The sequence below is a fragment of the Pinus tabuliformis genome, chromosome 4_1 (assembly GCF_031772625.1).
Source record: "Pinus tabuliformis cultivar Carrire ecotype Pingquan chromosome 4_1, CPIR1, whole genome shotgun sequence".
Classification (NCBI taxonomy): domain Eukaryota; kingdom Viridiplantae; phylum Streptophyta; class Pinopsida; order Pinales; family Pinaceae; genus Pinus; species Pinus tabuliformis.
In genome coordinates, this window is record NC_142303.1 from 170,421,141 (window position 1) to 170,565,319 (window position 144,179).

The window sequence follows — 144,179 nt, forward strand, 5'->3', positions numbered from 1 at the left end:
GCCATAGAAGGGAGGGCGATACTCACAAGGCCAACAACCAAGTCTGGAGTTACCTGGAAGGCTGGCTGTTGGAAACAATTCGCCCAAACTGGATCAGCACGGGTGCATAACTGGACTGGAGCGCTGACATCGCAAGGTAATAATAGACAGGCCCATGTCAGCGCGACTTAATACAAACAGAGACTGCGCTGGCTCATGAAATTCGACCAGCGCGGAAAACCCGTGTGCTTCCGCGCTAACAGCGCATGAGGTCTGTTATGAAGTGCCAGTCAGCGCAGTTATTTTAATAACAGTCGCGCTGATCAAATAAAATTTGGCAAAGTGGGTCATTTGGCCAGATTAGGGAGCAGGAGCATGATTAATCGGAATTCATGGCACAGTAGGGAGACTGACAAGGAGACAGTGACAAATTACTGTGTAACATGGATGTTAGGAAATATATCAAATCCTGCAGTGCCTGCACCATCGCCAAGCCAAAAATCAAGAAGTAAGGTCTATACACTCCTCTGCATACTCCCAACCAGCCTTGGGAATCCATCTCCATGGACTATATGTTTAGCCACCCTTCTACCAAGAATGTTAATGACTGTGTATTTGTGGTCATGGACATATTTTCTGATATGGCTATATTGGTGGCCTACAAGAAGAGTATCACAACAGAGGAGACTGCCAAACTCTTCTTTGAATGAGTGTGGGTACATTTTGGGATCCTGTAGACCATTATATCAGATCAAGAGAATAGGTTCCTAAGCAAATTCTAGTCAAGCTTTTGGGCACTAATGGACACCAAGCTCACCAAGTCGATTGCATTCCATCCCCAGATTGATGGTCAGAGGGAGTTCGTCAATAGGATTATAGTGCACATACTCTGCATGTACAACTCCAAGCATCCACGAACCTGGGATGAGCATCTTCCCTATGTGCAACATAGCTATAACAGAGCTCTCCATAGCTCGACTAGTCGTAGTCCCTTTCAAGTGGGTCTAGGATTTCAACCATTGTGTCTGATTGATGTTGCCATGCGTCACACGACCACACATAAAAAATCCACACATGTATTGTCTGAGGCTAATAAAGCAACTAGATTTATTGAACGCATCCAACACCTCTCCTAGCAGGTTCGCGACATCTTGGAGAAGTCAAATGTCAAGTACAAGTAGCAACATGATCAACAACGTGTGCCACACAAGTTTCAGGCGGGCGACAAAGTTTGGTTGTATTTGTAGAAAGAATGTCTTACCAGAGCCCATCGGAAGCTCAGACCACTCTGATACGGGCCTTACACAATTACCAAGATTGTGGGACACAATGATTTTGAGATTAACATTCACCCATTCCTTGGCCTGCACCTAGTGTGTTAGGCCCCTATACTACTAGTGTAACCCCTTATTGTTATTAGTACAACCCACTTATTATATTGTTGTACCCATGTAGTGCCCATATTGTTACTATTGTGCCCCATAGAAGCCCACTATTGTTATTATTGTGCCCTTACATTATTATTGTTATGTCGGCTCTGATTATGTTATGACCCCTTAGACTCCTATATATAGAAAGGAGGTCTTTTCATTTGTATCATCCAAGAATTGTTCATTTATGTAATGTAAAGGAGGTTGCCCCTTCGAAGAGGCTGAATTCTAAGGCATTGATCTATCTTTTCTATCTTTTCTTGAGCTGGTTTCATAACATTTGGTATCAGAGCTTTGGATTCTAGGGTTTCGCTGCTCCAAACAGGTCATCGTGGCATTTTCTTTATAACTTTTTTTCTGCGACGTTTCAGAAGTTGCAAAAAAAAACCCATTTGAGAAGAAATTGCGCTAAACCTCGGATTTGAATTTTAGATCTTTTCGCGCTATATTTACGGAGATATGATCTGAGGAAGTTGGTCTTTTTGCAGACTCCTGAATTACATTCCAAACAGGTGACCTAGGGAAAATTGTCATAACTTTGTATCTGAGCATTGGATTGAAAATTCATAAGAAGGTACAGAAAGACAACGGACTGTAGTTTCTTGTATATGTTTTTCAGAGCCAAAGGTCGAAATAGTGACACGTGGCACATCGTACAAGTTCGTTCTACTGAACTAGTCTATAATCAGGTCACTGGGAGATTTGGCATAACTCTTCCTTGGAGAATCCAATTTGGGTAACACTTGTGGCATTGGAAAGAGGACACAGAGGGCTATTGTAGGTCACAATTTCAAAACTTAAAGATCTAAAAGTACAGAGTTACAATTGTTTCAAGATCGAGCTCCTAAAATCAAGAAAAAGCAAGATGAGGAAGTTTGATGGCAAGGATCCGGTAAATTGGATACTTCAGATGGAGCAATATTTTGATCTACATGGTGTACCACTGTTACAAAAGGTATGTATTGCATCTTCATATTTAGAACTGGAACAATTTTTATGGTATAAAGGGCTTTGTTCTCGTAAACAACTTGTTACGTGGTCAATTTTCACGGAGGAAATGATAGCACATTATGAGGATACAAAGAGCAACACCTTCTTTAGAGCAACACCACAACAATTGGAAATAGTAAAAGGGCTTTGTTACATAATGGAAAGTAAAATTATGGCAACAAGGAAGTCTACCCCTCACAACTACAAAGATGGAAATGTTGTTTCTCCTAGCCTTCCACAACCTACAAGGGTTACACCACAACAATTGGAAGAAAAAAGAGAAAAAGGGCTTTGTTACAATTGTGATAGCAAATGCACTAAAGGTCATAACTGTACTGAGAAGAAATTATTTTACATAGAGTATGAAGAGGAGGAAGAAAAGGATCAAGAAACGTCAAAAGAAGAGGATATACACCAGGACCCAACCCTAGAGAAAGAAGAAATGAACCAGGCCATATCTTGTAAAGCATTGGCAAGAATTACCACTCCTCAAACTCTCAAGATAGAAGGACATATCAAGAATAAAAAGGTGCAAGAAGTGAAAGATCACATCGAGAAAGAAGAAATGAATCCAACCATATCTTGTAATTCATTGGTTGGAATTACCACCCCTCAAACTATCAAGATAAAAGGACATATCAAGAATGAAAATGTTCAAGAAGTGAAAGATCACATCAAGCATCACGAAATGAATCCGACCATATCTTGTAAAGGATTGGAAGAAATTACCACTCCTCAAACTCTAAAGATAGAAGGACATATCAAGGAGAAAAAGATTCAAGCAGTGAAAGATCACATCGAGCATCAACAACAAGTTCTCCAACTTTTAAAGGATAATGCCATTTCGGTGCAAAATCAAACGAAACAACAAGTAGATCAACATCGTAGTGAAAAATGTTTTGATGTAGGTGTCGTGGCGGAAAAAGTCGTTTGTGCGGACACAACTGACCTCCCTAGGAGTCTAAACTCTCTAGCGACAAACAAGACAAAATGGAGTGATCTTTCTCTAAATATACCTTTTAAAACATGAAAACTACAAGTGTTTAGGCTTACCTTATTCCAAAACGCTGTTGTTGTAGTCCGTCCTTGCCGATCCGGATGAGCTCCTCCTTCATGTCAATTCCTGCAACCACAAACAATCAAACAATTACCAAGCACTTGCATTTCATATAATAAAACATATATTCAACATGCAGACCAAGGAACACATGAAATAACTCATTGACACAAGCTATTGAGAAAAATAAACCAATTTGTATTAATAACGAAACAAAGAAACTCTTACAACCTGGCCTTGGTGTTGTGCAAGTTCCTCCCAGGGTCCATCAAGGGTTTTCCTCTACTTTGACAAAGCTCACCCACTTCCACGTAGAATCAAGCAAAGACAATCTCTCCTCACAAGGTTCTAAATGGGAGTCCTAATTCCTGCAGCGTTTACCCAAAGAAAATGTATAGCTCTAACCTCCCCTCCCTCTGGCTCAATGTCTTTATTTATAGTGCTGTAAAGAGGTTATTCAGGTCCACCATCAATGGGATAATCCCCCTCTTTGGGTGGGATAGCTCCCTTATTGATGGGATAAGTTCCTCCTTAATAGGGATACATGAACCAACTGGAGGCGCATCCATTTCATCAAACCGACCTCTAGAAAGTTCTAGAAGTAACCACAAGTAACTTTTTTAAGATGAAACTCGCGCATTTTGCCTTTTACAGAAGGACGCACCTGTCCCTTAACATACAGAGCGTCCATGGACGCAACTTTTGTGAACATTGTGAGCGTCCCCGCAGGTAAGGCTAGAGAGAACCTGCGACCCCAGAGATAAACACATTTTTTACAAGACTTTCTCTCTTCTTTGAGTTTGAGATGGATAGCAGAGGCATAAGACTTGCCTAAGAGGGTAGCATGACTGTTGATTTGAGCCATACTAACTGTAAGTAGTCATGGTGACATTTTTTAGTGTAACAGATTGCCCCCTAAAGTGCAAAGCCTGGAATAGATTAGGGTTTTGTAATTCTAGGAAGGGTGAAGCGCTTTATCATTTCAAGGATTGTCTTGTGGATGACCTGGTTGGAACCTGCAATTTTCAACACAAAATACATGTATAAGATTATATCATCACTGAGGTAGGCATTCCCATACTCGGATTCAAAACTTTAACTAATGGACTAACTATTCTGATACAGGAATGATCTTGCAGTACATCATTTTTTATAGACTTTTGTAGACACAGTATGGACGCAGCCATCTGTTTATGATTAGTCTACATAGATAATGAATACAAAACTCCTCGCAGCCTGGATGGTAGAAACTAGATCCAGGGTCTTCACTTCTACTTCCCGAATTGGTACGATTCTAGCCATGTGATTAAATGATTTGATGTCGAACATGTTAGAAACCACTTGATTACCAGTCGATGATGTAAACTGTTAACAAGCGTGAGAGAGACCACCAGTAATGTCAATGGTTCTCAAAGTACCAAGCACAACCCGTGAAATGTGAATAGATGTTTTGATGTCGAACACTTCACGGAATACTTTGATCGAAAGTCAATGATGTAAACTGACGTCAAAGGCGAGAAACCTGCCATTGATGCATGCAGACTTCAAGGTACTGTCGATTCCTAAGTCATCTTTCTAGATAATGTGTCGATGTCGATAGAAAGCGACCCGTTGCAGGCAAGCCTGCAACACGAAATCATTGTTCAAGTTGAAGAAATGTTGCTGTAAGGACTGACTCAGGGATGGTCAAATGGATGACAAGTATTTTGCAGATGAAAGTTTTGCTTGCAGACCTCTTGAACACATAACGACACGACAGATGGCTTGGTGACGAATAACTCAAAGTTAATCCCCGGAACCCGGTTAAAGACTTTCAAAGTGGTTTGGTCAACTGTGAGGTAAAAGATTTCCCAACCCAGGTGAATGAAAAGTGTCGTGTTCAAGAGTGGTAATAAAGTTTCTTTTGAGACAAAAGGTAACAAACAGGTTCATTCTTCTCTCTTTTCCCCCACCATTTCTGGCAAGTACCTCTTTATTTTTAACAAGCTTGAGGAGGATAACATATGCTTGATTATAAGCTCATCCTTCGGACGAGTCCAACCTAGTTTAAATTCGAACCCTAGGAAGGAGTGGTTCGTTCCTGTTTGTAATTGAACAGGTCCCTTACTGTAAAAGTTTAACGAGCCCAGTATAGGAGAAACTCGGCGTTTTTCATTTTTAGAGAGTCTGAAAAAACAAAAGGAGACTCCACGTTGAACTTTTTCGTATATTTGTGTCCCTCAAGCCCGAAAAAGTATAAAATAATACCTGGGGGAACCGCTTGATCTTGCGACCAAGGAGTACTTTCATAATAGTGTCGTTGACCTGAAAAGTAAAAAGCGATCAAGGACACGTCGTTTTATTTCCTTATCGAGTTTGAAACGACAAAAACCCGGCAATCTTTTCCTGATTTTGCGGTCAGAAAAGAGCTAAAAGGGGACCGTCTTTTAATTCCGTTTTAACGAGTGTAAAAGAAACGCTCGGCGATCTTTTCATGTTTTAGGAGTCAGAAAAGGGCTTAAAAGATGACTCTGATATTTTTGTTTGTGAAAAATTACAATTTCCCTCGAAATCCCTTTGTCCTGCACAAAAGCAACACATTACTCATACCTGTTTAAAATAGGCAAAAATACATCGAAAAACATCTTTTCATGGTAAAAAATGAACTAATTCATCCAAAAAACCTATAAAAAGACCTTTTACCATGTCATTTTTACCGTTTGACTGTTGAGGTTGAAAAAGGAGCTTTTGACAAGAAACTTCCCGTGGTCGCTGCGGAAAATCTGACCGTCGGAATCGAACGCCGTCTTATCCAGGTATTTTACACATCCTACTCTGCATTTCTATCCGTTTAGAATCAATTTTTAGGTCTTAGTTTCATTTTTTTGGGGGGGTTTTGGTTTTGGAATGCGCCTCTCGGCGGACGCAGGTGCCCTTCGGGTGACCCGCGTCCCCCGACTTTTTCTCATACGGGAAAATGGTCGGAAGACGCGGCCCGCCTTCAGGCCAGCCGCGTCCGGGCGCCCTGTGCTACAAAGCCGGGGTGCGTCTTCCGAGAAGTGCGCATTTCAAAACCCCAACTCCCTCAAAAAACTACCAAAAATTCCCAAATCAATTTCTAATTGCTATTTCTGATGTGCAGGGCATTAACCATGTTAGATTGGAGAGAAAGAGAGCATGTAGAGGAAGATGAAGCTGCAATAAATCATCAACCTTCCCTGGATGCCCTAAGAGCATGCGGATTATACAAATATTGGACCATACCGGGCATGAGGGGCCAGGTAAGATTCTTGGAATGGCTGGTTGAGCGATGGAACGTTCAAGAACAATGCTTTTACATAGGAGGGCACCAGCTCGAGATAGAGCCCTCGGATGTATACTTTCTCACTGGCTTGCCGAACAGAGGTGAGCAACTCAGTCTTGCGGGGACTAGGCCGGGTGGCCAATCCCTTGATAGTCTCCGCGACGAGTGGTGCACACCTGGGGCTCACCATTCAAAAGGCATAGAGATAAAACACATCACTCTGCCTGAACTCAAAGTCATAGCGTTCACGGTTACCAGAATTTGCGGCGCGGCCGCTTTACACATTGCTTCCGGATCCCAAATGCGGATGGCAATTGACTGTTACCAAGGCACCATTTTCAACTGGTGTGAAGCTGTGTCGGCTCATATGAAGAGCCAACTGACCAAGGCAAAGAACGGACGACTAAAGACTTTTGGATATGGGCCTCTAGTCGTGAGCTTTGCCTTGGAGAGAGTTCCAATGCTGATCCCTCAGCAACTCACTGTTGATATCTTGGGTCCTCGGGAGCCAAAGCTGATACGATGGGTTGCGGTGATGGCCCGGCATCCTGACGAGGGTGCGACAGTGGTTCGATTCTCAGATAGTTACTTTCACTGGTTAGAGGACCAGGTTTTTTCGATACAGGACTTTCCGTATGCCGGAGTGGATTTTAGAGGTGATCCGGACATGGTTCTTCCACAGGGAGAACAATGGGACGACAGAGGTACTTTTATTTTCACAAGTTTTCTAATTATGTATTTTTTTATTTTTCATATATATCGTCTCAAAACTAACAGTAAAACTTTCAAAATGCAGATGTTGGTCCACAGCGTCCAGCCAACCTCCGGCCTTTTGATAGACTACATCCAGCTGCACCGGTACCGGCCCCACAGGACGCGGCTGCAGAAGTACTAGCTGAGTTGGAGCATGATCTAGAGCGTCTCACGGCAGATATACCTGAGACTACTATGGACGACATTCCTATCAGGCTTCAGCGCTTCGTAGTCGCGGTCCCTGGACCGTTTAGGAGATTTTTGCGTAAGGTAGCCCGCGCAGTGGTGTCATACAGAGAGCACCACCAGTGATTGACTAGTCACTTTTGTAGTCACATGTGACATTTTGACTTTTTGTACTATCATTTTGCCGATCATAAGGTGTTTTCAACCTATGATCGAAGACGATGTATATATTTTTTGACACACTTCTATCTATATATATCACTATTACCGGCTTATCTTGTTTAACATATGTGATGAAATGTTTTTTAAATTTACTTGCATGATTATCGTAAATGTCTGTCCAACATTCGAGAAGCAATTGCATCTGCTAATGTATTCAAAGACCTTGGAATATGTTGATATTCAATGTAATCAAATTCACGTTCCAAGAGACGCACTCTCAAAAACAACCTTAATAACACAGGATTCCTAATGGCATAAACTCTATTAAGCTGTAATACAACAAGTTCAGAATCTAACCTCACTATCAAACGTCGAATTCCAAATGAAATAGATTCGGATAATAATTCAATCACTGCACTGTATTCTGCAATGTTGTTCGTTGTTTGACCGAGGCTTACCCCATGCATAGAAACTAACTCGTCAGAGGGCGAATAGATAACCCAAGCTGCGGAAGAGATATTCCGTGTACTACGACAAGCACCATCAGCAAATCCAATGTATGTTTGGAGAGGCGTCGACATCTGCAATATCAAGAGTAAAACCAAGATAAGCCAGAATAACGACGAAAAACCACACTCTCTAAGCTAAGCACACTGACTAAACTAACACACTTGCTAGCTAGAAAGAAAATCTAACCTATCTAAAAATTTCTCCATACCCATCATTTTAAGCATAATACCTCTTTAGGTAAAGTCCATTTCTGGGTTTACCCAAAGAGTCCCCATCAAAGTCAACTAGCTCATAAGCCCCTTTTGCTAGCTTTCGCTTTACAATGTAGGGCCCATGCCACATGGGAACGAATTTTCCGGCACCTAGCTTATCGTTAGCTTGATCATATAATAGTACTAGGTCTCCTTCCGAAAAACTTCGAGGGGTTACATTTCTATCATACTGAGCTTTCATTCGTTTCGCGTGAGTCTCGATTGCCAATGTAGCGTCACGTCGAGTCTCATCTAATTTAGCCAAGTACAATAAACGTTTCTCCTCTTCGGAAGTAGCTGGAAGTAATTCGACAGCCATTTGAAGTGATGGGATTTCGCATTCAATGGGTAACACAGCTTCTAAGCCATAAACTAGCTGGAAAGGAGTGAACCCTGTTGAATTTTTCACTGAGGTTCGGTATGCCCATAGCGCTGAAAATAACATGTTGTGCCAATTCGACCGATGAACACCAATGGTTCGTCGGATCATGATAACTAGAACTTTGTTGATAGACTCAACCAAACCGTTGGCTTGCGGATAATAAGGAGTAGAGCTATCGTGGCGCAAACCAAGCTGGCTTGTAAGCTCAGTCATCATGACGTTTCGAAAATGGCTCCCATGGTCAGTAATGATTGCTTGTGGGACACCAAACCTAGTTATGATATGATTGAATACGAAAACTGCAGCTGTTTTGCCGCTTGCGTCGAATGTAGGCATCGCCTCGGCCCACTTAGTAAAATAATCAACCGCAAGGATGATATACGCATGCCCCCCGGCCGAGTGAGGGTTACAAGTAATAAAGTCGATACCCCATTTGGCGAATGGACCAACGGCAATTATAGGGTGGAGAGGAGCAGGTGGAGCGCGCATCTTGCGATCAAACACTTGACAGTTGTGGCACTTCCTGACTGCAATGATACAATCTTTAAACATAGACGGCCAGAAATAGCCAGCGCGCAACACCTTCTGAGCTGTGGCATACCCAGACATATGACCGCCACATGCTCCAGAGTGACAATCATTCAAAACCCTCTCAGCCTCTTCGTGAGTTAAACAACGTCGAAAAACTAAGTCTGCCCCCGGCGATAAAGTGTATCTCCAATAATTTTGTATGGCTGGGATTGAAACCGAATTTTTCGACGTTCCGCTTTGGAAGCTTCAGGCCGAAAGGTTTGGGTTTGGAGATAAATGATTATATCCCCGTACCACGGATCTACAGTACTGATAAGAAACAAAGATTCGTCCGCAATGGACTCCTCTGCCACAGTCTCTGTGTCAGCACTCGGGAAATCACACATCAATTCCGCAAAAACTAAGGATTTCTTAGACTTGGACTTCTCGAACTCCAAGTCGAACTCTTGCAGGATGACAATCCATTTAGAGTACTTGCCCCCTAGCAGTTGTTTTGTCAAAATATAAATCATAGGGTTGCAATCCGAAATAACTGTAGTTTTGCGGAGAAGAATGTAGTGACGGAAACGCTGGACAGCTTGAACGGCTGCCAGGGCCAATTTCTCCACATGCGAATATTTTAGCTCAGTGGGATTCAAGGTCCTACTAAGATAATATATCACATGCTCCGCTCCGAATTCATCTTCTTGAACTAACACCATTCCAATGGTGGAATGCGAAGCTGCGAGGTATAAGAAGTAGTCCTGGTTGTAGTTGGGAGGATGCAATAACGGTGCATGGGTCAACGCGTGTTTAAGTGCATCAAAAGATTGTTGGGCAATCTCGTCCCAAAAGAATTGTGCGTTCTGTTTCAACAACCGTGTAAAACCTTTAGTGACCTCGGCGTAGTTTGGGATGAATCGGCGTAAAAAGTTCGCTTTCCCTTGCAAACTTTGGAGTTGGCGCAAACTCGAAGGAGGAGGCAATTTGATGATAGCCTCGACTTTCGAGGGATCGACGCGAATGCCGGCTTTTGAAACAACAAATCCCAGCAATCGACCTGTTTCTATACAGAAAACACACTTGTGGGGATTCAACCGAATTCGATAATGCCTACACCTCATAAAGATTGCTCGTAGGTGGACAAGGTGATCAGCTCGATGTAAAGAATGAGCAGGCAAATCATCGAGATAGGGTTGCACAATGTGCTTGATGTCATGAAATGCATAAGACATCGCCCGTTGAAAAGTAGCGCCGGCATTCTTAAGCCCAAAAGGTAATTTGCAATAAGCAAATGTCCCCCATGGACAAATGAATGCCGTTTTTGGTTGGTCGGCAGGTAGAATATTGATTTGATTATAGCCCGAGAAACCATCCATGAAGGAAAACATTTCACTTCCGGCACAATCATCAATAATTTGATCGATATAAGGCGTAGGATAGTTGTCTTTTGGACAAGCTCGATTTATATCCCTATAGTCGATACAGATTCTTATTGTTCCTTGTTTCTTATTGACGGAACAATATTCGATACCCAATCCGTTAACGGGATCGGATAAATGAAACCTGCTTTCAACAGCTTTTCGACTTCTGCTTTAATCGCAGCCGCTTTTCGAGGGTGAATTTGACGCAACCGTTGCCGGACGGGTTTAGCATCCGGGTAGGTCTTTATTTCATGAACAACAATGGCAGGATCAATTCCGGCATTTCCTCGTAAGACCAGGCAAACACGTCGCGGAATTCTTGGAATAGGGCCTTGTAAGTTTGGATTTCTTCTTCAGTACATGCGGCACCTATATGAATGTTTTCCTCGATTCCGGGCTTCACTGAAATATCAATGGGAATAGTACGAGAAATATTCCCTAAATTCAACTCTGAATCAGAATGTTTCGTTGGATCCTGAGCGTCTTTGACATATTCAGCGGTAAAGATAGATGAAAAATCATTTTCAAATGCATCATCCTTAGGTAAAAACGAAGATCTGTGATGGAGATCCTCCCATGGTAGATCATCTACACTTAGGATTTCGCGAAGTTGTTCGTCAGATGACACGACTTCGGGAAACGTTATCCGTTCTAAGGGTGAGGTGAAAAGTGACTCTTCACTGACCACATTCATTTGGTCGACTTCGGTTGAATGAAAGTCGGTAAAAGACATGAGAGCTTCATAAGCAATTTCATATGGACTCAAAGGCATAACATCACCGAGTGAGTCTATCTCAGAGTCAGATGGGACGAACCAAGGATCATCATAAATAATGTTTTCTGATGTAATCATATGAATGGTTGCAAACGAAGGATCTGCGCTGAGTGGAGGGAGAGGAAAAGTTCCCAGTAAACCGGAATCCTTAACTAAACCTACACCAACGTCCCTATAAGGGATTGTCGTCTTACCAACATGCTGGATACTCTCTGAAGAGGCTGGGTCGGATGAAAAGTATGTCAGCTGATCAATAGTCACGATCTTACCGTTATGTGGAAACTTAATTACTCTGAAGACCGATGAAACGACCGCTGTCATAGCATATGACCAACTTCGACCCAAAAGAAGGTTGTAGTCTAGAGGGGCATCAACCACTTCCACATCCAGACTAACGGTTTTACCTTCAACCCCTATAGGCAATTCTTGTAGAATACCAAACGGACGGAACCCACGGCCATCAAAGGCCTTAAGGATGGTGGGGGATTGGTTCAACGAAGGAGAACCAAGCGATCTCCAACATTGAATCGACATAATACACGTAGAAGCTCCCTCATCAATCACAGTCCGATGAATAGGCCTGTTTTTGACTATCACTGGAATTTGGAAAGCCATTTGATGGGGGAGACGTGGTGTACTATTTTCTAGATCAAAGATCATTAGGTTCGGGTCCTGAACATCGACAGCTCCGATAGCCGACAAAAGCAATTTCGTTGTGCTGGGCATGATTGCAGCACTTCGAGTGCCGACATTGCTGAAGGTGAAACAGCTAAGTCCTCAACAATGTTGTAATTCTGGGCTGCTCTCGCATGTGGATTGAAAGCAGACCTTCGAAGTACACCCTTGGCGGGCGGCTTAATCACTAAGTCTGGGTTAGGTTTTTCGATCTGTAGTGGATCGGAACCAGGAGCTGAGGTTGATGGGTTAGAGTGAGAAGATTCTGCTTCCTTGCCATCAACAGGAGCCTTACTACCATAATCTTGCGATCGAGTCGCAATCCTCACATGAGACATCATCAAAATGGGTTCTTCACTGGCATTCGAAGAAGAACCTATCATCTTATTCTCCTGCTCTGGAAATGGATTCTTTAACACAGCAGGAGTGGGAGAACCTTTGACTATTTTTACAACCTCGGCCCGATGAGGGCAATCTCTCGTAAAATGATCCTCTTCACAAATAAGACAAGGATATCGAGGTTTGCGTTTTTCGTCATTGGTTTCCGACTTTTCAGTTTTCTCCTTTGGAGCCTTGTCTGCTTTAGCCTTCTTCTTTCCTTTCTTCTTTCCACCGTTTTTTGGTTTGGCCGTAGATGACTCTACAGCGTGAATGTCGGCGGTAAGTTCAGGAGAAGACTCTCCTGTCGGAGAATCAGGCAAAGTGATAATTGGAGTAGTTGAAGCCTTGGAAGACTTCTTCTTGCTCTTCGTAGTCACGATACCAATCATACCATCAGCGGCATGAGATCCCGAAGGAGCAGCAGCGATTTGGTTCGACTTTGGAAGATCCGGAATCTTCTCGTGTAACGTACCCGACTGAGTGTAAACTAAGTCAAGGTATTGTGCCTGAGCAATGACTTGCTCCTCAGTAACTACTCCGGCCTTAGCTACATCTTCAGTAATTCTTGGTAATAATGATTTGACAAACCATTCAGCTAAGATTTGGTCCGGGATAAAAACTTTCACTAATCTCCTTCGACGTCTCCACTCATGAATGTGATCAGAAATATACGTGGATGTCGATTGTTTTAGTGAAGTTAATAACTCCGTGCCGTTATCGTATCTGACCGGCAACTGAAAGTGAGTTAAGAACGAGGTAGCTAACTGGCTAAAGTTGTAAAAAGAGGCCCGTGGTAACTCAATGTACCACTTGGCCGCGAGACCAATGAGTGTACGCTGGAAAAGACGTAAGCGGATGGAATCATCTGAGATAGAATTCGAAGCACACCAGAGGTGGTAAGTCATCACATGATTGGACGGATCCTCTCCAGACTTACCTTCGAACTTGGGTATATCGCTGGGCAACTTATTTGGCATTGGCGGCCAGAACTGAAGATATTGAATTGGATCGTTCGTTAGGCGCGTCAAGTCGGGTAAATCCAAAGTTGCAATAAACGGTAACTGCCGGTTAGGATCTCTAAAACTCTGGGTCACAATACCAGCCCCAGGAGGAGGATATCCAGGATAACTAGGAACAGGAGTCGCATTTGGGATATTATATCCTCCTGGAAAACCAGGATTAACCGGACCGTACTGGGGTTGCTGAGGTTGTTGATAAGTGTACCCAGGATACGGTTGATACTGGTAAACCGGTTGTTGGGCAGCTTGCCCAGGTTGATACTGTCCCTGGTACGGAGGTTGAACAAATTGAGGTTGAGTAGTAACAACCGTACTTATACCAGGTTGGCCTACAGGCATCTGGACTGTGGTTTGAATCGTAGATCCAGACAACGGTACAGATGTCTGAGGAGTGGTTACAGGGACAGTAGAAACCGGAGCTGCCGATACTCCAGAAGTAAGTATGGTAGATGTGGCGGTAGTTGCTGCAGCCGTTTGAGATGGAGTACCAGGTGCAATTGGCGGCTGAGTAACTACCGAAGTTACAGGGGTCTGAACACTTGACTGGACAGGTTGCGGTTGCTGGGGTGGACCAGGAACTACAGGTTGTCCTGCTTGAGGTACCGACTGTATACTTGGTTGCAACATCTGTTGACCCTGTGACGGATCCCACACTAACATTCCAGGGTATTGACCCATAACAGGTTGAGGATACTGAGATCCATAGCCGGATTGAGGATAGGGTTGATAATTGTAAGGTGCAGTTCCCATACTCGGAACATATGACTGACCTTGAGGCGGTTGATAACCTTGACTTGAGTATTGACCTTGAGGTTGATAACCTTGAGGTAAATACTGATACTGGGGTTGACCTTGACCTTGAGGTTGGTACCCTTGAGGTTGATAACCTTGGGGTTGATACCCTTGAGGTTGCCATCCTTGGGGTTGCCATCCTTGAGGTTGATATTGATACTGAGGTTGACTTTGGGGTACATATTGAGGCTGGGGTTGACCTTGAGGTATGTATTGCCCCATAGGAGCGTACTGACCTTGAGGTTGCCCCCCAGACACGAATGAAGTACCTTGAGGTTTCCCCCCAGGCATTAACGAAGGTTGCCCCCCAGGCGGTAATTGGCCACCTTGAGGTTGGGTAACGGGAACTGAACCTGACATCATGTAAATGTCACCTATACTCAATGGTACATTACCACTGTTTCCAACTAATAACCCATGATCAATGGGTTGAGGAGATGCTCCCGCAAAGGTACCAGAAAGAGATTGATACCCAGTAGGAACAGAAGGACCGCCATGTAAAAAAGATTCAGGACTTTGTGTAAACACAGATGACTGACCAGACATATTTACAGGAGTATGAATTCCTCTAGGTGGAAAAGGAGTACGAGGTGTAGAAAAACCAAAGTTGTCTAAATAATTGGTTAATGAAGGTACCAAGTAGTACTTCTAGGAGGACTGTAAAAGATGGATTCACGCTCCCTTAGATCAAGGGTAATTTGATCTTCAGGATCAGAGACGCCTATTTCTTCCTCTGGAACAAGTTCTTCTATAGCAATTAAACCAACAGGAAGATTTTCGGTGATAATTCTTTCTATTCTCGGTGAATCAGGGACACTAGAAGTTGGAGTAACAGGTTCGGAAATTTCAGGTTCTTCGCCTGTTTCACTGGCAGATGAAAAACTACCAGCAAGCTCGGAAACTGTAACAGTTTCGGGATTGTAACCTGTTTCTAAACTTTGGTAATCTGGATGGACTACCAAGGAAGATTCTCCTTCTTCAGGTGAACCTACTCTACTGTCACTAGGAGGAGTTACAAGGACCTTTAACCCTTCGTACTGACCCGGAATGTCTTCAGGAGATTCACCCCGCGATTTACAGAGTTTTCTTAACAAATCTATTCCGGTAACAATCTCAGGAGACTTGCCCCGAAGTCGACGGGACTGTCTCGGTAATTCCGCCACAATTAAAGATTTTTAACTACAACACACGAAAACAAAGTAAAAATTTCAAATCAAACCACCTAAAGTCTTCTAAAGAAGCAAACAAATTTGAAGCACACGCCTAAAGAATCTAGAGCGTCAAACCAAACACAAACAGTAGTCTTCCGGACCAAAAGCGCTAGTTGGTGATTAGGCCCAACCTCGCAGGATTCAGTACAGAAATGGCGGGTGGAACAGTTACCCCGGCAACCTGCTTAATGAATAGACCGGCACAAGTTCCTCCACTTTAACCGTCTCGAAGTGAAGTGAACCCCCCGGAAAATCCAAGTGAGTATAACCGACGTCTGCTCCAGGTACAGTGGGACCTTCCCTCCACCGTCACCTCGGTAGAACCCTAAAGATTATGGTCACTAAAGTTACCAATCACAACAATTACACCTGGGGGAACAGTCTAAACTCCGACAGCACGCAAGGGCAGAGTAACAAGCTCAATCCCCTTACCGGCTCCTTGACAATAATCCAAGGTTTACCGATAAGTGACCCCTGGCTCCTCGACAATGGTTAATCCGAGGTTTACCGTTTGTAATACGTACTGTCTGGCGTCGTTCCCAACGAGGGGGGAATGATCCCCTCACTGGTTCGGACACGAGCTCGTGCTTCTCCTTTAAGAGGAGCTTTCCCAGAGTGTAACTGAAACAATTGGATTTAATCTACTCAAGATAAACTATCTGTTTGGTTTTGTAGTCTTGGAGAGTTAAGTACTCACCTACTCCAAGACCCTAGCCTAAGCTATGTTGGTGTTTCAGAGCCCTAGAAAAATAAAAATTACTAGATTGATTTTAATTTAAGCGTTACTTTTAAGGTTGTTTCTTAAGTCAAAAGGTGATGGAAGTGAAACCAGTGGTGTGTTGACTCGACTCGAAACCACTACAAAATGCACCTAGGATGATTTACCCACTACTTTACTTTTTCGATGAATTGCTTAACTAAAAAGTTGAGAGAATGCAATCTTTATAAAAGCAACTTCTTAATTGAAGACAATCAAAGAAACAATTCGTTTGTCTTTTCCAAGCATAAAAACATGACCGCTCTTTACATGCACGAAAAAAACTCTTTTCCTCTTTCAAAAACAAAAAGCTACTTGAAACAAGACTTTTAAAGAAGATGTTTTTGTATTTTTCTTTTAATAAAGCAAATAAATCTAATATAACCAAAAATCAATCTTAACAACTATTAAAATCTACGAAAATTCACTCATAAGCAAACTAAAAGGTAAATTTACTCTAAGCAATCTTAACGAGGCCAAAACCAACAATGATTATTCTAAGGTGTTTTACTTGATCACAATCAAATCAAGGACTAGCTTATTGCAGAACCAAAAACTAGCCAAAACAAAACTCTAATCTTTTTGTTCTTTTGTAAAATGGAAATCAACACTTTATAAACAAGTAATTCGAAATTTGACCCAAAACAACTTAAATGGCAAGCTGCTCACACAAGGAGACTTTACGACAGGCCCGACTTCTAAGAAGGCTGACTAACCAGAGAGATCTAAGGCTGGACAACTTTCTACCGTCAAAGTCACTACAGGACCTATCCAAAAATCAAACCCTAGGCCTAAACTTCGTTGAAATCCACTAAAACACTCAAAGCTCACAAAACAAGTTCAGGTGAAAATTTTTGACAGGGTACTAAAGGATCTGGGCAGAAAACACTAAGAAGAATCAAAATCTAAAAGCAATTAAAGCAAAAAATGGAATTTTCCTAAATTTTACAGGAAGACGCAGGCAACCCGTTATAACAGGTGCGGGCCCGCTCTGTGCAAACGGCAACAGCGCGTCCAAAGACGCACTGTGCAGTACTCAGAGGGTGCGTCCTTCTGGAAAAGTTAAGAAAAACCAAATCTAACTAAATCTAAAGCTAAGCCACCCAAATACTAATTCTCACAGTCAAAAACCAGAAAATAAAAATGATTTTCTCAGAGCAAAGTTCACACAAAGGAAAAGACTCTCTCATTAATGGATTCCCCAACGGAGTCGCCAATTTGTCGTGGCGGAAAAAGTCGTTTGTGCGGACACAACTGACCTCCCTAGGAGTCTAAACTCTCTAGCGACAAACAAGACAAAATGGAGTGATCTTTCTCTAAATATACCTTTTAAAACATGAAAACTACAAGTGTTTAGGCTTACCTTATTCCAAAACGCTATTGTTGTAGTCCGTCCTTGCCGATCCGGATGAGCTCCTCCTTCATGTCAATTCCTGCAACCACAAACAATCAAACAATTACCAAGCACTTGCATTTCATATAATAAAACATATATTCAACATGCAGACCAAGGAACACATGAAATAACTCATTGACACAAGCTATTGAGAAAAATAAACCAGTTTGTATTAATAACGAAACAAAGAAACTCTTACAACCTGGCCTTGGTGTTGTGCAAGTTCCTCCCAGGGTCCATCAAGGGTTTTCCTCTACTTTGACAAAGCTCACCCACTTCCACGTAGAATCAAGCAAAGACAATCTCTCCTCACAAGGTTCTAAATGGGAGTCCTAATTCCTGCAGCGTTTACCCAAAGAAAATGTATAGCTCTAACCTCCCCTCCCTCTGGCTCAATGTCTTTATTTATAGTGTTGTAAAGAGGTTATTCAGGTCCACCATCAATGGGATAATCCCCCTCTTTGGGTGGGATAGCTCCCTTATTGATGGGATAAGTTCCTCCTTAATAGGGATACATGAACCAACTGGAGGCGCATCCATTTCATCAAACCGACCTCTAGAAAGTTCTAGAAGTAACCACAAGTAACTTTTTTAAGATGAAACTCGCGCATTTTGCCTTTTACAGAAGGACGCACCTGTCCCTTAACATACAGAGCGTCCATGGACGCAACTTTTGTGAACATTGTGAGCGTCCCCGCAGGTAAGGCTAGAGAGAACCTGCGACCCCAGAGATAAACACATTTTTTACAAGACTTTCTCTCTTCTTTGAGTTTGAGATGGATAGCAGAGGCATAAGACTTGCCTAAGAGGGTAGCATGACTGTTGATTTGAGCCATACTAACTATAAGTAGTCATGGTGACATTTTTTAGTGTAACAGTAGGTGATTGGGTATTTTTACTACTACATCTCAAGCAAGCTATTTATGAGAAGGAAATGTTGGCAACACTACATGCACTTAAAAAATGGCGATCTTACCGAATGGGAAGACTCTTCAAGGATGAGGATGTGGAAGCATTGTTTTGTGCTATTTCTATTATCCAACCAGATTGGATAAATGAAGCAAGGAATGAATGGAAGAAGGACGAAGAAGTATGGTCACTTATTCAAAAGTTGCAAAAGATCCCAATTCAAACAATATTGCTAGAAATTGAAGAGGAAGGAAAAATCATATTGGAACCTGGAGCAGTCACATAAACAAGAACCCAACAGCTACGAAATCGACCAATTTCAGAGTATCTCATCAAGTGGAAGAACTTACCCACTGAAGATTCCACATGGGAGGACAAGAATTTTATGCAGAAGCATCAAGAACTACTCAAGCATTGAGGACAACGCTTTTTGAAGGAGAGGGGCATGTTAGGCCCCTATACCACTAGTGTAACCCCTTATTGTTATTAGTACAACCCACTTATTATATCGTTGTACCCATGTAGTGCCCATATTGTTACTATTGTGCCCCATAGAAGCCCACTATTGTTATTATTGTGCCCTTACATTATTATTGTTATGTCGGCTCTGATTATGTTATGACCCCTTAGACTCCTATATATAAAAAGGAGGTCTTTTCATTTGTATCATCCATGAATTGTTCATTTATGTAATGTAAAGGATGTTGGCCCCTCGAAGTGGCTAAATTCTAAGGCGTTGATCTATCTTTTCTATCTTTTCTTGAGCTGGTTTCATAACATAGTGTTCAATGTGGACCGCCTTCGACTATACTTCCCACCATTACTGGACACATCAGACATTGCATAACAACTCACACCAACAGAGTTTAACCCACACCGCATGGAACAAGCCACAACTAATCGGATCTTAGACACATAGATCAAGGACACTTGCCAGCAAAAGATCCAACTATTTCGGGTTGTCAAAGCTGGCCAACTCCTGCATCAAGGCAAGTGGCTCACTAGGGACCAAGTTCAGCAAAAGTTTCCCCATCTCATGGAGGCACTCAATGCAATGGGGGACATTGCTTCCTAAGGGGGGACGAATGATCCATTCAGAGGTGTGTGGACCATTCTCGACAACATCTACGACCAAACACAGGTATTATGTTATATTTTTTGATGACTATTCTCGCAAATGTTGGATATTTTTCATGCAGAAAAAGGATCAAACTTTCACAAAGTTTTGTGAGTTTAAAGCATTGGTGGAGAAAGAGTCGAACAAGAAGGTTAAAGCTCTACGAAGTGATAACGGTGGTGAGTATGTCTCAAACGAGTTTAAGAACTTATGTGCACTAGAAGGGATTAAACGACAATTGACGACACCCCATAACCCTCAACAGAATGGGGTGGCCGAAAGGAAGAAAAAAAGAATAGCAGCAACAGAAAGGGCGATGTTGCATGATCAGGGCCTACCACTACACTTGTGGGTTGAGGCATGCAACACAACAATTTATGTTCAGAACCATAGCCCACATCAGATACTTGAGATGAAGACACTAGAGGAGGTTTGTTCTGGTAAGAGGCCAAATGTTGGTCACTTCAGGATTTTTGGGTCATCTATATATTGCCATGTGACCAAAGATGCACGGAAGAAGCTTGCGCATACATCAGAGTCAGGGATATTTTTGGGGTACATTGATACACCTCACAGCTATAAGGTGTACTTGTTGACCAATAGGATGTGGTTTGTAGGGATGTCAGATTTGATGAGGAGAAGACCATGCAAGTTTCCCTTGAGAGGGAGCTTAAGCTACATGTAGATGAGGATCTTTTAGCTCTTAAGGTTAAGGAGCCTCAAATTGATGTGGAGCAACGACATGCAAAGGATTTGGGAGTGGAGACATCCATTCAAGTAGATTCTTCCAGAGAGGGAAGAAAGCACACTAGAGAGGTTGATATATTGTTGGATGATGCACGGGAGAATGTGGGAGCACCCACTTCTCAATGCAGGAAGAGGAGGTCACCTGAGAGGTACACTGGATACATGGCTCTTATGGGCGAATGTGTTGTGACAAAGCCATCTTCCTTTAAGGAAGCAGTGCAACAACCGGTTTGGGTTGATGACATGGTGGAGGAGTAGGACTCCATAATTCGTAACAATGTTTGGGATGTGGTCTCGAGATCGGAGAACAAGTCAATGGTGAGCTCCCATTGGATTTACAAGGTAAAGTAAGATACCGGTGGTAGTGTGGAGAAGCATAAGGCTAGATATGTGGCCTGTGGATTTTCACAGGTAGAGGGGATTGACTATGATGAGACCTTTGCTCCTATTGTAAGGTACTCGTTAATCATATATATATTGGCACTATCAGCACATATGGGTTGGAAGATACATCAGATGGATGTGAAGACAACCTTCCTTAATGGCATGATTGAGGAACAGGTGTACATAGAGCAACTTGAAGGTTTTGAGACCTTTGATCATGAGTCGCATGTGTGCCGACTCAAGAAAGCGTTGTATGGGCTAAAACAAGCACCCTATGCTTGGTACACCAAGATAGATAGCTACTTCACCGGGTTGGGCTTCACGAAGAGTGAAGCAGATGCGAACCTGTACCACATAGTGGTGGAAGGTAAACTGTTGATCATTGTACTTTATGTTGAAGATCTCATACTGAAGGGTGATGATTAGTTGATCAAGTCTGGCAAGGAGGACCTTGCAAGAGGACATGGGGCTCATGCATTACTTTCTTGGCATGGAGGTATGGTAGGGAGATGGGGAGTTGTTTGTGTCTCAGGGTAAGTATGCCAACGAGATACTCTGGAGATTCTGCATGGAGAGTAGCAAACCCGTGGAGACTCCTCTAACAGGTAACTGGAGGAAGGAGGATGCTACTTCATGGGAAGTAGTGGAAGCTACTAATTATAGGTAGCTTGTGGGTTCATTCATGTACTTGGTGAACACATGACTGGATATGTGCTATGCAGTTCACCAGCATAGTCAAGCGATGGTTAAGCCTACCAAGTTGTATTGGAAGGCGACAAAGCATGTGTTGAGATACCTCATGGGTACTTCTCAATATGGATTATGGTACAAACAGACAGAGGGAGTGAAGCTTCAAGGCTTCACTGTTGTAGATTGGTTAGGGAGTCCATTTGACAGGAAGAGCACATCAGGAGGGATCTTCAGTATTGGGTCAACGACAGTTTCTTGGTACAACAGGAAACAAAGATCGATTGCACTCAATTTAACAGAGGCATAGTACATGGTTGCGAGTTAAGCAGCATGTGAGGCCACCTGGATGAGGAAGATCCTCGTTGGTTTGTTTGGTCAGCAGATGGATCCAACTGTGATTTACTGCGATAATCAGAGTTGTATGAAACTCTCTTAAAATCCAATTCTTCATGATCGGTCCAAGCATATTGATATCTGATATCATCATCTTAGAGATTGTGTATTGAGGTGGATTATGTTGTTAGAGTACATTCCCACGGAGGAGTAAGATGTTGACATTTTGAAAAAGGCATTGCTAATATGTAAATTCGAGTTTCATAGAGACGGGATCGGGGTAACTGATAATCCCTTTCTTGTTGACAGGCAGTGTTGAGAAATGGCAACAAGAAATTCCAGTTTAATTTGTCCTTGAATTAAACTGAGAATTAAAATTGAATTCCATTCTCATAGCAACTTGTAAATAGTTAATTAAGTTTAATTAACTTAATTAGCTTAGGAATTTTGAGTTGGAAGTCTATTTGGAGTCATGTAAGTGTGATCCCTAAATATTAGGGGTCTAATATAAGTTTAAATTGAGTTGGAAATTAGATCATTCAGTTTACTGAGTTAAGTTCAATTAAATTAGTTCCAAACTGTTTATGGAACTAATAGAGAGTTAACAGATAGTTCGTGCACTAGTGCATCCAAATGTGTCACTCTAGTTAACTGAAGATTCCCTTGTCATAAACTCATGCATGTCAGTTCAGAGAAAGACCCAGTTGAGACTAGAGTGCAGGGACAATATACTATCAGTTGTATTATTTACTGGACTGTAAATATCATCCATGCATAAGAGATTGATCCTTTGTTTGGATTGCACAATTTTGGAAGCATGAATTCCCTTTAAATATGGGCTATTCATCCTAGGATTTACGCAAGATATTAGGGGCTTGGAGAGTTGAACATACTTGTGTGGAATTGTCCTAGTGAGAACAAGCTTTGTATCTTCACTCATATTTATGATATATGCAATACAGATAATGGGGTTTTGAGCAGTGGATTTCCCCAGATACATCTTGTGTTATGTGCCATTGATTTTCTTCTTCTTGTTCATATTGTTCTCATCGATCTATTGGCTTCTGCTAGATGAAAGTAGAAGTAGATTCTTGTCCTGTGCTTTAGTACATTGCATGAGCTTATGAATTTACAGGATTTTCTACATCCTCATTAATGGGTATCCTTATAACTCTTAAGTGCCATAATAAGGATGGGATTTGTCTCTAAATGTTAAGGTGTAGATATATTTTCATGAGGGTAAAGGAAAACATAAAAAGGCTTTTAAGGTGAGGGCTTCTTCGATTGTCTTGAATAAATGAAAATACAACACTTTTCAAATTGTTATCTTATTGGCCAAATTTAGGTTACCACTTTATAATTATACACCTATAACACATTATGGTTTGAGTGTCCATGATTCACATAAGGGATTTTAATTCCCCATTTTCAATTGAAAGTTACATATGACTATATATATTGATCAAATTTCGTCACCCTTAATCCTTCTCCAAAACTCAAATATAAATGACTTAAAGAACACAATAAATTATTAACAATAATATAATCCTTAAAACTCCTAAGTGCCACAATAAGGATGGTATCCCTCTCTAAATGTTAAGTTGTCGAGATATTTTCATGAGGGTAAAGGAAAAGATAAAGATGCTTATAGGTGAGGTTTTCTTCGATTGGCTTGAATAAATGAAGTTGCAACACTTTGCAATCTGTTATCTTGTTAGCAACACTTTGCAATTTGTTATCTTGTTGGCCAAATTTAGGTTAGCACTTTATAAATATGCACCTATAATGTTTTATGGTTCGAGTGTCCATGATCACATATGGGATTTTAATTGTCCATTTGCTAAGTGAAAGTTACGTATGACTATATATCTTGATCAAATTTTGCCACCCTTAATCCTTCTCTTAAAACTCAAAAAGAAATGACTTAAAGAACATAATAAATTCTTAACAATAATCTAATAGATTAATAATAATAATATAATTTTAAGGTCACAACCAACTCAAATGTCAAATTGGTGTATGAGATTCCCTTTAGTGTGGCACAAGGGATCTAACTCCTAGAGGTGTACATACTCTACTTCTTTTGAATTTGAACTTGTGACTTCTTATGAGGAAGCAAATGTTCTTCACCATTAGACCCACTTAACCATTAACGCCTATCCCTTAAATAACTCATCTCTTAACTTCCAATTCATATGCTTTTCTTCCACATAGATGGATTTAATTATATCTAGTGAACATAAATATATCTAGTAACTTAGTCTTTTATGATCTCTCTCTCTCTCTCTCTCTCCACCCCCCTCCCCCATAGGAAAACCTCATGGAAAACCCTTTGAATAAGTCTTTTTTGATCTCTCTCTCTCTCTCTCTCTACACCCCCCTCCCCCATAGGAAACCCTCATGGAAAACCCTTTGAATACTTCTTGGTGATCCATAGATGGTAAATCGACCAAACTATCAACCTTGATTATGAAACCTAACCTTGTGTTGATTAAGAGAGTTAGACTCATAACCTTCCCAACTTTGAGGAATAAATAAGAAATCTCACATCTAACTCATGACCACTTGAGCTAACCCTTGAGTCTTGTTATTTACTATTCTTAATAATAATTGTGTCAAGAGGCACTCTCCAGTCTAGTATGGAAGAGATGTTGTAAGATTATGTTATGTTATGTAAACATTTTGATTCCGTCAAATTAAATAACAAAAAAAATTAAAAATAAATAAAATAAATAATTAAATTATTAATGAAACCTTTTGAACAGGTCAAATTACATAAAAATAAAATAAAATAAAATAAAAGAAATTAATATTAAGATTTCTCAATATTCAAGTATGGATCATAGAAGCCTGAATTTGAAAATTAATAATTACAATTATCAATTATTAATAATAAAACCAGTGTAGATGAATCTTAACTCCGGATCTACCAAACTCCAAAAGGGATCAAATCTTTAAGGTGCAAACTTCTTTTAGAGTGAAAAGAGATTTGATCCCTCTAGACACTTGATTGATCTTGAGTTAAGATGAATCTAGGCTAATTTAATTTTAAAGTCATAGTCAAACCAAAAAACCCTTTTTGAAATCAGGAAAAACCCACTTTTTATAATGATTTGACTTCATATCTATAAAACTAAAATATTATACCACTTCATATAAACCATATTCATATTTTATAATTCAAAATAACTTTTTTAATTTTTCTTTAATATCAAAATATTTATGATCAACTCAACTAAGAGTCCAAAGGCCAACTTGCATTACACAACTTTAACTCATTTAATGAAATAGACCATTAAAACCATTTTTCTTTAAAAAGATTCTTATAAACAGGAAGTTACACCAGCACATGTAAACCATTTAAACCTCAACCTCGTTAAAAACAAAAAAGGAAATTGCTTTATTTATGGAGGAGTCATTTCGTAGAAGGGTGAAGAACAATTAAAATAAATAAAATAAATAATTAAATAATTAATTAAATTTTTTGACCCGGTCAATATATATAAAAATAAAATAAAATAAAATAAATAAAATTAATACTAAGATTTTTCAATATTTCAAATATGGATCATAGAAGCTTGAATTTGAAAATTAATAATTATAATTATCAATTATTAATAGTAAAACTAGTTTAGATGAAACTTAACTCGAGATCTACCAAATTCCAAAAGGGATCAAATCTTTAAAGTGCAAACTTCTTTTAAAGTGAAAAGAGATTTGATCCCTCTTCGGGTTTTGATTGATCCCCAGTTAAGATGAATCTAGGCTAATTTAATTTTAAAGTCATAGTCAAAGCAAAAAAACCTTTTTGAAATCAGGAAAGACCCACTTTTTATAATGATTTGACTTCATATCTATAAAACTAAAATATTATACCACTTCATATAAATCATATTCATATTTTATAATTCCAAATAACCTTTTTAATTTTTCTTTAAGATATTTATGATCAACTCAACTAAGAGTCCAAAGGCTAACTTACACTACACAACTTTCACTCATTTAATAAAAAAGACCATTAAAACCATTTTTCTTTAAAGCGATTCTTATAAACACGAAGTTACACGACCACATGTAAAACATTTAAACCTCAACCTCGCTAAAAACAAAAAAAAAGAAATTGCTTTAAAACCTCAACCTTGCTAAAAACCAAAAAAAAGAAATTGCTTTATTGATGGAGGAGTCCGTTTGTAGAAGGGCGAAGAACAATTAAAAATAAATAAATAAATTACTAATTAAATTTTTTGACCTAGTCAATTTACATAAAAATAAAATAAAATAAAATAAATAAAATAAATATTAAGATTTCTCAATATTTAAAGTATTGATTATAAAAGTTTGAATTTGAAAATTAATAATTATAATTATTAATTATTAATAATAAAACCATGAAACTAGATCTACCAAACCCAAAAAGGGATCAAATTTTTAAAGTGCAAATTTCTTTTAAAATAAAAAGAAATTTGATCTCTCTGGACACTTGATTGATTCCCCGTTAAGATAAATCTAGACTAATTTAATTTTTAAATCATATTCACACTAAAAAAATCTCTTTTTAAAATGATAAAATACCTATTTTTATAATAATTTGACTTTATATCTATAAAACTAAAATATTATACCACTTCATATAAACCATATTCATATTTTATAATTCCAAATAACCTTTTTAATTTTTCGTTAATATCAAAATATTTATGATCCGCTCAATAAGAGTCCGAACAACTTGCACTACCCAACTTTCACTCATTGCAAAAAAAAATTCATTAAAACCATTTTTTTTAAAACAATTCTTATAAACACGAAGTTACACGAGCACAGGTAAACCATTTACACCTCAACCTCGTTAAAAACAAAAAAAAAAAAAGAAAAAGAAAGGGAAATTGCGTTATTTATGGAGGAGTCCTTTCGTCGCAGGGTGAAGAACCCAAAACCAAAAAAACATTTGGACGGTTTTCCAAAGCACTAGGGATGGAAATTAATTAGGCATGAGCCCTAGCTTGGATATACACGTGATAATGTGTGACCCACTTTAGTTAAAGACCCCCATTAGCCCCGACCGAAATTACGGTGCGCGTTGGCATTGAGGATGTGTTCGTATAAGGGGCTAAAGGGGAGGAAGCAAAAATCAAAGGGGGGAGAACACATGTACATAGGAAATTGGATTTGGATGGATCCATGAAAAATTATTGATTGAAAAACATGGATCCATTCACTCTCCCTGCTACCAAAACACATGCAGAACGAAGAAGATGTTGATGGCCCAATTCTAATAAATAATATATACAGTAAGAGCTTCTCTATGTCCCATTTCCTTCTCCTCCAAGCTTTAAATATTCCATTTTATATAGCAACATGGTTGATTGGCAGTGGATGTGATGTGATATTGAATTATCAGGTGCTTTAAGCTGTGCGCTATCTTATGCTTTGTGCGTGTTTTTTTCAAAATGGTATTTGTTTATAGCAGAGCTGCTTGCATTCTTGTCATGATATCCTAGGGCTTACTTATTACATTGCCATTGATGATTGGCCTCGTCGTACGGTGAGGTTCTATGTTTAGTCTAGTTGATAAGTTAAATCCTCAGGTATTCCCACAATTGTCAAGTTTTTAGGTGGTTTAAGATTTTGGGTGGGCTTCAAATTTTGGGTTTTTAAAAAGAACAGTGCTGAATTCGAATCACGAACTAAGAAAATTTAGGGTTTTTTACCATGTCCAACGTAGATGATTTAGGATGCAGATCGTCGTGTATAGAATGTCCTCTATGATTGTGCCAGCACCTCGATCAACTTGGGAGCCTGGCTTGTAACTTGAAAACTATCATCTATTTGGCTAGCCCTTGTGGTTCAGAAAAATAGATGATACGCTTGGAGGGGACGTTCTCTCACATTTTTGTGTCAATTTCGAACGTTCTACTGTACCATGCACCAAAAATATCGGAATAAACACACAATTCTTTTTCCTTGGGGTGACAGAAGATCTGTTATTTCATAGGTAGGGGGCTAAAAAGATATGAAAAATGCAAATGGGATTGTGGTTTAGTGGTGAAGACGGTGGTATGTTAGGTCATCCACCAAGATTCAATTCCCTCAAAGGCATGCATAAGCGGTTGGAGCCAGGTGTAAGTCATAGGTGATTTTGACAGAAAAGTACACCCTGTTGCAGCTGCATAGTTGATGGAAGTGTTGGTATTGATTGTTGGGTCCATTTCTATGCAAGCAGTCAACTGTGGTGCATAATGTCTCCGGGCTAGTTTTCATGATTTATAATTTCATACCAAATTCTTTCAAGTTTGAGTAGACTCCCTAGTGTGGCTTTGCTCTTATAGGAGACCAAGTTGAGTCAGCTTCATTCCTGGACCGGTTCAGCCTTGAGTTGTACTTAGGACCTTCGTTTGCACGTATGACTTGGATTCTGGGGTCAAAGGCAAGTCAGGTTGACTTAGGGAGACTCTGTCATTTTCCTACACAGGAACGCTTATTTTCCTTGCTTTTCTAACTCAGCTCCACAACAAATCACAAGGAGACCTATCAGTCACTTAAAACCCATAGCATTTTGAAATGATTTAATATCCATAAATTTGGATTATATGGATGTTACAAACTTCCTAATGGTTAGGAATATGTGTTTCCTCTTATAAGGCCAGCAGTTCAAGTCCAGAGTGGGGTAGGGTATGTACACCTCCAGAGACTTTAGCCGCATGGAGGGCTTCCTTTGTCCCACAAACAAGGGTTCACCTATTTGGTGTCTGGCTTGACTGTGACTTTAAAATTAGATTATTATTATTTAAAATTTTGAGTATTTTTTATTATTATCTTTGGAGTCAATTTCTTTGAGCCGAGAGGCTCATTCTACAACCCAGTACGATGGCGATGTGTAAGTTTGTCTGTCCATCCGTGCTCAACATTTGTGAACTAAAAATAAACTACTCTCTAAATAGAAAAGTAATGTTAACTAATTTATGTGGATATCAATTTATTTACACATTGTATTTTGCACTCTAAAAGAAGTTTTTACTTGAAAAAATTTGATCCCTTCGGCTCATGTTAAATCTGGAGTTAGATGGATCTAGGCTGGTTATTATCTTTAGAGTCAACTTCTAAGTTTTATCTCAATTCTAAGTCAATTCCACTTCTAAGTTTTATCTCAATTCTAAGTCAACTCCAAAGCTTTCCCAGAGTCCGAGTCAACTTATATACTCTTCAGCCTGCCCAAATCGTTATTGGAGTAGAGTATGGGAACTTTGGTTGCAATGGTTCACTTTGAGCATAAGAATGAAACACTTGAAAAAGGGTCTTAATCATCAATTTAGGCTTCAATAAACTGGGCTCTAGCATTTGTTGATTTGGGAAGGGAAACTGCTTTTCATCCAAATTATTTCCACAATTTTGTGCTAGTAAATTGCAAGGGTCTCATGTCTTCAAAAGAAAGAAGAGTAGACTGTCCTAAATTCTAATTACTTCTTGAAGTCCGAATGATCCTAATAGATCAGTTTCATGTAGAACAATTCATACAATTATTCACCACATATCTAACCACCCAATATTGAGTAATTTTTTGGGGCCAGGTGCATGTTTTGGGTGATTTTTGACAGAAATGCACCCCCATATCATGCTAACTTAGTCGAATGAAAGTGCTTGTGTTGAGTGGTTTGCCTCTTCGGAGCCATTTTGCTTGCACAAGTGAGCCACTTGCAGGGCCTGACTTCTTCAGGCCAGTTATAATGCTTCTCGTCGAGCTGAAAAGGAAGCACTTTCAAGAAAAAATTAAATACTCAATTATTGATTGAGGCTTCAATAAATTGGGTTCTAACATCTGCTGATTCGAGGAGGTAAACCACTTTTCATCTGAATTAATTTTCACAAGTTTGTACTAGCAAAGTACAAGGGTCTTACATTTTCAAAAAAAGTACTGTTCTAATGACTTCTTGAAGTTTAAATCAGTTTCATGCAGAACAAATCACAGTTAGTCAAAGCAAATTTAACCACCCTTTATTGAATAGCTATCTGATCAGGGTCAATTGAAGATTGTGGCACAATATAACAAAGTATGAACCAGCATTGGAATTCAAATGTCCAGGACAAGCATCAGCTTCATTCTGATTGTTTGCATGCTTTAAATGTTAGTCAACTTAGGTGCCTGTTTGATTTGTTTGAATCCATTCCAAAACCTATTGTCGTGGGAAAGTTCTGCCCTGTTATCATGACTCAGTTATCGTCACTATTTGATGCAACTATCATGGAACCTTGATCCAGTGCCTTTCTTCTTTTTTAACATGCTTGAGATCAGAATCTTTGTCTGTTGGTTCCTCCTAGGGAAAGTGACTGTTGCATTGCCTCCAGAGTCATCACGATTTATAGCTTTTCAGTTGTTAGAATGGCATAAAAATCAGAATCACTGCGTTCAAGACTTAGAATGCTGATCTAAGTGAAGAAATCTCTGGTGCATTGTTCCAGCCCTTTTGCATGGAAAGATATTTGTTTGTTGACTTTAAGAAATAACGGGAAAGGAAAATTAAGGATTTTCGATTTTGTAATGTTCTTATGTTTGTGTGTTGGTTTGGTAATGGTTGTAGGGCTGATGCGAAATCAGAATCTAGTATAACTTTTATTATAATAGATAATGTGTAAGCAATTTACTACATGATTATGTGAATAATCATCATTTTCATCATTTTATCTTTCATGTGATCACATACTGTTGCGTGCTGTCTCGTAGAACTCTAGAGTCTAAATACAATATCTTTGCTCAAAAGATAGTGGCCATTTACGGTGCTCCCAACACTGTGAAGCTCATCCTACAGCTTGAGTTCTTGATACACTTTTTATACTTCAATTCTGAGCTTTTGTATTCTGCATTTAGGATTGAAAAATAAAAGCTATGTATAACTATTTTAGCACTTGTTTTCTTAGCAGTTTCATATATTTTGGTTACTATGCATGTTCAGAAAATTTGGTTCATATCCAGACTCCAGAGAAGTACAGTACTGTGCACACATGGTTGACTAGTTTCTTTCCTTTATATATTGACTGATAAATTATCGGAGTTGGTGCTATTATTTTGTCTATCGATGATTTTGTGTTTTCTTGATTGTGGTTTAGGGAAGCAAAGCAAGATCAAAACCAGGTCAGGAGAGGGAAACATTTTGGATTTGAACTTTAAGGTCCATGAGTTTCAAAGAAACATGGAAGTCACCCTCAGTCTAGAAAACCATAATAATGGAGATCCTGACAATTGTCTCCGAGAACCAGAAAATGAGCACTTGTCAGGGATCCACAACATAGTTCATCCAGTCAAAGCTGAAGATAGAAAACAAAATGATGTAACAGCTCTTTGGGTGAAGGTTTGCACGATTAATCATTCATGGCATCCCATGTGTTATGAAGTAATTTATGGCAATTTACTATTAAGTTTTTAGTGGTTCTTACAATTTTTATGTTGAGAAAGCTCAATATGGCATATGTATATATATATGTGTGCGTGTATTTCTCCGTTTATATTGATCTATAGTTTCTACTGTAGAGTGAGCTTCTTTACAACCTAATACAATACATACACTAGACATTTCACTCCCTTTATGTTGATCTTAGAGTTTCTTCTGCAGAGAGAACTTCTTTACAACTTAAAAGTCTGATTCATGCATGGCAACAAAATCTTTATATTTGTTTTCAGAAACTATGATTTTCAGCTCTTATTTGACATGAGGTAATGCCTTGCGTGCCATAAAACTAATAATTCAACAGTTTCAAGACTTTCTATATGCAAAGTTTCTTGATGAATTTAATAAGAAATGTTCAAATCCTAAATACACCTGAAGCATCTGTTATAATTAAATGTTCTGATTATAATGTTCAGCATATTCAATTGTTGTCATCATATACATAGAAATATTTGCTTTCAACCTGGAGCCATTGCAAGGGATTGTTTTCGCCTTCTGTTGTCAGTATTCCATTAATATGTCTTTGATGCAGAGTATTACAATTTTTTAACCCCAATGATATCTTTGCTAAAGAAACCTAGTAATTATGGAAACATGTCCATTATTGCAGTAGACTTGTTCACTATTAAATATAATCTAATCTTTTCCCCTCTCTAATTAAAATTGCTGTTGGTGTTGAAATGTGTCTTGTAGTCATAGTCCAGTATATTTGTGTTGTACTTGCTTTAATATTTATTTTAAATACATTCTGAATATGATGCTTTAAAGGATACTAGTATAGGCTAAAAGTTTTGCTGTTGGTGTTGGTCTAGTGGAGGGGTAGGTGGCAGCCAGGGATACAATGCTCTAGTGATGACTGCCCTTCAGAAACTTTGAGAGCAAAGCCTACTTACGAGCGCAAACAGTATATTGTAGTTTACTTTCCCCACACTCGTAGTCATTGTTGGGCGGATTCACAGCTTGTTTGTCCTATTACTGAGAAACCAGAACCCCTTGCATATGGTACACATGCAAGTGGATTTGAAATAGTGAAGGACTTGTGCATACCAAGGCGGTATATGATGCAAACTCTAGCAGTTGCCATGCTTGATGTTAGCGATCAACTTCATATTGAGGTTAGATATCTCTTGTGTACAGTTCATGCTTTTCCTTTCTATGTAAATGCAGTTGATTATGGCTCATAATCATTTCCCATTGTCTCTGTTACTTATTCAGGCGGTGGTAGAAAGTGCACGAGATGTGAATGCATGGAGAGAATTTGCAAGGGAGGCGGGTCACTGCAAAAACTACTCTGATTTAGGGAGGATGTTGGTCAAGCTTCATAGTGTAATTTCTCAACATCTATACTATATAGCTGTGAATCATTTTTGAATAGGTGCTTGTTGATGTATGTTCCTCATATTTTCTGTCCTTATTGAATTTATATTCACCTCTTGATATTTATCTGCTTTTCTCTTATTCTCTCAACACAACTATACCTTTGTGTTCCATGTTGGGTTAGATTACGTCCGATGGATTACTTTATCTATTTTAGAATATATGTTTTTGTATTAAAAAATGGAGTAAGGCAGTGCTAGATAAAACAGGCTTCTCTTATAAAACTATAAGGGGCAAATCTCATTTATAGTTCCTAGGATAAGATTGCTTCCATAAATAACAAAGTTGTTGAATTTAGGGCATATGCTAAAAGACAGACGCAGAGGCTGTAAAACAAGGCTCAAAGTCATGAGCTTAACATGCCACTTGCGGGAATTGAACTTGGGTGGGGAGGATGACAATCATTCCTTCCAACCACTAGAGATAAATCCAATTGGCATTACTCTCATGCCTTTACATCATGCTTCATCACAAATTTTAATACCCCTAAGTGGTTATCATGATTTAGCCACCTAGCCTTTAACCTTAACCTGAAATATGACATTGGTCACACGACACTGATATAAAGTGATCATTATACAGGTCATTTGAATTCCCAGTTAAAATTTTATTAAGGTGTCAATACTCCAAAACCCTTCTTGAACATGGAAATAATATTTTTTGATTATCTACCGCCCCGCAATGTGATAGATCAAAATACACAAAAGGAACTATACAAACTAAAAGATGAAGCCAATTTCAAGACTGCATATGGGTCCACCACCATCCACTGAGGCACTTGGGTAGCTGGCCATAGAGCTTGCTGGTTCTTTAGGATGGTAACCTTGTTATGTGATGTTTCTTCAGCTTCTCTTCATCTGCCGATTTGGGTCTCTTCATTGGTGCTTCATCATACTATCACCTTCTTCATTTCAACTCCAATTCTACAAACAATCTTTCAACACTATAAGATTGCCATCACTGTCATGCATCCTTTTCTATGTTTGCAGTAACAGCTAGATTTTATATTAAAATTGCCCTGTCTGAATAGTACTGTGAGGGTTTACAAAATGGTACAAGGCCTAGTAAACCAAAAGTCTTCCCTTGCATATAATCCATCAGAAAAAGAGCTAAAACTGTTTGTCCAATACCACTTGGAAGTGGCTCCATAGGTGTACTGTGCTATGCTGTTGGGAGTGGGAAGTGCAATTTTCAAAAAGCTTCTGAGAGTAGAGCATTCCAGGATTGGTTTTTAAATAATACATATTTCAATATATTTTATTTTAATATTTTTCGATCCATAAATGTTCAAAAAAGAATGCCAAATAAGCTGCAGAAAACATGAAAACATAGATTTAACTACTGTATTAATGATGATCATTAAAACATTAACCATTTAGTAAATATATAACATCAATCATCTAGCAGTTATAACTGATAAGTTATAACATTGTCATTGAATAGTCAATCATCAACTGCAACATCAATCTTCAAGTTTGACATTTAACTTTTGCCATCAACAAACCATCAAAAATAACATCAACCACAAAATGAAACAGAACATCATATTCATTCAATCACAAAATGAAACAGAACATCATATTCATTCAACTACGAAATGAAACAGAGCATCATATTTAGTACTAAAGAGTTGTATGATGCATTCAAATAGTTTTGAAGGTAGGTTCAAAGTTTAAAGTTTAAACTTAAATTATAATATTGTTCACAAAATATGCCATAGTAAAGAAAAAGTACTAGGTTCTAGAGACTAAATTCTAAACAAGAAAAAGATAATTAAATCTAGTATCTATTAAGCTTTCTTCCTGCCACGAGAAACTTCTAGTTTCTTTTCCTCCAATCTATGAACAAGAGGAGTAGGTTTAAGTGGTCGTGGAACACGAATAATAGCTACATGGTCCCCATACAATGTTAGATGTGAAGATAAAGGCAAAACTTCTGTGTTTATAAATCTACTAGTAGATGGGGGTGGCATATTTGTTGAATTTTCAACAAGGTGAGCAGTATAAAAACAATTTTCTGATCTGATAATTACTATCCAATGATCGTCAATCAATTTATCTCATGTCACTGGTTTCATTGAGCAATTATACACAGAAAATATCAACAATAAATGCAGCGGAAACAGTGAAGATTGTAGAAAGATAGCCATGCAAAATAGAGGCAATATTTTTACCCTAGGAAACCCAACCATGAGAGAAAACCCAACAACTTTTTTTTTAGGAGAAATCGTTCCTCAGCAAGGTTTATAAATCAACAATTTTGTCTAGAAATCTGTGCCAATATCCAAGTCAAACCTGTTCAAATTTCGGCTAGTCAATGCTGGTCAAACCAGTCAAACATATCAGAAATCAATGCTGGTAAACATTCTGGTCAAATAGGCCTACGGTCCCTGCAGCCTGCGGCTCCTCTCTCTTGCTCGGTCAAAACAGTGAATTCGTCCTCCTTTATCCACAACATGCGTCTGTCCAAGAGACCTTAAAAATATGAAGAAGAAACTTGGTGGAGAAAATGAAATGTCACATCAATTAGATATACTAGTTGAATGGGGTAAATTATCTCAAGGGTCACACCCTTTCATGCGGCTGGGCTGATGTGGAAAATTTGAATGATCTGCATCCTTTCCCAGTTTACAAATTTTGCAAGTGTGTTTCAAACCCAACCCACATGTTTTGATATGCTGATATAAATTTTTATGCATTCATTTGCAACATTTAAAGAGTGCTTCTACTAATTCTTTTTGCACAACTGATATTATAAAAATAACAAACACACTCACTTTTAGACACTATAATTTTTTGGTGAAGATGACTGGAAAAACCCCACTATTGGGGAAAGCCAGTCTTCTGAAGGGAGGCTTTATTTCTGCTTCTCAAAGGAAATTTTACAACAAAATTATAAGGTGAGTTTAAACTTATTTCTTCCCTTTAGCTGCTTCTCTGAGGTTTCTTTAACACTGAAATTTCTGGGACTGATATTTTATCTTCACACAGTTTCTCTCATACAGTGAAAAATACGCCCTCCTTTTAGCTTACAGTGCATAGGGAATTTGATGTAAGCAACAATTAACACTTCAAAACTGTGGCACACATCTCTCTGCTAGATTTAGGACCAATGTTTTAAAACTCTGATTCCGACACCGACTCGGCCGAGGGTTGAGTTCGACTCCGACTCTAACTCGATATCGATTCGGCCGGCTCGATTTCAATGGCTCGGTCGTTGTAAAAAATACATTAAATATTTTATTTATTTATTTATAAAAAAACATAATTTTAAAGATTTTCATTCATGTTTCCAAATACACAGCATTAGAATATAGATGGAAGACAACATATGATCAAAGTAGGCTCATGAATATATCCATTATATCAAAATGGCACCCAGTGCGCTGTCCAATACATACATGATCAAAGATTCAAAACAAAAACACATAACCAAGGAGAGGCTAGAAATGGCCTCTACAACAAAAGTAAACTGTGACCAGTACTACTGGCTAGCAGTTACTGCAAGAGGAGCCAAGATCATGTGGATCAATCTCTGGATCATCTTCAGAGTCAGACAGGGGGCCCCATGGCTCCTCATCATCATCATCTCCAACTGCAACTATAGAAGTGGTAGCACTAGCAGGCTGTGCAACAGATGCAAGCTGAGATAGACGAGATATGCGGCTGCGCTTCTGTCGTGGCTGAGCAGAGGAAGCGCCTGCAACTGGAGGACTTGCTCGCTGTGAGGCTGAGGCTGGTACAAGTGAGTCAGGATCTGCGTTCAACTGAACATCATGTTCGAGTGATGCCTCCCCCTGTAAATCCAAATCAAGGTCCTCATCAGTATCAAACTCTGCTGGATGACTCTCTACTACCCAATCTGATGTTGGATCAATGTCTTACAACACAATGGGATCTGAATCCGGTCTTTTGTTAGCAATTGGTTGCGTCTGAGCCAGAGGTTGTATTGGACATAGACTAGATCATTTAACTGTTTTTGATCCAAACTGTTTCTCTTCTTTGTGTGAATCCTCTCAAAGAGAGACCAATTGCACTCACACCCAGTAGCACTGCAAGTTTGACTGAAAATATGAATTGCAAACTTCTGCAATTCAGGACAATGGCTACCAAAAGCCTCCCACCATTGTGCTGCAAAAAACATAGGAGTGTAATGAGTTAGCTCAACAAAATTACAAATTATATCCAACTTTCAAATTATAAATGATTTAAGAAAATTTAAAAAAACTATTAAGAATTTCAAAATTGAAATTTTTGTTTCCCTGGCTCATCTATTTCTCTTGCAATCTTTGCTAGGTTCTTCCCAAAGGTACCCGAGGCATTGGTGAAGGTCGTGACCTGTCGGTGTATCTCCAGCTGATCAGACTCCAATGGGATCATGCGATCAATGCAGTCAATCAGCCCATCTCTAACCTCTCCCCTCAAAGCTCCCGTGTCCTTAGCTTTATAATGATACCGTGGGTTCAAAAAATACCCAGCTGCATGTATAGGGAGATGGAGTTGATTGTTCCATCTTTCATCAATGATTGCTCAAATGGGCCCATACTTAGCCACTTTATCCTTGTATGCCCTCTTTATTTGCTCCTTTGCTTGATCCATAGCCTCATAAATGAAGCCCATAGCCAATCTTTCCCCATCCACCAACCACAACACCTTAACCAGTGGCTCAGCGAGCTTCACAATCTCTGCTGCCTTTCTCCAAAATATTTCTTTATTAACTTTCTTTTTCAATTCTTTGCCTTCCAGTTTGTGAGACCACTGGCTTTGATTCTATTCATCATTGGAAAACAACTTTTGCAAGTTTCTATGTTGGGAAAGCATAGATTGCAATGTCAAAAAATGAGTAGAAATTCTAGTGATGGCAGGCCTAATAATATCCCTGCCCCCAGTGTGTTTCCTCATGAGGCTCAAAATCCATGAATGATTGTAGATAATTTTTGTTATGCTTTTGGCATGATCTACAGTGTTTTTGACCCAATCTAATTTTCCAATATCCTCAAGCATGAGGTCTATGCAATGTGTAGCACATGGGGTCCAAAAATGGTCTTGTGTTTTTCCTCTAACAATTTACCAGCAAGAACATAGTTAGAGGCATTATCTGTGATGACTTGAACAACATTAGCCACCCCCACCTCCTCAACGACTTCATCCAATCGAAATTACCCATCTTTTACCTTATCAGATGCATCAACTGATTTTAAAAACATGGTTCCCCGTGGGCAGAAGATAAGAAAGTTTATGATGGTACGGTTTCTTTGATCAGTCCATCCATCTGACATGATGGTACATCTTGTTCTTGCCCACGAGTCCTTGAAATATTTCAAATACTCATTAATGGATTGAATTTCTTTTTGCAAACGATACCCCCTAGCTCATGCATAGTAGGGCCTTTGAAGCCTTTTCCAGCAGCATGTATGGCATCAAACATAGGCTCATAATATGGTGAACGGGAAGCATTGAAGGGGATATCAGCATCATACCACCATCTAGCTATGTAATCACAAGCAATCTCCCTCAATTCTTTCTTCCAATGGTCATCTAAAGTGGGCTGCATTTGACTTCTACTAGCTTGAGGACCATGTGCATCTGATGGAGAGGAGGGAGTGAAATAACTTTTGATATTCATATCACCCTTTTTCATTCTACCCTTTCCCTTTTCTTGAATAGAATCAAAAGAGGGAGGAACATATCGGAAGGGGTTGGATGCATTAGTACAAGGGATAGAGGAAGAACCCTCAAAATCAAAATGGGGGTTGGTAGCCATCATTTTTTGTATATCCCTCTTCCTCCCAATTTCAGCCTCTAACTCTTTTTGCCTAGCCTTATCTTCTTTAAACTTCTCAAAGTTGGCTAACAATTCCTTCCTAATCTCCCCAATTTCTGGTGAGGTACATCGAGCAATTTGGTCTCCAATCCTCGCCAAGTGTTGTTTCAGCCTATTAATGTCCCCAGGACCTTCCTTAATTTTCCTATGGCAAAATTTGCAATGCATTTGACTTTCAACCATTTCAACATATGCCCAAGCAATATCTTTCACTCTAGGTGCCATTTTTTGACTTGGAAATGAAAGAAAACAATTGAAAATGAAAAAAAAAACATTGATTCAATGTTCATTTCTTTCACATTAAACACTCTTTAGGACTTCTAGATTTGCACATAAAATTTAATAAGCCAAAACAGATTTGTACAAGTGAAAAAAAATACCTCCAGGCACAAACTGTCTCCTCAAGCTTGCTGCAAGAAACCAACTCCTTAATGCTGCTCCAAATGGCTGCCCAAGAAGCTCCTCACTCCAGCTACAATGCTTGCCCAAGACTCCTCACTGCTGCTCCAAAAACAAACTCAACAACTCGTCACAAACTCTCACTGAAATTCTCACTCAAATGCATGAGATGGCTGTGAGAGAATGAGAGGGGTTGAGTGGGTTAAATAGGGTTTGGGAGAGGGGAATGGACCCCAAAGACCAACAAACCAATTACTAAACCCCTTTGGAGTCCCCCACACTCAGCGAATATTAATTTTTTTTTTAAAAAAGCCGTTTTTTTTGTCACCGGGCCGCTGTACATAACCCAGCCGGGTTAATATTGAGCCGGCCGAGTTGTGTAACAACTCGGCCAGCCAGGTTAATCACAACTCGGCTGGCTCGGTATTAACCTGGCTGGCCGAACCAGTTCAATGGCCAGGTTGTAATTTCCAAGGCTGGCTCAGACCAACTTGGCCGAGTCGGTTCTGAGTCGGCCATCTTTTAAAACATTGTTTAGAACACCTGTAGCAGACTTTTTTCACCCTTGACAGCTTACTGAAGCCTCCTGAAATGTACGCTTTAGCATGCCTAACTAGCTGGAGAATTATGCTGCTCAGGCCCGAACTTCTTGGCCTCTTCTTAGCTGACTGGTGTGTGAGAAAAAGGATGCTTGTATGCTGCCTCAAGCTTAAAGAATGATTCGACCTGGGTGCTAAAGGTTGTGCAACTGTTCCTTAGAGATTCGAGCCTCCTCCAAAGCATAAACTCTGCGTCTTGAGATTCGAACTAGTGCTTAACTCTCTTTCTCTCTTGCTGTTTGATTTCTTCACACAAAAACCGTGCCTCTTATCCTCTTCATTCCTCCTCTTCTCTACTCAATGCTCTCATGAGTTGAAGTGAAGAATGAGCTCCTTTTTCTTCCTTGTCTCCTTCATTAGATGGGAACCCTATCCCTAGGACCTAATGGTTGAGATTTAATCTCAAACCATTTAGATCAAGGGTGGAGATTAGGCCCCTACTTGGCCCCTCTTCACGTGGTTCACCTTTCTATTAATTAGACTCTTAGTATTTTTAATGTTTTAGTACTGTTATCACTCCAAAATTTCCAAGGGTTGTTCAACGTGTTAAAAAGAAATATTAGAGGTAACTACAAACCTACTTTGGAGCTTAGGATCTAGCCTTCCTAAACTCAAAGAGGGCTCTTTCTATATGATTTAACTTTGTTTGTTTTAATGGATTTTAGGCTTGTTATGTTTACTTGATTTGGTTTGATTTTGATTTGTTGGTGGAATTACTGATTTAGATGGATAGGTGCTTGTCTATTTTCCATTGGGCTATGGAGTCAATATGTCAAGAAAACAGAACAGAAACCAATTATAAAAGCAGTGTTACAGGGCAAGGTAACTAAGCAAAATTAGATCTTTAGGGCTGAGATGGTGAAATGATTTTTAATTGGGATCAAGGAGCAGTTAAGGATTCCTTAAACCAGATAATGAAGGAAGATGAAAGAGGTCAATCGGGATTAGAGGGAAATTAAGGATCCTTTAAACCAGATATCAGAAGAAAACATAGAAATGAATAACAATTCAAAACAGAGTGTACTTAAACAGATTCTGCAATAACATTCTTGTTATACCATTCAAATTTAGAAAAAACATTCAAGTTTATGGAATACTTTAGAAAAGAACATGAACAATTGAAATATACTTCACTGAAGTGGCTCAACACATGAATCCTGTAAAGAAATGCTTCTATTATTTGTCCTGTCTGTCAACTGAAAAAGTACAGTAAACCCTCAGGTTGTAGATGAATTCAACTATAGAAATATTTAGATATCCATACTCAATACTTCGAATTATTAAGTATTTATGCAAAAACTACTACAAAATATCCTAACATTGATTTAGGAATTATTCAAGGAAAATGAAATATCTTCATTCAAGAAGATAGAGACAACTATCTAACTAATGCAAGCTGTCCCTGCTTATTTGGCTTCGCTGTTTGCTTTCACTGATATTTTGCTGCTTTATCTCTTTTGTTGTTTGCTTTACGCTGGTTGTCTCTTTTTCTGTTTAGTGTCTTTCACGCTGGCTACATCTTTACTCTGCCTTGTCATCTGATACTCTTTAAACTCTGTTACTGCTTTACTTTTAATCTTTGATTGCTCTGTTACCTATTTTACTTTTACCTTTCAAAGTAAATCATTTAGTTTCTCCCAAGTCTCTTCATCTGGTAATTTGATTTTTACCATTCTTCTGTAGATTTCATCAGGTTTTGTGTATTTTGCAAAAGTAGGCTTGTTTATAAAGGGATGTTTTACCTCACGCTGGAGGTGAAAGAGATTCTCAAAAGTTTGATAGAGCACTTTTCCTGTAGGAATTTCTTTCATGGAGGAATTGTTGGACTGTTCTTTGGCCACTTCTCTGATTTTCTTGTCATAATCTTCATGTTTCATCAACCTGTCATTAATCACCAAAGGATTAGGTAGACCTTTCTGCCTCAAAACATCAAATTTGACCATGAACTTGTCTATTGCTAGTTCCATTGTTTGGCATCTGTCTTCAAGCTGGACCATCAAGTTTCTTTTGGAAATTACCTTTTTAATTTCTAGGATTGTTTTAGTTCTGTCACTGATCCCAATTTCTTCTAATTCTTGCTTGTTCTTAGAATCATAGTATTAAAAACCAGCCCAGCTAACCGATTACCGGTCTAACTGGCCGGTTAGCAGGTCCTCCGGTCAGAACCGGTCAAAAAACCAGTTTAGACACCCTTTGTGGTGGAAAAAGAGACCTAACCGGTCCTAACCGGCCGGTTTAGGACGAAACCGACCGGTTACCAGTCAAGCCCACCGTGAGCCCAGTCAGCACTGTTTTCAATGTTTTTTAGGGGTCTTGGAGGGAAACTAAGGGTTCTTTCCCTCCAAAAACACCCTTTCCAAGCCTTTAAGAGGCTTCTCTCCCTCTCATTTGTCTCACACCTCTGATTTGGAGTGTTTATGAGTGTTTCTGAGTGTTTGTGAGTTTGTTTGTGAGCTTGGAGAGTGTTGAGTTTTTGTTGGAGTAGTCATCTTAGAGTTGGAGTTGGAGCTATTTTGGAGATATTTTGTAGCTGTCAGTGGAGTTGCCATCTTCAAGAGGAGGCTAAGGAAGCTAGTTTGCATTTCTAGGTAAGGATTTTCACTTGAAAATTCCTCATTTGACTGCTGTCCATGAATTAACTTTTTTATGTGTTATAAATTTATAAACTTCTCACTTCTATCATCTATGCTATCAAATCTCTAGCTCTATGCTATCAAATTTTGTAGCTTATATGTGCATTTGTTTTCCTACATTTAGCTTTGGTTTTCCATGTTGCTTAACTACAATTTGTTTTTTAAATGGCAGATTTCTTTGCAAATTGTTATTATTTCAAGCAAACTTGGCTCCAAAAGGAAAGGATAGTGCGTTGGCTCATTGTGATGTAATTGATGGAAAAATGATATGCAAATTATGCCATAAATCTATTGGAGGTGGGGGTATTCTTAGATTGAAATAACACTTGGCTGGGGTAAGAGGCCAAGTAAAGCCATGTGATGCACCAAATGCAGTGTTAGGTCCTATTAGGGCAGAATACATTGCCAAGCTTGAAAAGTTTTATGAGGATAAGGCTAGGGAGAAGGCCATCCAAGATGACATTGCAAGGAAGAGGGAATTATTAGACGCCATGAGAGAGAGTGGGTATGATGATTATGAGATTCAAGACTCAACTTCTATCCCTTCCACCAATGACCCCTTTCACTATCTTCATCCTTCTTGTGGCCAACCATCAAAAGGAACAAAGAGAACAAACATCCAAAGTTTTTTCTCATCTTCTGCCAACATCGCCTCTTCCTCCCAGCCAAGTCGTCAACCCACTTTAGATCAACATTGGAAAAAACAATGCAAAGAAACTTCTCATCAATACATTGCTAGATGGTGGTATGATTAAGATATCCCATTTAATGCTGCTCGCTCACCTTATTACCAAGCTACGTGGGACTTTGTTATAGCTGCAGGAAAAGGCTTCAAAGGCCCTAGTCTGCATGACTTGAGGGGATTTATTTTGCAAAAAGAGATATCTTCCATTGATGAGTATTTGGTTGAGTTTAAATACTCATGGCTCAAAACAGGTTGTTCCATCATGTCAGATGGATGGACCGATGGAAAGAACCGCACTATCATTAATTTCCTTTTTTCTTGCCCTCAAGGAACCATGTTTTTGAAATCAGTTGATGCATCTGATAAGGTGAAGGATGCAACTCTTCTATTTGAGCTTTTGGATAACATTATTCACGAAGTTGGGGAGTAGCATGTTGTGCAGGTCATTATCGATAATGCCTCAAACTATGTTCTTGCTGGAAAGATGCTTGAGACCAAATATAAGACCATATTTTGGACTCCATGTGCTGCACATTGCATAGACCTCATGCTTGAGGATATAGGCAAAGTGGAGTGGGTAAAAAACACTGCAGGGCATGCCAAGTGCATTACAAAATACATTTACAACCACTCATGGGTATTGAGTGCAATGAGGAAAAACACTAGGGGCAAAGAGCTTGTTAGGCCTGCAATTACGAGATTTGTAACTCACTTCCTCACGTTGCAATGTCTCAATGATCAACATAAAAACTTGCAGAAAATGTTTTCCTTTGAAGAATGGTCTGAATCTCGGTGGGCTCGTAGACTAGATGGAAAAGACACCAAAAAGAAAGTGTTAGACAGTTATTTCTGGATAAGGTCTGTAGAGCTTGTGAAAATTACCGAGCCCCTTGTTAAGGTGCTAAGGATGGTGGATGGGGAAAAATTGGCCATGGGCTGCATTTATAAGGCTATGGATTAGGCAAAGGAGCAGATACGAGCATCTTACAAGGACAGGTTAGCTAAATATGGCCGTATATGGGAGATCATTGATAATAGATGGAACAATCAACTCCATCGTCCTATACATGCAACTGAGTATTTTTTGAACCCAAAGTATCATTATAAAAATCGGCTAGGAGATCTGCATGATGGGGAGGTCAGAGCTGGATTGATTGATTGCTTGGAGCGCATGGTCCCTAGCCATGCAGACCAGTTGGAAATACATAGACAACTTACTGTTTTCACTATGGCAGGTGGTACTTTTGGCAAAAACTTGGCAAAGATGGCAAGAGATGTGGACCAACCAGGTAAGCAATTCCAATTTCCAATTTGTTTTTCTTTTCAAGTTAAAATTGTTTACATTCTTTACAATTCAAATTATAAACTAAGTTACTAATTAATGTCTTTTTCTTTGCAGCACATTGGTGGGAATCATTTGGTGGCTAGTGTCCTCAATTGCAAAGGTTTGCAATTAGAGTCCTCAGTCAAACTTGCAGTGCTTCAAGTTGTGAGCGCAATTGGTCTGTTTTTGAGCGCATACACACGAAGAAGAGACACCATTTGGAAGAAAAACAGTTAAATGATCTTGTTTTCGTGCAATACAACCTTCGACTGAGGAGGAACCAAATGATGAGCAAAACACCTGATCTAGATCCCATTGTGTTGGACGATATTGATCGAACATCAGAATGGGTGGAGGAGACTGAAGAACCTGTGTTTGAGGCTGATTTTGATATCGACATGGCTTTAGCGGGGGATGAAGCAGATTATGTGGCGGCATCAGAACCAGGATCAATAGCGGCATCAAGGAAAGGCAAATAACCAATGGAAGCCACTAGTCGTGTAGGTCGACAAACTCGTGCTTCCATTAGGTCCACTTCTATTGTTATTGGTGGCATTGATACTGAGGTTGTAGATCAGGCTGGGGCATCCTCAGACTCTGAACCAGATGATGTCTATGTATCTCCTGATGATGATCTTGTGGCTAGTAGTGGTGATGAACTTGATGATTGATCATGTGTACACTGTAGACTTGTAGTAGGCCAATGGCCTCATAGCTTGTAGCATTGTTTTTGGACTTTATAGGCCATTTAGAGCTTCATTGCTTATGTATTTTGCTATTTTGTCGATAATATGTATTGCACTCGGTGCCATTTTGATATATTCACCTTTACATGGTATATAAATGAGCAAACTTTGGATATGTTGTCTCTATTGGCTTGGAATCATGGTTTTAAATCTTAAAAATAGTTTTGTTTCATTAAAAATTAATTATTTAATATTTTTTTAAAACCGGTTTGTTTAGACCAAACCAGTCCCGGTTAGATCGCTTCCGGTCGGTAAACCGGTTCATTAGGTGGACTGGTCGGTCACCTGTTCCAGTTTTAAAAACATTGCTTAGAATTGAGAAACTTGATTATCTTTGTGCCATTCTCTAGTTTTTTTTCCTAATTCTTCTTTGACTTTTTGAATGGTTTCACTTGCTTCCTTGATCAAATCTTTTTGCTCAAAGATAACTTGGATGGATGGCCAAATATTATTGATAGAGTTAATGATATTGGCCCATATATGTTGCTTTGCTTGGGCTAGTGGCTCTTTCAGTGTCAATTCTTTCTCTAACTTATGTAACCTTTCATTCAATCTGTTTGACTTCTGTGTTTCATTCTTATGCATGATTTGAACTAGCTTCTTTTCATCCTCTAGACTTTTTATTTGTTCTTTAAGTCTATCTATTTCATTTGTTTGGATGGACATATCCTGCATGGCTTTGATCAGTTTACCTGCTTCATCATTGGGATGAGCTGCTCTTGTTGTTGAATCTCTCGCTGATGTAGATGGAACTGCTGTAGTAATTGTAAGTGCTGTTGGTAATGGAGTTGAAGTAGATGGAACTGCTGTAGTAACTGTAGGAATGTCAGTGATAGTAACTGCTTCCACGCTGACCTTCTTTTCCTGCACCAATTTGTCCATCTTATTCTCCATTTCTTTCAGTTGAGCTGTCAACTGAATGATGAGATTCATCATTTCATCTTTTTGGCCTTCATTCTCCAAAACTTCTTTTGCTTGTGGATGTTCAGTAGGAGGTAATTTCAGCTGCTTCTTCAATGCAGCAATGTCTTCATTCTTCTTTTTGATAAGCTCTTCAGCTGCTTTGATGTTCTTAGGATCATACCCAACCTCCGTGACCAATTCTTCAAGTGTTTTGATTCTGTTATCCTTTGCTTGTGAGGATGTCTTCTCTAGTTTTAACTGTGCTTTGATATTCTCTAGAGAATTTTGTAGTTTTTGTACACTCATAGCTTTGTTGGTCATAGTTGAGTATAGCATTTCTCCTGCTTGCTTATGAAACTCAATTTGATCTATAGGATGAACATTCTTGGCAAAAACTTCAAATTCTGTCTTTTTGTAATCTGCTGTTGTTTTTGGGCCTTGTATCAGTGGCTGTAGAAAGGCCATCTGCATCTTTCTAGTTTTGTAGTCGAAAACTGAAAGTAACCTATTTTGATCACTAGGAGTCCGTTTCAAATATTGGGCATAGGTTTCAGCTTTCAATGCTTCTTTTCTCTATTTGATTTCTTTATATTTCTCCCTTATATCTTTTTCTTTATCCACTGGTTTGCTTGATGAAGAGACTTCAACACTATGCTGCTTCTAAATAATCTGAGTATTAGAGGTTGAACGCTGATGAGTTTCCTCTGAAACTGTTGGAGGTGCATTTTCTTTAACCATTGTGTTTGTATTAATGATTTCAATTGTCTCAACTATCCCTTCTTTATTATTTACAGGATTTAGCTTGGGCTTCTTCTTATACATTAGTTTGAATTTAGTTTCAATAGTGGTTTGAGTTGAATATGAACCTTCTTCTCTTGGTCTCTTGGAATTCCTATCTTGTAGGGCTGGAGTCTGCAGGACAGGACTTGTCTCAACTGGTTTCTCCACCTCTTTCAAAGTACCCTCCAACCACTCTGATTGGTTGGAGTACTTCTCAATCTCTGGTTTGGAATCATGGACAAAAGGAGTTAATTTAAACTTGATTCTTAACTTGCTGATAACTCCTAAAGGATCATACTGCCATTTGAAACTATCACTGAACTTGAATTCCTGTAAACACTTATCTGCTTGTTGACCAACATTTCTATTGTTGATAATGAAAGGACCAATCTGGTTCTTGATTTTGAACTGTGTTTTCTTCTTGGCTGATAGAAAATTAACCTCATCTAAATTTAGGATCTGCCTGATATATTCTAGTGCAAATAACCTCATGGGAAGGTATTTGGGCAACTTGTAAGGAGTGAGTTGACATCCATACACCCTAATTTCAGTGTGGTTTTGGTACAAATACTAGTCTCCTGTTCTACTGTGCTCTGACAACTGTAATACTTTCTTCATTTCTTCATTGATCCTAGGTTGACTACTACTGCTTAGCATGTTGGCAACTGGATGAATAAAGGAGTCAATGAAGTCCTTGTAGGTGAACTTTGTGGAATCTTTTCTGATTAGGGAAGTCCAGAAGACAACTGATTGTGGGTTACCCTCAGTGTCCAGTTTTTGGAGGCTTACTGCAAACCTTTCAGATTGGAAGTATAAGAACATATGAAACAAAACAGATGAATACTTGAACACACCTTCTTCAGGTAATTTAAGTAACTGCTTCTGCAAAGTTAAATGTGAAAGCAGGAGTCTATCCTGGGCAGAAAATGGACAGAAAACCTAGGATTGAAGCATCAACATACTCATCTGTAAAATAGCCTAGAATACAAGACAACATTGAAACAATATGTCTTGTTCTTTCTGAAAAAATTGAGGCTAAATAAGGAGGGTTACTCTTTGGGGTTTCAACAGATGAAGGAAGAAAACTTTGGAAGATTTGAAATCTCTTGGGAAATTCAAGCTTTAGATATAACTCAGTGAGGATTTCAATTGACAAAGGGGCTTCATCAGGCTTAGGTTGAATTTGCAACATCTGGTTTATTGATTCTGCAGTAATTGTGAACAAAATCTCTTTGCTAGGGGTTACTAGGGCTCTTTCACTAGGCAGATAATTGACTTGACAGAGCCTGATGATTTCTGGAAATTGGAAGGTTTGTGGGAAGATATACTTGGGTAGGTTTGAATCCCAGAGGAAGATATCATCAGCCTGGTCTATGAATTTATCATAGCTCCAGCAGTGGAGCTCAAGGAGGTTGAAATCAGGGACTGTATCACTGTGGTTGCAGGGGATTAACATTTATAATACTCTTGGAGGCCAACTAATTTGTTCAATTAGCAGTTATTACTTTCTTGCTTAATTACATGCCTCAACACTTAGGAATACCTGGGAAATGAAGCTTTTAGTATGTAGAAGGGGTTCTGGAAGCAACTGAGGCTTTTCTGGCAGCAAAATAGGCTTCAATGGTCTTTATAAAGCTTTAGGTTGAGTCGACACTGTCTCCTAGTGGCGAAAGGCTTGAATTCTGGTGTGAAATCTCTTCAAAACAGGTCGATAGAGCTTTTTTGGCTTAAGAATAGGTTGGTAGAGGCTTTTTTTCGCAAACTTCAACAGAATAATGGTGAAAAGACTGTAAAGGGTAGGTTTATTGCTTTTAACCAACAATGGTTGTTGGTTAAACATATGGGCACGGGGTTAAATTCATATGGTAGGGTGGTTCTATCATACAGTTTGGTCGATGGATTGGCGGTTATCGCATTGTGAAAAGTGGGTTAGCGGTTTTGGATTGGAGGATGCGATACAATCTGGAGCTGCCATGTAGCAGGGGAGCGGGGTTGCGAAAATACTCATTTCGCAACCCATCAATGGTGTTAAAGGTTGGGCAATTGGTGGTGCAATAGGTTCTATTGGCCATTGGATCTGAGGAATGAAGATCCGACAGATGGACAAATAGGAGAGGTGAGTCGGGGATTTGATAGGTGGGGCCCGGGGATAAGTGATGTGATGGGTATTAAAATAGAAGTGGGGACCCGGGATAATTAGTGGGGGAATTAATGAAATAAACTATAATTTATGAAATAAAATGGGGTTGGGAAAATATATATGCGGGATTTAATAATACAGTAAGAACATGAGTTAAAAAAGGATATTGGGTAAAGTTTTTCAACGGGGCCCGATACATTTTAAAACATTTCAAACTTAGGTTAAGTGGGTTTTTACATGTTTAATTTGAAAAGGGGAATTAGTAAAGGGAATTTACTTTTCTAACGAAAATATGTTTTTTTAACTAGGGAAAAGGGTTTTAGTAAGGGAAAATAAGTGAAGTAAGGGGAAAAGGTTAAAATGAAGGGAAGGGATATTTTTACAAGGGAAAATGAGTTTGGAAGGAAGTTAGTAATATGCAATGAGCCAATTGATGCTCTCCATGGCTTGTGAAATCTGCGTTTGCCTACCTATCATTTACCCTAACATTTTTTCTTCGTTTACTAGGTGCATTTGAGCTTGCTGACCCTTTATTTTTCTTTGATAAGCAAACTATCTAATTCTAATCTTATAACTTCCAATGGCTCAGATTAAACTGATGAGCTCATTATTATTCTCTACCTAACCACTGATCTGCCAAGATTAAACAATTTGGCTAGATCTTTATTTTCTATCTATCAGCATGAAATTTAAAGCATGAATGAATCAAGATTAAACTGTTTGATCATCATGGATTGTGGCATTTTGACAAGCTACACACAATCTTATTTGCAAAAAGTAAACTAAGAGTAGTGGCATTTGAATGTGCACACTTTCATGATCTATTTTTATCTCTTTTTGGCGGGGTTCATATTTTATCTTCTTTTTGATCCTTTTCTTTTAGTCTTTTGATTTTTCTTTTAGGACTTACCCTCTTTACATTTTTTAATATGGGAAAACATTTTGTAGAAAACAAAAGTATGTACAATATTACAAGACTTTACATAGTCAATTCAAAATTATGAAGCCTATTATTATAGGAACCTAACAAGTACCATGGTCACTTTTTCCTCATAAAGTCACTTTAAGAATATAAAAGTCATTTTAATAAAATAAAGTGTACTTAATACTTTTTTCACATAAAGTGACTTTTAAATTACATGTGACTTTAACAATAAAGTACCTAGTACATCTCCACATAAAAAGTATATTAGCCCCCCTTGATATTAATAACCTCATAATATCACTTAGACAAAAGTTGATTTATGTGTCTCCCTGGCCAAAAGGAGAAATGCCTTGGAAACATCTCCTTGGTACCATTTTCAACACTCCCTCTTACTTAGGAAGGTGTTTTTCACCACTCCCATCCTGTCTATGAAGAATATATGCTTGCCCCTTGGCAATGACTTGGTGAGAATGTCTGTTACCTGTTCATCAATGGATATATACCCAAGCTTCATAGCTTCCCTTTGAACCCAGTCTTTGATGAAGTGGTCTTTGATCTGTATATGCTTTCATCGGTCATGAAATATTGGATTCTCAGAGAGTTCAATACAACTTTGATTATCATAGTATAGCGTAGTTGGTTTGAACCGTTGACCAAATAAACCAAATAGCATCTTGCGAAGCCACAATGCCTTGCAACCTGCTTGAATAACTATCGTATACTTTGAATCTGCACTGCTCAACGCTACTGACCTTTGTCTCCCGCTGAACCATGAGTTGAGCCCATCGAGAAACAACACCCGTAAGTACTCTTCCTGTCACTAGCACTATCAGCCTAATTTGAGTCCGTGCACCAATAAATTTGACTCCATCATACCTGACATAGTCCAAACCATAATCCACCGTGCCCTGTAGATACCTCAACACATGTTTCACAGCCACCCAGTGCACTCTACTGGGCTCCATCATAAAATAACTCAATATGTTGACTACGAAATGGATATATGGCTTGGCGTTGACCAGATACATCAATGAACTGATCAACTGACGATACAAGGTGGGGTTCACCAACTCGGAATTTGAATCATGCAACTTCTTCTAGTTGGTGATCATAGGAGTAGCTATAGGCTTGCAACCCTGTTATAAAACTAGCTCACAAAAAGATAGAAAAGATAGATCAATGACTTAAAAATCAGCCTCTTCGAGGGGGCAACCTCCTTTACATTATACAAATGAACAATTATTGGATGGTACAAATGACAAGACCTCCTTTCTATATATAGGAGTCTAAGGGGATCAAAGTTTACATAACAATAATACTGTAGGGGCACAACAATAACAATAGTGGGCTTTTATGGGGCATAATAATAACAACATGGGGACTATATGGCCACAATAATACAATAAGGGGGTTGCATTAATAACAATAAGGGGTTACACTAGTAGTATAGGGATCTAACATGCCCCTCTCCTTCAAAAAGTGTTGTCTTCAACGCTTGAGTAGTTTTGGATGCTTCTGTATAAAATTCTCATCCTCCCATGTGGAATCTTCAGCGGGTAAGTTCTTCCACCTGATGAGATACTCTAAAATTGATCGATTTCATAGCTGTTGATTTCTTGCTTTTATGATTGCTTCCGGTTCCAATATGATTTTCCTTCCTCGTCAACTTCTGGCCATATTGTTTGAACTAGGATCTTCTCACCTATGACTTTCTTTAAGTATGAAACATGGAAAACTGGGTGCACTCGGGAAGATGCAGGAAGCTCCAATTTGTATGCCATAGTACCAATCTTTTGTAACACCTTGTACGGACCATAATACTTTGGTGATAATTTATTATCCTTCTTAGCTTGCTTGAGGGACATTTGTTTGTATACCCAGTCAACTACATCAAAACTTCTTTCGTTGCGATGTTGATTTGCCTGCTGTTTCATTCTATTTTGCGCCAAAGTGAGGTTTTCCTTTAAGAGTTTGAGAACTTGTTGTTGATGCTCGATGTGATCTTCCACTGCAAACTTAGAATTTTCTTTTAAAGATGATGTGATGGACGGTGGATGATATCCATAAAGTGCCATAAATGGGGTCATTTTTGTTGCAGTATGGAAGGAAGTGTTATACCACCATTCAGCAAGAGGCAACCACTTGACCCATTGCGTCTGTTTATTAGAACAAAGCAACGAAGATACTCTTCCAAACATTTGTTCACTATCTTAGTTTTCCCATTAGAGTGAGGATGATAAGATGAGCTATGAGCTAACTGAGCACCCAAATATTCCACCTCTTGTACTCCAAAGAAACATTCGGAGCTTTTTGCATATAATTGTTTCTCCTCCAATAGTTTGAGCACCCTATCAACATGTTGAACACGATCCTTCCAAGACTTGTTGTAGATTAGTATATATCATCAAAAAATACTAACACAAATTTTCTAAGGAAGGGTTTGAAAATGGAATTCATCAAACCCTGAAATGTAGAAGGTGCATTGGTAAGGCCAAAAGGCATGACCAAAAATTCATAATGACCCTCATGAGTTCTATATTTTTTTTGGAATGTCTTCAGTGTTCATTTTAATTTGATGATATCCTAAACGAAGATCCAACTTGGTGAAGTAAATTGCTCCATGTAATTCTTTCAATAACTCATCAATAACAGGAATGGGAAATTTATCTTTAATAGTAAGCTTGTTGAGCCCCCTATAATCCAGACACATGTGCCATGATCCATCCTTCTTATGTACAAATACCACTGGAGCAGAGAAAGAACTTTGACTAGGTTGAATTATACCAACCTCTAGCATTTCTGCAACCATACGTTCAATTTCACTCTTTTGGGCATATGGATGTCTGTAAGGCCTTCCTGGAATCAAATGAATAGCATGATCATGATCACGAATAGGTGGGAGGCCTTTGGGAGTCTCAAATACGTTGGAATGATTGTCCAAAACGTTTTGGAGATATGAAGAAATAGATGATTTCGATGTGGGAACCTCTAGTGAACATAATTGTGCAATTACGCCCCGTTGTTCTTTCTTTAGAAGCTTTGTCATGCTATTAGAGCTGATTATCTTTCCTAGTTTCCCTGCGATACCCCTTAATTCAACTTCCTTTCCTTCCCAAAAAAATTTCAAGAAAAATTCTTGAAAATTAAAAGCTATCGTACCCAAAGATTGTAGCCATTGTACTGCTAGTACAACATTTGTACCACCCATTAAAATGGAAGCATTGGACTATTCAAGACATATTCTCCCATGGATAGCTTGATATTATGGCACTTTCCAGAGCAATTTATGGTTCCTCCATTTGCAACCATTACTTGACACTCTGGTGCTGGATATAGGAAGCAATTCAATTCCTTGGCTATCTTACAATGAACAAAATTATGGGTACTACCCGAATCAATCAACAATATTATCTTTTTCTTCTTGATATGCCCTTCTATTTTGAGAGTTTGAGGAGTGGTAATTCCTGTCAATGCATTACTAGATATGGTTAGATTCATTTCTTCTTTCTTTGGGAAGTGTGGGATGTTGTTGAAGCAATTATACAAGCATCCACCGATCCAACTCAGTTGGTGGAGTTCAATAAGAAGAATGTGAAGGCAAAGTAGATTCTTCTAGATGCCATCAAGGACCATTTATTCGCTCATGTGTCAGGGATGAGATATGCATATCAGATGTGGGAGTCCTTGGACTCTTTACACCAGAGTTCTAATGAGAACAAGAAGATGGTGTTTAGATAAAGGCTACGCAACACCAAGATGATCAAGACTGACAGTTGTCACCTCTTTCCTCACTAGAGGCTCATAGGTGAAGGATGAAATCGCCGCCATTGAAGAGGTTGTTCCAGAGGAGTAGTTGGTCAGGATTGCCTTAGATGGGTTCGCCGAGAAGTGGGACGACTTTATCCATGGCTTGGTGGCCAGAGAGCACTTTCCTGGTTGGAGGAGGATGTGGGATGATTTCATCCAGGAGTAGTGCAAAGGGTGGCAGCAAGAGTGGTGGGGGGGGTGAAGAGGAGAATGTTGTTCTTGCGGCAAAGGGTAAAAAGGGTAAGAAGGTTGAGAAGGGGTCTTCTAGTGGAGCAAAACAGGAGAAGGGGAAACATAAGGCTAAGGAGAAGGACATGAGCAAAGTGAATTGCTTTGCTTGTGGGAAGATGGGTCACTATGCTATTCAATGTCCCAACAAGAAGGGTAAGAAAAAACATGGAGTTGCAACTTTAGCAGATGTGGATGATTTTGTGGTTGTGTTTGATTCAAAGTGTGCTTTGCTGGTGAGTTTAGAGACTCATGTCACATCTTCCCATGCATGGTTCATAGACAGTGGAGCATCCTGCCATATGACTGGAGTTAGAGAGCACTTCACGAGCCTTTTAAAGGATGATATTGACTTAGTTGTGCTTGGCGACAACTCCAAAGTAAAAGCGACAGGTATGGGGATAGTTTCATTTCAGAGGGAGTCATCACCTCCTTTGAAGGTGACAAATGTTCTTTATGTTTCGAGGTTGAAGAAGAGTTTGATATTAGTCTCTTGCTTGGAAGACAGGGGGTATGAGGTACTGTTACATAAGGGACCAATGTTGATATATCCCAGGGGATTCAGTATTGAGTTTACTCGTGTGATTGGAGCTCGTAATGGGAGACTATACAAACTTATGTTTCAACCTCTTAGAGCTATGGTAGCGCAGACCAGTAGTAGTGAGTTATGTGAGCTATGGCACAGGAGGATGACTCACTTGCACCATGGAGCTTTTAGGATGTTGAGGGAGATGGTTACAGGCTTGCTTGACTTTAGCACAAATCATCATGATGTGTGCAGGGGTGTGCTTTGGGAAAGTACACAAGACACTTTTCCAGAGTAGTGGTAGCAGTGCTGTAGGTATCCTTGACTTGATTCATTTTGACGTATATGGTCCTATGTCCCATGTTTCATTCTGTGGATATGAGTACTATGTGACATTCATTGATGATCAATCCAGGCGGACGAAAGATAAGGTCTTCCATAGATTCCAAGAGTTTAAGGCTCTTGTGGAGGACTAGAAAGGGAGGAATATCAGGGTGTTGAGATCAGATAATGGGGGCAAGTATACTTCCACAAAGATGAGAGAGTTTTGTGGGAGCATTGGCATCAAGAGGGAGCTCATTGTGCCCTACAACCCTCAACAGAATGGGGTGGCAGGGAGGAAGAACATTACCATTGTGGGTGCAACTACAATGATGTTGCATGATCGAAGTTTACCTTTCTTATTGTGGGCCAAGGCATGTAACACTGTTGTTTATTTGCAAAACAGGAGCCCACACAAGTCTTGGGACACAAGACTCCTGAGGAGGTGTATACCGACAAGAAACTAGAAGTTGGGCACATCAGGATATTTGGGTGCCTTACATATTCACATGTCCCTGAGGAGAAGAGGATGAAGTTGGAACCCACTGCAAAGAGGGGTATCCTAGTGGGTTACAGTGAGACCAATAGAGGCTACTGTATCTATCTTTTTGCATAAAGGAAGATTGTCTTGATGCGGGATGTGACATTCGAGGAGGAGAGGGTTTTGAGGTCTTAAGAGGTTGATCAGATAGAGTAACAAGCTCCTTAGCAAGGGGTTGCACTACATGTTTCAGGTGCATTAGGTGGTACATCAGGATCAGGAGGTTCACCCTCTTTAGGGGTGACAGGTTCGCATAGCACAGCTTCGCCTGGTATAGGATCACTTGGTGCAGGTTCACTAGGCACAGTATCTCAGAGTACAGAATCTCCATTGGTTATTTCAGAGCCTTCCACATCAGGAGGAGAAGCACTGGTTGAGGATTTTCCCATACCACCATAGGAGACTACTACAGGGAAGAGAAAGCCAAGATTGCTTCGGGAGACTTTGAAGGAGGCTCAGGAGGCAATGGGGAGACTCAAGTGGTCAGTGAGGGAGAGCAGACCACCAGAGAGGTTGGGTGGGTTTGTGGCAGATGTGGAGACAAAGCCAACTGGTTTTGAGTAGGTCGCTAGTCAGCAGATCTGGAGGGATGCCATGGTGGAGGAGTATGCCTCCATCATGAAGAATGATGTTTGCGAGGTAGTGTCACGTCTTGATGGGAAGTTAGTGGTGACTTCCAGGTGGCTCTACAAGATCAAACATGTTGCAACTGGCAAAATGGAGAAGTTCAAAGCTCGGTTTGTGGCACGGGGGTTCTCATAGGTAGAGGGAGTTGACTATGGGGAGACCTTTGCACTGGTTGCTCGTTATACTTCCATTAGAGCAGTGATATCTATGGATGTGAAGACGACCTTTTTCAATGGTGTTATATAAGAGGAGGTGTACATTGAACAACCTGAGGGATTTGAGTTGCATGGGAGGGAGTCATGTATGTAGGCTGAAGAAAGCCTTGTATGGACTGAAGCAGGCACCGAGGGCATGGTACGAGAGGAGAGATGATTGCAACAATTGGGTTTCCAGAAGAGTGATGTAGAACCTATACTTATCTTGGTTGGTGAAAATCCACTCATTCTGGTTTTGTATGTGGATGACTTGTTTATTATAGGGGAGGACAGACTCATCCAACACTGCAGGAGAGATCTTGCTTTAGAGTTTGATATGATTGATATGGGGTTGATGGATTACTTTCTGGGGTTGTAGGTTTGGCAGGAGAATGGGCATATCTTCGTGGGCCAGGGAAAATATGCAGATGATATCTTTAGGAGATTTCATATGGATGGTTGTAGGCATATGGCTACTCCTATGATCACCAACTAGGAGAAGTTGCATTTTTCTGATTCCAAGTTGGTGAACCCCACTTTGTGTCGTCAACTGATTGGTTCATTGATGTATCTGATCTAAACTAGATATTTGTTTTGCAGTGAACACATTGAGTCAGTTTATGATGGAACCCAGGAGTGTACACTGGGTGGCTGCAAAACATGTGTTGTCATACTTACAGGGCACAATGGGTTATGGTTTGGACTATGTCAGATGTGACCATGGAGTTAGATAGATTGGTTGCATAGACTCAGATTGGGTTAGCAGTGTTAGTGACTGCAAGAGTACTTCTAGATGTTGTTTTTGATTGGGCTCGACAGTTGTGTCATGGTTCAACAGGAAATAAAGATCAGTGGCATTGAGCGGCATAGAGGCAGAGTATATGGTAGTTATTCAGGCAAGGTGCGAGGCATTGTGGCTTCGCAAGATGCTTCATGGGGACCAAAGACCAACTACGATTTTATGTGATAATCAGAGTTGTATTAAAGTCTTTGAAATTCCATTATTTCACGGTTCGTAAAAAAATATAGAGATCAGATACCACTTCATTAGAGACTAGGTTCAACGAGGGGTAGTGAAGCTTGAGTATATATCCATTGATGAACAGGTAACAGACATTTTCACCAAGTGTTTGCCAAGAGGCAAGCATGTTTTCTTCAGAGACAAGATGGGAGTGGTGAGCAACACCTCCCTTGGTAAGAGGGAGTGTTGAAAATAGTACTAAGAAGAGGTGTTACTAGGTTTTTATCCCTTTCAGCCTAGTGAGCACATTAATGACTTTTGTCTCAATGACATTTATGAGTTAAATTAATGTCACGGGTGCAAAGGTAATTAGAAATATTGTACCATGTGCTTTTTCTAATATTTAAAGTGAGGTGACAAATCACTTGGGAGAAAAAAAAAATAGAAAAGGAACACAACTTGAAAAAGGTACTAGGAGATTTTTAAGTGATGGGGCCAATGTATTAGGGGGGTCATTTGGGAGAATTGATCTCAACCACACATCTTGAGATTTGAGGATGAAATATCAACCATTGGATCCTAGGTTTATGGATTCAATCTTTTCCAAGGAGACAAAAGAAGAAAAGGGAGGCTCATTCTTTACTTCACATTTGAGAGAGAGCATGAAGAGAAGTGAGGAGAAGAGAAACTTCGTGAAGGAGAGAAATTGCAGCTAGAGAAAAGGAGCTTGAATCCCAAGGAGGAGGACATACAACATGCATGGAAATCGAGGAGACAACAACACAATTTTCGAGGAGTTGAGGCACGATTTCAAGGGAAGAACATGAAAATTGAGGGAACAACAACACAAAAATCGAGGGAATGATGCAGGAACATCGGAACACCTTAATCAAAATTTAAATTCAAAGCTGTGAAAGGGGAAACATTGATAATCATTGTAAACCGGGGCAAATTTTGTTTAAACAGATAAGTCTCTAGAAGGCTTGATTAAATGTAATTATCTGCCATGCATGCGAATAGAGAGATTTAGGGGTTTGATTGAGCGATTGTGGGAGAAACTCATGGATCTTAAACGATTCCTCCCTTTGTAAATTCCTATATAAGAGAGTCTGTGTTGTGTGAAAGGGATAGATAGAGTATGCAATGTAGCCACAGGGAAATTTGTGACTAGGGCTGTGAGGCCTTAGCTTGTAATCGAGTTTTGTTTATAATTGAAATATGCGTGTAATTATACATCTAGGTGAAATCTGGATTTTGTGTATTGTTTACGTATATCTTGTATATTGATAAATTGCGTGTGCGAGTGTAAGGGATGAAGTTCATATGAACTTCGCCTTAAACAAGTATGGCAGAGATAGATTTGAGTTGAAATGCAAATTCCACCGATAAGCGAATGAGAGATCTGTTGGATTTGAGAATAGATCAACGGAGGAAAGTTCCAATCGAAATTGGAGTCGATTGAATAATACAGCAGAAACCGTCGGATCGGCCAGAGCGACGGATAATAATGACGAAAGAGGAATGGCGGAGATTAACACCACGTGTTAGCAGAAGGATGGAGTGGTCTTGGAAATACGGTAAGCGGTATCTCACGCACCCTAAAGTCTGGAAATGGTATTTCGCAATTTCACGCGATTAACCTTAGTGGGCGACATGTAGCGCGAGAAAACTACTTTTCTCGCGCGCTCTCGACTTGATATCAGTCGAGCAAGATTTCACGCGAGATTGCGCGATAGCCGTTGGATCACACGGGATTGATTGATGGTGGAGATCAGCGAAGCTAGTTGGCGAGCGGGTGACATGATAGTCATTGGATCAGACAGGACACATTGACGGTGGAGATGGTCTAGTTAGTTGGTGAGCGGACGACGCGATATCCATTGGATCAAGCAAGATAATATCGATGGTGGAGATTCTGCTGATTGGAATGCTTCCGATGTGTACATGGGCCCAAAACCCACAGGTCCACGCGCGAATTATGTAAAGTTGCAGTTTTGCTGCATCAGGCAACAACAACAAATATTCAACACGAATTTCGAGGTAGGAGGCACGAAATTTGAGGGAGGAAACAATTGTTGTCAGACCCAAAATTCGAGGCAACAACCATAGGCAGTGCAAAAATTGAGGAGTGTTTCTGTAGCTATCAGGCACAATTTTTGAGGAGGTACAGTCGTCGTTCAACACAAAATTCGAGGCACCTTCCAACACAAATTTTGAAGCAGATTTTGGGCACTAATTCCAAGGAGTTGGGCAGAGATATTTTGCTAAATTTCTGGGCATGTAAATTTGTGGAAATCTGAAAAATTCAGTGGGCACAAATTTCTAGAATAAGTGCAATTAATGCTTCAGCAAAAAGGGAGATAAGCACTGTGTTTTATGTACTTATTTAAATTTCTCAAGCAATATAATCCTCCTTTGAAGACTGGTTTTCCCCAAGAGGCTGTGGGGTTTTTCCGGGGTCAGATTGACCAAAAATTAATGTCTCAAATGTGTTGAATGCTTCCATAATTTTTGCATTAATTATCAGTTGATAGGAAAGTGAAAAATTAGTAGAAGCACTCTTTAATGTTTGCAATAAATGCATTCTGAAATTTATATCAGCGTGACAAAACATGTGGGTTGGGCCTAAACAAACACATGCAAACTTGTAAACTGGGTTAAGGGTGCAGATCATTAAATTTCTATTTGGTATTAGAGTTAAGTTGAGGCTCATATCTCAATCTTCACTCAGTTGATAAAGAGGGCAGCAAGCATCTAAAGTCCTCAAACAATGAACTAATACCTTTGAAATATTGCCAGAAACCCAAAAATTTCAGCAGTTCAAAGGGAGGAAGGTTCTAGCTCCTAGATTTGCTTCATTTTGTTGGTTGTGATCCAGGAAGGCCAAGATCAATTGAATAAACTGAGAGTTGTGTGAGAAGCAAAATGCTTTCTCAAGAGAGATAGATTGCTCTGTAATAGATTCAAGTCTGCAAGAACAATCAATAAAATAGCCACATCAAGCAAGCAAGTTTTCCCTATTGGGTTTCTAGAGAAAAGTGTGTCAATATTTGTATGTGCTTTGATCTCTTTGTTTTTATTCCGCTACTTATAAGTTGTGAAGAGACTGTATCTTGGTGAAAGTAAACTAGTTTCAATTTTCAACTATTCATATAAGTAGTTGCAGAGTTTCATGGAAATTTAACATGGTATTAGAGCAGAGATCAATATAAAGACCAACACCAAGTTGATTAGTTAGTGAAGAGTGCAGATTAGTCAAAAAGGCTAGCGCTAGAGTTTGAAGAGCAGTTATTTGGATAGGCAGTATGGTGCTCTAAGGACTGAGGGTAGATCATGTTTAGAAGGGGCCTCTAACTTTTGCTCATGAAATGAGCAGATATCAGTGGTGTTGGAAGATAATGGGGTGCTCGAGTTTATAAAGCAGGCAATAGTGCCACCTACAAATGCCTAACAGTGGGCCCAACATAACACGAATGTTACCAAGGCGAGCAAGATCATTCTAAAGGGGGTCAAAGGCCATATTATCCCTCATCTCCATGGGAAGAAGACAACATATGAGACATTTAAAGCCATCTTCGATCTGTATAAGGGTTCCAGTGATGTCTAGAAGCTAGCTCTAAAGGAGAAGCTAAGACGTACTCAGATGAGCAGAGGAGAGCCTATCATCACGTATCTTTCAAAGTTCACTCAAGTTTAGGATGAGCTAGGTGGTGTGGGTGAGACAAGAGCAAAAAAAAGACCTTGTGAGTCTTGTGCTTCTAGAACTCCATAAGTCTTGGTATGGTTTCCAAGATGCAGTGAGTGGCAGAGAAAATTTTCCCAGTTGGGAAAGGTTCTGGAGTGACTGCATTCAAGAAGAAATCCGGAGAGGGACAAGAGATGGTAGATCAGTGAAGATAGAGGACGAGGAGAACTTTTCCCTAGCAGGAAAAAGAAACAAAGTCAAGGGAAAAAAGGGTAAAGGCAAGGCCGAGACCAGTTAGAAGGGCGAGAAGAAGAAGAAGGATCTAAGTAAGATCAAGTGCTTTCGTTGCCATGAGTTGGGGAATTATACTACAAAGTGTCCTAATATGAGTTGGGGAATTATGCTACAAAGCATCCTTCCACATGACCGGGAACAAGAAGTATTTTAGCTACCTAAATGAGAAGGACATGCAATTTCAAACTGAGCTAGGAGATGATGGCATGTATGCGACTAGAGGAGTTGGTGTTGTCAGTTTCCAGAGGGAGTTGGGTAATCCTCTCCATCTCAGAGACGTCCTTTATGTTCTAGGCCTGAAGCAAATTCTTGTTTTAGTAGCTACCCTTGAGGAAAAGGGATATGATGTCATCTTCAACAAAGGTAATGCCTACCTCAAGCATTTAGCTTCTGGATGTAAGAAGCAAATATGTGTGAGGATGAATAATCTCTACAGGTTCTAGGTCGAGACAAACACAACCTTGGGCAGCAAGGCAGGAAGTGCGCAGAGTAGAGAAGTAATGGTTGAGGAGAGCAAGGCTCTGAGAGAGTTCTTAGAGTAAGAGCAGGTGAGAGAACATGAGAAGAAGCTACTCAAGATGGAGCCTCAACTAGTATCTCAGTTTGAGTCTCGGCTACTTGGCAGTTGGGTCGACCAGTAAGATGATGCGAAGTACAACCCAGTGCAAGTGTTGGCAATTACTCAGTCAGTGACTCCCAGTATAGGGAGAGTTTGAGCGAAGTGGGCAAAAGAGTTGTTTGGGGAGAATCAAAAGAGAGTTGGATCTTCCAGTACCACCTTCATCTAGAGTAAGTAGCCACAAAGATACACGAGGTACATGGCACTTATGACTGAGGTGATAGACTCGTAGAGCATGGTTTGAAAGAACAAGTCTTCAAATCAGATTCCGCAGGAGAAAGCAGGGAAGTCTTCTAGTTCAAAGGGAAGACAAATCCAGGTGGATGAGGTTCTTCTAGAATCACCTTCCTTGCTAAGAGGGAGTGTTGAAAATGTAGCGAGCAAGGTCTCTTGGCTTGTCCAGTTAGCATTCATAGAGTTGGAGCTTCAATTAAGTGGAGTCTTCATCAGTTTGACTACAGAATGAGGTGGTAGTTAGTAGTTCAGTTAGAGTGAGTTAGTCTTCGGTCTTGATTGAAGGAAGAGCGAGTTAGATCTCTAGTGTTGATTGGAGAGAGCATGAGTTATCAACTCTAGTGATGATTGGAAGAACAACAAGTAACACTCTCAGTTAACTTGCTATCACAACTCGAGTTCTAAATTTGAAATAGCCTTTAGCATGGATCAAATCTATAAAAGAGAGGACGAAGGCACAAGTAAAACACAATTGTTTTGTGAACAAAGGTTTGTGACAAGACAAAGCTCGCGAGTTGTGAGAGAGCCTTGATTGTGGAGCGCAGGAATTCTTTTCTAGAAAATAGGAGCCATAAGTGTGCTAGAAATTAGGAGAATTGGTTGTGCGCAGGTTGTGAGGAGCTGGGGTCCTAAAAAATAGGGCTGCAAAGTGCGCAAGGAAATAGTAGGCTTCTAGTGCACAAAAATGAGTAGGTTTTGAAGAGCAAGTCAAGGAGGAAGTAAAGGAAGAATTGTGTGCAGGAACTGAGATCCAGTAGTGATCAAGAAAGGCCAAGATCAATTGCATAAGCTGAGTTGTGTGAAAAGGAGAACACTTTCTCAAGTGAGACAAATTGCTTTGTAATAGATTCAAGTGCTCAAGAACAATCAATAAAATATCCACATCAAGCAAGTAGGTTTTCCCAATTGACGACCCCATGGTTTGCATAGTATTCCGAGGCTTGTCCAGCCATTTCAATCTTGCCTCCTGGAAGTATTTTTTCTGCATAACTATTTTCCACCAACTTTTGGATGCCGTGACCTTTCTCTGACAGATTCTAGCTCCCAGGGCTATGTTCATATGATTAAATTCCTATATGTTTAGTGTCTAGACCCCCCATGAAATTGGGGCTTTGATTTTCTTCCATTGCACTAGATGGAATTTCACATGGCTATCTTTTCCCCCTTGCGATAAGAAGTTCTTGATCATTTTATCCATAGAGTCTAGGACTCCCGCTAGAGCTAGAAGGGCTGATCTCTGTTAGATTAGTAGGGCTAGGAGAACTGTTTGAATGAGGGTTCTCTTTCCTACCATGTTAAGCCAACGTATATCCCAATTTTGTCTTTCTTTCTAGCTTCTGAACTAGTCTCAACCATTCCTTTACTGTTGTCTACTTTAGAGAGATTGGTATGCCTAGTTACATGAAAGAAGAATAGGAATGGACTAGGGAGAACCCAAGCCTTCTTGCTAGGCAGGTCAGCTCTGTCGTGCTAACATTCCATCCATAAACATTGCTCTTGTCATTGTTTGTAAGGCTTCCTAAAGCTTGTCAAAAGAGATCCAAAAATCTTCATCTATGCTATTATTATAGAGGCCCCTCCCAGCAAGATTGTGTCATCTGCAAATTGTGTGTGGTTGACGTCCTTGACTCCTCGCACAATCATTACCCCAAGAATATTCCCTTCCCGACTTTCCTTATCCAATTTTCGGCTCAATGTGTCTGACACTACCACATATAGCATTGGGGAGAGGGGGCGACCTTGCCATAACCATCTGGTGAGAAGGAAGAAAGCACTTGATTTGCCATTAATTAGGGGTCCACATAGGGCTTCCCTATGTTGATCCACTGTGTAATGTCTTCAAAAAAGCCAAATTTTCCTAGGGCTCGAAGCTAGAAGGAATCCTTGACCCTGTCAAAAGCGTTGGCCATGTCAATTTTAATTGCCATTCCCTTATCCTTTCACCGGTAGCTCGAATGAATAACCTCCTGTACTAAGATGATATTGCCCAATATTTGGGGCCCATGGATAAATCCTCCTTGATTTTCTGAGATAATTCTGACCATGATGATCTTCATTCTTTAAGCAATGATTTTTGTAAGGATCTTATAAGAAGTATTGCATAGGGATATAGGCCTGAATCTCGCAAATGTAGATGGGTTCGTTTCCTTAGGAATAAGAGCCAAGAAGGAGGAGTTGGTGGCTCCTCCTACCCTTACCTTCCTCAGAGAATCATTTAACATACACCAAAGATCGTCTTTAATTATGTTCCTGCATGCTCTGTAGAAATTGATGGCGTACCCATTCGACCTTGGAGCTTTATCTTGTTCCAAGTCATGGATTGCTTCCCAAATTTCCTTGTCCTCGATCTGTTTTGTTAATTCTTCATTTTCCCCATCCATGACTAGGCATGGAACTTCTTTTGGCATGTGTTCCATTTGTTCGTCCACAATATCCCCTTCTTCCTTGTAAAGTTTGTTGAAGTGATGCTTTGCCTCAAGTTGAACTTCTTCTTGACCTTCCCTCTGCTGCCTATTAGTCCCTTTGATCTTTATAACTTTGTTTAGCATTTCCCTCGCCTTAGCTTGCTTATGGAAGTAACTTGTGTTTTGATCCCTTGCTCTTACCCATAGGCTACATGACTTCAATCAATAGTGCTCCTCTTCTTCTCGGCGCACCTGGAACAATTGGCCGAGAGATGCGCCTTTGTTGTTATTCTTTCTTGGGTTACTTCTCGCTGTTCCAGTTCCGTCCTCTTTTCCTCCGACTGCTGTAAAATTTCGACTTTATTTTGCCCTTGGTGTTTATAGTTATTTTTTGCCCATTCCATCAATCTTTTTAAGCTATCCTCAGCTTTTCTTCTTAGACAAAGGAGGGCAAACCTTGGACCAGTTGCACCCATGCCTTCTTTATTAAAGGGATAAATGCTTCTTGCTTGACCCATGGGGGGTTAAACCTAAAAGGGATAGGACCTCCCTTGTCAACATCCTTGATATTGGTTGGTGATTCGAGAAGGAAAATGGTTAGATCTCCGATGTGACCTCCCATCTTGCTAAATAGAGCGAACTTTGAACCGAAAATATATTTAATCTAGCCGCAATGTGAGCCCTTCCTATTCTTCGATTTGACCGGGTGGATTCCGCATTTTTGGGTACTACATCTATCCAATCCCATTGAAACATAAGCCCTTCAATCTAGTACTTTAGCTGGATCTGGCCTACTCTTCCTCCCCTCTTTTCTCTTGGATCGAGAATCATATTCAGGGCACCTCCTACCACTATTGGGGCTTCTACCTGCTTCTGAAAAATCTGATAAGTTTTTCCAACAATCTTGTTTGCCTTCAGAATAGACTGGTACATACAAATTGAACAAAGTAAGAATTGTGTTTACTTCTCTACATCAGACTTATGTCATAATCCAGTACTGATTGAATTCCGTTCTGATAAGCTTTACTTTGGTTGGGTCATAGAGCATGAGAAGTACCCCCAAGGTTCCCTGAGTAACACTTGGTACTCCTTCGCAGTTCCTCCAATTTCTCTTTCTGATTTTTTAGGCTTCCTATTTATTTAGCTTTGTTTCTAGGATAAGCATTAAGGTAGGGCTTTCTATTCTTATTATATCTCTTATTGCCGCCTCCCTTCTGCCCATCATTTCTCTGCAATTCCAAGAGAGTATCTTCATTTATTACGGGTGTTGTATTTGATTTTCCCCTTTGTCTGGTCTTCCTGTGTCTTTAAGGGGCTTCTTTGATTTGGTTGCTTTGTCCTTTCTATCGTGCTATGAAGGGTAGTTTGGGTCCCTCTTGATTTCTCTCTCTAGGTTTCAATTTCTCGGAGTTTTGAGCTTGATTTTCTACCTCTTTTCTGGGCGCTAGAGTGCTCATGATCCTCTCCTTCCTGCAAACTTAAAGATTCTGTAACTTGGGGTTTCTGATAATCCGAGATTTGTTGTAAAATTGGTTCCTCCTTGGGTGCTCTTGTCTCCATTCTATTTTCCAAATCTACTGTTGTTTCTTTTACCCCTTGCTGGACTAGTTCCGGAGCTTGCCCTAATACCTCCCCTTCCTCTGCCAAAGCCTCGAACTAGTTCCTTTGTTCCGTTGTTGTGGCCCCTTGTTTTGTAGGGTTTTTCCTCTTCACTTGTGTCCAATTATCTTGCTGAGTTTGCTCCTCTTGCTCAGGCTATCGCTCTTTGCAGTGTCTTTCAAAGTGACCATATTCATGACAGATTCAACATTTGAAGGGTAATTTATCATAGTCTAGAGACTGTAAATGACAACAGCCATTTAGAGAAATTTTGATTTCGGCCAATAGTCTTTTTTCCAAGTCTACTTCTACACAAATTTGGGCATACGAAAAGTTATACAACACAAAGTAATTGAATATGCTAAGCTTTCCTTGTAAGGAATGTTAGAATTGTAAATTGCAATCATGACTATATTTCTCTCGTTTTATTGGGAAAAATTGCATTTCTGATATGTGTGGTATACTATAGGTTTAAGTACCACTTAAACATGCTGAGGTTCTAATACATAAATGATAAATGACAAATCCATACTGTAGGATAGATTAAAAGTCCTAGAAGGATCTGGTCTTTGGAAAATAGAAGTAATAAATGAATTATGGAAGCCAAGAGAATGGTTGAAATGTCAGCGATATAGGCAAACAAGTAAATACTTCTGGATTAGTAGGACTTTCTAGAAAAGGAGAAGAGGTTGTTGTTACTTTCACATGTTTTCTTAGTAGATCTGGTTCAGTAAGGTTCATATTGAAGAGAGTTAAAATATTTCTTGAGTTTGGTCTGTTGTTTCCCTCTGCCAAATGCATTTTTATTTTCTGATCTTTATTATTTTTTCTCACTGTGCGTATTAGTATATTTTTGTTTTGCTTGTATCATTTGTCTATTCTGTACCTGAAATAATTTTGCGTTTGTGATTGCTTTGGATTATTCTGCTAGATCAACTATAAACTCTGTACCTCTTACATCCCTTACCTGTTTGTTTATAATGCTTTTTTCTCTATAATTTTTTCTGTAGTATACGTATGCTTGTGTAATTGTGTTGATTGAACACATAAATCAAGTTAGTCTTGCTGTACTCGGATATTTTGAATACTAATAGGAAATGGTAATTGATAGTAAGACAAGGAAGAGTAAATGCTATTTCTCTAGGCCAGGTAGAACATGCAGAGAAGTTCATTTCATTGTCATTCTGAATAGAATTGCAGGTCTTTCTGTTTGCAGATGATATTAGAAGTGTATATTAACCCTACATGGATGAAAAATTCCTTTTATTTGTGGAAGCAACAATGTGAGAATGCACAAAATGCAGATACTACTGACAGACTTATGAAGGTATTCATCGTCTAGTTATCTTGTTCTTCCTTTGTTTCTTTGTACGTTTGGCATAATTTGAACTGTCAGTTTTTTTGCGCACTTGATATCATGATTGTAATGATAGATATATGCCAATGAAAGTAACACAGAAACATGCTCATACAGTATTTATAGGAGTTCCTAGTTCATGTCCGAACATTTCATCATTGTTTTGTTCATTCATGAGTCATGAATGCTATTCTTTTTGTAGGCCAACAGTCTAAAGCTCCTTCTGTTAGTGAAATGGCTATCCAACAGAAATACCTTTAGACTGCAAGGTAAATAATTTCAGATTTGAGACTACAAAAAATGCATCTGTATGAAAACAGGCCCAGACAATCTATGGCTGCAAATGCTAGTAATCTGTCCACTTTATCCATCCATCTATCATCATATAAACCCCCAAAAAATAATGTTTCATCGTTATTCTATGCTACATAAAAACAGAGAGATAGATCAAGAATCAAGATAAAAATCAACTAGATGTAAGAATATGGTGAGGCTAGTCCTGATTGGGTGTTATGAACAAAGTTCATATACGCAACAGAATACTCAGAAGATCTGAAATATATAAATATCTGTGATAGGACAAATATATTTATATAAGAATGTTGAATGTATAGAAGATATGAGATGATGTGATATTTACAAATGAGGGCCCACTTATATACCTAGGCAGGTGCCCCTTCATAAATGGTGATGTCTTTATGAGACATGCCTCTTCAGTATACTAATCACTGTTAACTATTTATCTAAGTTACCAGGATTCGGATACGGATCCGCCAGTCTTTTGAAAAACCAGGATCTGGAAACGGCAAGGATACGGCAAGTAAACACAAATATAAAATATTTTATAATTTTTAAAATTAAAATTTATAAATATAAAAATAAAAACTAAATTTATATAAATATAAAAATAAAAACATATGCTAACTTTTTAATATATAATTTTGCATACAATAAATAATTATTATATAAATAATTCATGACTTAATATATCATTTATAAATAATAAGTAAATTTATAATGAGTTTTTAAATATATAACTTCAATATATCTGAATAATGTATTTAAGCATTAATTATTAGTTGTAATACAAATTATTAAAGTTATTTTAGAAAACTTACCTTTTAAACTTGAAAAAAAAACTTTAAAATTAATTAAAATAAAACTTACTTTTTAAAGGAAAAATAAATATATAAATAAAAGCTTACTTTTTAAACTTTAAAATATCTAATTAAAAACTTACTTTTTAAAGTTAAATTATCTAAATATATAAATAAAACTCACTTTCTAAACTTTAAAATATCTAAATAAAAGCTTACTTTTTAAACTTCAAAATATCTGAATAAAAATGGGTATAGATTATAATAGGCTGATTCATTGTTTTCCGGGACGCTGAAACTTACTTTTTAAATGTAAAATATCTAAATATATAAATAAAACTCACTTTCTAAACTTTAAAATACCTAAATAAAAGCTTACTTTTTAAACTTCAAAATATCTGAATAAAAATGGCTATAGATTATAATACGCTGATTCATTGTTTTCGGGGAGGCTGATTCTTTCATTCACTGTCTTGTATTAACGCTTATAATGTCGTCAACTAAAATAAAAATAATAAACTGTCCGGGCCAACTCCATAGATTATTTTGGCCGACGTCAATTAATTAATTCAGTGACGCCGGACGCTGATTCTTTCATTCACTTGTGACTGAACAGTTGAATTTCCCATTTTGGAATTTTGTGCTGGCGTTTGCTAGTTTATTACAGATTTATGTGTTGAAGTTTACAATTTTTTTAGCCTCAGAGAGAAGCTGGGCGTATCTCTGCGGATCTGGATCCGAATCCGTCTCCGATCCGAGGATCTGTGGATCCCACCATTAAGCTTGACGGATCCGGTAACATAACTATTTACTATTAATAATTTACATTCATAACATTTCCTTCTAAGTTGCACGAAGTGTCGAGACTTGAAACGTTTCAAAGTTTCCGAAACGGTTACGTTTAGAAATGTCACCTCCCAAGAGTGGAAACGTCGGCCAAAATGTTATATATATACACACACAAGTGCATAACACATTATTTTGCAAGAAAAAAGGGAAATAAGACCCATAGATGACAATTTAGAAGTAAAACCAAGTCTACATTAACGATCATAAATGATTACATGGTGGTCGGTTTTGGTCGAGTTTCGGTTGAGTTCAGAGTTTTGGGTATGGGTACGGCCTGAAATGCCGGGTTCCTAGAAGTTTCGTTCAGCATAGATTTCCTTCCTCTTCAAAGAAGCTTTGTCCTCAAGTTTATTGCTAATAAGGTGTGTCCTCTTGTTTCTTTGTCTTGTAATCTATTCGCAACTTTCAGAAATCTTTGAGTTGTCATCTTTGATGATATAAGATGATAGGATCCTTGGAGTGATAAATAAAATTGTTGAACCAAAAAGGGATCTGACCATCCTAAATTAATCTTTTGTGGAATCTTGCGATTACCAGATTCTTCATGTGAATTTTTATCACAAGGCTAAATTGCACTAACATCAATAGTCTTTAGAGCATAAGTTCGTTTTTTTTTTTTTTGAGTGATATAGATATGCAAATTGATTGAGTTGTCTTCTCTTGTGATTTGCATGTCGATAAGGAGTTCTTGTGGTTTGATTTTCTCTTATCGTGTGTGTGGCAATTTGATGCAGGGTTACCCCTGCCTACCCACAGTTTGTATGGATTATGCACATATCCTGTCTGTCCCAGGAATTTTAACTCTCTGCCGAGTTAAATCTTCTGAAATTAAGGTTTAAGGCCCACTTTAATAAAACTCTATGCGGAATGTTTTATTAAAACCCAACATAGTCTAACCCTTAGGCAATATCCACTTTTCGGGACTTTAATCAACCCTCAAGCCTTCATTTATGACTTTATTAAAGCCTTTCATTAAATCCTTCCTATCGGGACTTTAAAACTCCTCATAACCTTCATTAATGTTAATATCGAGACTTATTCACCCTTCTAAACCTTCATTATCCCTTTAACCACATATATATAACCTTTCCCCTCTTTAACATTGGTTACATAGCACTTATTGCATGAAACCCTTATATCCTTTGATAATGTTGGACTTACATATATTTTAACACATAAAACAGTCCATCGACGCTATTTTTCATTATAAACCATTTACAAAGGAATACCCACAAAACATACCTTTCCGCTTTAACACGGTCTCTGCATAGATACCGAGGCTCCCTTTTTCGCTATCGCTAATCGCTCCTCCGCGGGTTTCATTAACACAGGGTTCTATCGCATCTGATATGCGATAATGCAAATATCGGATTTCAAATATCATTAACTGCGCCATATAACTTATCGGGTCCGCCCTTATCACCTTTCCACAACACTGCACTCCGATCTCCAAAATCTTGATTGTAGATACCTCCAATTGCTGATCGCGCTTTATCGCTATCGGCGTATCAACCTATCACACATCGCTATTGCAACATCCATTACTGCCAGCTCTTTGACCTCTCTGATATCCGATTTGCGATTAAATCACGACCGTTGATCTGGTTCCAATCCAACGGTCCACGATCATTCGACAGTCGCTCATCACAATTTTCCAAGGCCCGATTCTGATATCTCCACAAGGTTTCTCTCGATGCGACTTAATCCTGATCATTGATCATAAAGATCCCACGGTTACTGTGTAGGAATTTACAGGGTAAGTTCCTCAGAAAGAACACCAAAAGGACACCGCTCACAACCAGATCACAGATCAATACACCAGTATTTTTGACGTGGTTAAAACCCTCAAAGAGGGAAACAGTCCACGGCCTGAGCCAACGCGGCCACTTCAGGCAATTTATTAATCAAAGAATGAAAATTTACATAAGCTTCTCTCATGCACGGATTACCCTACAAATGACCCTCCATGCGCTTTAAATAGAATTCATGGACCAATCGGGTGTCAAGCCACGGATCAAGTGTCGGTAATACCGAGGAGAGAATGAACCGTCGGATCACTACATATCGTGACCGTCGGATTGTAAGTTACAAAATGTACAACGGTAAAGAAACACACTTTACCTAACTCTATACCTAACTCTATACTAGACCAAGTTGTACTTAACTATTTCCTATGTGTCGGAATATCCTAACATCCCCCTTAAGAACAACTTGGGATAGGATTGAAGGATTTACAATTATGACACAATAGGAGAAGGAGGCACTAGAGCCTATCCCCCCTTAGTGACAACTTCCTGAACTCCAACCATAAATCAAAGTTTAGTGAACTTCGCCTCTGTGAGAGCCTTTGTGAAGATGTCTGCAACTTGATCATCTGTTGAACAATATTGCACTTCAAGAACATGGTCGTGAATGAGCTTTCTGATGAAGTGCATGTGCAGTTCAATGTGTTTGCTGCGCTGATGTTGAACTGGATCTTTGCATAGCTGAATGGCACTTTGATTATCACACCAAAGTGTAGTCGGATGCTGCTGCTGAAAGCCAAATTCTGACAGGATCTGACGAAGCCACAAGGCTTCCTTACTAGCTTCTACGGCACCACGATACTCTGCTTCTGCTGATGAAAGAGAAATGGCAGCTTGTTTCTTACAAGCCCATGTAATAGGTCCTGAACCAAGAGTGAACACATAACCGGCAGTAGACTTCCGATCATCAGGGTCACCAACCCAATCAGAATCAGTGAAACCAACCAATAGAGGAGCTGCTTCGGCACTGTAATGAATCCCAAACTGAACTGTACCTCGAACATAACGAAGTATTCTTTTAGCTACTTTCCAATGACTTTCACGGGGGTTTTGCATGAACCGAGCAACAAGGCCAACAACAAAGGAAAGATTAGGACGAGTATGGGTTAGATACAAAAGTTTTCCTACAAGTTGACGGTATAAGGTAGCATCAACTTCAGGAGAAGTACAAGTGATTGAGAGTTTGACTCCAGACTGAAAGGGAGAAGGGGCTGGCTTACAGTCTTCCATGTGAAAATGACGTAGAATATCACAAGCATACTTGGACTGGGAAAGGGAAATACCCTCCTTGGATTGCAAGACTTGAAGACCGAGAAAATAGTGTAAGTGTCCTAAGTCTGTCATTTCAAATTTCCTTTTGAGGCTAGACTTCACATGGTTTATAAGGTTGGGATCACTACCAGTAAGGATAAGATCATCAACATAAAGAACAAGGATGATAAGAGAGTTGCCCACTTTCTTGGTGTAGACAGCATTGTCAGAATGACACCTAGAAAAGCCAGATTCTAAAAGAAAGCTATCCATTTTGGCATACCAAGCCCGAGGAGCTTGCTTGAGACCATAAAGGGATTTCTTAAGTCGACAAACAAGGCTGGAGTCTGTTTGTATGAAGCCAATGGGTTGTTCCATATAGATTTCTTCATGCAAGTCCCCATGCAAGAAGGCAGATTTAACATCCATCTGATGGACTTCCCATTTGAAAGAGGCAGCAAGGGAAAGAACAAGGCGGATAGAGTTCATTTTGGCAACAGGGGAGAAGGTTTCAGTGTAGTCAATGCCTTCAACCTGTGAAAAGCCCTTAGCAACAAGACGAGCTTTATGTCTATCAACTTTCCCATCTGGTCCATACTTGGTTCTGTAAACCCATTTGCATCTAACAAGTTTTCGTCCCTTTGGTAAAGGAACAAGATCCCATTCAAAGGAACAAGATCCCATGTATCATTTGCCAATAATGAATGATATTCTTCATTCATAGCTGCTTCCCAATCTGGATGGCCTGAAGCTTCTGGAAAGGTGTCAGGATCATAATTTACTGGAGCTTGAGCCAGTAAAGAAGAGGCTCTCTTGAACTGAGAACGTGTGCGTCGCTGATCTGTAGGATCACCAGCAAGATCACCTGCTGCATCTCGAGTAGCACGAACCCAGTTTGGAAGCTCAGGAGCTGAAGGAGGATCTTGAGATGGTGGGGGAGGATTGTCATCCTCACTTTCATCATCTGAAGAAGAAATGTTTTCAAAAGTAGAAGAGATAGAGAGAGGTGGCACATCCGCCGGACTAGGCTCGCAGGTCGATATATTTTCATCAAATTTTACATCTCTTCTAATGATAACATTTTTGGACTTAAATGGAATAAGTCTATAGCCTTTTACATCTTCAGAATATCCAACAAAAGTACATTTTTCACTCTTAGGTTCTAAAGCTTTATGCTTTTCATCTGGAATATGGGCCCATGCTTCACTTCCAAAAACACGAAAGTGACTTACATCTGGTTTAATTGAACTCCATGCTTCTTCTGGAGTGATATTCTTGAGAACCTTAGTAGGAGTGCAATTTATTATGTAATTTGCACAGTTAATTGCTTCTGCCCAAAAACTAAGACCAAGTCCTTTAGATTGTAGCATACAATTAGCCATTTCCTTTAAGGTGCGATTCTTCCTTTCAGCTACACCATTTTGTTGTGGAGTATATGGAACAGTATGTTGCATTTGAATTCCATTCTCAGTGCAATAGTTGATGAATGTGTTTTTAACATATTCTCCGCCATTATCAGATCTTAACTTAAGAATTTGATGTCCAGATTGTTTTTCAACAAAGGCCTTGAAGACCAAAAATGTGTTAAATACTTCACTCTTGAGTTTTAAGAAGTATACCCAAGTGCGTCTGGAGAAATCATCAATGAAAGTTAAGAAATACTTGCAGCCAGAGAATGAAGCAACAAGAAGTGGACCACATAAATCACTATGCACAAGCTGTAAAGGGGCTGAGGCGTGCCAAGAGGCACGTTTTTCAAAACTGTCCCGATGATGTTTTCCGAGTACACATCCAGAACAAACACCATCTCTGCAAGATACCATAGGAAGACCTGTCACCATATTTTCTTTACATAGATGCTGAAGGGAGCGATAGTTTAAGTGACCAAATCGTTCATGCCAAAGTTTGCTCACTTCATCATTATGAGCAACAAATACTGAGGGAAGATTTGATGACCCAAAGTTGTGAAACTTATACAACCTTGTAGAGTCATCAGCAATGCCAGTAGCCAAAATCTGTTTAGGATCTTTTAAGTCCTTGATTACAACGTCATGAGGTGAAAATTCAACGATTTTACCTTCACCTGAATGAGTTATCTGATATACAGATAGAAGGTTGCAGGATAAGGTTGGAACACATAATACATCATTAAACTGACCATTGTCTAGATGAACAGTTCCAGCCCCTACAACATTAAGAGATCTATCATCACCAACATAGATATTTTTGGTGTTACAATCATTTAAAGAAGAAAACATGGCTTTGTTTTTGGCCATGTGATAAGAAGCTCCAGAATCAATGAGCCACTCATGAGAATGAGAAGAAGAAGATACATTTAATGCATAGCCAGACCGAGATGCTTGACAACCACATGCAGAAAGTGCCATTCCTGAAGATGAAGTTGAAGTTGAAGATTGTCCCAAATGGATGTTATGCTTCTTCATTGCTGCTTCCAAGGCTTCCATATTTTTAAAGCATTTTGATTCTAAGTGGCCATCTCGATTACAAAAATTGCAATGTCTATCAGTCTTCTTCCCTTTGTTTTTATTTGTCTTCTCATATTGTTGAAATGATTTTTCATTTTGGGGCTGAAATTGCTTAGGACCCTTGTTTGGTTTAGGACCATTCTTTTTAGGATATGACTTCTTAGGATTCTTTGAATTTGGTTGCTGCTGGGCAGCTAATGCTTTCTTGGAAGAGTTTCCAAGATTAAGAAGACCAAGGTGTAAGAGTTTTTCTTGTTCTCTTATTAAAGAATCACAAAAAGAGTCAAAGGAAGGGGGCTTGTAGTCTTTTCCTTGAGAAATGAAGGTTTCTCTTGTAGAATGGAAGGTGGAAACAAATACAGAGTAGGCTGGTCCCAACTTAGTAAGGATGGAATAAATAAGGTTACTATCTTCTTTCTTAACTTTAACACCTTCCAAAAGATATCTAAGAGTCTTGAACTTAGACAAGAAATCTTCAATGCAAGAAAAATTATTAGGGTCCAATGTAAGCAACTCATTTTCAAGTTGATGGGCTCTAATTTCATTTTTAATCCCAAAAACTTTATTGATTTGTTCCATTGCTTCATGAGGAGTTTCAAGTTCTGCAATATGGAATCTAAGATCAGGAGAGATAGACATCCCTATCAAACCACGTGCTTGATCTTGTCTATTTTCCTATGTTGCATGAGTTTCTGGAATGTGGGAACGTTGGGAACTTGGGTACGGGTGTCGGGGACGGCTAGAGGTTTCCCCAAAATTTACAGGAAACGGCTAATCGGGAACGGTAATATTATATAATAAAAAAAATTAAAAATATAAAAATGAAAAATATATAATTATATAATAATCAAAATTAATATTAAATCAAAATATTCAAATATTAAAATCAATTTAAATATATAATCTCTCTTATATATAAATATAATCTCTAGGTGTCTCTCTTCCTGAGTCTCTCCCTTTTATATATATAAAATATTAAAATGTCAAGTTCATTATCAGTGCTCTGACACATGACCAGTATTTGAAACAATCTGCCTTAAAAATACAAAGGAACAATTTTACCTATGTTTCTCTAGTTATTCTTATGAGAAAAAGTAAAGTGACTCTAATGGTTAAGCATTGACTGCCGCATACAATATGCACACAATCTTCTGTGATACATATACATAAACAAAAATAACTCATCAGCATGACATCCCAGATATCGCCCTTACATTGAGGTGTCACACGCTTCCTTAACCCATCAAGAGATTGCTCCAGTTTCTCAATTAAGGATATCGGTGTTAAGGATGTCTTTGGCCTTTCTTCCTGCAAAGGTTTCAACAAAGCCTCATGTTTTGTGGGCAGTTCAACATATTTTTCTACATGCTTTGTATTCCCCAACCCCAGGGAACACAGGAACTCCAAAAAAAACAGTCTTCAAAGCTCCCGGAACTTTCCCAAGCTCCCATTGCAGCTCCCACAGAAAAGGGAACGTTCCCATACAGTTCCAAAGCTTCCGGGAGCGCAGGAACCACTGGAACGGGTTTCCCACCTCTAGGGAGCGGTTCTCGTGTAACAGAGCTATTTTCCCATTTAGCAGCCTTATCTTCATCCTTCGGTTTCTTCTCTTGGGCTGTGGCTATTCTGTAGAGACCTTTACTTCTAAGTAAATCCTCCATGTAGGACAACCATTGGAAGTAGTTGGTGCTGTCAAGGGTAACTTGGTATTGACTTTTCATTTCAACAGAAACTGAAGCTGAAGATGCTGAAAGTAAGTGTTCCAATGGATAGATCTCGAAAAATTAGGCGGGCTTAAAAAAAACGGCTCTGAAAAAGGCTTCCGGATGAAGAAGTTATGGCTTTTTGAAAAAAAGTTGTTGAAGTTGCTGACGAAGTGCGGGAATGTGCGGAAATGAAAAAGTCCGCCCCCACAAAATGGAGACTTGAACCCAAGACCTCTACTCTCTTAAAATAGCTTTGAACCAATTGATCTATACAAAAAATTTGAGAGAGAGAGAGAGAGAGAGAGGGGGGGGCTTGGGTTGCGTGCTTGCTTTGAGAAAGCTCTTTTTCCCTACAAAACAAAAAACACAAAACCCAACATGGACATGCAAAGAAAACGAACCTTATGGCTCGAAGTTAGCTTTACCCAAAAAACTAAATATTTTCAAAAAATTGAACCTTGCAGCTCAAAGTTAGCTTTAGCCGAAAAACTAAATATTTTTCTCAATGTTTTTGATTTTCCGAGATCACACTAAGGTGCAGGGAAAAGAGCATACGCATGAGAAAAATCCTTCCTTTTTGTTTCTGATTTGTCCAGATCGCACAGAGTCGCAGGGCAAAGAGCATATGCAGAAATGAAAGGTATAGATCCGGTTTAAAAAAACTAAATAAACCGCAACCGAAATAAGCAGAGAGAAAATAATAGTAAACTGCAAATAAAGACTGTATACCTCCAGATCTTAAAAATGACGCAGCTAGGGCTACCGGAAACCTTTTCGCGTGAAACGAAAGGGGTTCCTTACTGGAACAGATGCTCCGAACACAACAGAGCAGTCCTCTCGGCCCGAAAGCAGTCAGAAACAGCAGATCTAGGAAACGGCAGTCGGATGCAGTTCTACCGGCTTCAGATTTGGATCACCAACGGACGCGGCCCTCAAATAGCTCTGATACCATGTAGGAATTTACAGGGTAAGTTCCTTAGAAAGAACACCAAAAGGACACCGCTCACAACCAGATCACAGATCAATACACCAGTATTTTTGACGTGGTTAAAACCCTCAAAGAGGGAAACAGTCCACGGCCTGAGCCAACGCGACCACTTCAGGCAATTTATTAATCAAAGAATGAAAATTTACATAAGCTTCTCTCATGCACAGATTACCCTACAAATGACCCTCCATGCTCTTTAAATAGAATTCATGGACCAATCGGGTGTCAAGCCACGGATCAAGTGTCGGTAATACCGAGGAGAGAATGAACCGTCGGATCACTACATATCGTGACTGTCGGATTGTAAGTTACAAAATGTACAACGGTAAAGAAACACACTTTACCTAACTCTATACCTAACTCTATATTAGACCAAGTTGTACTTAACTATTTCCTATGTGTCGGAATATCCTAACATACTGTGCATCGATACTTCATTTCTTCGCTCTTCCGCTTCACTTAGATTTTCCGCCATTTCTTCAGTTTTCTGTGGTTTTCAGGTTTTCAATGGTTTCGGCCTTTCGCTCTCAATTCACTTCTGCTTGAGCTTAACTTCGTGATTTCTTTGATCACTATCCTCTTGGCCTCTAATTGATCCTTCGAATGGTTCAAAGATCCACACGATCCTCTGTCTCTTCTCCTCCTCTGTGTATTCGCCTCGATTCCGCCTGCATATATAAACTATGCAAATCTCTGATTACATCATTCAATATTTGAATCACACATTTACACTCAGGATCGAATTCTCTGTATATAAATATAAAGCAAATGATTACATATTGAGACTCTGTTTCTCTGGCCTGATTATTCTAATTAGTGGCCTTTGCTTCACACTCTGCCTGTAGGCTTACAATCAAACCTATCTCACCTATCTAACCTTTTTCTAACCTGTCTCCCTCCTGATCATGCCTTTTAGGCTTACATTTATACAAAGGGATTCTAAAACCAATTTCTGGTTTAGATCCACAAACTCCTCAACAAAATTCTAAAATCTCTTCCTCATTCTTAAAACTCTTCTCTAATCCATAAATTCATGAACTAACTCCTAATCTCAGATTTACAATTAATTCTCAATCCTCTCATCACTCAACTATCCTAAATCTCTCATGTTCTCCTACATTCGAGAACATTTACAATTATGCCTCACAATATTCAATTAAATCCTATTCTCATTAATATCACTCAAAACCCTTAATAATTACATTATCTCTTGATCATGTGTGTTCATAAGTTGATAGAAAACCTCTCGGGTACCAAACTTTAGTTTGTAGCTGCCCAAATGCCTTGCACCTTTGTTGCTGCTATATGTCTGCTATCTTCTATTTCATCTTCCTCTCTTTGTCAATCAGGTTCAAATTCTGATTGATCATCCTTCCTGCTACCATCAAGCTTCTCCCTATGGCCTGTTTCATCATTAATTGCCATAATTCTTCAATCTCCATTTCCACCACATCCTTGGACTGGTCCATACACTGCCACTTATTTCTGCCTCTTTCTCTTTCTTTCAGGTTGTTGCTGCTATCCACTAACTCTTCAAATTGCTGTTTTTCTCCTTGACGTTGTCGAATGATATTACTTACTCTTACTTGTTCTTCGCTTATTCTGATTGCTTCCTTTTCATCCTTGCCCTCTTTCATGATTATCTCTTTCTGTATTGAATCCTGACTGTCCAACATTCTTTCCAGCAATTGAACATCTCGTTCCACGGATTTAATACTTCCACAAAATCTTCTTCTTTCATTTTTATTTGGCTGCTCATCTGTACCAAATTCTCTCCAGCATCTGCAACTAAACCTGCACTCATAAAAAAATTGTTAAGATAAAAATCATAAGGCCTCTGTGCCTCTTCTTCCTTTGGCAACACATCAGTATGCTGCTTTGTTTTCTCCTTCTCTATCAATACATCAGTGTGCTGATTCATCCTCTTTAAAGAATTCTCCAAAGTATTTCCAAGACTATCAGTTAGTCTCTCCTCCACATCATCTGCTCTAATGATGTCTTTCTGCTCTTGTCCATTGTAATGAACTCCTTCCGCTACAATCTCACTGTCATACTCTGAATTTCCCAGCAAATACTCCAGTAATTCAATTTCTTTGTGACACTTCATAAGTACTTCATCATTACTTATGTTTCTTGCGTTTATACACAAATTATCAGTTTGAAAATCACAAGGTTCAACAGTCTCGACTGTTGCTTCACATATCAGCTCTTCAGACTGAATTTCATCTCCTTCTTTCACAAGAAATTGTTCCTGTGTTGTCACAATTTCAAATATCAATGCATTATCAATTTCTTTTTGCTGCAATACTTCACTGCTTTCCTCAGTTGAGAGACATTCTCCATTATTCTTTACTTCATAGTTTTTATCTTCTGAAAGATACTCTTCCATACTTTTTACAGCTTCAAAAGATTGCTCATCCTTTGCAAAACCTGTAATCACATCAAAGTTATTAGATTTAACAATACAAGGTTTTACCTTTTCCTACTTGTCTGCATTTGTCCAACAGTTCAGAAAATCATCAATAATTCCTTTTTCTTCACCCAGAACTTCACCCTGCTCTGGTTCACAAATGGACACTTCCATTACCAACTCTGCTTCTTTAAGTTCTTCCATCAGCCACCTTACTTGCCTTTGTTGTAGTCTTCTCTGTAACTTAGACCACTTCGCTGGCTTCTTTTTTAAAACCCAACCTTGTCTCTGGCTTTCCTCTAGTATCATCATCAATACGTTAAGTTGTTCTTTCATATCTGCAATCTCTTTGTCAATTTCCTCTTGACTCATTCTCTTACCATTTGCCTTGACATCCTCTTTCTTCACCTTTCTTCTACTGTGGTCTTTCTCAGAACCTCTGCTATGGCTATCAGTAGTCATCTTCTTCTCTATCTTCGTGAGCTCCTCACTCACTTAATATGAGTTGTATTAAAGCTTTTGCAATAACAAGTCTTTCCTGCTGCGACTTACCTCACCAAGCTCTCTTCTGTACTCGGCTTTTTGGCAAGCACTTGGTTCTTTGTCTTTGTAACGTCCTTTGAGCACTTTTCTCTGCTCCCTCTAGGCTTCAACTTATCTGCATCTTCTAAGAACACAACTGTCCTCTTGTATTTCAATCACCATGAGATACTTGGTTCTGACCACTTCTTCTTTCACTTAGAAAGTCTTACCAGCTTTTTTCATTACTTAGCAATTCTACCCACATCCTTTGTGGAATTGCCTTTTTGATTTGCAACAATACCTCTGCAGTAACAAGTCTTCTCCTTGCTACATATGCCTCACTAAGCTTCTCTCCTTTGAGCTTAGTCTTTTAGCATCTCTCTAGTTCTTTCCTTTGGAACCAATTGAACACTCCTCGCTCTAGGTCGTTGCAATCTTATCACCTCCTTATGCTGTCGCCTGCATATCAATGTTACTCAAGCCAAAGATCATTCCCAAGCTTTCAAAAGCTTGCTTCTCAGTTTCCTTTTGAGAATACTCTTATCCTCTTTGTCCAACCTTCAATTGGATTCGGTTCACATTTGAGTGAATCTCCACTTTCTTCAAGGAACAACATCACGGTGTTTTCCTTACGCTGCTACCTGTGCAAGAATATAAAAACCACATATTCACCAATCTTCAAATCAAATTAAACAAAACATGTCATCTAACCTTCAAGATCTCTATGTGATCTTGTTCCACCATCTTCTGTACGTTGAATGGATTGTCCTCTGTTTCTTGCATCTGCAAGTTCTAATATTCTGCTATGCCTTACCTCTGTGTGATTACTGTGTGTCAGATTAAAATCTGATCGCCCTTGCCTGCTTACACATCTTAAAACACATAACTCTGTTCTAAGTCCTTTCTACAGAATTCCCTTATTCTGCTCTGATACCAAATGATGCAGGGTTACCCCTGCCTACCCACAGTCTGCATGGATTATGCACATATCCTGTCTGTCCTAGGAATTTTAACTCTCTGCCGAGTTAAATCTTCTGAAATTAAGGTTGAAGGCCCACTATAATAAAATTCTATGCGGAATGTTGTATTAAAACCCAACATAGTCTAACCCTTAGGCAATATCCACTTATCAGGATTTTAATCAACCCTCAAGCCTTCATTTATGACTTTATTAAAGCCTTCAATTAAATCCTTCCTATTGGGACTTTAAAACTCCTCATAACCTTCATTAATGTTAATATTGGGACTTATTCACCCTTCTAAACCTTCATTATCCCTTTAACCACATATATATAACCTTTCCCCTCTTTAACATTGGTTACATAGCACTTATCGCATGAAACCCTTATATCCTTTGATAATGTTGGACTTACATATAATTTAACACATAAAACCTTCCAGCAACGCTATTTTTCATTATAAACCATTTACAAAGGAAATACCCACAAAACATACCTTTCCGCTTTAATACGACCTCTGCACAGATACCGAGGCTCCCTTTATCGCTATCGCTAATCGCTCCTCTGCGGGTTTCATTAACACAGGGTTCTATCGCATCCGATATGCGATAACGCAATATCGGATTTCAAATATCATTAACCGCGCCATATAACTTATCGGGTCTGTCCTTATCACCTTTCCATAGCACTGCACTCCGATCTCCGAAACCCCGATCGCTGATCGTGTTTTATCGCTATCAGCGTATCGACCTATCGCAACATCCATTACCGCCAGCTCTTTGACCTCTCCGATATCCGATTTGCGATTAAATCGCGACCCTTGATCTGGTTCCGATCCAACGGTCCACGATCAATCGACAGTCGCTCATCACCACTGTCCAAGGCCCGATTCCGATATCTCCACAAGGTTTCCGCCGATGCGACTTAATCCTGACTATTGATCATAAAGATCCAACAGCTACTATGCACCGATACTTCATTTCTTCGCTCTTCTGCTTCACTTAGATTTTCCGCCATTTCTTCAGGTTTCTATGGTTTCCAGGTTTTCAATGGTTTCGACCTTTCGCTCTCAATTCACTTCTGCTTGAGCTTAACTTCGTGATTTCTTTGATCACTATCCTCTTGGCCTCTAATTGATCCTTCGAATGGTTCAAAGATCCACACAATCCTCTGTCCATTCTCCTCTATGTATTCGCCTCGATTCTGCTTGCATATATAAACTATGCAAACCTCTGATTACATCATTCAATATTCGAATCACACATTTACACTCAAGATCGAATTCTCTGTATATAAATATAAAACAAATGATTACATATTGAGACTCTGTCTCTCTGGCCTGATTATTCTAGTTAGTGGCCTTTGCTTCACACTCTGCCCGTAGGCTTATAATCAAACCTATCTCACCTATCTAACCTTTTTCTAACCTGTCTCCCTCTTGATCATGCCTTTTAGGCTTACATTTATACAAAGGGATTCTAAATCCAATTTCTGGTTTAGATCCACAAACTCTTCAACAGAATTCTAAAATTTCTTCCTCATTCCTAAAACTCTTCTCTAATCCGTAAATTCATGAACTAACTCCTAATCTTAGATTTACAATTAATTCTCAATTCTCTCATCACTCAACTATCCTAAATCTCTCATGTTTTCCTACATCCGAGAACATTGACAATTATGCCTCACAATATTCAATTAAATCCTATTCTCATTAAAATCGCTCAAAACCCTTAATAATTACATTAATTCAACACTTCGGAAACCAACTTCCTTAAAACACAAGATCCCCTTTGTCTACTAAAATATAATGATTTTCCTTGAGTTGAATGCTCCTGCATCACAATTTCCTGATTTATTTCAAATACTGACGTTGTTGAGTTGGTTACAAAATATTCATTTGGATTTTTCATCCCCTGAACTGCAACATTGGAATATGATTTTACTTCATCTGGCTTGTCATCTTCTGGAGTTGTGATATTCATTGGATTGATATTCGTTCCTTTTTCTTCAAATTTATTTTCTACATTTGAAGATTTCGACGCTTACTTCTCGATGAGCTGTTGTATCTTGTTTTCCAACGACTCCTTTTGCTTCTGAAGCTTCTTAATTTGCGTTAGTAATTATTCACTATGGTCCTTAAGCCGAGCAAATTCTTCATTTTTTTAGCGGTAATTTTGTCAACTTCCCTTTGCATATTTTGTATCTTTTTTTACTTTCTTGAAAAATTAGTTTGAGATATCTTGTATGTTTTTTGGTGTCATTGAATCTGATTTCAATTTAATGTCCTATAGTGTTATTTTTTTCTTCCTGTAAGAATATTTTAAAAATTTCGTCTTCATATTTAGGATGAAGAACCCTAATTTTTACATCTAGGGTGAACCCAGAATAATGTCACCTTGATCTTTCCATTGGGATTGCACAAAAAATTGTGATATAAATGTTTAATCCCCAATGTAATTGTAAATCGGTTATGTCATATTGTGTTTTATCTCAGATGTCTAATTTTTTGATTATATTTGACTCAGGAATCACCAATTGGTTTGCTAGTTTAGGGTTTATATAATTTTTATCTTCGGCAATAGTGATAGAAATAGTAATATCTTTCCTTGCAAGAGTCCCTTTAATTTTAAATAGCACTGAAGCGAAGTTAAGTGAAGTTTCAGGGAATCTTCTCTTATCCTCAGTTATAGACTCCATTTTTTCCTTAAATGATTGACTCTCCTTTTGAGAACCTTGAGGAAGGTGATCCTATTTGACCCTTAGAAGATGATATTGGAGATTACTTCCATATTGAAAAGGAGAAATGGGAAATTGTTGGTCATCAATTGGATTGTGCTCCCATTTATGACACCGACAAGGAGGATGAGGCTGAAATTGGTCCTCCCTTGCCATCGGGTATTATTTATGATGACACATCCATTGATGCCCTTGGGAAGGAGAAATTTTATTTTCCCTTGCATAAGGAGGGGCAGTTGGAAGTGATCAATTTTCTTGCTAGGAAAGGCCCAATCTATGATACTAAGGAAATTGATAAGGCAACTCCTTATGATTCTCTATTCAAATCACTTGAGCCTTTAAATTATGATTCTGGGGAAGAGAAACCTATTGGATATAACACTCCACCTCCCCTTTGCCTTCTTCTCTTGTTCATCATTTTGAGAGTGATTCCCACGCTTGTTCTCATATGATCTCAAGTGACCTTGATCCCTTTCCACTTTTTGAGTATAGTGTCAAGGAAGAACCCCTCATTGAATATTCTTTATCTCCTTGGGCGCCCCCTCAGGATCATGATCAACCCATAACCTCCCCTTTCCAGTGTGATCATCATGGGCAACCTACTTGTGTTTCTCCATCTCACTAGTCTCCTGTTCCTACTAACCATAACCCTATAGAGGCCATAAAGATATCACATAAATGATAATGATCATCATATGCCCAAGGTTGCCATGCATCAAAAGTTTATGGGTCTAATCATTGACATCTCTTTGTTTTGGTTAGAAGAGAGGATCTCATGGACTAGATTACATCCTTTTCTTACCTCTTCTCACATGATCATCCATGTGTGGGCATTCTATTTTCCTACCTCACATCAGCCTTGTCATCCATATGACTGTGTCCACATTCGCTTTGGCATTTGTTGGATGAGTAATCATATAGGTTGGCATATTTATAATGATTTGATGATATGTTGGTTGCACTGGCTTTATGATTACACTTAGTATTAGTTTTGTACCATATGCATGTTAGGGTAGGATGCATTACATATTGATTTTCACATTACAACTAATGTCATATGATATTTCTCATGATAGATTAGCTGCATTTAGCTTTAAAGCTACATTTGAAAGTTTAGTTTCATGCATCGATTTTATGGGTCTAATCCAAGCATGTGTGATCATGAGACGCTACGAAAGTATGTTGCTTCGTGTTTTTCATCTATGTGCAGGTAACAGGTCTGCGGTGTACAAAGAGATTGTTGGTGTTCTTGTGACCTCCCGTTCGTGTAGCTTGGCCCACTATTCGATAGATCACGTCCTAGTTGGAGCCAGATGTTATCCATCATTTGTGGGTGATATCCCTAGATTTTTTTTTCCAAAACATGGTCCTTAGCCGGCAGCCAGTAGCCCCTTGTAACCACCAACTAGCTCGTTGTGCCACTTGTTCGCCACCTAAGCCAACCATGTGGTCCCTCACCCATATGTCATGGTAGTATGTTTGAAGGTATGCCTTGTCATTTGGTAATTGAGTATTGTAGTTTACTTATCATGGAAACTTTTAGGCATGGATTAATGGGGGGATTCAATGGAAAGAATGAGCTAGGCTTGTGCCCTTGTCCCCTAGACCTCTTTTGGATGTTAACCTTGGACCCTAGTCCCGTGGGATCTCTTTTACTGACTTTTGGGCTTTAGGGATGGTACTTCATGGAAAACCTTGATTTTGGTTGCGTGTTCCCGCTCCCTCGTCTACATAAATCACTCCCCTTTTGCTCATTATAACTCCATTCATCATTCCTCCCACATGGGTCCACATTCCTCCAATGGGTCCACATAGGGTTAGCCTTCCCCTTTCCCTTGCCCACACCTTGGGCCGGGGCTGGAATAATGCCCCAGAGTTCGATGCAACTGAAAAGAAAAGTAAAAGCATAATTGGTCACATTCAATAGAAAATGTACCACAAAATGCAAAAGATGGCCGAGACAAACACATTTGGCACATGGGCAAAAGCCAATACATGAGCTCTACCCCATTATCATGGAAATCACCCTGGTTTCTACATTTGGCACATGGGCAAAAGCCAATACATGAGCTCTACCCCATTATCATGGAAATCACCCTGGTTTCTATAGGCCCTAAATGAACCTCCTTTATCATTTAGGAACCCATGATTGTCCCAACCCCTAGTGGGCAATGAGCCGCCCTACCCTAAAGGGGGTATCCATTGTTGTACCTTACACATCATGCTCTTATCCCATGAGCCTCGAGCAACTAATCAAAGAAAAAACATAAAAGACAAAAGGCATATAAAGAAGGGTGGAAAAATCAAGGCTGAGGCACCTCATGTACCACGATTGCTCCCTCTTATACATTATATACCCATGTGTGGGATTCCCTTTTGCTAACCTACCCTAGTACCCGGGCATGTGGCTCAGGGTTGCCCCTTTTCATTCCCTACTCCATTCATCTCTTTATCACTTGCCGCCACCCTTTGAAGGATGTAACTTGTACATACTATCCCATTTAAAGGTAGAACCCACCTAATAGGATACTTGGTTAACCCCATTTGGAGCTTGGAGACATTAGCACATGCTAAAGCCCACTATGGAAGGGCATGCCATTATGAAGTTCCCACCTGTTGTCCATGGTTTGTAAGCTCTTTAACTCGATTTCCTTTGATGACTTGTTGTACTAGAAGGCTAGGGGACGCATTGGATCTTATGCAAAATTGCAGATGGTCTCCATTTTGGGTTTGGTCTCCCTATAAGGGGTCCCATCCCTCCAGAGGGATACATTGGCACATGTAGGGTGTGTGTTGAGAGCCACAAACCTCCACAGCAGTAGACAACACTCCATGGATCCCCAAAGATGTTCAAAGATTGCTCGAGATTCACTTATTGGAAGAGAAAGATGCACTTGGTTCACCATGCCCAACAAGCCCCACAGTTGTACCATACACTTGGTAGATGACCCGGCACTTGTATGCTGATGTGGCATCACTTACACCATCATCTAAGCCCTTACAAATGGTCTACAAGCATCTTTGACCTACTTGGAGGCCCATGAGGTTACTTGTGTGCCGTCACACCCATTGGGAGCACCATAGGTTTATTATTTGGAGAACAAGGGGCCAACCCTTGTCCACTACTTTTGGGAGTTCTATCATCATTGTGGCACTTATGGGCTTCATCAGGCTTCTTAGAAGGCCCAACGACATGTATTATTGATCATTTGACCTCTTGAGAGGCTTATTCTTTTGTTATGAGCTAGTTTGGTGGGCTTGTCACCAAAAGTTAGTGGTTTTGCATATTATTTTATTTTAGGAGCTAATGTAGGCCCAAATCGCTAAATTGAACTCATTAGAAGTGTATAAATATAAGTGACGATGATTCATTTTAGCATCATCACTTGGATTTGGAACTAGAATCTCTTTGGAGATTTTCTCTATCCTTCTTGGAGGATGAATTTTTGGAGCATGGAATGAATTTTGATTTTTGGATAATTTTCATGTCTTGGAGCTTTTTGATGGCAAGTTTTTGATGGTTGGATATATTCTTATAAATGTAAGTACATTTTAATGCTATTCTTTCTTTCTAATTTTGTCACATACATTGTTGCTGGGATTTCACTTCGCTATACTAGGGCTTATTTGCTGCATCCCTTATTCGAAGTTGTGGAAATTTTGTTTCCCGATAGTGAATGCTTCATGTATGGGCCATGCATAATGAATGAATGTTCCTAGGGATGTTTCATTACTAAAATTCATCTTGACAAGCGATTTATCTTGCAAAATGAAGTATAAAGTCTTTGAAGCTGCTTTTGCTGCTACCCTAATGCCAAGCAAAGTTTTCTTTGAGGCCTCCTTGACCTAGAAAATTCAAAGGTCCATAGATAATTCTACCTCACTCCAATCTCCCCAAAGGATTAGGCACTTGTCCACCCAAAGGTGATCACCTTAAACCTATTTTCCTTCTCCCCTTTCCTCTTCTCTAGGTCTATTCCTCTAGGTCACTCAGGGCATCAATTATCTCACGATCTATCCATCCAAATACTTCGATTTTTGGTCCACAGCTGCATTGGTGGTGTCCTCAAGAAGCCCTCCAAATTTCATAAGATTTCGACAGTGGGATCTTGAGATATCTTAAGCCCTAGCTAGAAGCCCAATTCTTGCCCGTGGTTTCCCTTAGGCTAGAAACCTCTTTGGGATCCTTGCATTGCCTTTTGTTGAAAATTCATTCCTTGATCCCTTTCCCCTCCCTAATTAGGTTAGGCATATCATTGGTTGCTAAATCCTATCCCCTTGACCGAACCTCGTGTCCATTGGTCCCCTGTGGTCCCATGCAATATCAAGGTTAATTCTTAAAGATCACCTAGAACGCAAGTTTCCACAAGAATTCTAGGGCTTATGGATCTCCTTTATAAGACACATACTCAAAACCTAATCCTAGAAATTTTCCCCAAGCCCTTCGGAGAGAGCCTTCCATCTTGTCTTGAAGACAACCATGCCACATATTTGAGCCTTTCTTTGTGAATAGGCTTCCAGAATCACTCCTCACCCTATCATTGGTCCATCCATTTCGTGATCCTTATCATAACAGGTCTCCTCCCATCGGTGAAAGTCCGTAAAGAGCAGGGAACCTTAGCCGAGGTGACAGTGGGCTATCGCTTCATTGTTGCCCTTAACCTAGTAGTAACCCTTCAAGAATCCCCTTTTAGGATCCCTGCTAGTTTGAGCAGTAACAGTCCCAAGGAGCCTTTTCTTGAATGTAGAGTCTTCAAAGAAAATGATCCTAACTTCTACCTTGTACTAATCATCTTGGATGAGACTGTCCAACAATTTGCAGGAAAATTTATTTTTGAAGTACTCCACTAAGAGGTGGGTTCTCCAATCTCTCATGACCTTGCATATGTTAGGTCCAACGTCGTCTTTTTCATTCATAAACTTGTGAGCTTCTCTTTGACAACCTAGGGTTTGTATTTCTACGAGTTGCCACACAAATTACCGTGCCTTGCTTAGGTCTGACCTCCATCTGCTTAGATTTTACAACTCGAGGGCCACCATCGGTCATGCCTCTTAATACAACCTTGCTGCCATTTGGGTCTTGGAAATCCATTTCCATCACTTGGTAGTATATAATGAACCTTCCTAGCAAGTACGACCATTGTACTCCTAGCACCACATGAGCATCTGCCAATTCAACTACATAAAAGTTGTTTATAAGGGTGTAATTACCTATTGTGATGCTCAAACGTGGAACTGCTTATGCGCATGTCATATCATACCCATTAGTTGCCCTCATTTCGAAACCTTCAAATTCCTAGGTAGGGATGCTTCTCCTTACGACCACGTCTGCATCAATGAAGTTGTATGTTGCTCCACCATCAATTAACGCTATGATTCATTGCCCTTGTACGACACCCTTGATTTTGAAGGTGTGATATTTAGGGACTCTTGAGAGGGTGGCAATAGTCTTAGTCACCGGATTCGGCGTATTTAATCGAAAAAATTCGAAATTCGGCGTATTTAATGGTCATTCGAATTTATTCGTTTCAGTTCGGCGTATTTAATGGCGTATTCGAATTTAATAGCGTATTCGAATTTTTGTCGAATAAATTCGACATTAAAATCGATTAAATTCGTTTATATGCGTTCAAATTCGTTTTTTCGGGTATGCGTGTTGCTGTTTTAGGCTTTAGCTTAGGTTTCATTGTTGTTTTCATTGCCGCCGCACGACAGAGACAGAGACAGAGACTACACTGTAACACGACACCTTGACGGGCTCGGGCTAGGGTTAAGTTACCAGCATCCTTAGTGTTACATGATAGCATCACAGTCAAGTTACCATCGGTTTCGCATTGATAGCAGCATCTGTCCACCAGAGCATATCATTCTTTTAATGAATGATCTTTTGGAACTTTCCTTGAATGACTATGCGGCAGTTCGTCAGTAAGTTTAGTAACTTGTAGCCTACATCCTTAACGTTGGACAGATCAATCATCACACATATACCCACTGGAACAGCATCCTAAATAGCTTTGATGAAATACATATACCCACTGGAACAGCATCCTAAATAGCTTTGATGAAATAGATATACGGTATACCCATTACCCACTGGAACAGCATCATTCGGGAGCTTTGAAGAAATAGATATACCCATTAGAACATTATTATTCAAGCTCATGCTTTTACCTTAATAAAATAGATACACCCACTAGAACAGTATTAAATCAGGCTCATTCTATTCACTCAATAGACATTTTCACAGTTCGTCAAGAGAACTTATAATATGTTCTAATATGTTTTGTTATTTATAAATTATCACTGGGCATTCCAGATTACACTCAGATTTTATCCACGGGGAACGATTATTCCCAGATTTGATCTATAGGGGAAAATTGGAAATTAGTGTATGGTGTACACTGTACACATCCTTTTTTATTTATTGGATAAAGAACCCCTTTCCATTTAGGAATGACTACTTAGTTTTAGAGAAGTTTATATACCCTAAGACTCTATTACTCTATTACTGAGAGATCTTCATTACAATTTACACATATGCTGAAGCCTGAAGCCTGAGACTGGGACTGTACAGATTTCTGAAGTATCAAAAGCTCATCAAACAAAATTCTCAACACACCTGAATTGCAAAAATACTGCCAGCTAGCTGCTACTTTTCATGTGCTACATAACTTGCTGATTTTTCCTATACATTTCAAGCTTTTCATCGAATTATGCTTTGACTCCATTATTAATATAATTTCTAACAATAAGATAGTCTTTATAAGTGTATAAATCTGCCCTCTATCTTTAATATACATTTTTTTTTCGAATTTCTATATGTCGAATTTTATGTCGAATTTTATCGACAAAATTTGAGTTGCCGAACTTTATTCGAATTTCAAGGTCCTCGAACTCGAACTCGAATTCGAACCTGGTGACTTAGGCAATAGTACCTCCTTCAATTTTTGGACGTGGCTTCTTGTCTCCTTTAACCTTTTCGAGAGATGGTGTTTCTTCGAAAATGCTAGGCCCCTTGTTTGCTGTCGGTGTCATATCATTTTCATTGTCGTTATTAGACACTACTTCAATGTCGTGAATCTTTTGTTTTCCCAAACATCTATGACAAGGTTCCCATGGCTCCATGCAAGCAAAACAAAGTTTCTTTCTTCTAAGCTCATTTCAAGCTTCTTCATCCAATTGATCCTTCTTTGTTTCGTTATTCTCAGATGTCCTTTTGTCCTTGTCTCTCAGAGGGATTTGTGGTATGGGTGGAGTCTTCACTTTTTGTGCTACTTCTCTCATATCTCAAGTCTTGGTGATGGCCTCATGCAATGTAGTTGATTTGAAAGTCTTGACCCACTCGTGGAGTGGTTCAGCTAGACCACCTACAAAAAGCATGACCAATCTATGCTCCAAGATGTCTGTCACCATGACTGTTCTCTATTTGAATTCTGCGATGAAAGCCTTTGGTGTTCCAGTTTGTTTGAGTTGTGCCAACTCTCTAAAATGTATATTAGGATCCTTGCACTCAAAACATTCCATCATTTAGAGGACCACGTCTCAATGTGCCAGATCAGACCATAATTGTCCAAGAATATTGAGTTGTAGAAGATAGAGAAAAGAGTGTTTAGGTAGAGTGGGATCACCTCCATCGAAACTAGGCAAGATTAGCTAGGGTGGGATCACCTCCATCGAAACTAGACAGGGTTAGCTAGGGTGGGATGACCTCCATCGAAACTAATCAATAGAATGAGGTCTTAAAACCCTCAAGAGCCTCAAGATCAAGAAAACAGAGACAATTTAATTCAAATTCCGTGATGATCAAATGATTCCAACTCTCCTTTATTTATGGATTTCCCCATGGGGATTCTCCTCCTTAATCAAATGTGAGGGGTTCATGTGCAACCCCTATTTTTGGGCTTTTTGCCCTAGCTACCCGAAAATTTACCCAATGTTTCCCCAAACATTGGATAATTAGGTTTTCCCCTTTATCAAAGACTATAGTCTACGATGTTGCATAGGCTACTTCGTCCTTCCATGGGCAATCAATCAATTGGGGACATTACACTCAGCACATGCTTTGCTGCTAACCAGCGAACATGTCTTGGCTCCACCATGAATTGGTTGAGTGTGTTTACAACAAAGCAAATATATGACCTAGTGTTGACCAGATATATCAACGACCCTATTAGCTGCCTATACAGTGTGGAATCCACCAACTTTCCCTTAGAAGTGCTCAACTTCTTCAAGTTAGTGATCATTGGTGTAGACACAGGCCTGCAATCCTACATTGTGAACCTCCTCAAGATCTTAACAACATACTTGCCATGCCCTGGGAAGATCTCTCATGGGTGTTGCCACACCTCCAATCCCAAAAAGTAGTGCATCAAGTTGATGTCCTTCATCTCGAACTCCGAAGAAAGGTCGTACTTGTACATCCCTATGAGCTTATTTGACCCTGTCAAGAAGAGATCATCCACATAAAGTACCAAGATGAGTGGTTCACCCTCAATGAGTACATAGTGCAAGTTAGGGTCTGCCTCACGCTTGGTGAAGCCCAAACTAAGAAGATATCCATTGATCTTGGTGTACCATGCATACAGAGCTTGCTTCAGCGCATAATGGACCTTCTTCAACCTGAATACATGACTCTCTCCCATGAACCTCAAAGCCCTGAGGCTGGTCAATATACACCTCCATCTCAATCACACCATTGAGGAAAGCATAATTGGATAATTGGGTTTTCCCCTTTATCAAAGACTATAGTCTATGGGGTTGCATAGGGTACTTCACCCTTCCACGGGCAATCAATCAATTGGGGACATTACACTCAACGCATGCTTTGCTGCTAACCAATGAACTTGTCTTGGCTCCACTATGAATTGGTTGAGTATGTTTACTACAAAGCAAATATTTGGCCTAGTGTTGACCAGATATATCAACGACCCTATTAGCTGCCTATACAGTGTGGAATCCACCAACTTGCCCTCAGAAATGCTCAACTTCTCCAAGTTAGGGATCATTGGTGTAGACACAGGCTTGCAATCCTCCATCGTGAACCTCCTCAAGATCTTAACTGCATACTTGCCATGCCCTGGGAAGATCTCTCATGGCTGTTGCCACACCTCCAATCCCAAAAAGTAGTGCATCAAGTTGATGTCCTTCATCTCGAACTCCGAAGCAAGGTCCTACTTGTACATCCCTATGAGCTTCTCTAACCCTGTCAAGAAGAGATCGTCCACATAAAGTACCAAGATGAGTGGTTCACCCTCAACGACTACATAGTGCAAGTTGGGGTCTGCTTCAAGCTTGGTGAAGCCCAAACTAAGAAGATATCCATTGATCTTGGTGTACCATGCATACAGAGCTTGCTTTAGCCCATAATGGACCTTCTTCAACCTGAATACATGACTCTCTCCCATGCATCTCAAAGCCCTGAGGCTGCTCAATATACACCTCCATCTCAATCACACCAATGAGGAAAGCAATCTTCACATCCATCTGATGTATCTCCACCCCATCTTTGAAGCAATCGACATGACTACTCTAATGGATGAATATCTAGCGACAGGTGCAAATGTCTCCACGCAGTCCACTCCCTCCTGTTGGGAGAACTCTCTCGTCACGAAGCTCATTTTCTACTTCTTGACACTATCACTAGCTGCATGCTTGATCTTATAGATCTATCGAGAAGTGAGCACTAATTTTCCCTTTGATCTCGATACTATGGCCCACAAATCATTCCTCATGACGAAGCCATACACCAGCATGGCATCCCTCCAAACCAACTCATCTATAGCCTCCTAAAAGTGGAAGGCTCAGACTCATTGATGTTGGTCGAGAAGGCTAGATAATTGGAAAATCATGCTGGCGGTTTGCTTTGCTTGAAGGTGTTGCTAGGGGCCTCCACATCCCTCAAGGTCTGTTCGGCCCATCTCAGCCTCCACCCCTTAGAGCTCAAAGGAACATCTCACTCCTCCAGATTGATAGGTTGTGTCCCTGATGCCGGTCCATGCTCAACATTAGGAGCCTCTTGCTTTTGATCCTCTACTCTTGCTGGATTTCTCTATTGAGACCTCCTAAAGGTCTTTCCCTCATCAAATTTGACATCCCTAGTGACGGTAACTTTCCTCTGCCCTGGAATCTAGACTCTATAGGCCTTTGAGACCTCACTATAGCCAACAAATATCCCCTTCTTTGATAGGGGCTCCAACTAAGTTCTTTTCTCCAGAGGAACATGTACATACACTGGACTACCAAAGATGCACAAATGGCTCACATTCGGTTTCACTCCTCTAAATAACTCCTCAGGAGTCTCATCCTCCAATATCCTATGACGACTTGTGTTCTGCACATAAAAAACTGTATTGCAAGCCTCTGCCCACAAAAACATGGGCAACTCCTGGTCATAAATCATTGCCCTCACTGCCTCCATTATGGTTCTATTTTTCCTCTTGGAAACCCGATTTGCTGAGGGTTGTAAGGTACCACGAGCTCTTTCTTGATCCCTGATGCCCTACAAATACTCTGGAACCATTGGAGGTATACTTGCCCCCATTATCCAATTTTAGCACCTTAATCTTCTTCCAAGTCCAATTCTCCACAAGATCTTTGAACTCTTGAAATCGACCGAACTCCTCACCCCTGGTCTTCAAGAAGTAGACCCTTGTTTTCCTCGAAAAATCATAAAGTGTGTCGCAAAGTACAATGACCCTATGATTGAGTACACTGACATAGGACTACAAATGTCTGAATGAACCAAGTACAACACACCCTTGGACCTGTTCATTGTGAGGAAACACAACCTTGGTCTGCTTGCCAAACACACATCGCTTGCACACTCCTTGCTCCATCCCGATCTCCGAAAAACTTGTAACCATTCTTCATAACGTAGGAAGATCCCTATAGTGTAGGTGTCCCATCTTTTTGTGCCATACCCCACATTGAATTTATTTTCGTGAACGAGAGCCTTCACCGATTGGCCTCTCAACAGATAGAGATTCTTCTCCCTTCTCCTAATAACTCGCCTTTTGTTGGGATCAACTACTTTTAGCCCAACAACCACTTCACCTCCCATGAAGCGGAATTCTAGTTCTCTGTCATCCATGGCCGAAACTGATAAGAGAGTTTTCTCCAAACATAGTACAAACAACACTTCATTCACCTCCATGATAACCCTGAGTTCCTCTGAAACTCAATGTTACCAATGCGCTCCACTGCATACTTGGTATTATTGCCAAGCTCTACATGTATATCTCTGGGCTCCTTGGTCATGTTGGTGAAAATGCCTTGAGATCCCATCATGTGATGAGATGCTCCATTTTTCTCGAACCAAACACCTCTTGTGATGGTTCTAGAAAGGCATAACACCAAGGCGGAGTTCTTCTCGAACATTTTAGCCAACTCGTCCATCTGTGTAGTGATTGTCGTAGCTGTCTTCCCCTTGCCCTTCCTCTTGTTTGGACATTGATTGGAAAAATGCTCGAACTTATGACATGCAAAGCACTTGACTTTGCTCATGTCCTTTTTACTCTGTGAGGGTCCACCTCCATGCTAGTTCTTCTTGGCCTTCCCTTTGCCCTTTTTTGCTTGTGCAACAAGAGCAAGCTCCTCTTGCTCCTCACCACTTTTCCGTTATCTTCTAGTTATTGAATTCTGCTAGATCTCTTTTTGGATGAAATCATCCCACAACCGGCTCAAATCAGGGAGTTGTTTCCTAGCGAGGATCCCATCCACAAGGGTGGTCCAATGCTTGGCACATCCTTTTAGAACCACTTTCACGATCTATGAATCATTCACAACCCCCCAACAACTTAACCTAATCACAAGCTTGCTAGATCCTTGTGAGTTAAGTTGTTATGGTCTTAGACTTGTTCATCCTAATGCTGTTCAATTTTGCCGCAACACCATCTTCCTATTTTCATTTGTGCTTTGATAAAGATCAGTTAGGGCTACCCACATCTGATGTGATGTGTCCTTCTTTGATATGTGAAGACTTATGTGATCCCTCACACCATCCAAATTATACTCATAGCTTTCACATCCTTCTAATGTGTTCGATTGCTTGGTTTGGATTTGATGGAACCTAAATATCTGTGTTCAGAAAATTCCACAATCCATTCATTTTTAAAACTATGCTGATCCATTCCTTCCAAAGGCTGAAGTTAACAACCCATCCAACCTGTCTTCATGTTGCAAATTACTTAGTGATGCCATCTCACAAATCAACCTTGGCCACAAAACCCTAGCTAAAAAATTAAAAAATAATTCTTCTGCTATAAAAAGAAGGAATTCGCTGCCGCAAACCCTAGTGATCTCAGATCTCTCTTTTAGAGTTTTCTAGAGCTTTGATACCATGTTAAATCTCCTAATACCAACCCATATTTATTTTCTCGCAAGAATTTTAATTCCCAGCAACTTATTTATTTTACCAAATAAGTTCTAAATTGTTGATAAATAAAATCACTAGTATTTTTAACTGTAGAAAATTAAACATGTAGTGGAAGTGAAACAAAGAGGTCAATCACACATTACAACAAATAAACGCCCACAACAATTCTCCTTCATCTATTAATATGGAAAAATCCTATCAAATGAAATAATAATATCCAAGTGTGAGATCCTAGATCTCTCTTGGGAAAATATAAACAAATACTATCTCCTAACCAACTCCTAATTGACAATTAAACAATAAACAATAAAATACTAGGTAAGAGGTAGGGAAGGCACATCTCATCCACTAAGTTGCCTCCTCTAGGATGTACTCTCTCCTCAAAATGATTTTTACCTAGTAGAAGTGGTCCAAGGGTCAGCATAAATCCTCTCTAAGAGGTATGCCTCAATCCATGGAGCATTCCACCATTTACAAAGGAATAAAGTTTAAACCTCATCCATGCTAACGACATGCCCAAGATAGTCAAAGTAGGTAGGGCATATGCTCCAATGCTATAACAAACCCATCCTACAAGGCAATAGAGCCATCAATGCATATGCCAATCTAGATCCATGTGCAAGGTCCTCCGGATAAGCTCAAGGTCCAAAAATTAAGGGATAGCCCAATTATAGCATACATATATATTAGTTAAACCTCAATATGTGTGCCATTAATCAAGGACAAGTGGACTGCTTCATAAAATGAAGGGTCAACCAAGTCCAAGATGCTATCAAAATAGCCACATATATGAAGGCACATCACCATCAAGATGAAGATCTCATGAATAACCCTCAATATCGTCATTGAAAGGTGAATGTCCCTTCTCAATAAATTTTGCTCAAGGAGGGAATTACCATTTTTGCAATTTTGAGGCTAGTATAATTTTTGGACACCAACTTAGGAAAAAGTGGGTAGAATTATTTTGTTGGTGGAATGTGGGGGCCACACCCACACGAAATATGGACCCCTTGGAAAGGAAGTCAAATGGCGAAGGGAAAATTGAATTTGTTGGATGGAGGGACCCACATGGGGAAGAGGAGGCAACTAGGATAAGTATCCATGAGGAAGGGACCAACTATTGGAACCTTTTGATATTTTATCACTTACCTTTGTTGCTCAAGCTGTTCAGCGGGATCACAAGTGTTGTTGACCACACAAATTTTCTAGGGAGAAGACTCACCCTTCTCTTCGGTGGACCTCGAGTGCCACCCTAGGAAGGCATCACAAATTTCAGTGGGAGGATTGTGGGGAGGTTGTGGTACCTTCAGCTGTCACTTTCTAGCCAGTTCTTACTCTAGAAGGATGCAAAAGCCAAATCGTTCTCATTTAGTAGAGCGAGCTCCCAAGGGTGTCTGGGCTGGAGAAATTTTGGAAATTTCACTAAGGAAAATTCCAGCATTTTAGGGGAGTTTTGGAGTTGGGAGTTGTTGCTTAGAGGGAGGTCGAAATTACTTTTGTTGGGCCTGCGCTGGGGGTCATTGGGCAAATTTTCTAGGGGCTTGGGTCAACTTTATTGTTCGGGATTCTGGGGTGGAAACTTCTCCTACCCTCCAAGCATAATTTTTGGAGTATCTATGCAGTGGATTGAGGAGAGATAAGGCATATTCAACAATAGATAATTTGAGTGGGACACAGTTCCTGGTTTGGAGGGCGTAGCACAAAATTGGGTAATTCTGAGAGGTTGGAATTAGCCCAATTCCTTCCTTGGTTTTGCTGATCAAGACTTCAATATCACCCTCCTAATTTTGCAGAATTTTTGGAGGTTTTTTGGGCCCTCAAATGCCAGTTTCCAGCAGCAGCAGTGCATAAATTTTTGGGTGCAGCGTACATCCTTTTTGAGCAGGTTTCGTGGGGGAAATTCCAGCCACTCTCATCTAGGTATTTGCTTGCTTTTCTAGCATGCCCAGGTGCACACTTTCCACCACCTATTGTAACAAATTTTAAGATCTATATTAATAAAAAGGCTCATAATTTTGTTGCTGCCATATGGGTTTTTAACTTGTGCCTGTTTGTGAAATATATTTCTAGAAATTTATAATTGTTAAATCAGTTGTAGCTAGTGCATGTTTTTTATATTTCACTTAATATTTTCATTAGGAATAGTACAGTGGTATCAGAGCATGTTCTTGGCCAGATGTGGTCTCGAGAGCAGGTGATCACCGGGCCATTTGGTGGAGCAGTATATCAACATAGAGACAGAGGCAGAGATAGAGGAAGGGGCCGAGGTGGAGAAAGCAGACCCATTTTCTGATACGAAGGTGGAAAGCATCAGGGGTCACATGGACAATCAAGAGGACAAAGAGCAGAACCAGATTCTAGAAGAGCTGTTGAGGACCAGCCAGCAGATGTTGAGGCAAGGACAACTCATGATGGACATGATGCAACAGGGTGATAGGCTTGCAGGTGAATTGGAGACCAGAGGGAGAGCACCAAGGTGATAAGGGTTCCAGAGTCAGGGGAGGCAATTGTACCTTTCAGCCCCCCACACCCCTTTGCATCGGCGGGCAAGCCATCCCACCATGCCTCATTTCGTGGACGAGCCAGAGTCTGAGAGGGAGCCAGATCTAGTTGCGAACTCAGTCCACTTAGTTGCATCAGGCATTGATGAGTACGAGGGGTTGGACGCCAGGATTAAGAGAGTGATGATGTCCTTTGGGGAGTACATACACCTCAAGGAGAGGCGTACCACTTGGGCCATAACACATTATAGAGGGGGGCAGTCTAGCCTAGGAGGTACAAAAGATAGCGGGGAAAGTTACACTCCCCAACTTTGATGGGTCGGCTAAGAGTTCAGCTAGGGCATGGGTTCAGAAGCTAGACACATACTTTCACTTGAATCCCATGCGTGAGACAAATGCTATCTGGTTTGCTACTCTACACTTGGAGGGTGATGCCTAGGAGTGGTGGTACCATGGGTTGATTATGTTGGGGCATATCCACATCACTTCTTACATAGAGTTCACCTAGAGGCTGATTGAGAGATTCGAGAGGAAGGACCTTGAGCTACACTTCAGGGAGTTTGCCCACCTGAGGTAGACTAGTAGTGCAGAGGCCTATATTTCAGAGTTTCAAAGGTTGGCCGTGATGGTGACTGACATTTCAGAGGCTCGGTTGATCATGTTGTTTGTGGAGGGGCTTGCTGAGCCATTACGTGGTTGGGTGAGGGCCTACAAGCCCACATCATTGATGGACGCCATCTCCAGGACCCAACCCAAGATATGATTGACGCAGTGCCAAAGACTCGGGCCTTAGTTCCCACTAGACCTATTGTCTCGCAGGGAACCAAGACACTCTACCACCTCAGAGGGATGGAGGACGTGGCCAATTGGATGAGGAGACTAGGAGGGACCTAAGGAGGAGGAAGCTATGCTTAACGTGCCAGGAGCCGTGGGCACCCGAGCACAAATGCACCAATGGCAAGGCCCACTACATGGAGGTGTATGCAAACAGTGAGCCGGATGAGGAGGTTGAGCTAGGCGTAGATCAAGGAGATGAGGGGGCAACGTCATCATAGGTAGCATCTAACCTACGGTTACATGTTTACCAAGGGATTTGGTTCCCTAAGTTAGGATTTAATTATTTACTGTATTTTCCTATGGTTTTAAGAAAATTGTATGAGAATGAGAATTGTTGTAAATAGAAGAGAGAGTTCAAGAATATTTGCGCAGAGTAGAGAGATTTGAGGGTTAGTTAGATCTCATCTAGAGTTAAGGGATTAGGTGATATTTTTATGGATCATGGGAGGATCTACAGGGATATTGTAGGAGTTGGTTTAAAATCTAGAACCAACTTTGGGTTTAGATATGCATGCCTATGAGGCATGTTATTGTGAAGGGGAATGAGGAAAGAAAGGCCAATTATTAGGCCAATAGTTCTCTAGTAAATATCTTATTTCTTTAAAGAATTATTTCTGAATATTTGTATGCATTTGTTGTGTGTATGGATTTTAGTTTTATGTGCATGTGGGTTTTTATTTGCAGGCAATATAGCCTGCACCATCATTTTGGTATCAGAGCTGGTTAAGCATTTCCCTACGTATGGAAACTCGTGCATAAGGTGTTTATAAATAGATCTGTGGTGTATAAATTAAATATTGTTTATGCCAAATTTTAAGATTCGAACCGTGAGAATGGAAGAACCTGAAGTCTACGCTACCGTGTTACTATCTGGTTGTGTTGGCTACATTCCTGTCGCTAAGTCTTGGTAGTGTGAAACTGTGGCAACGTGAAATTGTAGTCTGTGCAGCGTATACCGTGAAGAGACAACGTGGAGCTGACCCTTAACTGCGCACCTGCGTTAAAGTGGAACTGAGCAACGACTTGAGGTAAAGCCAAAGGTTGTGAACTGGTGTTGAAGCCTTGTGCATGGAGCATCCATTTAAAGACAAATTGGGTGGAGTTTTGAGGTGTTGTTCCAAGAAATCAGATTGCTGGAATGCGCAGAGGAAAGAGCCTCCATGAAGGATTAACTCATCAAGGAGAGTCGAGCATCATTTTTCAGTAGCAGTGAATGGAACTTTGCAGCGTGAGGATTTGTTCAAGCGTGAATTTAATAGCACCTTGATTTTGATCGTGTTTGGAGGCTTAGATTCTAGCATTATCAAAGGATTTGGTTCAAGTTTGCGTTGGTTCTGCAATTTGTATAGCTGCCATGAGAAATCTGAAAGCTTGCTCATACAAAGGAAAAGCATTGTAATTTTGATGGATGGTAGATTAATGGTGTGTGAATAAATAGTTGTCTGAGAATGTGGGGGATATTATCAATACATAGTCGTATTAGAAGACTGTGTGAGAACAATTGAAAACATAAGAGAAGTGGACGAAGAACTTATCACGTGTAGGAGAAGTTTGTTTGAATTTTTGCAATAATTAGCATGTATGGAGAAATACGCTCTCAAGTCAACATATGCGTTGATTTATACTCTAATTTGTGCATTAAGACATCACATATTGTATACCATATATTAATTAAACTTTGGATGGTAATACACCTTATATGAAGCCACAAGTATGTGAGCTTATGAATAAAGGAGAGATAGTAAGTGGAATGTGAGAGAATGTGTGGTGAGGTTTGTATTCTTTTCTTTAATAAATATGAATATATCATGAAGAGATAATGAGTGTTTTCATGTAACTATATTATGTTCTTTAATTAAGATCATCATGAAGTGTTGCGAAGTATTCAAGAATGAATTGGAATTTGAAGGGGTATAACAGGGGAAGGCTAAACCACTCACCCTGTACGCAGCAAACCACTAGGGGAAGGTTGAACCACTCACCCTATGGTTGCTCATCGCTCCAAGAAGTACCCCAAGCCCCCCGGAGCTTTGAGAGCTCAATGTCCATATCATACAGGACCCTCATAAGAGGGTCTCTCTATGACTCCAAGTCTTCGGAAGGCAGAGAATTTGACCTTCCCCAGGGGCTTTTTCAGAATATTGGCGACCTGCTCATTAATCCCAATGTGATGGAGCCTTATTGCTTCTCGTTGTACCATATCCCAGATAAAGTGGTACAATAGTTCAATAGAGAGAGAGAGAGAGAGATAGTACAATTTACAAATCTGATAATTTATGACAACAACAAAAAGCCCTAACCAGAAAAGTCAACGCTGATCAAACAGGGCAGACTTCTTCCTGTATTCAGTTTCGTCAAATCTAGTCAAGTTCGGCCTCCAACAGCAAGTATGATCAGCCCAAAACAGTCTTAAAAAGTCCAGTGAAAACTAGTCAATGAAAGTCAACTCTGCAGCTAGCCCTACGACAGTCAACACTGGTCAAAGAAGAGGTCAGATTGCCTCGATTTTAGTGCCCAAATCTGCGGTCTACTAGGACAGAGATACCTCACCCAAACCGAAGTCAAAATAGGTCAACGCAACCAAACAACCTCCCTGCAGCTTGGTCAATGCAGTGAAACAGAAATTCGTCCTTCTTCCTTCGCATGTGGGAGAGAAAGCTGCCTAGATATGTGTACCCAATCACAAGAGGAGAGAGAGATGTGAGATGAGATGATAATGAAAATGACTTGAGGTTTTCTTCTTTTATATGCAACGTTGAGGATGAGTTGGGGGTTTGAATGCTTGTTTTGCTTGCTTGTCGACCTTTACAATTCGTCCATAATATAAATAAATTCATATCTTTATTTGCACATGTCACAATCAGATGATATTTAGATAAATCCTACACCTCTCGGAGAGAGGAATCCAAGAAAAATATCAGCTGTCATAAATAAGAGGACCCATGTGGAGTTTGGCCCTAATTGCCAATTTTAACAAGTAGACATTGCAAGAGAGACAACAGAAGTGGGTGAGTAAAATCCAGGCCTACGACTTTGAGATTGAGTACGTCAAAGGCAAGCAGAACATAGTGGCAAATGCCCTATCACGAAGGCTTGCGACACTATCTTTGATGGACGTCACTCATGATTGGAAAGCTAAACTTTTGGATGAGTATTCTAAGGATAGGCAGGTTGTAAGATTTTGGTTGGCACATATGGGGATGACAGGTTCAGAGTGATGGATGATGTGATATATTATAAGGACAGGTTCTACTTGGTGCCTGAATCTCAGCTCAGGGAGAAGATTATGCAGGCAACCTGCAACTCCCCTCTAGTAGGACACCTCGGGTCCTCAAGACAAACTGTGCCATCAGGGAGCATTTCTCATGGAGGGGACTCAAGGGAGATGTCTTGAAACATGTACAGGAGTGCGTAGCCTATCAGAGGAACAAGGGGGAGCTAGCACATTCGACAGGGATACTTCAACCGCTCCCTATCCTAGAGAGGAAATGGGAGAGCCTATCCATGGAATTCATCACTGGACTTCTAGTTGTACAAGGATGGGATTGTATATATGTTGTAGTGGACAGACTGACCAAGTTTGCTCACTTCTTTGCTATCCCTTCGAGGTCTTCGGCTTCCCAGGTAGCAGAATTGTTCTTTAGAGATGTGTTTCAGCTTCATGGTCTCCCAAAGACCATAGTCAGTGACCGAGACAACATATTTATGGGGGCTTTCTGGCAGGAGTTATTTAGATTGGTGGGGACAGAGCTTACACCCAACACTAGTTATCACCCCCAGACTGACGGGTAGACCGAGATTGTGAACAAGTGGTTGGAGGGATACTTGCGTAACTATGTGACAGGGCAGCAAAGAGCATGGGTAAAGTGGCGTCACCTGGGAGAGTTTTGCTACAACACCTCCTACCATATGTCAATTGGTATGTCTCCTTTCTGAGCTCTTTATGGTTATGATGCACTTTCTTTTTCCGACATGGTTTTTGGAGATAGAAGGGCCCCTGGGGCAAAGGACTGGGTCCAAAAGAGACAAGAGATTCTCAGGGCTCTCAAGCACAACTTACAAGTGGCACAGATCCAACAAACATTGTACGTTGGCATGCGTAGGGTGGAGAGGCAATTTGAGGTAGGGGATCACTAAAACTGAGTGGAGCCGAGAAGCTCAAGCCCTGCTTCTGTATGTCTTATAAGGTAGCCACGAGAGTTGGGGAGGTAGCATACGAGTTGGAGTTGCCCCCCGAGAGCCAGATTCATAATGTGTTTCATGTCTCTTGCCTGAAAAAGGCCTTTGGACAACAGGTTACAACAACTACTGAACTGCCTCCCTTAGATGATGAGGGACACTTGGTGCTGACACCTGAAGCCATTTTGGAGACAAGGGAAAAGAAGCTGAGGAGCAGGGTCATTCGGGAATACTTGGTTCGATGGATGGATTTGTCGGCGGAGGATGCCACTTGGGAGAGTGAACAGATGTTACAGCATCCAACATTACAATTGCTTGAGGACAACCAACATTTGGGAGGAGATGATTGTAATGTCCCTTCTCAATCAATTTTGCTCAAGGAGGGAATTACCATTTTTGCAATTTTGAGGCTAGTATAATTTTTGGACACCAACTTCGGAGAAAGTGGGTCGAATTATTTTGTTGGTGGAATGTGGAGGCCACACGCACATGAAATACGCACCCCTTGGAAAGGAAGTCGAATGGCTAAGGGAAAATCAAATTGTTGGATGGAAGGACCCACATGGGGAAGAGGAGGCAGCTAGTATAAGTATGAGGAAGGGAGCAGCTATTGGAACCTTTTGGCATTTTATCACTTACCTTTGTTGCTCAAGCTGTTCAGCTGGGTCACAAGTGCTGTTGAGCACACAAGTTTTCCAAGGAGAAGACTCACCCTTCTCTTCGGTGGACCTCAAGTGCCATCCTAGGAAGGCATCACAAATTTCAGTGGGAGGATTGTGGGAAGGTCTTGGTACCTCCAGCTGTCACTTTTCTGTCAGTTCGTACTCCAGAAGGACACAGAAGCCAAGTCGTTCCCATTTACTAGAGCAAGTTCCCAGGGGTGTTTGGGCTGGAGAAATTGGGGAAATTTCACTAAGAGAAATTCCAGCATTTGAGGGGAGTTTTGGAGCTGGTTGCTGTTGCTTAGAGGGAGGCTGAAATTACTCTTGCTGGGCCTGCGCTGGGGGTCACTGGGCAAATTTTCGTGCGGCTTGGGTCAGCTTTATTGTGTGGGATTCTGGGGTGGAAACTTCTCCTACCCTCCAGGCATAATTTTTGGAGCATCTATGCAGCGGATTGAGGAGCGATAAGGCATATTCAGTAGCAGAGAATTTGAGTGGGATGCAGTTCCTGGTTTGGAGGGCGCAGCACAAAATTGGGTAATTCCAGCAGGTCAGAATTAGCCCAATTCCTTTCGGGGTTTTGCTGATCAAGACTTCAATAGCACCCTCCTAATTTTGCAGAATTTTTGTAGGTGTTTTGGGCCATCAAATGCCAGTTTCTGGCAGCAGCAGTGCAGAAATTTCTGGGTGCAGCGTCCAGCCTTTCTGAACCAGATTTAATGGGGGGAATTCTAGCCACTCTCACCTGTGTATTTGCTTGCTTTCCCAGCAAGCCGAGGTGCACACTTTCCACCACCTATTGTAAGAAATTTTCAGATCTATATTAATAAAAGGGCTCAGAATTTTGTTGCAGCCATATGGGGTTTTGACTTGTGCCTGTTCATGAAATATTTCCATAAATTTATAATTGTTAAATGAGCTGTAGCTAGTGCATGTTTTTGATATTTCACTCAATATTTCTGTTAGGAATATTACAAAATGATTAATCGACATAGAAAAAATGTGCCAATGCAGAGCACAGCTTCAGTGAACAACCCTACATGATAAAATATCCATAAATGAAAAGAATATTCCTCATGCAACCAAGGCACTCCATAACCAAGGTGAATGTCTCATGAAAGTCAACAACAGTCACTAGCTGATTACCCATGAAAAATGTGCACAAAGAGGAGAGCACTGCCAAATAGGCCACATTGCATAATAATCAATCCATAATGGGAGAACTGTGCCTCCCTTAGCCAAGGCACTCAACCCAATATCTACCAGTGATGGGGTAGCAATGCAAGCTAAGCACTGGGAGCAATCATGCAGATATGACAAGTGTGCAAACAAACAACTTCCATTAGACTGCCTCAGCACCCGCCAAGATGGTTATTAGATAAATCGTCACAAGGGAAGCAACTCTATCTAATTGGAAACAAACAACTTGCCCGTAGTTCAGCAAATGCCCAATCAATATCAACCTGTAATCCTCCTACCAATGTGATGGTAACGCCAAACAGATGATAATCCATGATAAAGTGCATCTGCATAGGAAAACAAACAACTCTAGGATCAATAAATTCCACAGGCAGCCTGCCTAAGCAGGGTCTTCAAACCGGTACATGACCTCATACAACATGAGGGGTTAACACATTCGGTGATAGAGAATGGATGAATGCTAGGAAAAAATGGCCATGAATATCTCTCCATACTTTTCCAGTACTCTAGTTCCTAGGTTGGCCCAATAAGTAATGTTAAATGTATGGTGGCTATCTGAAATTAAGTCAGTGTACTACTTAAGAGTAGGTTCTCTCGCTATTAATTTCAGTATGGCCTGCTATTTTAGGATTTACTAGTGATTATTTACATTCTATGCTATTACTTCATAAAGACCCGAGGTTGCATTGAGTAACCAAAAGTTGCCTGGCACCTTTATAAGATAAAATAATTTTATTAATGTCCAACGAATGACCACAAAAGTAGGTCAATGGGACCAAAGAATACAACCAGTAAGAGTACAATGTGGGAGTGCAAGCACATGTCCTAGAAAATGCCAAAAGTAATATAAGAAAGAAACCTATATCAGTGCAGCCTCAGAACACGTATAAAACCATGACAAAGGTACAGTTATACAAAATACTATCTATCATTTGTATTTGAGATCTTAAAATTGACTTCATTGTTTGCAAATTGTTTGTAATAGTGATGTTTTATCTCTATTCATATGTTTCTCTTCTTGGATGACCAGGAATTAGTGAATTCTGTTTTATGGGATGATGTTGCAAAGCTTTGGGATGCCCCTGTTCAACCTAATCTGGGTTCAGATTGGAAAACATGGAAACGAGAATGCATGAAATGGTTTTCAATATCTAATCCTCTACCAGTACCTGGATTTGAGGGAGAAAATGAGAAGACCGCCCATTTTGAAGATATGGATATTTCAAAGTCTGAACTCAGCAGGAAACGGCCAAAACTTGAAATTCGTCGTGGGGAAACTCGTTCTTCTGAAATAGCAGATGTGCAAGGATCTGAGCCTCAGGCTCATATGCAAATGGTCGATTCGTTTATTTCAAATCAACAAGAACTGAGTACATCGAGTCAAGGGCTATCGTTTTGTAGTGTAGAAGGGCTAACAAACAGCTCTACTGAGGATGTGGCTCAGGTTAAAATGTGGAATAAAGTTGGGGATGATGGTGGATATCAGACAATTCCTTGTTCTAGTGGATATCAAACACCCATGATGGAATATAAACCAAGTACCAAGGACCATTTAATGGGCAGCAGTAGTGAGCACAAGCATCGACAGTGTTCAGCCTTCATAGAAACAAAGGGAAGACAATGCAGCCGGTGGGCAAAAGATGGAGGCAGCTATTGTTGTATGCATTTAAATTTTGATTCTCCTGATAATGCTCATAGAGTGGACCAGGTTGGATCTCCTTCCAAGTCTTCAATTTGCCAAGGTATGACAATATATGGAAGGAGGTGTACTCATCGATGTAAAAATGGATCATCTTTTTGTCTTAAGCATTTGCTTCAAGATGGTCAAATACCAGATAGCGATAGGACTCCAAGTTCAAATACATCAGTTAATAGCAAAAAGAGAGTGAGGTTGTCAGTTGAGGGACAACATTTTGACAAAAATCAACCATTGGATACACCCATCCAAGACTTGGACGCCATATCAGAGAGATCAGCTCAGAGGTCGAGCAATGATGATAGCACCATTCGGAGGCATCAACAATTTGAATCTCAATCTCAAGATTTTGTGGTACAAGAGAAGTCTTCTGCTAAGGGCCCTCACCAGAGTGTAAATTGGTCCCGTTGCATTGGATGGTGCCGCAACAATAGTGGTCAGTGTTCACATAGGGCAAAGCCAGGTTCTTCCTATTGCGAAAAGCATCTTCCAAGTTCAGTTGGGCATGGTGGGAAGATTAGCGATAGACACGTCTCATCAGAAATTTTGAACAGGCTTTTGAGAAATACAAGTTCAGAAAAAGACAGGATCCATTTGTGTCGGGCTACAGATCTATTGCGTGAATTCATGAATGTTTGTCTTTTAGAAGGGACTGCTTATCGATCAAATTCTAAAGCCAGAATCCTGGATTGGATAATTGAAGAGGTGTCAAAAGATCCAAAAGCTGCAGAAGCTTTGTTGGCAATTGTTTCATGTGAAAAGGAAAAACTCGGGAAACATCTGGGCATTGAAGAAGGACAAAATAGTTTCACAGCAATAGTTCCATGGGTTCCTGAGATAAAGGCTGAATTTCCTGTTGATGCATCAATAGATGATGGAAGACTGAAAGCAAATAGAGAGAATGGGACACTTGATCATGGGATAGTTGGCAATTGTGCTGCTCATGATGGTCAGATGCTGAGATGTAAGCTGTGTGGAGAGGAATTTTCTGATTCCCAGGCTCTTGGACGCCATTGGATCATGAATCATAAAAAGGAAGCTCAGTGTTTTTTCAGAGGATATGCATGTCGTATGTGCAAGGATCCATTTACTAACAAGAGAGATCTTGAGAGGCACGTGAAGGTTCATCATGCTGAAAGTTTGCTTGAATGCTGCATATTACTTTCATGCATCCATTGTGGTAGTCATTTCATGGACTATGAGCAGCTATGGGAACATGTTGTATCTGCTCATTCTGAGGAATTTATCAGATCAGTGGGTATCCTAGAACAAGCTGATGGATCAAAAGCTTTAGTACCTGTGGAAGCTGAGGATGGCTTACGAAATGATACTTCTGCTTGTGGGAATTCTAAGCAGGAAGTGAGCTCTTCCTTGGGCCTTTTAAATCGTGCATTTAGCCATAATGGGAGTACAGTCAAGGGAAAAGGTATTGTAAATCGTAACACTGTGCGCAGGTACACCTGTAGGTTCTGTGGGTTGAAGTTTCATCTTCTCCCAGATCTTGGTCGCCATCATCAAGCTGAACATATGGGTACCAGCTCAAACAAAACCTCAATTTCAAAGAAAGGTAAAGAGTTTCTTTCTGTGAAATGGAGGTCCAACAAAGTAAATTCTAAATTAACACAGAAAGTGGGTTCATCTATAGGACTTAAACATGCTGCTCTTATTGCTAGAAAGAAGTGTGCAGAAAAAAATGATTTACATGATTCAATAAAGATGAATGGGTATTCTGAGATACCAGAATTGAGTGAAAAAAATGGCAGAAGTACAGAATCCTACTGTTCAGCTGTGGCTGAGATGTTACTGATTGAGGTACAGAAGACCAGACCTTGTCCCAGCAATCAGGAACTACTTAACATTGCCCGTTCAGCCTGCTGCAAATTTAATCTCTGTGCTGTTTTGGAAGAAAAATATGGTCCTTTGCCAGAACGCGTCTACATCAAGGCTGCCAGGCTTTGCAGTGAAGCAAATATCAGAGTAGAATGGCACAGGGCAGGCTTTGTTTGCCCTAAGAAGTGCAAACATACGGAAGATCCCAAGCATGGTATTATGTTAACCCCTCTTCCTGATGTGTGCTTCAGTTCTCTGCCTGCTCAATTGGATGATCTGAAAATGGTGGCCAGCGAGAATGGTAATGGGGGGACATGGGAGAAGGCTGAAAGTCACTTGGTTCTCACGCCAACTGAATTTGTAAGAAGTTATCAAGAAAAAGCTTTTGTCATCTGTGAGGATTTGAGCTTTGGGAAAGAAGCATTGCCAGTCCCTTGTGTGATTGATGAAGACTTAATTGATCCATCTATTTATGCTCTCTATAAAGAGGGCAAAGACCTGAAGTTGGACACATACATGCAGCATTTCACCTACATCACTGAGAGGCTGCTGGACCCTTCACTCGGTCTTGACACAAAGGTGTTGCTTTAATTTTATTTCTATTTTTTGAATCTTTTGAGAGAATACAGCTTATATCATATATAAAATTCAGAACTGTACTAAGTGAATACAAGTGCTACCTGAGAGCATAAAGTAGTGCTACATAATGAGAGTATGCTGCAGGAGATACATTTTTGACATCCATGTCTAGCAGAAAACCTTTTTCTTTAGTTTGAGTACAGATTTCTTGCATAACAAAATTCTGAAAAACAAGAACTGAACTGAAGTGACCTTTGAAAAAAGACTTACAGCACAACCTCCGAATGGAGTACAAAACCGGAATATGACTACAATGTCAAAGATCCAAGAAGGGGGTTAGGACTATTGATTTGTGTTTCCTTTCCATGTTTATGTTAATAATATCCCAGTTTCATCTGATACAGAAATTGTTATAGTTTTTGAATAACCAGTCAAACAAACTGAAATTTTATTGATAGTTTTTCTTATCTTGCAGAGCTCACAACTGGGATGTATGTGTACACAACCACTGTGCCTTCCGGAATCATGTGATCATGTTTACCTCTTCGACAATGACAATGATGATGCAGAAGACATTTATGGACAACCCATGCATGGTAGATTTCCATATGATGAAAATGGTCGAATAATTTTGGAGGTAACCGTGAACAGCTGTTTTCCTCAGCTTCTCCTTTTCAATTTCGTTTGCTTGCCACTCTTCTCCTGTTTCTTCCTTTGTCAAGATACAAAGTCTGCTTTTTATGACAGAGAACTATATTTCAAGTTTGATTAGAAAAGTTGTCCAAGTTTCAATGTTTTCCTCAATGTATTACACCTAATGTTTGAATATGCCTTGTATCAAGTTCATTACTAATGATACATAATGGAGGAAAGAGATGGATGGGCTTAAAATGAGTACAATAATACCTTTCATACATTGTTTGCACAAAGCATGATGTTCTTCCAGAAACCTATAATAGTGTCAATCTAATATTATTTTATGATAAACTATACAGTTATCTATCTGTGGGCATTCTTAACAACAAAGTTACAAACTTCATTATGACTTGTCATGTGCTGTCCCTCTTCCATACAACTTTATGGGTTATTTGAGGGCCTCCCTTATGAGATGCAAATAATTGTGCATACTGTTGTCATTTTTTTACCATAAGTTGGTCACTGTAGCTGTCCTTCAATTGTGCTATACTGGACATTGATATCAGAGTGCCTGAAACATGAAAAAAAACATGGAATTTTCTTGTTTCTCGCCGTGTTTTAGTTCTTGTCAGTATGTGTAGTGAACTTCAGTAATATAATGACTTCACTGCTAAGGTTTAGCATCGTAGTTCTAGTGGTTAGCCTATCTTTTCTGACTTTAATGTCTATTTTTCTCCAGGAAGGGTTCTTGGTATATGAATGCAACTCTATGTGCAGCTGTAATAAAGAATGCCCAAACCGGGTGCTGCAGAAGGGAGTGCAAGTCAAAATTGAAGTATACAAAACAAAGCATAAGGTGTTGTTTTGATTTTATTGAAGTTCTAATATTGGTAGTGCATTAGGAGCAATAGTATTTATGGTCTAGAATATAAATAACTTCACCTGTTAACGTCAGATGCATTTAAAAAAAAAGCAAAAGCTTGGTTTGAAAATTATCAATAAACCAAGGTACAACAAGACCCCAATTCTGTTTCAATTTTTGGTCTGTCTTTCTGTTTGATTTTAGGGCTGGGCAGTTAGAGCTGCACAAGCAATTTCACGTGGGACATTCATTTGTGAATACCTGGGAGAGGTCTTAAATGATCAAGAAGCAAATAAAAGAGGAGAGAGGTAAATTTTTATCTTGTATTAAATTCTGTTTTCCTATTTCTTCATCATAAATGGTTCTCTAACTGAATGCACCTATTGCTTACTGCTACTGCTTTTCTTGTTTGTTCTAAATTACTACTATTCAGGTATGACAATGAAGGCTGTAGCTACCTATATGATATTGATGCCCATATTGATACAAGTGATTTGATTGATGGTGTACAACCATATGTTATTGATGCTACCAAGTATGGGAATGTTGCACGCTTTATAAATCACAGGTAACACCCATCGTTCTGCTTTCTTAGTTGTTTTGTAACTTCTAAGAATAAGTTTGCATACTGAACATAATATTCCTAAAATAATTTTTTCAGGGGCTGAATGTCACTTCTGTACTGGGTTTTTCTTTTCTGTGGCACCAGATTCTTTCTGCTTCAACCATGGGACTAATATCTTTTATGTTTGGATATTCCAGTTGCTCGCCAAACCTAGTAAATTACCAAGTATTAGTGGAGAGCATGGATTGCCAGCTTGCACATATTGGCCTTTATGCGAGTCGAGATGTATGTGGTTTCTTTTTGAGTTAGTTTTGTTTGTTTTTGTTTTTTTGGTGTATGCCTTTGTGTGTAAGTCGTGCAATTGGATTGCCTAGAATATCACATCTTTCACCTTTCTTTGTATTGAAAATTTTCTTTTGTGTTAATGAAATCTAGAGTGATATCCTTCACTATAGCAGCTGAGGAAGTTTCATATTCATTAACTTAAGTTCTGCGTTGATGTCAGATTGCTTTTGGGGAAGAGCTGGCTTATGATTATCGTTACAAGCTACTACCTGGCAAGGGATGCCCCTGTAACTGTGGGGCTAGTAATTGCCGTGGAAGGTTGTACTAGAGGGTGAGTTTGCAGTTCAGCAATCGTAGACTCTCTATTGTTTCCTCACATAAATACTATCAATGGAAGCAGGAGCAAAGCTTGTAACGCTTCAGATGGTCAATGTGCATATTTGAGTCTATAATATTAAGGTGAGGTAAGGATCACAAGATCTTACTTTATCATATATGTTGAAGTTCCCCTTCTTATGTGGTATTGAAGCAGAGCCTATGATTTAATCTTCTCATAGTTCAATGGAAGTGAATTATAGTGTCATCAGCCTTTACAGAACAGATTTGTAAAGTGAAAATTCTGTACATGTTACAATTAGTTTCCAGAGCTCAGCTAACAGGATAGCATGTCAATGTGGAATAAAGAACACAAGGAATTGATAGTGAGATAATGCATTAATTAAATTGACTTTGAGGTGACCAATAAGTCACAAAAATAGTCAGTTTTTCCTTCTTAAGCAAGCAATGTGTTACTGCTTCCATTCTTGATCAAATTGACAGATTTATTCACTGGAGCAGTGAAACAAAACTATGCTTACCATATCTATGTAATTTTCCTGCAGGCATTGTTCTGATGGTGACCCTTTTTGGGTCGAAGTCTTTACAAAGCTGAATGCACTTGAAATGGAAATAGAAAATGTAGTTTCTCATACCACAGTGTGTCATGGTTATGTGGTAACAAATTCTATGGAAGCTTTATGTAATATGCGAGAGTTGTGTTATTCTATTGATGCACCAGAAAATATGTATAATATTATTTTGATCAAAGTGGGTGCACCTCAGTGTTTCTGTTTTCGTGTTTACTGTGATTATATCAAACTGACTTTTGCTGCTCCATTTCATTTCACACGTTTCCAGACAAAATCAAACAGGTTCTTGAAAATGGTTGCATGATTGGTGTAAACCCTTCAGTTGAGATTTGTTCTTATTCATCATTCTGGGCAAGTTAAAGAGTTTGCATTTATACAGGGAGCATGTCCATAAGCACAGGTGTGAAGGTGCCAAATGCAATTTGCATATTGGGAAATGTCTCACCTAAAGAAACAATGATGACGGCAATAACCTTACCATGTAAATCACATGTAGTTTTTGGAAAAATTGATGGAGATTGGGAATGCGGATCTTCCAATTGAGTTATCTGATATTCATTCACATTAATTGTTTAAATTCCCATATTTGTTTGTTGATTGGATGTTCTATGTAATTAATCATTATGATCTCTTCTATGTCGAAAGAAATCGATATAAGTCCATTCTTAATTACTGATGGAGTCAAATCCCCTCTCTAACTTCAGAAATAGGTTGGTTCATATGTATTTAACAAAACAGTCCACACGGATATATATTGTACAAATATATAAATCTATTTAATTTATGATACATATTTCTAACTTCAGGAATAAATTTATATAAATTTCACTTTGGTGATTATACTCATTGAAATGGTTTGAAACTAGGGTATAAGAGTGAAAAATATGGGAAAAAAATTACTTTAAACTTTAAACTTTCCTTTACAATTGTCAAATAGACAAGTATCCGTTTTTGAAGCTCAATAGGACAAGAAGTCTTCAGATTTATTTCGTTTACTCTAGGAGTTATAGAAATGCCTGCTCCTTGCTCTTGTAGATTCATTCATGTTGAATGATAACTGAAAAAGAAAAGAATATACATTAAGGGTGAATGATATCATATAAATAGGCATTTTAGTAGTAAGATTTGCTACAAGTTAGTCTATTCTTGTCTCTGCGGAAGAAAATGGTTGGTAAATTTAACATTCTATTTGCTTAAATGCATTGATCCAATTTACTGACTAGATTTTTCAAAGAGCTTGTTGATAAAGGCTGTTCGAGAATCAAATTTATGAAGCTGATATTATTTACACTGAACCAAACTTGAAAACGAACCAGTAAATGATGCTCAAAATATGGAGTGATTTTTGGCCTTGTATATAAGCATTCATGGCTTTATTCCAAAGCATTCCAGATCTTTTCCAAAATGGTTGCTTTTGTTTTGCTTTCGCATAGGTTGATTTTTATCTGGGCATGGATTTGTCCGTGGCATTTTTCTCAAGAGTTTTCATTGCCCTGTGTATTAAGAATAAGAAATTCCGATATTCCAAATGTGCTTTATTGCGTGGTTTCATACCAGGCTTGTGTAGTCGGATACAGATCTTTGTGGAACCGAACCACTTAACACCTTGGTGTGGATCTTGATCTAGGCCTTTTTACTTTACCCTTGGAAGTTCGTTCTCTTCACACACAAGAATGACTTTATCCAAGTTAATGTTTTATTTTTCCCCTTCTGTTTTTTTTGGAAAACCTTACCTCTTCGTTCTCCCTTTGATGGTATGTGTGGCTGATTAGAAGCGTCCTACCCAGATGCTCCATTTGATTCATTGTTTGTGAAACCTTTTATGAAGGTCATCTCGCCTGTATTTATTTATCACAGTTGATATTGGCTAATACATGTCTGAATAAGCATGATGGATTAATCTGTTTTTTGTTTAACTCGATCACTCTTCGAGGCTTATGGGAAGTCTCTATCATGATGCTTATGCAATGTTAATAACTTCAAAAAAATCTAATTTTTACTATGCAAATTTAGGAGTTTTGTTAGGTTTGACCCATCAATCTGACTTTGGATCTACATTTGTAGAAATTCCTTGTAGATTCACACTGCAGATTGTAATATGCTAAAACAATTGATTTGAATAAACTCTACTCATCAGCGGAAACAATAATTGATCGATGAAATCATGAAGCATAAAAGAGAAAGAATTCAATCACACATAACATAATAATTTTCTGGGGAAAGCCACAACTAAAAACCCATGCTAACTGTATATTGTATTAATCCGAAAATATGAGAAGATTAAAATGCTTTTCTCAAGCCCGAGCAACATTTGCACAATATCAATCTATCTTTTTGCTTCACAAACTAGCTCTAGGCAATACTTAGCCAAATCTGTTGCTTGCCAAGCTCCTATTTCCTTGCGTAGTTTCCTAAGGAATTAGCCCATATTTAATTGGGAAATTCCTCATCCATAAATGCGCAATCCATCATAGGCCTTCTTATGATTGCATGCACCACTTGTATAATTTGGATGATTATACAATTGATAGTACACCGTCCCTGAACTCCAATCCCAATTGCATCTTTCTTTGATTTGACATGCATGAATTAATTATGAGTGAATCTTCAATTTACTGGTTGAACAGTGCTGATTACACCCCACTACTAGATTTCCCACTAGTTCTTCCATTAGTTGGAACTAGTTGAACTGAATTAAATAATTACAACTCAAAACAACTCAACCTCGACCCCTAAAATTTAGGAACCACTCTACATGACTCTAGATAGACTCCCAACTCGAATTAACTTAGTGAACTATCAATTAAGTCAAATTAACTTAGTTAACTATTACAAGTTGCTATGAGAATTAGACTTACAATTTAATTCAAAGACAAAATTAAATTATGATTTTCTTGTTGCATTTTTCAACACTCTCTCTCAACAAGAAAGGGATTATCTGCCCCGATTCTGCCTCTGTGAAACTCGAATTTGCACCTTAACAATGCCTTTGTCAAAATATCTGCATCCTGCTCCTCTGTAGGAATGTACTTCAACAACATGATTCTCCTCAGCGCACAATCTTGTAGATGGTGATACTGGATGTCAATATGCTTGGACCGATCATGAAAAATTAGATTCTTAGAGAGTTTGGTACAACTCTAATTGTCACAATAAATCACTGTAGGATCCATTTATTGACCAAATAACCCAACAAGGATCTTCCTCGTCCAGATAGCCTCACACATTGCTTGACTAACAACCATGTACTCCACTTCTGCTGAACTGAGTGCAACTGATCTCTGCTTCCTGCTTTACCAAGAAACTGCTGTTGACCCATACTGAAGATTCCCTCTGATGTGCTCTTTCTGTTGGATGGAATCCCTGCCCAATTTGCATTTGTGAAGCCTTGAAACTTCACTCCATTTGTCTGTTTGTACCAAACACCAAACTAAGTGGTGTCTCTGGGGTATCTCAACACATGTTTAGCTGCATTCCAATAGAGTTTGGTTGGCTTAACTATGGCTTGACTACGCTGGTTAACTGCAAAACACAGGTTCGGTCGTGTGTTTACCAAATACATAAGTGAACCCACAAGCTATCTATAAATAGTAGCTTCCACTACTTCTCCTGAAGTAGCATCCTCCTTCCTCCAGTTATCTGCTAGAGGAGTCTCCATGGGTTCGCTGCTCTCCATGTGAAACTTCTTCAGAATCTCGTTGGCATACTTGCCCTGAGAACAAATAATTATTCTCTTTGCCATACTTCCATACCAAGAAAGTAATGCATGAGCCCAGGTCCTTCATTTCGAATTCTCTTGCAAGATCCTCTTTGCAAGATTTTATCAGCGTCTCATCACATGTTAGAATTAAATCATCCACATATAATGCTATACTCAACAATTTACCTTCAACCACAATATGCTAAAGGTTCGCATCCGCTTCATTTTTGGTGAAGCTCAACTCAGTGAAATAACTGTCAATCCTGGTGTACCAATCACGGGGTGCTTGTTTATTCCATAAAACACTCGCTTGAGTCTGCACACGTGACTCTCTATTGAAGGCTTCAAATCCTTTTGGTTGTTCAATATACACCTCTTCTTTAATCATATCGTTGAGGAATGTTGTCTTCACATCCATTTGATGTATCTTCCATCCCATTTGCGATGATAGTGCTAGAATAGATCGAATTGATGAGTACCTTGGTACTGGAGCAAAGGTCTCATCGTAATCAATTCCCTCCACTTGAGAGAACCCTCTTGCCACAAATCTGGTCTTGTGTTTCTCCACACTCCCATCTGCTACTTGCTTTACCTTGTAAAGCCATCCAGAACTCACCACTGACTTGTCTGCTAGTCTTGGGACAACTTCTCAAACATTGTTTCTAATAATGGAGTCATACTCCTCAACCATGGAATCAACCCATACTGGTTGCAGCACTGCTTCCTCAAATGAGGATGGATCAACCTCTACACTCTCGTTCATCAGAGCCATGTAGTCAGTGTATCGATTTGGTGACCTCCTCTGCTTGCGCTGTGATGTGGGTGCTCCCACATTCTCTCTAGCATCATGTATCAATCTGTCAGCCTCTCTGGTGTGCTTCCTTCCATCTCTGGAAGTCTCTGCATGAGTGGGTGCTTCCACTCTCTGCTCCTTTGCATGTGGCTGCTCCACATCATCCTAAGGTTCTTCCTTTGGCGCTACAAGCTCCTTATCTGCATGTAACTAAAGTTCCCTCTCAAGGGAACATCTCATGGCCTTCTTTTCATCGAACTTCACATCTCTATGAACCAATGTCATCCTGTTGGATGGCAGGTACACCCGATAGTTGTGAGGTGTATTAGTGTACATCACAAATAGGCCCAATTTGGTTGTTGGCTCTAGCTTTTTCCATGCATCCTTGGTAACATGACAGTAGACTGATGAACCAAAGATCCTGAAGTGTGCCACATTTGGTTTCTTACTTGAAAAGCTTCTAGTATACTCATCTTAAGAATTCGATAAGGGCTTTTGTTCTGTAAATAAAGAGTTGTGTTGCATGCTTCAAGCCACAAATGCAACGGTAAGCCCTGATCATGTAACATCGCCTATGCAAATTCTTCCTTTCAACCACCTCATTATGTTGTGGGTTATGAGTTGTGATTAACTCCCATCGAATGCCTTATGATGGGCATAATTTCTTGAATTTATTCAACACATATTCTCCACCGTTATCGCTTCTAAGAGCTTTAACTTTCCTGTTAGTATCTTTCTCAACAAGTGCTTTAAATTCACAAAATTTAACTAATGTTTGATCTTTCTTTTGCATGAAGAAAATATAGCGCTTACGAGAAAAATCATCAACAAATATTACATAATACTTATGCTTGGCTGTGGAGGTTGTCGAGAACGGTCCACACATCTGACTGAACTCAATCATGGATTTCTTGTGCTCGACTGCCTTTATCATGAAATGACGCTTTGGTGTACTTTCCCAATGCACACCCTTTGCATGTGTCTCTCTGCTCTAGTACACCCTTGGAAAGTCTTGTAGAAATTTGCTGCATGATCTTCAAAGCTCTGTGGTGCAAATGACCCAATATTCTATGCCACAACTCACCGATGTCTCAGCTCTGCACCTTCTCTGCTTTAGTGCTAAAAAAGTGCAATCTTTTACATCCAATTTGTAGAGGTTCTTCACTCGAACCTCGATCTGCTTCACCTGGCCTCAGGCTATCTGACGAAGGAAAGCCTTTCCCTTGCTAAATATCACATCATAGTCGCGGTCCTCCAACATGGCAACTGACACCAAATTCTTCTTCAAACCTGGAACATACATGACATCTTTTAATGTGAGAGGAGTACCAGGCTCCCTCTGAAAGGTAATAGTACCGATGCCGATTGTGTTATACCTCCCATCATCTCCCATATTGATTGCATTTGGAGGTCCTTCTCCTCCAAGTAACTGAAGAACTCTTTTTTTCTGATTATATGGAATGAGGCTCCACTATCTAGGGACCACACACTACCCATCACTGATGTCACCATGCAAGCAATGAGGGTGAAATCCAGTTCGAATTGTGAAGCAAGAGTTTCACTTGCCGCTCCTTCTGAGGGCTTCTTATCGACCTTTTTGTGCAGACACTTTGTGGCATAATGTCCAAGCTCGTGACAGTGAAAACATTTAATCTTTGACATGTCCTTCTTCTTTCCGCCCTGATTGGAATTTGATTTGGAATGAGATGAATTCCCCTTCCCTTTCTTCGCCTTTCTAACTAAGGCACAATTCTCCTCATCATCATGCTTGGATGAGGATCCATCCTTGGTGTTCTACCAAATCTCTTCTTGTACCAAGTTAGACCACAACCGCTCCCACTCTAGTAGCATATCCCTCCCATTCACTGAGTCCTAGTAATTGTGCCAGTGGTTCTAGGCTCACCATATTGTCTTCAACAACTATAACACCGACACTTCCAAGCTCATCCCAACATTGGGTGAACTTGGTCAAGTACTTCGGTATTGTGTCATCCTTCTCCATCTTGATCTTTCCGAGCTTATTCTTCAGTGCCAACTTCCTATGGTCACTGCTGTTTTGAAATAGGTCCGTCAAGGCCTTCCACATTGCAAATGGATTTTCCTTACCGTGAAGGTTCGAGACAATATAATCTCTAACTCCTTCTAGGATACTCCTTGCCTTTTCCACACACTTTCTCCACTTTGCCAGATCTTGAGCATCAACTGGCTTAGGAATGTCTTTGTCTATGAATTCATTAAGTCTGTTGTCTTCCCACATTGCCTCCATCATGTCCTTCTAAGCAATATAGTTCAAACTACCCTCAAGGGCATATTTGAGTCTCAATACATAGAACGACAACCTGTTGACTCTTAAGTATGATACTGCAAATTTAATTTCTCATGCAAAAGACAAACTTGTATTCTCCTCTTCTAAAGTGATTTCAATGTTGATACCATGTACAAATTCCTTGTAGATTCAAACTGCAGATTGTAATATGCTAAACAATTGACTTGAATATGCTATACTCATCAGTGGAAACAATAATTGATCAATGAATTCACGAAGCATAAAAGAGAAAGAATTCATTCACACATAAAACAATAATTTTATGCGCAAAAGCGTAGCTAAAAACACTTTCTATCTGTATATTGCATTAATAAAAAAATATGAGAAGATTACAATGCTTTTCTAAAGCCTGAGCAACCTCTGCACTATCTCAATTTATCTCTCTGCTTCACAAACCAGCTTCAGCTGATACTTAGCCAAATTTGTTGCCTCCCAAGCTCCAATTTCCTTGGGTGGTTTCCGCCTGGACTGAAATTTGATTTGGAATGGGATGACTTCCCCTTCCCTTTCTTCACCTTTCCAACTAAGGCACAATTCTCTTCATCATCATGCTTGGATGAGGATCCATCCTTGCTGTTTCGCTGAATCTCTTCTTTACCAAGTCGAACCACAACCGCTCCCACTCTAGTAGCATCTCCCTCCCATTGAGTGAGCCCTAGTAACTGTGCCATCTATTGGGAAGGGCTAGAAGTTCTAGGCTCACCATATCGTCTTCAACAACTATAACACCGACACTTCCAAGCTCATCCCGACATTGGGTGAATTTGGTCATGTACTTCGATGTTGTGTCACCCTTCTCCATCTTGATCTTTCTGAGCTTATCCTTTAGTGCCAACTTCCTGTGGTCACTGTTGTTTTGAAACAGGTCCGTTAAGGCCTTCCACATTGCAAATGGAGTTTCCTTACCATTGAGGTTCGAGACAATATAATCTCGAACTCCTTCTAAGATACTTTTTCTCGCCTTTTCAACACACTTTCTCCACTCTACCAGATCCTGAGCATCAACTGGCTTAGGAATGTCTTTGTCTATGAATTCCTTAAGTCTGTTGTCTTCCCACATTGTCTCCATCATGTCCTTCTAAGCAATATAGTTCGAACTACCCTCCAGGGCATATTTGAGTCTCAATACGTAGAACGACATTCTGTTGGCTTTGAAGTATGATACTGCAAATTCGATTTCTCCTACAAAAGACAAACTTGTATTCTCCTCTTCTAAAGTGATTTCAGCTCTGATACCATGTAGAAATTCCTTATAGATTCAAATCGAGATTGTAATATGCTAAAACAATTGACTTGAATCTGTGATACTCATCAGTGGAAACAGTAATTGATCGATGAAATCACGAAGCATAAAAGAGAAAGAATTCAATTACACATAAAACAATATTTTTTCTGGGGGAAACCATAGCTAAAAACACCTTCTATTTGTATATTGCATTAATAAGAAAATATGAGAAGATTACGATGCTTTTCTCAAGCCTGAACAACCTCTGCACTATCTCAATTTATCTCTCTGCTTCACAAACCAGCTCCAACCAATACTTAGCCAAATCTGTTGCCTGCTAAGCACCTATTTCCTTGGGTGGTTTCCTAGGGAATTAAACCATATTTAATTGGGAAATTCTTCATCCATCACTGTGCAATCCATCATAGACCTTCTTCTGATTGCATGCACCACCTGTACAATTAAAATGATTATACCACTGATAGTACACTGTCCTTGAACCCAATCTCAACTGGGTCTTTTTCTGATCTGACATGCATGAGTCAATTATGAATGAATCTTCAGTTACTGGTTGAGCAGTCAAGTTACACCCCACTACTGGATCTCCTGCTAATTCATCCATCAATTGGAACTAGTTAAACTTAATTTAATTCAGTTAAACTGAATTAAATAATTACAACTCAAAAGAACTCAATGTCGACCTCTAAAATTTAGGAACCATTTTACATTACTTTAGATAGACTCCCAACTCGAATTAACCAATTCAACTAAATCAAATTAACTTAGTTAACTATTACATGTTGCTGTGAGAATTAGAATTAGAATTTAATTCATAGACAAAATTAAATTATGATTTCTTGTTGCATTTTTCAACAACACCATCCAATTCAGTAACACATATGTTAAATTGTAGCAAGAAAAGACTTCATTTCACTGATGTCTTAGTCAAACGGAGAAATTCAATTTCCCACATCAATAGGATGACTTGGATTATAGTTAGCTGGAGTGACATGGATTTTGTCTCCTAGTTAAATCAATGAATCCGAGTTATAGGATAGAAGTAGAGTTGTGCATGGGCTGATTGCTAAAATCTAGCAATATAGTGGAGTTGTTGTTAGTTAAATCGAGTTAACTGAGCTCTAGGTTTTAATGGAGTAAGTAAAAGTTCAGTTGAGTTGTTATAACAGTGGTTAACTCAATGATCTCTCAGTTAACTGATCAATTTACTAAAAGTAGTATCAATCATGCATGGAATTTGAATTACCTAGTTGGAGTGGAAGAAAAGACACATTTTAATTATCAATTGTATACTAGTTGAGTGTACAATGTTTTTGCATTGAGCAGATGGTCAATTCTTTCACGATTTGCGCAAAAAATAGGGAATTCTCCTATTTTTAGGTGCTAATTTCCTCAAGGGTTGCACAAGGAAATAGGAGGAAAGCAGAGGCCTGTTTTGGCTAAGTGTTGGTTAGAGCAAGTTAGAGAGCAGGAGATTAGAATTGTAGTGCAGGGTGTGCTTCATGTGTGAAGTAATCATTGTAATTGATCTATTTCTCATCTGAATTAATGCAAAGCAATGGAGGGGTTTTTACCAATTGGGTTCCCCTATAAAAACATTGTGTTCCTTGTGTTTTGATGGTTGCATGTTATTGTATTTGTTTCCATCATGTGTTTTCCTTTCCGCAGAATAGTAGAAGAAATTTGTGTTTCTTGATTTAAGGACGAATTCATTAGAAATAAAAAATTTCTTGTCATTTCTACATGGTATCAAAACTACATAAGACTACATAGAAACCTTGTTCCATATCTTCTCTAAGAGAAATTTTGATTTGCAAAGTTTTTGATGCAAATTCTATTTAGTGTAAGAAAAATTTCTTTTAATGGATTGAGGCTTGAGTATGCATTGGAGGGAACCTCAAAATTTTGTGTGTGGAAATATAGGATGGAAGTTGTCTTGGAACACAATAGAGTATGGGAATATACACAAACTAATATTCCAAAACCAACAACATTAGATGCACAAGCACTTGCTCAATGGAAGGAAGATACAACAAAAGCTAGGAGGATAATTCTGGAGGGTGTCAGAGATCACGTGGTTCACACTTGCATGGAAAGGAGACTCCTTTTGCAATGTAGAAAACTCTCATAGATCTATTCCATAGCAATAGTGATGCCATGAAATTGGCATTGAGAGATAAACTCATGAGCATTTGAATGTAGAAAAGTGAAACCATTCCTTGGTACCTATCCAGATTTGTTGAGAAATCAATGCTAGTAGTCTCAGGGTTTGATTTCTTTTTCTTGATAACTACTTGTGAATTATGTTGGATTCATTTACTTCTTTATTATATTATATTTCATCAAGAAATTACCAAATTGTGTATGAACATCTCAAGAAGAAGATACACAAGATGTAGGCACTCAGCCAGAGCAAAACCCCTATCTAGGGGAAAACCTAGTCAAACTTCTTCCTTCAGTAGTTTTCACAAGACAAGACGAGATAATCCAAGACTCTTTGACCTAGACACAAACTTCCTCCAATCACCAAGTCAACCCTTCCTTCCAGCAACTTCGATCTAGATCTTCGACCCTGCAACAATAGAACTTCGACCTATCCAACAACAGAACTTCGACCTATGCAGCAACAGAACTTCGACCCCAACAACTCCAAAACTTCGACCTACCCAGCAACAGATCTTTGACCCCAGCAACAACCTAGTAACTTCATATGAAAGATATATATATATATATATATATATATATATATATATATATATATATATATATATATATATATATATATATATATATATATATATATCCCAAACTTTTTGACTTGTTATTCTCTTGCAATTCTTCCTTCTTCTCCTTGAACTTCACACTATTCTTCACTTCCTTCTTGTGTATCGAACTTTTTGAGTTGATGAGAAAATGGATCAAACTACACTCGTATATATAGCCTCTTATGTGGGTCGAATTATCCTCATGTAGGACAACTTCATTAGGCAAGGGCCGACTTGGCGTGGAGGTGGAAAATCACATATTTGACTCAATAATAATTCTTTTTACATGATTCAAAAGCCCAAGAAGGGTCTCATTAAATGGAAAATGACTAATGATTCAGTATAAAACCTAAAATTCCTCAATGGGGAATTTGACCTATAAAATGATGACCCAAGCATGAAACCCATGCTTTAATAAGTCATTTTAATAATAATAATTTTATTTTTCATTCTTTGATAAATACATTTCATAATGACTCAAATACAAATATGAAGACCAAACCTAGTTACAGTCTTCAATACTCCTTCTTAACTAGGGAGGTATTTATAATTTACACATGTATATAAAAATACAAGAACTACAAAGAGTTTAGGCACACGTGGTGCCACATACTAGATTCCTGACCAAGGCAATCTATCTGGGTGGGACTAAGATGGACTAAAGCTTTCAACCACTCTAGGTACCATCAGGCTTGCTAACCATCAACCCAGGGAACTAGGTGTGCAATGCAATGTCAGAGCTCTATAACCAATGCCACCCTCCCTTCTTCGGGAGCTAGACATCAACGCACAGGCCGATCAAATGTCCTCCTAGGCATACATGATGCCTCAACACATCAAATCTCTCTCAATCAAACAAATTGGTAACATCAAGAATGCTTCCAAAACTTTGAGATATTTATCTGTACAAACACAACCCCAATCAGTAATAAACTTTCAAATATACATAAGTAAACACAAACCTTCAGGGTCTTCAATCATCCCGATGTTGCCTCACAATTTATCACAGTAGGAATTAAAGGATTCCCAAACGAATCTTGACAAAATTTTCCTCAACCATACAACTTCCTTCCTATTTCACATGAAACAACATATTCTACAATTGGATCCTGCTTTCCTTCTTCCAGCAACACCCCAATATACTTTCTCCAATTCCTTCTTCAAGGTATCTATCATGAATATAATATGCTCTCCCTCTTAAGAGATTTTTTCTATCCAAGCTCCCTCTTAACTTCGGGAGATAACTTCTTTCTATGACATCAAAGAATATTTGCTTCAATCCTTCTTATCATAGTCATATTGATTCATATAACTTCCTTTATCATGATTATCAATCAAATCAACTTTACTTACGAATATCTTCAACATGTTTAAGATTATGTACCTGCACAACTTAAACTACAAGTACAACCAAATATATATATAGAAGCATGAAGTTAACTATATCAGAATGATACATTAGACTTTAGACATCAAATACCTAAACTTAGTTAGGTTAATAAGAAGAAAGCTTATTGCCTAAGACATACCTTTGAGTTATTTTCTAGACAAACTTGATATGACATCAATTCCAATAGAACTTCTATCGTGCTTTCTCTTGTGAGGTCTTCTCCATGGCCCTTGAGTATTTAGCTAGCTTTTCCTAAACAAGAAAAATACTATATGCTTTCTCTTGTGAGGTCTTCTCCATGGCCCTTGAGTATTTAGCGAGCTTTTCCTAAACAAGAAAAATACTATCATAGATCCATTTTTACTCGGATCTACCAAGCCCGACGCGGAGAGGGATCGAATCTTTTTTTTCTCTATGCTAGTTTGCATATCAAGATATTTGATTCCTCTCGGGGCTTACTAGATCCAGAGTAAAGATGGATCTATGCTGGTTTAATTCCCCCGTTTTAAATAGGCTACATTCCACGTGAATACCATGGGTCAATACCATTGGTTATCAATACCATGTGCAATCTTTATTTTTATTAATATTAATATTAGGGTTAATAATGTTTTTTTCACATTGTATTAAAATAATTTGGCCCATGGTATTGGGCCCAAAGGCTTCACTTAAATAAAACCTCATTTTTGAGTGTTCGTAAAAATAAAGTGTATTATGGAGTAAATATAAAAAAATGTTTTATTTGTTTACCATATCTCTGGTTTATTTATATTTAGAAGTTTTATATATTTACCATACCTCTAGTTTATTTATATTTATATTTATTTATCATACCTTTGTAGTAGACATAAAAAGAGGTTTTATTCATTTACCATACCTTTGGAGTAAATATAAAAAGAGGTTTGATTTTTGACCATACCTCCAGTTTATTTATATTTTTATTTATTTACCATACTTATTTTTTTAGTGTTCGTAAACTTCTTTATATTTTTAATTTATATTGTGTTTATACATAATGTTAATTAGATTGATTTCTAAATAGGGCCGATATTAGACTAAAAACATTACATGTTAAATGTTTACAATATTTACATTTGCATTTATGTTTACATTTACATTTACATTTACATGTTGATGTGAAATCTATCCCATACTGGGTGTAGAGCCTCGGCGCAATGAAAATAAATGTTATTAGCATCTAGTACAAACTTATCTAGATAAGAGAAGGAATATGAAAGGATAATACAAGGAATAAGATACATATTCAATACAAGAAATAAGATACTTATTTTTGAAAAATGGCGAGGGCTCCCTCTCAATCCAATCTCGAGGGATACCTATAACTTCATCAAAACAATTCAAAAATACTTTTCCAAAGCAGGTTAAACCTACAAGTACTAGAAATCAAAGCATAAAGGAAAATAATTCAAAAACTTTAGAGTAGAGGACTTAGTAGTGTAAGTCCCCTATTTCCGATTCTTCAGTTTTGTTCTTATTTGGAGATCCTTCTTTGGCAACATTTGCTGGATCCCTGTTTCTCCTTTATTCCTTGGATTGTCAGGACAATCATTTCTATGGTGGCCCATATTGTGACAATTGTAGCATTCTATCTGGGATAGGTATACCTTCCTTCTTGGACCTTTAGACTTCTTGAAGGTTCCTTTGTTCTTGTAATGAGCGGAATAGGCATTTGAAATTTTTTCCTCTTCATTATCTTTGTTGTTTACTAATGAAATTTTGACTTCTTCTTGACTACATGCATTCCATAGTTGTTAGAATGTAGGAGTTTCCTTCCAAATGCTGATACATGATGAAAAGACACTCCAATATTTTGGTAATCCTAGAAGTGTAGTGATTACAAGCTCTTTTTTAGGTACTATCTCATCTATTGCCTAGAGTTCATCTCTGATTCTAGCTATTCTTACAAATAAGGATGCCACCTAGTCATCCTTTGTCATCTTCATAGTTCTTAGTTAATTCTTAACACTTACAATTTGACGAAGATTCTTGATTGAGAATAATTTGGATAAGGCCTCATACATCTCTTGAGCATAATCTATGTTGGATATATATGGGATGAGGTCGTCCTTCATTCCATCCACCATTAAGGTCATGGCCAATATCTCTATTTCTCTGAACTTTTCATTTTCTGCATCACTTGATTCATTTGTGGGCTCCTTTACTTTTCCTTTGACTAGATCCAAGATTTATTCTTCTCGAGGATAAGATCTATCCTCTTTTTCCATGCCCTATAATTAGATGCTCCTTCTAATTTATTTTCTCCCTTCAATGAGTTAGACATGGTTCTTGAAGATAGTAGGCTTGATTCCTTATATGATCCCTTTCCTTGATGACCTTTATTCAAACTTCTAAAAACTCCTTATTCTATTTTCAATAGATCTTCAGGATGCCTTTTTCCTTCTTCTTCACCTTAGCTCCAATACCATGTTGAGAAATCAGTGCTAGTAGCATTAGGGTTTGATTTCTCTTTCTTGATAATTGCTTGTGAATTATGTTGGCTTCTTTTACTTCCTTATTATATTATCTTTCATCAAGCAATTACCAAATTATGTGTGTATGAAGATCACAAGAACAAGAGACACAAGATGTAGGCACTCAACCAGGGAAAAATCCCTATCTAGGGGAAAACCCAATCAAAATACTTCCTTTAGTAGTTTTCACAAGACAAGAAGAGATAACCCAAGACTCTTCAATCAAGTCATCCATTCCTTCCAACAACTTTGATCTAGATCTTCCACCCTGCAATAGCAGAACTTCGACCAATCTTACAACATAACTTCAACCTATGCAGTGTAGAAATTCCTTGTAGATTCAAACTGCTAATTGTAATTTACTAAAACAATAGAATGGAATCTACTCTACTAATCAACAGAAAAAATTAAACAATTGTGAAATCACGAAGCATATGAGAGAAAGTATTCAATCAACACATTACACAATGATTTATTGTGGAAAGCCACAACTAAAAACCCCTACTATCTATATATTGCATTAGTCAGAAAATATGAGAAGATTACAATGCTTTTCTCAAGCCCGAACAACCTATGCACTATTTTTATCTGTCTCACAACTTCCTAGACAAGCCTAGGCCAATACTTAGCCAATTTTTGGCTTGCCCAAGTCTTAGCCAATTTTTGGCTTGCCCAAGTCCCTATTTCCTTTCTCTGTTTTCTTGGGAATTAGTCCCCTATTACTTAGGAAAAATTCCTCAATATGAATTGCGCAATCCTCAATTAGGCCTTCCTCTGACTGCATGCACCACCTATACAATTAAGATGATCATACAATTGATAATACACTGCCCTTTAACTCCAATTTCAACTAGGTAATTCTCAAATATGTCATGCATGAATTATTTATGAGTGAATCATCAGTTAACTGGTTGAACACATGATGCAACACTCCACTGTTTGATATCCTACTAGTTCCTCTTTTAGTTGGAACTAGTTTAACTAAATTTAACTCAATTAAACCAAATTTTACTCACAACTCAAAATAAACTCAACCAGGCCTCCTATAACGTAGGAGACACTCTACATGACTCAATTTAGACCCCACCTCGAATTAACTGAGCCAACTAAGTCAAATTAACTTATTTAACTCATACAAGTTATCTTTTGATGTGGAACTACAATTTTATTCCTAATTTGATTTAAGGAAAAAATCAAATTAAGATTTTCTTATTGCATTTTCAACACTCCCTCTCAATAAGAAGGGATTATCAGATATCCCAATCTTGTCTCTATGGAACTCAAATTTTCCTCTTGACAGTGCCTTAGTCAAGATGTTTGCATCCTGTTCCTATGTAGAAATGTACTCCAACAACATGATTCTCCTCTGCACATAATCTCATAGATGGTGAATATGCTTGGAGCGATTATGAAGAACTGGATTCTCAGAGAGTTTGATACAACTATGATTGTCACAATAAATCACTGTAGGATCCATTTGCTGACCAAATAACCCAATAAGGATCTTCCTCACCCAGATAACCTCACATGCTGCTTGAATAGCAATCATGTACTCTGCTTCTGCTGAACTAAGTGCAATTGATCTTTGCTTCCTATCGTACCAAGAAATTGTTGCTAACCCAATACTATAGATTCTCCCTGATGTGATCTTCCTGTCCGATGGGCTCCATTCCCAATATGCATTTGTGAAGCCTTGAAGCTTCACTCCCTCTATCTGTCTGTACCAAAGACCAAAATGAGTGATGCCTCTGAGGCATCTAAACACATGTTTAGCTGCCTTCGAATAGATTTTGGTTGGCTTAACTATTTCTTGACTAAGCTGGTTAGCTACAAAGCATATGTCCAATTATGTGTCCACCAAATATATAAGTGAACCCACAAGTTGCCTGTAAATAGTAGCCTCCACTACTTCACCTTAAGTAGTATCTTCCTTCCTCCAATTCCATGCTGGAGGAGTCTCCATGGGTTTTCTACTCTCCATGTGGAACTTCTTCAGTATCTCGTTGGCATACTTTCCCTGAGAGACAAATAGTTCCTCATATTATTGCCATACTTCCATACCAATGAAATAATGTATGAGCCACAGATCCGTCATCTCAAATTCTCTTTCAAGATCCTCTTTTTAAGATTTAACCAACTTCTCATAATCTGTTACAATTAAATCATCAACATATAATATTATAATCAACAATTTACCTTCAACCACAATATGGTAAAGGTTTGCATTTGCTTCACTTTTGGTGAAGCCCAACCTAGTGAAATAATTGTCAATCTTGGTGTACCAAGAATGGGGTGCTTGTTTCAATCCATACAACGCTCGCTTGAGTCTGCACACATGCAACTCTTTTTTGAAGGTCTCAAATCCTTTCGGCTACTCATTGTACACCTATTCCTCAATCACTCTGTTGAGGAATGTTGCCTTCACATCCATCTAATGTATCTTCAATCCCATCTGCATTGAGAGTGCCAGAATAGATCTGATTAAAGAGTAACTTGCTACTAGAGAAAATGTCTCCTCGTAATCAATTCCCTCCACTTGAGAGAACCATATAGCCACAAATATGGCCTTTTGTTTCTCGACACTCCCATATGCTGCTTGCTTTACCATGTAAAGCCATCTGGAACTCACCACTGACTTGTTTATTGGTCTTGGGACCACTTCCCAAACGCTGTTTTTGACAATGGATTCATACTTCTCTACCATGGCATCAAACCATATTGTTTGTTTCACTTCTTCCTTGAATGAGGATGGCTCAATATCTATGCTCTTGCTCATCAGATCCATGTAGCCAGTGTATCGATCTGGTGGCCTCCTTTGCCTGCGTTGTGATGTGGGTTCTCCCACATTCTCTCTAGCATCATGCATCAACTTGTCAACTTCTCTGGTTTGCTTCCTTCCATCTCTGGAAGTCTCTACATGAGTGGGTGCTTCCACTCTTTGCTCTTCTGCATGTGGTTGCTCCACATCATACCGAGGTTATTCCTTTGGAGCTAAAAGCTCCTCATCTACATGAAACTAAAGCACCCTCTCAAGGGAATATCTCATGGCCTTATCTTCATCGAAATTCACATCTCTACAAACCATTGTCATCCTGTGAGATGGCAAGTATAGTGTACCCCACAAATATGCCCAACTCAACTGTTGGTTCTAGATTTTTCCTTGCATCCTTGGTAACATGACAATAAACTAATGAACCAAAGATACCGAAGTGTGCTACAACTGGTTTCTTACTTGAAAAATATTCTTTTGGTGTACTCATACCGAGAATCTGACAAGGAATCTTGTTCTTCGCATATACAATTGTGTTGCATGCTTCAGCCCACAAGTGCAACAATAGGCCCTGATCATGTAACATCACCCGTGCAACTCCCACAATACTTATGTTCTTCCTTTTAGCCACCCCATTATGTTGTTGGTTATGGGGTGCTAATAACTCTCGTTGAATGCCTTATGTGTTGAAAATAACAAAAAGAAATGTTAAAAATAACATTAAGAAAAATCCTAATTTAATTTGTCCTTGAATTAAATTGGGAATTAAATTGTAATTCCACATCTCATGACAAATTGTAATAATTAACTAAGTTAATTTGACTTAGTTAGCTCAATTAATTCGAGTTTAGGGTCTAAATAGACTCATGTAGAGTGCCTCCTACAATTAGGAACACTAGTTGAGTTTATTTTGAGTTGTAATTATTCAATTTAGTCTAATTGAGTTAAAGTCAGCTAAACTAGTTCCAAATGATGGAGAAATTAGTGGGAGATCCAGTAGTGGGGTGTAACCTGTAGTGGTGGGATGTAACATGTGGTAGTGGGGTGTAACATGTCGAATAATGGGGTGCTTCCTGCAGTAGTGGGGTGTAACCTATTGAACAATGAGTTGTTTCTTGCAGTGATCAGCTAGTAAACTGAATATTAACTCATAATTAACTCATGCTTGTCAGATCCGAGAAAGACCCAGTTGAGATTGGAGGTCAGGGACATTGTACTATCAGTTGTAAAATCATCTAAATTAAATAGATGGTGCATGTAGTCAGAAGGATTCATAAAATAAATCTTTCCTTAATTAGAAAACTCACTAATTTTAACCATTCGATTTGCCTTTAAAAGGAGCAATGAAGGCACAAGTTTAATCATTGTTTTCGTGAGCACGAGTTGGTGAGACCAAGCAATAGGAAGCACAAGTTTGTGCATGGATATTGTGAGAGCAAGGAAGGCTAGGAATTTGGCTAAGTATTGGCCAAAGGGAGTCAATCAGGAAGAGGATAGAAAATACTTGTGCAAGTTGAACTCAAGGTTGAGAAGATCATATTGTATTCATCCAAGGATTGCGTCAGTGATATAGATAGAGATAGTGCAGAGGTTTCTCGGGCTTGAGAAAAGAATTTTAATCTTCCCATATTTTCTGATTAATGCAATATACAGATACCAGGGGTTTTTAGCTATGTATTTCCCCAGAAAATTAGTATGTTATGTGTGATTGAATTCTTTCTCTTTTATGATTCATGATTTCGTCAATCGTTTATTGTTTCGGCTAATGATTAGTGTTGATTCAAGTCAATTGTTTTAGCATATTACTATATGTAGTTTGAATCTACAAGGAGTTTGTACATGGTATCAAAGCAATTTTTGTTTAAATCTCTACATGGTATAAGAGCTAATTTTGTAGAAATTTCTACGTGTTATCAAAGCTGAAACCACAATAGAAGAGAAGAATTCAAAGTTGTCCTTGCAGACACAGACAATGCAAATTTCCCATTTGCAGTATGCAGGTGCAATTCTAGCTAGGAGATTCCCAGTGCAGAGCTTTGTAGTCTAGTTTCCAGTGTAGGAGGATAGTGCACGTTTCCATGAGGGAGCAAAGAGATTTCCCATAGGGAGATCGATACTCAGAGGGACAAACCCTATGGAAGCTAGTACTTCAGGATTTGGGGAGATCAAACTCATTGTTGAAATACTTGTAGTGCAAGTACAGAAGGAGCAACAAAGAAGTATTGATAATAGTTGCAAGTAGATCATATTTTTCCATGCATGTAGTTATACCTATAGAAGTGAGGTGGGGCGATGTAGATCTCTAGTCTTAGAATTGCAGAAATTTGGGTAGGGTCCATTGAGGTGTTTTGCACATGGATCATTACCTTGCTATAGGGGCTCAACGTATTCAGTAGCAAGAGAATCAATGTCAGTTAGATACTGATGAGTGCAGAGTAGTGTTGAAAGGAGAGAAGGAGGCTCAATAATAGAGTCAACAATAACATAATTTTCCTAGTAGACAGTTGTAGGCACAATTTATTCAATTTATTTTGTTTGGATTCTTTTTCGAGTTGCATATGTTGTAGAAGCAACAACAACAATGACAAGTTTTGCATGCAGAACATTCCAAAGGTACCAGATCATGATAGAGTTGAATTCCTTTCTTGTTGAGGAGTGTTGAAAATAGAAACAAGAAATGTTAAAAATAACATCAAGAAAAAATACTAATTTAATTTGTCCTTGAATTAAATTGGAATTCCACATCTCATGACAACTTGTAATAGTTCACTAAAATAATTTGACCTACTTAGCTCAGGTAATTTGAGTTGAGGGTCTAATTAGAGTCATTTAGAGTGCCTCCTACAATTAGGAGCAAAAGTTGAGTTTATTTTGAGTTGTAATTATTTAATTCATTCTAATTGAGTTAAAGTTATTTAAACTAATTCCAATTGATGGAGGAATTACTGGAAGGTCCAATAGTGGGGTGTAACCTGCAGTAGTAGGGTGTAACCTGTAGTAGTGGGGTATACCCTGTAGTATTGGTGTGTAACCTGTAGTGGTGGGGTGTAACCTACTGTAGTGGGGTGTATCCTGCAGTAGTGGGGTGTAACCTATTGAACAGTGTGGTGCTGTTTGCAGTGATCAACCAGTAAACTGAAGATTCACTCATAATTAAATCGTGCATATCATATCAAAGAAAGATCCAGTTGAGATTGGAGTTTAGGTACAATGTACAATCAGTTGTAAAATCATCTAAATTAAACAGATGGTGCATGCTTTCAGAAGAAAGACTAAAATAAATCATTCCTTAATCTAAGAAAACTCACTAATTTTAACCATTCAAATTTCATTTAAAAGGAGGAATGAAGGCACAAGTTTAGTAATTGTTTTGGTGAGCACGAGTTGGTGATACCAAGAAATAGGAAGCACAAGTTTGTCTGTGGAGCTTGTGAGAGCAAGGAAGGCTAGGAATTTGGCTAAGTATTGGCCAAAGATAGCTAGTCAGGTCGAGGATAGAAAATATTTGTGCAGGTTGAGCTCAAGGTTGAGTAGAGCATATTATTCATCCAAGGCTTGCCTAGGAAGTAGTGAGATAGATAGAGATATTGCAAAGGTTTCTCGGGCTTGAGAAAAGCATTATAATCTTCTCATATTTCCTGATTAATGCAATATATAGATAACAAGGGTTTTTAGCTGTTGCTTTCCCTAGAATATTATTGTATTATGTGTGATTGGATTATTTCTCTTTTATTCTTTGTGATTTCATAAATCGTTTATTGTTTCCACTGATGAGTAGAGTATATTCAAGTCAATTGTTTTAGCATATTACAATCTGTAGTTTGAATCTACAAGGGATTTCTACATTCTGATGCACAAAATTTCTTGAATTCATTCGACACATATTCTCCATCATTATCTTTTTTGAGAGCCTTCACTTTCATGCTAGTGTCTTTCTCAACAAGCGCTTTATGTTCACAAAATTTAGAGAAGGTCTTATCTTTCTTCTACATGAAGAAAATCCAATACTTACTTGAGAAATAATATAAAAATATTACATAATACATGTGCTTGTATGTGGAGGCTGTCGAGAATGGTCCACACGCTTTTGAGTAAACTCTTTCAAGGATTGCTTGCGCTCGACTGTCCTTATCATGAAAGGTGGCTTTGGTTTACTTCCCAATGTACACCATTTGCATGTATCTCTCTACTCTTGTGCACCCTTGGGAAGTACTGTAGAAATTTGCTGCATGATCTCCAAAGATTCATGGTGCAAGTGGCCCAATATTCTCTGCCACAAAGCACCGATGTCTCAGCTCTGCACCTTCTATATTTTTGTGTTCAAAGCAACATAGTCTTCTACATCCAATTTGTAGAGGTTCTTCACCTGAACCCCAATCCGCTTCACTTGTCCTAATTTTATGTGATGAAAGAAAGCCTTTCCTTTGCTAACTATCATATCGTATCCATGACTCTTGTAATATCTCTCCTCTTAATAATAAATAATAAATAATAAAAATATAATAATATAATAATAAATAATAAATAATACAAAAAAATTAATAATAGAAATAATAAATAATAATAAATAAATCACATAATAATAAATAATAAAAATTATAAATGATAAATGTTAAATAATAAATGATATTAAAAATATATACAAAGAAAATAAATAAAAATAATAAAAATAAAAATAGTAATAACCATACTAAAACTCTAAATAAGAATAAATAGAAATAAAACAAGAAAACTATCAAAAAGAAGGAAATAAAACAAGAAAGCTAAAAATCAAAAGAAAAGTAAAGAAATAAAACAAGAAAGCTAAAAATCAAAAGAAAGTTGCATGTAGACACATGGAGTGTGTGCATGTGGTTCCCCTTCCAATGTTGTTCTATTTAATAGATGGTGAGGAAGATGAGAGGCATTCCTGCATTCCATCATTCCGAGATTCTATCTTTCATTCTCTTGGGAGAATGGTGTTCTAAGACTTAGGAGTCACTGGCAGTAGTACGTTGATTGAGGGCTCGGGGGTGGCCAGTTGTAGAAAATCCTTGCGCAATTGAGCCTACGGTTGGGTGGAGAGTTGTCCCCAAAACCCTGTTGCGGTAATCCTACTTCTACCATAGGTAAGCACAGGTAAGCACTATTCATAGTTTGAATTTAGTTAATTAATTACATGTTTATTTGGCTAGGTAAGGGCCACTCTGATTTAAGTTTAATGTTAATAAGTTAATTAGATATTTATTTTGGGCTGTTACATGTGGTATCAGAGCATTGGCTCAACCCTTAGGGCCTATGGGCATCTTAGAAAAAAAAATATTTTGTTGAGATTTTTAACTTGACTTGTTTTGAAAGTTACAGGATGGTTACTTCCAGGAAAGCCGCATGTTCTACAAACCCTCCCTATACATGAATTTTTTTATTCAGTGCATACTGACTGCGTAGTTATATTTTGATGGTGTTCATTTTTAAAGTCATTCTTATGAGTAATTTCCAATATTTGCAGATTTTTGTTTTCATTTGCTGGAATGGTATCCAGAGGATTTAGAAAGCAGTAAGATGCATCTGGAATGTTTTTAATTAAATGTGGGAAATATAAGTTTTTAATTAAATGTGGAAATGTAAGTTAGGTTCCCCTTTTCGATCCCTATTTAATAAAATCTGGCACGCCATTTGTTCCTCTACACTTAAAATCTGATCGTTCTTCAATGCATAGGCTGTAATTTCCCATTTCTCGGCTACAAACTGTTTCTGTTTCTCATTTTGTAAATCTGTGTACTCGTTATATTGTTTGGCCTGTTGTCAAATTCCGACTGTATTGGCATTTTTTATGATTGAATTGATATTCCAAAAGAGGTTTTTATTTCAGAAATGAGTTAGAATTACTTCGATTTCAGTACCTTTTCATTAGCAAATTTTATGAAACCTGCTCCCTGTGATTAATGGCTGTGCAGTGAGATATATCTGGATAGATAGTAATGCTTACTATTTCATTATTACTTATAATTATGTACCAGTTGTAGTAAACTAGTCCAAAGCAATTTTACCTGCTTTAGGAGAATTTTTTTTTGGCTCAAACGCTTCATTAAACTTCCAGTTACAGTCTTACCTAATACCAACGACTTTACACCATTTCGCTAACCGATATGGAAAGTCTTACCTAATCCCAATGACTTGCTACTCCGCTGAACATCCAATTACAGCGTTACCTAATCTGAAAGACTTGCAAATCTCCGAAAAACTCTTTCCCTCTAGATCAACTCAATCAATGTAGCCCTATCTTACTTGACCAAAGACTTGTAGCTTTGCTGACCAACTCCATCTTGGTATAGCAACCTGTCCCAGTTTAACTTCATGCCAAAAGTATCAAAGGATATTTATTTTATTAGCTGGAAAATGTGCTCCTTAAATGATTAAAAATTCATCTACTTCGATGTGTATCCTTATGGGCAAACGATTTTCAATGTTTACTAAGTACCTCACACGATTACATAGCTTGAAAAGTTGGTTGGAACTATAAACATGAGGGGAATTAGGCAAAATACTGGTCAGATCTAACGTACGTACAATGAGAGCAGAATTATTGTAGAGAGTTGGTTTTGTATATGATATCAGCGCATTGCATTACATCAACTTAAGGAGGCGAAGACACGAGAATATGCTTTTAGACTAACCAGCTGCTACCCACATGGTAGCTTTCTTGAAAATTGCAGAAGTATTACCATATTGTGATTAAATTAAATTGTGTGCTGTTTTTATAGTCATTCCTTGAATGTTTCAATCCATTACAGGCCCTTTTTCTTGGTGTCAGTTGGTCGAATCGCGTGAGCCCTTTCTAGATTCCAATCCCGTCCACTGCTGCGTAGTCTATTCGTCTCTCTCATTTTGTTGTTTGATATGATTACGAGGCTTTGAAGTCTATCGCACTTAAAAAGCTGATCGCCAATTTAATAGAAAAAAACTGACCCATCTTAGATAAGCCCCCCAAATTCTACTCATGAGCCCTGTTTTGCACAAAGTTTAGCATACAAATCGACCCCTCTGAGACAAGCCATCAAAGGTCCAATCCCTCTGGTTTCCTTTTCCTTCAAATTTAACCGAAAATTGGTAGATAAGGCCCCATAATCCTACCCATAAACCTGTTTTCTCTTAATTTTCGCATACGAGTTGATTGATTTCGGATATTAGTATGGCCAAGCTCATTGAGACTCATTCCTGCGTTCTTTCAACAGAGAGGGGCCGTGGGATTCTCATAGTAGGAGATGCGAAGACCAACTCTATCATATACTGCAATGGCCAATCCGTGATCATGAGAAACCTGGACAATCCCCTGGAAGCTTCTGTTTATGGAGAACATTCATATCCTGCAACTGTGGCTCGCTTCTCACCAAATGGAGAGTGGGTTGCATCAGGGGACACTTCTGGCACAGTTCGAATCTGGGGACGAGGTTCGGATCATACTCTCAAATATGAGTACAAGGCTCTCGCTGGAAGGATTGATGATCTCGAGTGGTCTGCCGATGGACAGCGGATTGTTGTATGTGGAAACAGTAAAGGCAAATCAATGGTCCGGGCTTTCATGGGTTTCTTGGCCTTGGCTTGTTGCAAATTTTTTTTGAGGATCAAATCTTCTACTCGTGGCTTTTAAAGCCCTCTTTTCATCCTTCTTTTGCATCCATCGTAGCCGCTAGCGTTTGAGGGCTTAAAATTCAAACTGTGCAGAGAATCCATCGTTTGAAGGCTGGAAGATTAATTCATAATTTTTTTAGCTAAAGGCCACAAACATTTGGAGCCTTTTTTTCCTCAACTGAAAGCCTGAAGAGGTTGTGTCATCTTTCTCTGGTTTGAAATCCCTTGCTAACTTGACGTATTCCGATTTGTTTTAAGGGTTTAGGGCTTTAAAATTTGAGAAGTTAATCATAGTTTTTTTTGCAAAATTTAATTAAAATTTTTGGGCTATCTACCTTGCCTAGACGAGAACAGAAGGAGGCTCTATTTTATCTCTATAAAGGCCGCAAATATCTGAGAGTTTAAAGCAAATTTCCCGTGGACATTTGACAACTTGAGCAATTTTTTTTTAGGGATTCTTGAAGTCGATTCTGGAAGAGCAGTCAATGGAGGCTTGGAAAACCACAAATCGAAATTTAGAAAAGAAGTCTTCTGCATTATCTGAGCCGTTTTATACTTCTTTCACTGCCAGAGAAATTTCTCTGTTTCCTTGAACGAAATTTTCCAAAAAACCTGAGCGAAATTTGTTGAGAAGTATCCAAGTTTGATCTTGGAAGAATCAAGCAATTTGAGATTTGGGGTTTTAAAATTCAATTCTTGTGAGATTCGATCCCCTAGCCCAAGGTTTTTTCCTGGGTCACTTTACGTATTTTCCTCCTTTGAAGTTTTGACGTCAATTTTTTTTTTGGAATGGATTTCATTTAGAAGAAAATCGATTTCCTTTGGAGAAGGTTTATCATTATAAAATTTTTGTAAAATCCTTGTATTTTCTCTCATTAATATTTTCAGGAGGGGTATTTAAACGTTCATTTGAAAATTCTCTTTTACTATTTAAGGGATTATTCCTTTGTAATCTCATAATAAAAATACATTTTTTTTTCTTGAGTGAGTTTGGGATTTATTTCTATTGTATCCCATCCCCTTATTTAAAAGGGAGGATTTCTTGCGGAAGTGACTAACTCTTTAGTTTAATTTTCATTTCATTGTATTTATATCTAATTTATTGGATTGCTTCACTTGGTCATTAATAAATCTAGACTTCATTGCTAATTGTTTGATCTCATTGGCTATTTGGTCTAAATTACATTGAGTAATTCGTCTTTATCTCACTTGTGTTTTAGATTGAAGTAGTATATCTTTAATTTCCTAATTAGTAATCTCATCTACGATCATTTACTTGTGCTTTCATTTGCATAATTCTCACTTGCTCCATTTGTCATTACATATTATAAGTGAAGATTTTTAAGAGCACTTTCTATTAAGGCATTTGAGTTATTGTTCTAACATTTTCATCTAATTGTCATTTCCTTTACTTGCTTTATTGATTAATCCTTACATGCTTCATTGAATCATTGTTGTAAGCTAATAATCTTGTCATAAATCTTGATTATAAGTGAATTGGTATTTCTTTTTTGAAGCATCTTGTTTTGAGAGATGAGGGTTTGACATTGAGAGAACCAGGTGACAGTTGAGAGAGAACTATGTGTGAGCTAACACAAAGCTAGATTATCTTCCACCCCTTTATTGGAAAGGAGGTCCGCTAATCTATTTGCATTCCTTTTGATATGAACGAAAATAATTGCTCGCCCTTCTGCAATGATTGCTGCTAGTTGTTAAACATCGTGGTCCAAGCGCCAACAACTTTTGCATTTGTGAGTTGGAGAGCCACCAAGTATGCAGTTTGCTATTTGAGTGGGTGGAGATTATGTGATCGGGCTATGATTATTCCTTGCATGAGAAAATGGTACTATTGATTGTGTAAATGGTACTATTGACCTTATAGTGTGTGCAGATTTCTCGACATTGTTGTCGAAAAGAACAATGGAATTTGCAGGAACACGCATAGCCATAGCCGCAAGCTTACAATCTTATGTCTTATGTCTTATGCAGGAAATTTTATGTCTTATCCGGGAAAATATTATGGCTAAAATGTATTGTAATTTGAGGGATGGTGTTGCCTTCGTGGGTGCGCTTGCACGCAGGCCATATAATTAATAAAATGATTTTATTGTGTTGGGGAGGGATAACCTTTCCAGTGATCTGATCCGGTTCTGGGTCGGGTGGTGGTGTCTCTTCTTTATGGTGTGGAATATTTCTTTGGTTGTTTGACTTCTTAAATTTCCTTAGAGTAATCATTTAATAGCCATAAGAATCTCAAGATACATTCAATAAATTTGTTTAAACGATTTATTTTGCTAAAAGCAATCCATTTAATTCTTTTAACATAAGTTATGATTGCTTAAACAGATACTCAAAATATTTCACTTTACAGCAAATAATTTCAATTTATCCTAGCACATAAGGTCATGAATCTGTAGACTTAATATTGGTGTGACATATAATTTCAAAAGTCATGGTGAATTTTCTTTCAGAATTCAAGTACCTTCTTAAAACAATACTGCCACTAATATTCTTAAGCTTTACTCATTGGAATTTTGATTTTATGTTGAGACAATTCTCTAAGTTTTAATACTACAAAATTAGTGATTATTGATAATTTGCATGATCAATCACACAGTTTCAAATTTGGCAATGGTCTGATTGCATGTCGTGCAGTAGGGGAAAAATATACAAAATAGTAGATTGAAATGAATCAAGAATCTTCAAAACTTTGTTGAATAAATTTGGCATGGTTAATACATATATGGTTAAAAATTCACTGCATAATTATCACAACAATAATCTAAGTATTTTGGCTCTTATTTTATGCTTCTTCAGTGATGAATCTTGATATTGAGTGACTGATTACAGTGTTTGGCTATCATTGCATGCATATGCGGGTGACTTGATTTCATTGTTAGAAATCTGATATTTTTAGAGGTTGGATATAGGTCTGATCTTGACATTACCGTGATATATTACCTTTGCATTTGGCACTAAGCTTGAATCTAGATCATTAGTACTCCTTATCTTGCATTCAGTGATCATTTGAAAAGTGAATTAGTGGATTGATTGGATCATCTAGTGACTCACATCACATTGCAGTTTTGCTTTAATTAGCTATCCAATTTGGTATCTAAGGACTGATATATTCTTGGCAATAAGCTACAACAATCGGATTCTTGACAACAGAATAACGTTGGTATAACTTAAAGTTTGGTGCATTCATTAGTTCCTCATTGGTTTTCTCATGCATCATTATAGACAACAGATTCTTTGGTTCTTTGTTCGCATTAGAATCTCATTACATGGTAAAACCACTATCTCATTTTCTTGAGTTCATTGTGCTTGCATCCTCTTATCATTTTTTAAACATAAAAAGTGCTATAATCAACTACAACGGTTCTCTCCATTACAACCATATAACAAAGCGAAATTCTAAATAACTCACCTAACTAAAAGTATGTAGTTTTGTTATGACTCATTGATTCATTGGAAAAGTATATAATCTTGTAATCTTCGATGGTGATAATCTACCCATAATTGACGATGTATAATTCTCTGAAAGATTGCACTATTGATATGGTATACTAGCATGTTTTTTGTAACAAATCTTTAATGCTGGTGTAACTACTCACCACTAGTTCATTTTACAACACAGTTTTTGAAGTATTTGGATAATTGAAGTTGAAATTTGTCACCAATTAAAGTGCTCTAAAATAGTGAAATCTGTTCCAATTTACAATGGATAAACTCTGATATCTTAGTACCTTTAGATGATCATTGTTCACTAGCAATCTGTTCATTATTTTACTGTTCAATTTGATCTAAAAACATAGAGATAACATTCCTTGAATGTTGATCATACTATTCACTAATTGGGTTGGATTGCTGTTCTCATTTCCTTTAGCGATAGCAGTTGCTTGGCATTTCTCTGGTCTATTATTGCAAGAACACGACTCTCTCAATATGATCTTCTCATAAATTTAATTTTGCATTGCAATTGCCATTCAGATTACATGTATCTGCAAGACTTGGCAGGTGGATTATTTCCTATGATACTATGATGGTATGGTTAATGCATTGGTTGCATGTTGGGTGTGATGATTCACAGAACTCCACAAAAGGGCCGAGAGGGCCAATTTATTTGATGATCTCATGCGAGCCCATACGCACGAGGGAGAATAAGTAACACCATATAGGTTGGGGACAAAACTCAATCAACACTACATATGCTAGTGGTTCCTTTGTCTTGTGTATAGCTCTTGATGGATAGCTCTTGAAGAGCTATGGGACCATCTTGAGGAGGCCAAGTGCCTAATGTTCTAGGCTAGGTGCCTGTTATTGGATTGTGATGTCGAAGTCTGGAAGGGATGTAAAGGAATTCGATGCCTGGGGCTGTGCGCCTTAGTAGTTGTGGAGGGAGTGGGCCAGCCTTGCGAGATGCCCGGGTCATTGAGTACTGGACCGGATGCCTGCCTTGGGGCAGATGAGGTCTGAGTCAGGCGCGAGCCTTGGACTAGGATACAGACTGGGTCAGGCTTATGCCTGGTGCCGAAAGTGGGAAAAAGGACAGAGATTCCTTGAGATTTCCCGGGGTGTTGGGGACTTTCGATGCTTGCTGGTTATACTAGTTCAGTAGAGGGTGTTGGAAACATGAAGTAAATAAAATAATAAATAATAAATAATAAAAATAATAAATAATAAAAATAATAAATAATAAATAATAAATAATAAATAATAAATAATAAATAATAAATAATAAATAATAAATAATAAATAATTCAATTTAACTTTGGGACGAAGTTCCTTAAAGTGGGAGAGTATGTAATATCCCTCCCCTTAATAATAAATAATAAATAATAAATATAATAATATAATAATATAATAATAAATAATAAATAATACAAAAAAATAATTAATAATAGAAATAATAAATAATAATAAATAAATCACTTAATAATAAATAATAAAAATGATAAATGATAAATGTTAAATAATAAATGATATTAAAAATATATACAAAGAAAATAAATAAAAATAAAAATAGTAATAACCATACTAAAACTCTAAATAAGAATAAATAGAAATAAAACAAGAAAATTACCAAAAAGAAGGAAATAAAACAAGAAAGCTAAAAATCAAAAGAAAAGTAAGAAAATAAAACAAGAAATCTAAAAATCAAAAGAAAGTTGCATGTAGACACATGGAGTGTGTGCATGTGGTTCCCCTTCCAATGTTGTTCTATTTAATAGATGGTGAGGAAGATGAGAGGCATTCCCGCATTCCATCATTCCGAGATTCTATCTTTCATTATCTTGGGAGAATGGTGTTCTAAGACTTAGGAGTCACTGACAGTAGTACGTTGATTGAGGGCTCGGGGGTGGCCAGTTGTAGCAAATCCTTGTGCAATTGAGCCTACGGTTGGGTGGAGAGTTGTCCCCAAAACCCTGTTGCGATAATCCTACTTCTACCATAGGTAAGCATAGGTAAGCACTATTCATAGTTTGAATTTAGTTAATTAATTACATGTTTATTTGGCTAGGTAAGGGCCACTCTGATTTAAGTTTAATGTTAATAAGTTAATTAGATATTTATTTTGGGTTGTTACAACTCTCTAACATAACAAATAAAACTAAATTCTTCTTCAGACTTGGAACATACATGACATCTTTTAATGTGAGAGGAGAACCAATATCCCTCTAAAAAGTAATAGTACCAATGCCGATTGCGATATAAATTCCATCATATCCCATTTCGATGTGCATCTAGAGGTCATTCTCCTCCAATTAACTGAAAAATTCTTTATTATTGGTCATATGGAATGAGGCTCCACTATCCAGATACCATACACTACCCATCACCAATGTCACCATGCAAGTAATGAGGGTGAAATCCAACTTGAATTGTGAAGTA

At 38.9% G+C, this 144,179-nt stretch overlaps 1 protein-coding gene across 3 annotated transcripts; it reads left to right on the forward strand.

Moving 5' to 3' along the window:
- The first annotated feature begins 27,039 nt into the window (after positions 1 to 27,039).
- SUVR5 (histone-lysine N-methyltransferase SUVR5) lies at positions 27,040 to 113,407 on the forward strand. 3 transcript variants are annotated; one of them, XM_089419395.1, is made up of 12 exons: positions 27,040 to 27,391; positions 31,203 to 31,444; positions 32,353 to 32,655; positions 32,756 to 32,866; positions 67,132 to 67,242; positions 106,864 to 109,938; positions 110,414 to 110,575; positions 111,314 to 111,430; positions 111,641 to 111,744; positions 111,870 to 112,004; positions 112,199 to 112,286; positions 112,507 to 113,407. In XM_089419395.1, the coding sequence occupies exons 1-12, from the start codon at positions 27,340 to 27,342 to the stop codon at positions 112,612 to 112,614; spliced, it is 4,608 nt and encodes a 1,535-aa protein (XP_089275521.1). In that variant the 5' UTR covers positions 27,040 to 27,339; the 3' UTR covers positions 112,615 to 113,407. The 3 variants fall into 3 exon arrangements, with proteins under 3 accessions (XP_089275521.1, XP_089275523.1, XP_089275522.1); XM_089419397.1 differs by lacking the exon at positions 31,203 to 31,444 and having other exon boundaries at positions 27,042 to 27,391; XM_089419396.1 differs by lacking the exons at positions 27,040 to 27,391; positions 31,203 to 31,444 and adding an exon at positions 27,392 to 27,501.
- Positions 113,408 to 144,179: the final 30,772 nt, after the last annotated feature.

What these genes read in the sequence shown, in the direction of transcription:
- SUVR5 (XM_089419395.1), top strand. Translation starts at nt 27,340, where the DNA reads ATGCAGAACGAAGAAGATGTTGATGGCCCAATTCTAATAAATAATATA. An exon ending in CTACTGACAGACTTATGAAG is followed by an intron (nt 67,243 to 106,863) that starts GTATTCATCGTC and finishes TTGGATGACCAG; the next exon opens with GAATTAGTGAATTCTGTTTT. An exon ending in GCCTTTATGCGAGTCGAGAT is followed by an intron (nt 112,287 to 112,506) that starts GTATGTGGTTTC and finishes CGTTGATGTCAG; the next exon opens with ATTGCTTTTGGGGAAGAGCT.